The 144179-nt window shown below is 41.3% G+C and overlaps 1 long non-coding RNA gene across 1 annotated transcript; it reads right to left on the bottom strand.

Moving 5' to 3' along the window:
- Nucleotides 1–42738: 42738 nt before the first annotated feature.
- LOC136162798 (uncharacterized) lies at nt 42739–101875 on the bottom strand. The gene is made up of 5 exons (XR_010662171.1): nt 101805–101875; nt 78689–78800; nt 43253–43936; nt 42902–43134; nt 42739–42824 (listed from the first exon to the last, which is right to left on the bottom strand). It is a non-coding gene; the product is annotated as an uncharacterized lncRNA (long non-coding RNA).
- Nucleotides 101876–144179: the final 42304 nt, after the last annotated feature.

Here is a 144179-nt window from a genome sequence, read left to right as displayed (position 1 = left end):
TTATATTTTCAAAGACTGGGGTGTGAAAATCCCACCCTGACATGTTATTTAAATGCAAAGGGAAAAATGTCTTATAAGGGTTAAAGCTGTGATGTCAACCGACCTGGGAAATCCCATGGACAGAGGAGTCTGGCGGGCTACAGTCCATGGGGTCACATTGACTGCAGTCCATAGGGTCACGTGGGGTCAGACATGACTTAGCAACTCAATAACAAAGTTTATGGAGGAAGAAAGGGATGTTATTCCTAGTCTGCCTGTTGTTGAGACTGAACAGCCAATCAGGGAACCTTAGGAGAAATGAAATCACTTCATTTGGAAGTTGGGTCAGAGGTCCCCTGGATGTCTGCTTTGCTTCTCTAGAACATCAAGTAGACCTTCTCCCTTGTGCTACAAGCATATCCTTCCAGAGTTAGAGCCCTGTGTTAAGTAAGATGTGTGACCTTCGCTTTCTGGTCCTTGCCCACAGTGAGGTCACATCAGCAAGCTGGCGAGCATCACTGTGTACATTGATCACCTCCAGCAACACACATGTTATGATTTTAACTGACTTTCAGTCAGCTAAAAAAATTTTTTTAAGTTATTATGAAGGAGATATAGATCATGGTGCTTTAAAATTCTACAATTGTATGATTCTATGACCGAGTCTTCTTCCCCTGGCAAATTTAACAAGGTCATAAAAATTCCTTTTCCTCAAATCTAAACAAAATATTATTTTATACGAGAACACCCAAAGGTGGATTATCTCTTTTCTTTTGCCTTCTTCTCAAGTCAAGTCAAATGAAAGTCACTCAGTCATGTCTGACTTTTTGCAACCCAGTGGACTACACAGTCCATGGAGTTCTCTAAGCAAAAATACTGGAGTGGGTAGCCTTTCCCTTCTCCAGGGGATCTTCCCAACCCAGGGACTGAACCCATGTCTCCTGCATTGAACCCATGTCTCCTGCATTGCAGGCAGATTCTTTACCAGCTGAGCCACAAGGGAAGACCAGGAATACTGGAGTGGGTAGCCTATCCCTTCTTCATGGTTCTTCCCAACCCAGGAATCAAACCAGGGTCTCCTGCATTGCAAGCGGATTCTTTACCAACTGAGCTATCAGAGAAACCCTTTATCATGGAAAATCTTTGGGGTAGTCTTTAGTTTTTATACTCATTTTTGAGGACACTAGAGGGCTTCTCAGGTGGCACTTGTGGTAAAGAACCCAACTGCCAATGCAGAAGACATAAGAATAAGGGTTCAATCCCTAGAATGGCAAGATCCCCTGGAGGAGGGCATGGCAACTGACTCCATGGGGTCACAAAGAGTTGGACATGATTGAAGTGACTTAGCACAGCACAGCACACATGAGGACATTAGATAAATTAATACTCCAAAGTGTGAAGAAAGCCAAAGTATGTTGTTGTCTAGAGTAAGAGGGAAAGAATTATGAAGCTTATAAAATTATAAATTTTACCTGAACAAGGAACAAAATGTGAGTCTTTTACTCCATCATTCAAAGGTACTGTCTTTGAAATGCAAAAGTCATCTTGACTTCTCTAACCGTCTAATTCCCTGAATCTAATCATGCTAAGTCCTATAAAATTCTTCCTTCCTAAATCTCTCTCTGAGATGCACTCAGAGAGTCCTCTGACTCTCCCATAGCATCTCTTGCAATCTGTTTCATATTAAAGTTATTTACGTCCATCTTCCATACTAGATCTTTTGGACTGGGGTGCCCTGGAGCCTGATTTGTCTTTGTATCTCAAGCAGCATGTAACACACAAGGTCTGTACTTCAAGTACCCTGTACTTCTCCCTACACACACACACACACACAGAGTGAGCACACACACAGAGTTGTTTTGCTCTTCTAAGCCTTTCTTTTTTATTCCTGTTCCTTTCAACTCAGTGTCCTCACCTCCTACCTTCTCTCCATTATGAAACCCTTCTTATCCTTTCAGCTCAGCTTTTGTTCCCTATTCCCACCCACACTTTTCCTGCAGGGTTCCATTCTCTGGACGCGAGGACAGTGAGTATCTCACACTGCCAGACTTTTTCCAGATCCTTCTTACCTTTCTACCTGATTGTAAAGTTCTTGAGGGATAAAACCATATCATCTTCATCCTTCTAGTCTGCACAACTGCAGTGATATGGACACTCAAAACGACTTGTGAAATGGAACTAACTTGAATCATAAGGACCAAACTCAAGAATAATGTTCCTGAGGTAAGAGATAGATGGGCCCCTGGGCTGGACAGCTGAAGTTTGTCAGATGGAGTAAAATTCAAGCTTTGTTATCACCCAGATACCCCAAGGGCAAAGATAGTGGCAGAAGCTGAGCTTTGCTAAAATAAAGAGATAAGGTGCCCACCCCTGAGGTCAAGGAACACTTCCCTGTCTGCACATGCACAGGAAGGCTTCTTGGGGGTCAGAAAAGAAGGGGGCCCCACCCCATAATAAGCTTGGACATCCACACACAAGACTCTGCGGTAGGATCCACATTAGAAAAGTTGTGAACACATCTTAGGAAGGGTCCAAGGCCCAGTCAGTTGTGAAGAAGGAAACAAAATAGTTGGCCAAATATAAATAAAGGCCTGGAAGAACTGTCCTATATTAGTGATTTAAATCACCTTCCTACTGTACCCCTCCTCCCTCAGGAAGCCCACATTCTCCTCAGGTGTTTATTTTTGCCTTGCTTCTGACTTACCATATTCCTCCTCCATCAGGACACCCCACAATCCTCACTGGGTGTGCATTTCTGCCTTGCTTCTGTCTTAAATAAACTGTTTCTCTGTGTACTCTCCCATACAGAGCATTGGAGCTTCAGCTTCAGCATCAGTTCTTCCAGTGAACATTCAGGGTTGATTTCCTTTAGGATTGACTAGTTTCATCTCCTTGCTGTCCAAGGGACACTCAAGAATCTTCTTCAGTACCACGGTTTGAAAGCATCAATTCTTCCATGCTCAACCTTCTTTATGGTCCAACTCTTAAACATCCATACATGACTACTGGAAACACCATAGCTTTGACTATATGGACTTTTGTCAACAAAATGATATCTCTGCTTTTTAATACATTATCTAAGTTTGTCGTTATCTAAGAACTGACTCATTGGAAAAGACCCTGATGCTGGGAAAGATTGAAGGCAGGAGGAGAAGGGGACGACAGAGGATGAGACAGTTGGATGGCATTGCCGACTCGATGGACATGAGTTTGAGCAAGCTCCGGGAGTTGGTGATGGACAGGGAAGCCTGCCATGATTCAGTTCATGGGGCTGCAAAGAGTCGGACACAACTGAACAACTGAACTGAACTGAAGTCTATCATAGCTTATCTTCCAAGGAGCAAGTGTCCTTTAATTTCATGGCTGCAGTCACCATTTGCAGTGATTTTGGAGCTCAATACAGGAAAATCTGTTCACTGTTTCCATGTTTTCCTCCTCTGTTTGCCATGAAGTGATGGGATCAGATGCCATGATCTTAGCTTTTTGAATGTTGAGTTTTAAGACAGCTTTTTCACTCTCCTCTCTCATCTTCATCAAGAGGCTCTTTAGTTCCTTTTCATTGTCTGCCATTAGAATGGTATCATCTGCATGTCTGAGGCTGTTGATATTTCTCCAGGCAATCTTGATTCCAGCTTGTGCTTCATCCAGTCAGGTATTTCCCATGATGTACTCTGCATAGAAGTTAAATAATCAAGTGACAACATACAGCCTTGTCATGCTCTTTTCCCAATTTTGAACCAGTCCATTGTTCCATGTCTGTTCTAACTCTTGCTTCTTGACCTTCATACAGGTTTCTCAGGAGACAGATAAGGTGGTCTGGTATTTCCATTTTCCACAATTTGCTGTTATCCACACAGTTGAAGGCTTTAGCATAGTCAATGAAGCAGAAGTAGATGTTTTACTAGAATTCCCTTGCTTTCTCTATGACCCAGTGAATGTTGGCAATTTGATCTCTGGTTCCTCTGCCTTTTCTAAATCCAGCTTGTACATCTGGAAGCTCTTGGTTCACATACAACTGAAATTTAACTTGAAGAATTTTGAGCATAAACTTGTTAGCATATGAAATGTGCACAATGGTACAGTATTTTGAACATTCTTTGGCATTGCCTTTTTTTGGGATTGGAATGAAAACTATCCTTTTCCAGTCCTGGAGCTACTGCTGAGCTTTCCAAATTTGCTGACAATACTGAGTGCAGCACTTTAATAGCATCATCTTTAAGGATTTGAAATAGCTCAGCTGGAATTCCAACACCTCCACTGGTTTTGTTTGTAGTAATATTTTCTAAGGCCCACTTGACTTCACACTCTAGGATGTCCAGCTCCAGGTAAGTGACCACACCATTGTGGTTATCTGGGTCATTAAGACCTTCTTTGTACAGTTCTTCTGTGTACTCTTGCCACCTCTTCTTAACCTCTTCTGCTTCTGTTAGGTCCTTGCCATTTGTGTCCTTTATTGTGCCCACCTTTGCATGAAATTTTCCCTTCAGTTCAGTTCAGTCGCTGAGTCGTGTCCGACTCTTTGCAACTCCATGGACTGCAGCACGCCAGGCCTCCCTGTCCATCACCAACTCCCGGAGTTTACTCAAACTCATGTCCATTGAGTCAGTGATGCCATCTAGCAATCTCATCCTCTGTCGTCCCCTTCTCCTCCTGCCCTCAATCTTTCCCAGCATCAGGGTCTTTTCAAGTGAGTCAGCTCTTCGCATCAGGTGGCCAAAGTATTGGAGTTTCAGCTTCAACATCAGTCCTTCCGATGAACACTCAGGGCTGATCTCATTTAGTATCTCCCTTGGTGTCTTCAATTTTCTTGAAGAGATCTCTAGTCTTTCCCAATTTATTGTTTTCCTCTGCTCCTTTGCATTGTTCATTTAAGAAGGCTTTCTTATCTCTCCTTGCTATTCTCTGGAACTCTGCATTCAGCTGGGTACATCTTTCCCTTTCTCCTATGTCTTTAGCTTCTCTTCTATTCTCAGCTATTTGTAAGGTCTCCTCAGACAACCACTTTGCCTTCTTGCATTTCATTTTCTTTGGGCTGGTTTTGGTCACTGCCTCTTGTACAGTTTTACGAACCTCTATCCATATTTCTTCAGGCACTCTGTCTAGCATATCTAATCCCTTGAATCTATTCATCACCTCCACTGTATAATCATAAGGGATTTGATTTAAGTCAAACCTGAATGGCCTAGTGGTTTTTCCTACTTTCTGCAATGTAAACCTAAATTTTGCAATAAGGAGCTCATGATCAATTCCTGGGCAGGAAATTAAGATGTCTCTTCAGTATCACTCAATGCTCTCCCTCCAAGATCACTCCCTTTAAGCAATCATCCTGAATTTCTCAGATCAGTTGCCAGAAGAGCAGTTAGGACCATTTACCTATTGTTATATGTCACCCAATGCCTTGGATACATGATCGCTGAGTTGAGGACAAACATGAACAAGGCTTCTCTGATAGTTCAGTTGGTAAAGAATCTACCTGCAATGCAGGAGACCCTGGTTCGATTCCTGGGTCAGGAAGATCCCCTGAAGAAAGGAAGGGCTACCCACTCCAGTATTCTGGCCTGGACAATTCCATGGACTGTATAGTCCATGGGGTCACAAAGAGTTGGACATGACTGAACGACTTTCACATGAGCATGAATCAACAGGAAACCCATTTCAAGAAATCTGACTGCACTTTGGGTTACACAGCCAAGTGGCAACATGAGAGAAGAAGGGAAAAGACCAAGCCTAATGCTCATAGAAATTCATAAGCAGAAACTTAAGAAATACCACAAAATGAGCCACATGTTGTTTTCCAGTAAATCATCGGCAACTCTATTGGGAGGAGCCCAAGATGCTGCTCCATGGCAGGATATCAAAGGAACTCAGTTGCCCTTAAGAATATGTCTTATGTTCTCTTTAATGACATGGAAACTCCTGGAACACTGGCCTCTCTGCCCCTCAGGTAGCTTCAACCCTTATTTCTGAAAAGTCTTCTGGAAGAAGGGCATAACTCATCTGCCAGCACCAAAGCTATTTCCCTGGTCTCCAAAGCATGATTTTAATCTTCCGTTTTTCTATGTACTACAATTTTAAAAATCTGTCCCAGAGATATTTGATAGCTGGACAGATGATTCTGTAATTCTTTACTCAGATGAAAAGAAAAGGTTGTGTGAAATCTTTGGGTGGAATTTCCACCCCTTCCCTTTTTATTTGATCAGATTAAAATAGTTTCAGTGTTTTTAGAGAGGGTTCCTCTTAAGAAGATGCAAATTTATACCATCTTTCTGCATTCTTAGGATCACATGCTCTGCTGAAAATCCACACTCTGCTTCAGTTACACACGCATAATTCTTCTTGACCTAGATGGAGAGGAATACTCAGAGCAAATTGAGAATTCAGACCAGTTTGAAAACCGAGGAAAGAAAGTTAATGGCTTGCATGTCATTCCCATGTACAGGATTCTTGGGGACTTTTTTTTTTTTTAATTGTGCCTTGTCTTCCAACAAAAATAAGCTCCTTTTCATTTCTTATTACAGTTTAGGAAAGATCCACACTTAAAGGGAGAGATTGCAATTTTGAGAGACACATGTGGAAATCACTTCCATGATGTCAATTTCCTGAACTGTTTTCAAAAGCCCTTTTTTGGCTTAAAGAGTCTGTGGAGCCCTTTTAAGATTTTATGCAAAGAAACTGATCAGTTCCATCATGTTGTGATAAAATTAGAACCCATATTGCTTAGCTGGACAGACTTTACACACAGAAGCTCTCTTCTCTTAGAGATGGGGTGTAATTGTCTTGGGGGGAAATCACTTCAGGAGGATTTAAAATGAGGCAGGAAGGGCATGGAGGGAAGGCAGAGACTTGAACCTTCCTTGCAGAAACTCAAAGATTCAAAGAGAATATTCTGACTCCCTTATTGTGAGCCCTGTTTTGATTCTCACATTCAGGGAACTCATTTCAGTGAGGAAACGACTGGTTTTCTCTCCTCTTCTTTGTGTGAGTGCTCAGTTGCCTAGCTGTGTCAGACTCTTTGCAACTCCATAGACTGTAGCCCAGCAGTCTCCTCTGTCCATGGAATTTTCCAGGCAAGAATACTAGAAAGGGTTGACATTTCCTTCTCCAGGGGATCTTCCCAACCCAGGGATCAAACCTGTGTCTCTTGTACTGGCAGGCGGATTCTTTACCACTGAGCCGCCAGGGATTCCCTGAGGCTGAAGGGCTGAGGACTCAGTGCGTGGTGAGTCCTGGATTACCAGTGTAATTCTCCATTTGACAAACCCCTCAGGCTTTACCCAACGCCATGACTTTTTTAACCTGATGGCAAATAAACCCCAGGTCAAGTCTCAGGTCACAGGATATCTGGGGTAAATGGAAGTAGCTAAGAGACTTTTCTGCATTCAGAGGCTGGATCTTCTTACCCATACCTGCCTCCCTGATCTGAAGATATCTTATTTTCGTGACTGTCGCCTGTTCCTCTTGCTCAGAAAGTCACCAACTTTAAGTGGTTCTGCTTTTCTTTGGGGAATTTCTTCCTGGTTCATGAAAGAAGAGAGGAACTTTTGTTTAAAATAGTGATATGTGCATCGGCTTCTGAAATTTTCAAGGCCATGGTCATGAGGTCATGGCCAAATATAACTTTCATGGGTCATACAGGCAATTTTGCCTTCATGACTCCTTCTTCCATGAATAAAAAATATAAAAATTAGTGGACTTCACTGGTGGCCCAGTGGATAAGACTCCAGGCTCCCAATGTAGGGGGCCTAGGTTCAATCCCTGGTTGAGGAACTAGATCCCCCATGTCATAGCTAAGAGCTCTCATGCCATAACAAAGACCCAATGCAGCCAAATAAATAAATAATTTTTTAAAAAATAAAAATCATATTTTGCTATAAAATGCATATATTGCTATTAAACATTAAAATATTTTCTTATATCTTAAAGTTTACTTTTTTCTTCTAATTTAATAAAAGAAACATATTTTCATGTGCCCTTAAAACCATCATGAATCCCAGGACCTGTAACTACTGGGTAAATCAGCTCTGATAGCAAATACTTTTCACCACTTGGATGGTTGCATGCATGCATGCTAACTGACTTTAGTTGTGTCCAACACTTTGCAACCCCATGGACACCCACCAGGGTCTTCTGTCCATAAGATTTTCCAGGCAAGAATACTAGAGTGAGTAGCCATTTCCTCCTCCAGGGGATCTTCCCAACCCAGAGGCTGAACTCGAATCTTTTTTGTCTCCTGCATTGCAGGCAGATTCTTTACCACTGAACCACTGGGGAAGCTGTAACTTGAATGGTTATGATTCTCAAATCCAATCCCTGGAGTTGGCTGAGTGGGGCCTCAACTTCTTCCAGTGGAAGATGACAGGATTTGAACTTTCTAACAGAAGCAAAAGATATTAAGAAGAGGTGGCAAGAATACACAGAAGAACTATACAAAAAAGATCTTCACAACCCAGATAATCATGATGGTATGATCACTCACCTAGAGCCAGACATCCTGGAATGTGAAGTCAAGTGGGCCTTAGGAAGCATCACTATGAACAAAGCTAGTGGAGATGATGGAATTCCAGTTGAGTTATTTCAAATCCTAAAAGATGATGCTGTGAAAGTGCTGCACTCAGTATTGTCAGCAAATTTGGAAAACTCAGCAGTAGCCACAGGACTGGAAAAGGTCAGTTTCCATTCCAATCACAAAGAAAGGCAATGCCAAAGAATGCTCATACTACCACACAATTGCACTCATCTCACACGCTAGCTAAGTGATTCTCAAAATTCTCCAAGCCAGGCTTCAACAGTACAGGAACCATGAACTTCCAGATGTTCAAGCTGGTTTTAGAAAAGGCAGAGGAACCAGAGATCAAATTGCCAACATCCAAGAAAAAGCAAAAGAGTTCCAGAAAAACATCTATTTCTGTTTTATTGACTACACCAAAGCCTTTGACTGTGTGGATCACAACAAACTATGGAAAGTTCTTAAAGAGATGGGAATACCAGACCACTTGACCTGCCTCCTGAGAATCTGTATGCAGGTCAAGAAGCAATAGTCAGAACTGGACATGAAACAATAGACTGGTTCCAAATCGGGTAAGGAGTACGTCAAGGCTATATACTGTCACCCTGTTTATTTAACTTACATGCATAGTACATCATGAGAATTGCCAGACTGGATGAAGCACAAGCTGGAATCAAGATTGTTGGGAGAAATATCAATAACCTCAGATATGCAGATGATACCATTCTAATGGTAGACAATGAAAAGGAACTAAAGAGCCTCTTGATGAAGGTGAAAGAGGAGAGCGAAAAAGCTCTTAAAACTCAACATTCAGAAAACTAAGTTCATGGCATCTGGTTCCATCACTTCATTGAAAATAGATGGGGAAACAATGGAAACAGTGAGAGACTTTATTTGGGGGGGCTCCAAAATCACTGCAGATGGTGACTGCAGCCATGAAATTAACAGATGCTTGCTCCTTAGAAGAAAAGTATAACCAACCTAGAGAGCATATTAAAAAGCAGAGACATTACTTTGCCAACAAAGGTCCATCTAGTCAAAGCTATGGTTTTTCCAGTGGTCATGTATGGATGTGAAAGTTGGACTATAAAGAAAGCTGAGCACTGGAGAATTGTTGCATTTGAACTGTGGTGTTGGAGAAGACTCTTGAGAGTCACTTGGACAGCAAGGAGATCCAACTAGTCCATCCTAAAGGAAATCAGTACTGAATATTCATTGGAAGGACTGATGCTAAAGCTGAAACTCCAATACTTTGGCTACTTCATGCAAAGAACTGACTCATTGGAAAAGATCCTGATGCTGGGAAAGATTGAAGGCAGGAGGAGAAGAGGACGACAGAGGATGAGATGGTTGGATGGCACCACTGACTTGATGGACATGAGTCTGAGTAAGCTCCAGGAGTTGGTGATAGACAGGGAGGCCTGGTGTGCTGCAGTTCATGGGGTTGCAAATAGTCAGACATGACTGAGTGACTGAACTGAACTGAGCCTACATTTTCTCCTTGACTGTCCCCCTAACCCGTAGAGTTAGCATTATTATTCCTATTTTCATAGACTCAGAAATTTTTAAGTTATTTTCCTAAATTGTGCCATCTGGTCATTGACAGTATTTCTTAGGAAAGCGAAAAGAATGAGCACCAACAACTACCTTGTATTAAGTGTTTCACACACAGCTGGGAGGTGATACCTGAAATGTCCATCCAAGCTAGTCAGGCTATGGGGAACCTGGCCGGGGGTGAGGGCAAAAGTATCACTAGGAAAAGTTAGGAAAACCTAACACTAAGTCCAAAAGATAGAAGCAGGGCTCCAAGCAAGAGTCAAGGGCCAATGGTACTGATGAATTTATTTGTAAGGCAGCAATGGAGAAACAGACAAGGAGAACAGACGTGGGGAGAGGGGAGGAGAGGGTGAGGTGTATGGAGAGAGTAACATGAAAACTTACATTATTGTATGTAAAATAGATAGCCAATAGGAATTTGCCGTATGTCTCAGGGAATTCAAACAGGAGTTTTGTATCAACCTAGAGGAGTGGGATGGGGAGGAAGACGAGAGGGAGCTTCAAGAGGGGGGGACATACGTACACCTATGGCTGATTCATGTTGATGTTTGACAGGAAACAACAAAATTCTGTAAAGCAATTATCCTTCAATTAAAGACTAAATAAATTTTTTTTTTAAAAGTCAAGGGTCTCAAGACACATAGGAGCCTGGGGAAAATGGGAAGACTAGTGACCTGTAGTTGGAGCTAGGCCAGCATTCCCATGGACCCTCATGTTAGCAAAAAGACAAAAGAGAAAGTAGATCATGGCCTTCCCATTTTGCAACTGTAGAAACTGACAAACAAGGGCCTTCAGTGGTTTCTGGTCACACACCTAAGTGGCAAAACTGCATTTGGCCTGTAATGCCACATCTGTTCACAGAGAAGGCATCTATAGTAACACTAAATCTCCATTCTGAGTGTGGCTTGTGGCCTCCAAAGAAGATATCCCTCCCAGCAATCCCACTACTGGGCATATACCCAGATAAGACAAAAACTCTAATTTGAAGAGATACATGTACCCCAGTGTTCACTGCAGCACTATTCACAGTAGCCAAGACATGGAAGCAACCTAAATGTCCATTAGCAGAGGAATGAATTAGGAAGATGTGGTATACATACACAGTGGCATGCTATTCACTCATAAGAATGAAATAATGCCATTTGGAACAGCATGGATGGACCTGGAGGTTATCATACGAAGTGAAGTAAGTCAGAGAGAGAAAAACAAATATGATATCACTTACACATGGAATTTTTAGAAGTTATACAAATGAACTTATTTAAAAGACAGACTCATAGACATAGAAAACAATTTAGGATTATCAAAGGGGAAGGGAGGAGGGAGGAATAAATTAGGAGGTTGGGACTAACAGATATACACTACTATATAGAAAATAAACAACAGAGATGTATTGTATAGCACAGGGAAATATTTTCAGCATCTTGTAATAACCTATAATGGAAAAGAATCTGAAATATATATGTACGAATCACTTCGGTGTAAACCTGAAACTAACACATTACAAATCAACTATACTCCAATTTAGAAAAAAAAGATATCCCATTCTTTTGAGCAAGCTATTGCATGAAAACATGCCAAATTGGTCTCTGCTAAGTTGAATAATTGTGCATGTATCCCCAATACAATACTTATGGCTTAAACTCAGGAGGAAACTCATAGCCTTAGCAGCATTCTATGCTCAATGGATACACAGAAGCAATGGAGAAAGGTACAATTTCCCCTTTATATCTTGTCAAAGAAAAACTTGGGAGAAAATGGAGAGAAAGAGGCAGAGAAACCTGACCATTCAGTCTGCAGTAAAAAGACAAAAAGGGGCCTCAGGCATTTTAAGTCATCTATGTATTATGTGTTTGACATTTCCCAATCAATGGAAGCCCTCAGGATCCCCGTTTCTGTGGAAGGACCTGTCTCTAATACTGGCTGGAGGGAAATTGTCTGCATGAGAGTCCATTTCAGCTGCCTGCCTCCAGCCACTTTTCTGAATCCGAGTGACCAACCGCCTGCTTATAGTGCAGAAGACAAAGCGTTACAAGGGTGGTGATTAGAATGGGCTGGCCAGACATGATGGCCACGGAGAGCCACAGCTCAAAAATTAACCATATAAGGTCTCTTCCACTCCTGCCAGTGACCGATTTTAGAAATGAAATCCAGTTCACTAGGTTTGTTTCCTAAAAAATCTCAATTTCTGTTATAGAATTTAAAATATGCATTTCCACAAATGCTCTGTGTATCTATTCCTTTTATGCAGTTTTTCTAACAATCACTCATAGACCTAGGGTAACTTTCATCTTAGTTTCATAACCATCTAGATTAATGGTCACCTGATTAATTCAGTCATTTAATTGCAAACCCAACCAGGGAGAGTCCTTTTTTTCCCTCTCTTTTAAAAAAATATTTATTGGGGTACAGTTGATTTACATTATTGTGTTAGTTTCAGGTGTACAACAAAGTTAATCAGTTATACATATACATATATCCAGTCTTTTTTAGATTCTTTCCCCATATAGGTGATTACAGAGTACAAAGTAGAGTTCCCTGTGCTATATAGCAGGGCCCTATTTTATATATAGTAGTATCTATATGTCAATACCAATCTCCCAATTTGTCCCTCTCCCATGCTTACCCCCTGTAATCAAAAGTTTGCTTTATACATCTGTGACTCTATTTTACCAGACCACCTGACCTGCCTCTTGAGAAATCTGTATGCAGATCAAGAAGCAACAGTTAGAACTGAACATGAAATAACAGACTGACTCTAAATTGGAAAAGGAGTACGTCAAGGCTGTATATTGTCACCCTGCTTATTTAACTTATATCCAGAGTACATCATGTGAAATGCCAGGCTGGATAAAGCACAAGCTGGAATCAAGATTGCTCAGAGAAATTTCAATAATCTCAGATATGCAGATGACACCACACTTAACGGCAGAAAAGAACTTAAGAGCCTCTTGATGAAAGTGAAAGAGAGTGAAAAAGTTGGCTTAAAACTCAACATTCAGAAAACTAAGATCATGCCATCCAATCCCATCACTTCACAGCAAATAGATGGGGAAACAATGGAAACAGTGAGAGATTTTATTTTCCTGGGCTCCAAAATCACTGCAGATGATAACTGCAGTCATGAAATTAAAAGACACTTGCTACTTGGAAGAAAAGTTATGACCAACCTTGACAGCATACTAAAAAGCAGAGATATTACTTTGCCAACAAAGGTCCATTTAGTCAAAGCTATGGTTTTTCCAGTAGTCATGTATGGATGTGAGAATTGGACTATAAAGAAAGTTGAGCGCTGAACAAATCAATACTTTTGAACTGTGGTATTGGAAAAGACTCTTCAGAGTCCCTTGGACAGCAAGGAGATCCAACCAATCCACCCTAAAGGAAGTCAGTCCTGAATATTCATCAGAAGGACTCTTGCTAAGCTGAAACTCCAATACTCTGACTACCTGATGCAAAGAACTGACTCACTGGAAAAGACCCTGATGCTGGGAAAGATTAAAGGCGGGAAGAGAAGGGAATGACAGAGGATGAGATGGTTGGCTGGCATCACTGACTCGATGGACATGAGTTTGAGTAAGCTCCAGGAGTTGGTGATGGACAGGGAAGCCTAGCGTGCTGCAATCCATGGGGTCGCAAAGAGTCAGACACGAATGATCGACTGAACTGAACTGACTCTATTTCTGTTTTGTAGATAAAGTTCATTCGTACTCTTTTTGTAGATCCCACATATAAGAGAGAGGCCTTTTATCGAATGTCTACCCACTCTAATACAGCTAACACACTAAGTGATGTAGCTTAATCACTCAAGAGCTATGTCACATCTGGAAATGCACAAATGAATTTTTCACAAGTCAGACAAATCCCTGGAGCCTGGTAAGAAGTTTTTAAGAGCCAAGAGGAGACACAAAGCCTCATTCTCAACAGCTTTCAGGAGGAGAGGTGGATCCCAGCCTGTGTGTCAGGGTGCTTTTCCTTGTGCGATCACCGGTTGAATACAGTTCCAGGAGGAAGCCAGGAGGAGGACAGAGCAAAGCCATCATTGCAACTGTAACTATGGGAGTTTGAGAGCTCCCTCCTGGGAGACCCCATGAGCTTCGCAAAGTTGATCCTGGCCCAGTCCCTGTCTCCATACAAAACAGAACCTGAGTGGTCCCACAAACCAGACTTTTCAGCTCCCCTGAAACCTGATGTTCATTTACTGAAGCATTTATTTTACATCTGCTAGCATATGTAAATCTCAGCTTTGGCACTGGATCACGACTACAGGCTGGGAACACTTAATGCACTAACATCCACATAAAATAGGAAAGCATCCACCACCAAGACGATCTACAGAGTCTTCTCAAGGCAGTTGGCCCACAGATGCTCAGCCTGCCCTGACACTGTTTACTTGATGTTCAAGTTGGGATCCAAATTCTAACAGGCCATCCAATGACACATTAACATTTCATAACGACTCTGTGTGTGTGTGTGTGTGTGTGTGTATCTGCACTCATGAATTTTTGGAGAAGAGGAGGAATTGAAGTCATAGCTGACAAAATCTGAAACCTCAGGCTGTGTCCCAGCTGCTCCAACTGGCACTCAGCCCCTCAGCAAGGAATTCGAGAACATCGCATTTTCAAGGAGTCCATTTTCAGCGTGCACTCCGGCATCTTAGCATGCTCTCTTGGAAAGCAAAGTCAATCCTAGGTCACCATTTCAATGTAGCTTCCTTTGTACTAAATCCTACTTTCAAGAAAATTCTTGCCATGGTTCACTGGTGTTTAACCTATCATATAATATCCAGGTTTACTGTGTTAGAAGAAGCAGAACAGTATTAAGCTTTTTCCCACAAGCCTGTGATTGCATTTGACCTAGTAACCTGTATTAGATTAACATTTATTCTACAACTGCACAGCAAGCCCTGCACCTTGGTGAGCTACAGTTTATAGAGGACACTAACCATTTTTACAAGTGGAGCAGGAAAAGGGAATTGAATCTGAGGGAGTAATTCCAGGCAAGTATGTTGCTGCAGCAGTTAAATTGTTTATACGAGGAGTAGGGGAATTACTTCTGACTGACCTCTCTTTTTATCTGCTTAAAAGACAAAGTGCAGGTCTCCATCACTGGGGCAAACTCTGGGGAATGCGGCTTTAAAATGTATAGGAGTCATAGGGCCCCACCAATCCACCAATGAGGAGCAGCTTCAAAGGCAAAGCTGAGCAGGAATGTAAACAAAATAGAGTCTCCGGGATTAGGACATTTTAACAGTAGCCAGGGTTCAAATGTTCTCCCATCCCCCTGCTCGCAGGCCCTCCAGGTCAGGTGGGACCCAAGTGAAACACAAGTTCAGGATGGTAACAGGCTTTCCCATCACGGATATTTTGATGGAATGGCCTCTTGGTTTGCCTTGGCCCCAGCTCAGTGTGTGGCAGATTCATTAAGGAACAAGTCAGGCTTTGAGGGAAGCTGAAAATGGCAACAAGGGATTGGTGCAGGCATCTGTTTGGGACCAAAAAAAAAACTAAATCCATGAGGAAACAATTATCGGGAAATCAGAATCAGAACTGTCTAAGCATCCACCCAAAATAACAATGAGAGGAGGTCACCCCACAGTATACAATATCATGAAATGCAATCCAATTTACTATTTCAGTGAACGCTGGATTCACCCACACATCTGGGGTGTTGGGGGATGTTCCGCCTAACGGAGGCTGAGGAAAGCTGTTTCAATGTGTTGGACTCCTCCAAGAAGGTCCAACGGTGCCTTGAACCGAAGCAAGCGACACAGCAATAAAGAAAAAGCAACATACTTACACTTGAAAATAACACGAAGAAAGTGCTAACACATCCCTCAGCCCGTGTCCCTCCCATGGAAACAGATGCGCCAGGAAATATTTCACAAATCCAGCATTTCTTTATCTACTTGGTAACTTCATCTCAATTTGCAATGGAACGATCCAGAAGTTTCTGAGTATTCATGCATGCTTATTAAAAGTGCCTAAAAAGAGTGTACTAAACATTACCCAGCCTCCTCCCCAGATATTGAGTCAGAGTCAGCCAGAATGAGGCACCATCTTCTGTATCTTGAACCACTCTCACAAAGGACTCATGCATGCTCTCAACTGAGGACCAATGCTCTAGAACCCAGGGAATGTGGAAAATCTACCAAATGGGGGTCTGCTGAAGAGGTGTCAATCAGAGCTCAGTCACAGCTATTTAGCCCCAGCAGTACAGTCAAAGCTGACTCTGTTCTATTTAGGAATCAGTTCAATTAAAAGTTGATGAAACACTGGTGTAGAAATACCACAGTCAATAGGTGCAATTCTGCAGCTGTCAGTGTCGTGTGGGAACTCGGCGCCGGAGCTGCCCGCCCTCTAAGATTTCCCTTCCCATCACCTGGGAAGGCAGGTGGGTCTTCACATATCAAACTGTCACTGCTGGGCCCCACCACCAGCACCGCGATTTGGGACTTGGCAGGCCTTTTTAAGCTGCTTCATTCAGAACAACAGGAAGGTGTTTCTTAAATTTTCCACAAGAAGCCTGGATGGCTTCTCTAATCAGATGCCCCAGAAGGGGTTGCTTTTTTGTTTTGTTTTCTTTGTGAGGGGCTAGAAAAGAATACGGACAGGAAAAAGAGGGGCCGCTCGAGGCAGGTGAGCAGGGAGAAATAAGCAAGATACACCTGGGAATTTTAAAAAGCAGCAAAGAATAAGCTCTGAGTCTGGGGTAAGAATGGCATCTGCCCTTGAGACACCACCTACAAACAGGCCTGAACACAGAGCAAGGAACAGCTCAGCTGGAGCAATGCCTGCCAATACGATGAGCACTGGGGTGAGAAATCCGCGTGTGCAAATGCCCTACTTTTAAGCCCGCCTACTCCAGTGGGTGAACAGGGAAGATTCCAGACAGCCAAAGGAGGTGACTAAATGTACAGGATGGATGTGACTCCCACTATGTCCCTCACCAGCTAGTACCAGAGCCTTGGCCTGATTCTCCCACCTGGAGTGTTCAGAGCAAGAGAATGACACCAAAGAAAGTGTTTCAGGGACAGATAATCCTGCCATCAGTGGGCTAAGGGGGCTTTCACCTAAATTCACCTTAATCCCAGGCATTTTAATTCTATAGGTTACCTCACTCCTACTAGTTTACCCTTTGGGGGAAAAATAGGAGAAGGATTGAAAAACCTGAACATTGCTCGTAGAAACATAAACAGCTCTGGGCAGACGTCTGCAAGATTGTGTCATTTCAAAGTCACCATGCAGAGTGCCTCCTAACTACACATATGTGCCACAAATAGGCAAAGGTGTGTAAATGTTCACCCTCTTCTGTATTTACACATGCAAACGCCTACCCAGATATACCCATATTTACACAATTACAAAGTAGGTAAGTGATCATGGTAGCGGGGCAATGAAGTGCAGAGAGTCTCAGAATTCAAACCAGAAAAGACTTATCCAATTCAGAAAAAAAAATGATCCAATTCAATCCCCTCATTTTACAGACAGGGAAACTAAGCCTAGGAGAAGTAGAAAGTAACTTGCCCAAGGTCACACATCACCTCCTAGGAACTGAGTCCAAACTGGAACCCCCTCTCCTCTCTCCCTGTCTGGTATTCTTCCTGCAATACCACACTGACTCCACAAGAAAAAAGAGTGGAAAACCTGACTTCAGACGTCACCCTGTCAGTATCAGGACGGGTCATAAAGCATCCAGAGCAGCCTCTTTAGATGGTGTGCAGAATGTCAAGTTGTCGGCTGTGTGTAACGCATCCATTTTGCTGGAGTCTCTAGTGTTAATTACCTCTTCGAGATACAATATGGCTTCATGCAGCTTTGGAATCTGTATCCTTCATTAACTGTTTCCCCATTAACCTTGACTAGAATCACATTCCTCCTCTAACCGGTAAGATGTGTTTTATTTGTAAGCATCCCCATTTTCTCTTAGAAATCATTCTCATATCCTTATTTCATTGTAAATGGTCCTGCTTGCAATAAAGTGGCACTGAACGTATTTACTATTTGCTGCTTAATTTTGTCCCCTTGGAAGGAGACCGATGTCCGCTCCAACAATAGTTAATATACCTTTGAGCACACACTGTGACCTTTCTCTTGCTCATGCCTGACTTCATTCTCAGATCTCATTAAACAGAAGAAATTATCTTTGGAAAGAGCAAAACCAGAAATTGTGCAGGTTTTGTGCTCAGCTATAGAGAAGAATTTGATTTAAATAGCCCCATGATGGCACGCATGTAGAAAATAGAAGAGGATGAAATTTCCAGCTAAAATGGCCTGTTTTGTCTACCTACTGGGCAGTAAGTATTACATGCACTGTAGTGTGGAGAGGATTTGAGTGATTTTGTGAACCTGACTGTCCTACTTTGTATATTACAGTATGCGAAGCCTTTCATTGATACACAAGCTTGTTATGAAGCTTGCCTGACCACATCCCAAACCAGGTTTGCATCAGTCAGGGTCTTACCAAGAAACTGATGAAACAAAGGAATGAGCCTTTAGGATTTATCAGCCCTCTAAAAGAGCCCTGAGAAAGACAGGCAGAGGAAAGGAGAATTTTTTTGAGGAGTAAAAGAAAGCTAAAGTTTGGAGAAAATCAAGGATGGAGTCGAGTCAGTACTTAAGAAAACAGATCTGGGTAAGAGCAGAGGCTCTGAGTTACTTTATTCCCCAATTCCAGCAATGGGGAAGTGAAGTGAAGTGAAAGTTGCTCAGTCATGTCCGACTCTTTGTGTACTGTACGTGTACTGTAGCCTGCCAGGCTCCTCTGTCCATGGGATTCTCCAGGCCAGAATTCTGGAGCAGGTAGCTGTTCCCTTCTCCAGGGGATCTTCCCAACCCAGGGATCAGAACCCAAGTCTCCCGCATTGCAGGCAGACTCCTTACCTTCTAAGCCATCAGGGAAGCGCCACCAGCAGTGGGGAAAGGGAACCAAAAAACAAATAGTGAAAACCAAAGATGGTGATGGGTTGGGAGAGGAGAGTAAACCAAAGAGAAGTTAACAGAGACAATCTTGCCGCTGGACTGTGACCCTGTGCTAAGGGGAGAGGACAGGACCAGAGATTTGGTCCAGAGTAAGTCAAATACCCAAGCTCTTCCAAGCTCTATCTACTTTCCAGTTTTAGGCTCTGACTCACTCAGCTCTCCCACCACAGATTTTGCTACCACTCTTAGTGGCTTTGATTTAGGTGATTCTTCTAAGACTGGCCTCTCAGTTCCTTGACTTTTGGTTGCTAATGACAATTTTCCTCTTTCCACCCCAGCCAACCACTCCTGTGCTTATACCTTGGACTAATGATCCTCAACGCTGGCCACACATCTGAATTATTTGAGACAATTTTTCAAAGTTATAATTCCCATGTCCCACAATTGTATTCAGATTCTCTGGAGGGGAAGCCAGTCATCAGTATTTTTCACAAGCTCCCCTGGAAATTTTGGTATACAGACAGGGCTGAGAACCAATGACACAGATGCCGTTATTATCAATAACTGCATCAATCACAACTTTTCTATTTTAAGCACCTCTCTGTCAGGCTAGTCCCCAATTTCAGTTTGCTTATTCTTAAACTTCAATTCCAAAATCCTTCGGCCCCATTGGGACTTCTCAACAACAGACTCCACCACTTTTGCAGTTTATCCACCCGCTCATGCCCACATCTCTCTCTACTTAGCTTAGAGACCTGTTGCCATCATCATGTCTATCTTGCTTAGCAAATGCCCTTTCTCCTCTGTGAAGCTTGCCTGACCACACCACAAACCAGGTTTGCATTAATCAGGGATTTACCAAAACAGTGATGAAACCAAGAGGGATCACATGGAGAAGAGTTTTGTAACGAGACTATTTCTAAACACGCAGGCCGATAAAGGGAAAACAATGAGGTGGAAGGAAAGAAGCCAAAGTTGATATCAGTGGAAAGCAGATATGAGCCTTACATTTGAAAGAATAAGAAAAGTGAGTGAATTCTGGGGTCTAAAAAAGCCAGAGCTATGAGAAGGCTGCCCTGTAGAAGTTGAGGGAAACTTTCATAGAGGGACGTAATCATGCCTGCCAGGGGCAACTGGGGAGAAAGCGGAGTGATACAAGCACCTCTCTGCCCTCGTGCCTCTGAGATGATGGGAGAGTAAAGACATAATTAGTATGTTCAGCACAGTCATGGGATTCAAGGTGATCAGTAACGCTGGGGGTATAATCTCCCCCTGTACATGCCATTGGCCTAACCCCATCCAGAGGCCAAGGAATCCATAAGTGGCACTCTCCCAGAGCACTGAGCTGGGAAGATGAAGAACAGGTCCAAACAGCCAAATGGAGAGTGCCCAGCATGTATTAAATTCCCTTTCTGCTTGCATCTCCCTGCCATCCAAACATAGCTGGAAAATTAAGCAGCTATGTTGGTTGATCAGTCTCATGTAAGACTAAGATGGCAGATGTCAAGTGAGCCCACAACACTGCCCAGAAACCCTTCCATGTTATCTGTAAATTTGGGTTCTCACCACCCTGGAGGACTAGGAGTCTCCTCCCCTTATTAGTCCCATCTCACTATCTTCACCTGACATTTACTAATAAGATAGAACCAACCAGGAAAAAAAAAAACACAACATGATTCATCTTCCCACTAAATCTATCTTCCACATCTGTTTAGATCTTCTCTATCTTCCCTTCTGTTCCCAAGATGACCTGTCCCCCTTCCTGGCCAAGGCCAACCTCCCTACTTACAGAATCCATCCTCTCAACTACTCAAAAATTTTGCTTCTGAAAATTAGCTACCTTCTCTCTCTCCTATATCATAAAACAAAACAAAGTAATCCTTGAATAAAAGCTTTGCTTATACCCCCACTGACCACCTTGTAATCCATGACTGTGCTGAGCATACTAATTATGTTTTTACTCTCCTATCATCTCTGGGAGGAGAAGGCAATGGCAACCCACTCCAGAACTCTTGCCTGGAAAATCCCATGGACGGAGGAGCCTAGTAGGCTGCAGTCCATGAGGTGGGGAAGAGTCAGACATGACTGAGCGACTTCACTTTCACTTTTCACTTTCATGCATTGGAGAAGGAAATGGCAACCCACTCCAGTGTTCTTGCCTGGAGAATCCCAGGGACGGGCGAGCCTGGTGGGCTGCTGTCTATGGGATCTCACAGAGACAGACATGACTGAAGTGACTTAGCAGCAGCAGAATCTCCAGGAGCTCTTTCTCAAGATATTTGCAAGCTTCACTCCTTCCCTTCATTCAGGTCTCTACTCATAGGTAACTCATCCTCTCCAATCACCCAACAAATATAGAGTCTCTGCTTCCTCCTCTGCCCTTCTAATACTGTTAGCTGGATTAACTTTTCATCATAGCCATTATCACTATGTGAATAGTAGGTATATTTAGTTTTCATTTTTCATAGCTCTTAACTAGAATCTATTTTTAGTGTCTTTTTTTACATTGAAGTATTTTGTTAATTTACAATGTTGTGTTGGTTTCAGGTAAATAGCAAGGTGGTTCAGATACAGATATAAATAGTATTTTTCAGATTATTTTCCATTTTAGGTTATTATAAGATATTTAATACAGTTCCCTGTACTATACAGTAAGTCCTTGTTGTTTATCTATTATATATATAAATATATATATATATAAATGCATATCTGTTAATCCCAAACTTCCAGTTTATCTCTACCTATTCCCCTTTGAGAACCATGTTTGTTTTCTATGTCTGTGAGTCTATTTCTGCTTTCTAAATAAGTTTATCTATATCATTTTTATAGATCCACACGTAAGTGACATCATATGATATTTGACTTTGACTTACTTCACTTAGTATGATAATCTCTGAGTTCATCCATGTTGCTGCAAATGGCACCATTTCATTCTTTTTTATGGCTAAGTACTATTCCATTGTGTGTATATATATATATACCACATCTTCTTTAACCATTCATATGTCTTGACATTTAGGTTGCTTCCATGTCTTAGTTCTTATAAATAGTACTGCTATGAACACTAGGGAGCATGCATCTTTTCAAATTAGAGTTTTCATCTTTTCCAGATAGATGCACAGGAGTAGGTTTGCCCTGGTGGCTCAGAGGTTGAATCGTCTGCCTGCAATGCAGAGGACGTGGGTTCAATCCCTGGGTCAGGAAGATCCCCTGGAGAAGGAAATGGCAACCCACTCCAGTATTTTTGCCTGGAGAATCCCACAGACGGAGGAGACTGGTGGGCTACAGTCCACGGGGTCGCAAAGAGTCAGACACAACTGAGCAACTTCACTTTCACTTTCACTTTCAGGGTTGCTGGATCATATGATATCTCTATTTTTAGCTTTTTAAGAAACCTCTATACTGTTCTCCGGAGTGGTTGCACCAATTTACATTCCCATCAACAGTGTATGAGGGTTCATTTTTCTTCACACCTTCTCCAGAATTTATTATTTTTAGACTTTTTGATGATGGCTAGTCTGATTGATATGAGGTGATACCTCATTGTAGCTCTTATTTGTTTTACTCTAGTAATTAGGATGTTGAGCATCTTTTCATGTGCCTGTCGACCATCTGTATGTCTTCTTTGGAGAAATATCTATTTAGGTCTTTGCCCATTTTCTGATTGGGCTCCTTTTTATTTCAATATTGAGTTGTAAGAGCTATTTGTATATTTTAGAAATTAATCCCTTGTCGATCTATAAATAAGTTCCACAAAGATCTTTTAGGTCCTGGTTACTACTATATATCTAGTACCTGAGATAGTATCTGATATATGATAGACTTTGGATGGGAGCGTAGGGGGAAGAAAGAAAGGACGGAGGACTCAAGCATAGAGGTGAGTTGGTGAGACTGTTTGCTTGCCAATCCTGCAGGACCCAGGCTTCCAAGGTGAAATGGCTCAGGTCTCAATAGCTTAAAGGTGGGTCTTTATATGCTAACGATTGTGTGTGTGTGCGTACTCAGTCATGTCCAGCTCTTTGCGAAGTCACAGACTATAGTCTGCCAGGCTCCTCTGTCCATGCATCTTCCAAGCAAGTATACTGGAGTGGGTTGCCATTTCCTACTCCAGGGGATCTTCCTGACCCAGACAACGAAACCATGTCTCTTGCATCTCCTGCATTGGCAGTACTGCTGCGCCACCAGGGAAGATCCATCCTAGTGATGGGTGTAAACAAATATAGGGAAATGGGTGTGCATAGTGAAGACTGTGTGTGTGGTTAGTCACTCAGTCATGTCCAACTCTTTGCGATCCCATGAACTGTAACCTGCCAGGCTCCTCTGTCCGTGGAATGCTCCAGGCAAGGATACTGGAGTGGGTTGCCATTTCCTTCTCCAAGTGAAGATTACAAAGTCCTATGTTTGATCCTGCTTATAGAACTTCTTTTCTTCTATTTTTTATTTTATATGTATTTTTCATTGAAATATAGTTGTTTTACAATATCATGTTAGTTTCAAGTGTATAGCACAGTGACTCAGGTATATATGTGTGTGTGTGTGTGTGTGTGTGTGTGTGTGTGTGTGTAATATATATACCTATATACATATACAGTTATATATTCCTTTCAGATTCTTTTCCCTTACAGGTTATTAGAAATTATTGAGTGTATTTCCCTGTGTTGTACAGTAGGTCCTCATTGGTTATCTATTTTATATATGGTAGCTGTTTCTAACACTTCTTAACTGTGCCACTTTAGCAAGTTCACGCTACCTTTCTGTGCTTCTATTTCTTTGTCTATAAATGAAGAAGGATCCAGAAAGGAGATAGATGCTGCAATGTTTCGGTGAATTCTAAAGCATTATGTCATTGCTTCTTCTAAACCAAAGGATCCCACTGATAGTTTAAAATTTTCAACTCTGGCATTTTCCTCTTATTTTCAAACTAAATTGTTTCCTTGCAAAACTATGACCAGGGCCATCTCTTATCATACAGGGAAATCACCCACTATAGTCTTAGTATTCAACATGTTATTTAATCTCTTCTTTCTGAATTTGAGCATTTTTATTCTGATGGTCTAGCAGAACTGTAAAAATGATAATTTTTTAGCCCCAAATTTTATATAGATAAACAAATAAATATGAATACACAGAGTAAGGCATTATGGTAGGACTGCCAAGTGGGGCATGGAGTTTATGTTAAAGAATCTTTGTTTCCTTTTTTCTCACCAGCTTCCAGAACTCTAAGGAATCCTGGGGATCTCAGGGTATAGTTTGAAGTCCTCTGGTCTACGCATTATCCATTGAGGTACTTTGAACTCTAGATCAGCCTTTCTCAACCTGGTAATTTCAAGTTGCAGAGATCAGTGGAAATTGGAATTCCCCATCTCTCAGAAAAGCATACTAATATAGACAGTATCAAAGTGCCAACCAATAGACCAGGGGCTGCCAGGCCTTCCCCTCTGGACACTATGCTGCCCACACTCAACCATTTACTACCATTATGGAAATACGTTTGCAAGAGCCCTAACTAGTAGCATAGTGATTCATACATCATTAAACACCCTGTCAGAATCAGTTTCCCAAAATAATAGAACCCATTATTTTTACCTAGGTAAATGACATAGAAGAGAGACTGTATATCCAGCCTCTCTTGCAGCTATGCATGGCCAAATAACCAAATTCTGGACAAGAGAATGTGAGAGGAAGTGACATATTCAACCAGGCTGTGTTCTTAAATAATGAGCACCCTCTTTCCTACGGGTGCTTACCTGGATCATGGACTTAGGGAGCCATTTAGGATCATTTATAAACAGACATCCTAAAGATAGAAAAGAACAAAATAGAAGGAGTTAGGTCTTTAGACAACCTTGTAGAACAGAGTTCCTTGACAGCCCTGGGCCTCCTACTTCCAGATCTTTACATAAAAGAAAAATACCACTTCTAGGCATACACACTGAGGAATCCAGATCTGAAAGAGACACGTGCACCCCAATGTTCATTGCAGCACTGTTTATAATAGCCAGGACATGGAAGCAACCCAGATGCCCATCAGCAGATGAATGGATAAGGAAGCTGTGGTATATATACACCATGGAATATTACTCAGCTGTTAAAAAGAATTCATTTGAATCAGTTCTAATGAGATGGATGAAACTGGAGCCCATTATACAGAGTAAAGTAAGCCAGAAAGATAAAGAACATTACAGTATACTAACACATATATACGGAATTTAGATAGATGGTGGCGATAACCCTATATGCAAAACAGAAAAAGAGACACAGAAGTACAGAACAGACTTTTGAACTCTGGGGGAGAACGTGAGGGTGGGATGTTTTGAAAGAACAGCATGTATATTATCTATGGTGAAACGGACCACCAGCCCAGGTGGGATACATGAGTCAAGTGCTCGGGCCTGGTGCACTGGGAGGACCCTGAGGAGTCGGGTGGGGAGGGAGGTGGGAGGGGGGGATCGGGATGGGGAATACGTGTAACTATATGGCTGATTCATGTCAATGTATGACAAAACCCACTGAAATGTTGTAAAGTGATTGGCCTCCAACTAATAAAATAATATTAAAAAAAAAAAAAGAAAAATAAACTTCTTATGTAAGGCCCTTTTGTTCAGGATCTCTACATTATGTAGGTTGAATGTTTATCTTAACTAATACAATAACCAAGGTCAGACTCAGGAGAGCATCACCTCAACCCAAATAGTCCTCCAGCCAAAAAGAAATTCAGTCCTGAAATCAGTCATCCAGGTGGATAAATGTAGTCCCAAGGTCACCTTTGGGAGCTACCACCCTCTAGCATTCAAAATCTAACTCCTACTTCTCACCTTGAGGGTAGGAGTCATTGGGAAAGGCAGGTGCAGATAAATGTGAAACCACAGTTCCTCTCTGTTCTATCTCTGCATGTTCTGCAGGGCCTGTCTGTCTACTTCCAGAACCAGCAGTCACAGCCAGGCCACAAGGCTCCACACTTGGGGAGTACCGCTGAATATGCTCAGCTAGGTAAGGGAGACTCCTAACAGTAGCAGCTGAAACAAACCAGGGCCCCTGTTTCTAACTGTACATAACCACCATGCAGGCTGCAGGAGAGCTGTAGCACTCCCCCTTGCTGAGCATACCCACTCACCCCTAGCCAAAGCCCCAGGCCTCACTTCACTACCACATCCTATTAGAGGCTGCCTCCTGTTTCCGACAGGAGGTAACTACTGAAATGCAATACATTTTCATGAAATTTTAGTAAGTTTCAACATAATTATGCCCGGTAAAAAGGATATTTTTTAAAATCTTTGTAGCATTCTTTGATAACATCTTATATTCCATGTGGTTTTCCCAGGATTATCCATTTTTACATTTTGAAATCCCAACCAGATGCAATGCCCAAGAAGGTGTATAATGTGGAATGAAGCTCTCAAGCTTAGCAGGGTGAACAACCACCTTTCCCTACCCTGATTCACCCCTTCCTGAACCCTATTCACCCCATGCCTGTACCCTATCCATCTTGGAAGATTACAGGGTGTTAGAACTGCAGGGAAACTTAGAGGTCATCTGATCTGGTGGTTTTCCTTGCAGCAAAATTGCCATTGATAAAAATTAAATCTTATATAGAACCCTAAAGGTTTAAGACAAATAAAAACAGAAATTTACTAGAATATATTTACTTCATGAGTTCAAATATGCCATACATATTGTATACACATTATACATATACATATAAAGTATATCTCTGACAACCCTGAGACTAATTTGGTGAATGTAAAAATTGGAAATAGCCACAGTCATATTATTCTTAGCATTTGATCTATTATCTTATTTTGGTTTAGTTGCACTTTATCTAGAGAATACTGATTCATCTAAGTATTTGCAAATTGTAACAGATTTTGTATTGTTTTGTTTTGTTTTAAATCAACTTGCCTTACAGTTTGGGCTTCTGCTCAATCAAATTCATCCAGAAGCTTATAAGAAAAGTAGTAGGAAGTATCTGTTTCAAAGTTGAATTGATAGTAACACCTAATAAAATCTTGCATTTCTACCTATAAAGTCAGAAAGGAAGAATTCATTCTAGCTCTAATGTGATGTTTTCATGATGTGAGAGAGTTAGTGGTGGATACACAGACAAAGCTTAAGCCAACAGGAGGCCCAATGCAAATAAGCTTGAGCTGGCACTAAACCGAGCAGGTGTAAATGCACTGTGGTCAAGAATGCACTTGTGCAATTTTTTGCAGCAGTCATGTCAGAATTTAAGACAACAGTCAGATCAGTGCAGAATATCAATATCCCTCACAAAATATGTACACCCATAGGCAAGCTTTTATTCTGATGTTCATTCCAAATAAGTTAACTGAGCAGCATATTTTAATATGCTAATGTTCTTGGATAAATTAAAATGTGAGATAAAACACATCTGAATATATGCTATTTTATTACAGTGTTTTAAAATTGTTAAAATGTATTCTATAAGGGAATTTCAAATGAAAAGTTGTAGAACTACTAAAACCCTTCCATGGAGACCCGATCTGAAAACCACTCCTGAGATTCACGAAAGTATCCTAAGTCCAAACAGGTAAATTTAGTTCTCTGAGTCATTGTACTCAGTCTCCAACTCCCATTCTAGTGCTCTTTCAACCAGACCAACCTATGCCTCTCACATCTCCCATTCAAGGCCATGTTCCAGACACGAGCTCTAAATCCTGGTGGCTCAATGTTAGAAACCCATTTAGATGGGTGTGTGCCCAGAAATGTTAAGGCTTTTTTACATGCCCTAAAAATAATGAAATTATAAACCTAAAATTTAAGGCTTGGAGTTAGGCACTCTCCTCATTGATAAATTGCTGGATATGAGATGAGTAGGGTGTGATGTCAAAACTCCGGACAGATTTTTTTAATCCATGGTTTCCTATGATAAGGCCTTCCCTCATAGCTCAGTTGGTAAAGAATCTGCCTGCAATGCAGGAAACCCTGGTTTGATTCCTGAATCAGGAAGATCCGCTGGAGAAGGGAAAGGCTACCCACTCCAGTATTCTTGGGTTTCCCTGGTGGCTCAGCTGGTAAAGAATCCGCCTGCAATGTGGGAGACCTAGGTTTGATCCCTGGGTTGGGAAGATCCCCTGGAGAAGGGAAAGGCTACCCACTCCAGTATTCTGGCCTGGAGAATTCCATGCACTGTACAGTCCATAGGGTTGCAAAGAGTTGGACACGACTGAGCAACCTTCACTTTCACTTCCTGTGATAAAATCTGATTTCCAAACTAGTTGGTAAAGGTTATGATAATTTCCATAAGGCATTGTATTGGTTTCCTAGGGCTACCATAACAAAATACCACAGACTGGGTGACTTAAACCACAAGAAATTTATTTTTTCACAGTTCTGGAGGCTGGAAGTCCCAGATCAAGTTGTGGGCAGGGCTGGTTTCTGCTGAGGCCTCTCTCCTTGGCTTGCAGACAGCTGCCTTCTCCTTCTGTCCTCACCTGACCTTTCCTCTTCGCATTTCTGTGCCTTCATCTCTTCCTGTGTGTATATATATGCTAAGTTGCTTTAGCTGTGACCGACTCCATGCGACCCCATGGACTGTAGCCCACCAGGTTCCTCTGTCCATGGGATTCTCCAGGCAAGAATACTGGAGTGGTTGCCATGCCCTCCTCCAGGGCCTTTCTTTAGGAGGTTTCAAAGCCTTAGGCAGGCAGTATTGACTGTGTAATTTGCTGATTCCAAGAGTCGGACTGGACTAAGTGACTTTCACTTTTCCTTTTTGCCCTTCCATGAAGCAGGCCCCGAAAAGGCTGATCCAACCTGCCATAGCCTTGGGTCTAGGACTTATAAGGAGCAGAAGGGGACAAGATTACTAAAGTGTCACTGAGTTCAATCTATTTTGGCCACCCAGATGGGTAGAAATGTAATTTACATGTCCACATACATCTTCTCTCTAGTGCTAAGAAAATTCTAACCCTGCCTTCCTTCCCCAAAGCTAGGCATTTAATACCCCAAATATGACAGTTTATAAAGTAATCACCGTGTTTTCTTTTTTCATTCTGTTTTGTCCTTAAATTTAGGTTCTATGACTTAAAAAATATCAGTTCTGTCTTCCTCTCTTTTTAGCTGATCTTGATCTTTTTTTCCTGCCTTAACTGTTAAAAATCATATTTTCAAGGTCACTGAAAGGCTCAGTAATATACTTCAACCACATAATTCACAGAAATATCTGCCAGGCAGCTAAATTTTCAACAACTCACACTAACCCAAATTTACATTTCAGGAGCACATTAAACTACTAGACAAAATGTTCTTTCTACACTTAGTTTTTCAGATTTTTTTCTAAAGCCATGCATCAAGGTGAAACAAAAATCTAGAATAGTCCCTTCTTTCATTGGAGATCTTCTCCTCAATAGCAAACACTATTAATAATGCTTCTCACTGGGATAAATAAGAACATCTTTCCCACTATGACACAAATCATTGAAACTGGAAATATTCAAACCTCAATAACAACAAAAGATTTCCCAAATTCATACTTCCTTTTTGTATTCTTATTCCTGGTGGCAAAACAAAACCAACCAACAAAAAACACCGGGATCATTTGACTACATCTGTTTTCTTCCTGAAAGCATTCTTCCAGGGACTTGTGTGTTCCCACTGTCTTTCTTCCTAACTGCAGCCTGGTGTCAGAATGTGTTTAGTCGCTCAGTCATGTCCAACTCTTTGCAACCCTGTGGACTGTAGCCCACCAGGCTTCTCTGTCCACGGGATGCTCCAAGCGAGAATACTGGAGTGGGTTGCCATTTCCTTCCTGGGATCTTCCTGACCCAGAGGTTGAACCCGAGTCTCCCACATTCAGGCAGATTCTTTCACATCTGAGCCACCACAGCAGCCCAATGTCCGGATAAAAAATGACAAAAAAGATCCAGAGAAAGTGCAGAGTATCCACTCAACATGGTCAAAGCTCTCAGCAGCTGTTGTTTGATTGATCTTGGATGAGGTAGGGGATTCAACACCTACCTCCTTTCAGTTTTTAGTAAAACCTTTGGATAAAAATAAAAAATCAAGTCAAACAGCAGGTTGGAGACTGGTTAGAGCAGGAACGGAGCATTCCCATACTAGAGCATATTTACGCTCTAGGGAGAAAATGGAGTCAAGAGAACATAAATTCAGAAATCCATGGGCCCTGGGAATAAATCTCACCGTCACCTGCCTCTTCGCTGTCTTTGAATAAATAGTAGCTGCAACCTGCAAGGCTTCCTTTAAAGCTGCACCTAACCCAGCTTTCCTGAGATTTGGGGCTCATAGTTTACTCTGGGAGGAATCAAAGACCTTTAGCAGCTAAGGTGAAATAGATGATCACTGCCCTCCAGCTCTGTGGGATAGCTGAACACCCTGCTCTGAACTTTATTAGAGCATTCATCACATCGTTGTAATTAATGTTTACATCTCTCTCTCCCACTGGACTGTGAGCTCCCCAAGGGCGGGAGTCATTTCTCATTCATCTCTCTATTCACAGTGCTTAGTTCTATTCCGGGTGTATAGAAGACTTCCTATAAGTGTTTGCTGGGAAATGGATGGGTGGATGGAAGGATAGATGGATAGTTGAAGGAAGTGGTCCTAGAGTTTCAAAAAAAAAAAAAAAAAAAAAAAAAACCTGACACAAACACACAAGAACAAAAAACAAACAAAAACTCCATCTCCCTATATTTGCCTGTAAAAAGACATCCACGCACTATAATAAAATCTGTATTGAAGGACATTTTCTTGTGTATTTTTTTTAATACTATTCAAATAATCTCATTCTAAATCTTTCTGCTTTCTCTAAGAAGCAAAATTACTTTAATTGAGACAGCATGTCTTAAACATTAGGTTGGAACAATATTCTATAAGATGTTACAGAAAAACCCAAACGAACTTTCCAGCCAATATTTCCAAAATAAGATTTTGGGTGATCATGTGTTATTGGAAAGGCAGAAACTTTTCCTCTCCAGTGTCAGGATTACCAACAGTACCCAGAAAATGTAATCCCAGAACAGGAAGAAGGAGGCAGCAAAGGGGATGGGGGACAGGACAACCTTGGGGGTTTAATTGATTAGTCTCTGTAACAGTTAGCATGGTACCACCCCTGACCCCTTGACTCAAGGGAGTTCTCACATGGAAGGAGAGTTCCCCAGACTCTATCAACTGTGACACCTCCCACCCCATCCCAGTAGTTTATGTAACCAACTCTTTACCCCATGAGAATAAAGCTGTAGGGAAGTCCAGAACTTTTTTAAATCATATGGAAAATTATGGGAATCTTGCTTTAAACCAAGGATAATGATTTAACCTAAGTTATTTAACCTAAGAGAAGTTATTGCTCTTAGTTTACTACTAGTTTAATCCCTCAGGGACACTTATTCCCATATGCTCTTTTCTTTCTTAAGCATCTACCTCTTCCCTTTCCCTCAACTCATCTACTCATGACCTATACTTTATCCTTGTCATTGGAACCTACAGTCCCCATAGACCTTATTTAACCCCACTAATGGCCCTGAGAACTAAAAAGAGTTCTGACCTTTGGTCTAGGCACATAAATATTCATTGCTATTTATTTCCACTGCACTTTTCTAAAGGGTTTCTCACATTTCACTGTGGCCAGATATATTCCATGAATCCCAAGAAACCCAAGAGACCTGAACCCAGATGGGCCAAAATATCAATACAACTCCCCAAACCCTTCCAAAGCTTACGTTCATCACCTCCCAAACCTTGCACAGGGACCCTCAGGTACCATAATTTAGAGGGGAAATGTGGTTCCTATTAAAGAGAACTGTTGTCTCATATTTTGGAAAGTTGCTTTTCCTTCTTCTTTTTCCCAACTTCAAATTAAATCTGCACTTTTGTGGAAAAAAATAAATAAATAAAGCCCTTACCATGTGAGGAGAGGAGAAGTATAAGATGGCTTTATTAACCTGAGTGTGAGCTCACACATCATCCAAACAGCCTCGTGGCTAACAGGAAGGGGACAGAGGAGATGGGAGGCCTCATTGTGCTTTATTGGAAACACATCTGTGCAGATGGCAAGCTGGGAGCACATCTTCTGTCTCTTCCACTAGGAACATGGAAAAGGAACTCCCCATGCTCTCATTTAAATTTCACGTGTACCTTAGAAGATTGTTGGTATTTTGGTAACTAAAGTATAGGAAACAGAATTCTAAGAGACAGCCTAGACATATAAGGGACTTAATTTTATAATTGCTGTGTTATCTACTCAAATTTCCAATAAATAAAGTTTCCATTGCAGGATCAAGAATGACAGTCTCTCACCAGCTTCTATCTCGGTTCATTTTGTGTTTTCTCTCTGGAGGTCTGATTTGTAATCAAACAACCAATGATACAGGTAGATAGAAGGGGGAAATTTTGAGGTGGGGGAAGGGAATATCCTAACCTTTTCAGCAACATTTTGTTGCTGAAATAAAATTCCAAGTTTTCCAGGAAACCTTGTCAACCACCCCATGAAATTAAACTTCTGCACTAAAGCCAGTCCAAAACCATTTAGCATTCAATTGTTCTCTAAATCCTTGTCATCCAGTTGCCTTATCTCCCCAATCACAAGGAAGGCTCACTCAAGTGGAGACCATATTTACTTTTCCAGCAGAGAGTTTGTGCAACCCAGTACAAGGTCAAGGCATGTCTGTTGATTGATGGCAAAGTATGCCTCTTTTGACTTCACTTAGTAAAACAAGATTGGCCAGAAATGATCAAAGCAATGTATCTTATATTCAAGATAAAATTCTAATGCCCATATTAAATAAATAGTTTAATGAGAAAGTATATACTAGAAAACCACAAGGGAATATGACCACCAGGAAACTAGGTTTTTGAATAGATCATATATAGTCCCTTTGAGCTCTTATATTTTTGTATGTAGATCCCATATACAAGAATTTAATATCACTCAGAGTTGTGTTATTTCGATCATATTTCTCCAGATTTTATCTGGATCCCCAACTTTGAAGGAATGCATTGGAATAAATGCATTTGGGGTAATTTTGGAACAGGACCAAGAGTGCTGGAATTATATGCAAATAAATCTGAAAAATAAGCAGAGGAGCTTTAAGTCACTGGCCTTTCCTTCTGATTCAGCTTTGAATATTAGTGAGAACGTTGTAGGGGATTTAGAGCACGAGAGCCCATAGGAGGCAACATAGAGGATAAAAAGGATAGCCCAGGAGCTGGTAAATCTGCCCATTTATAGCACCTTTACCACCCCACACCACACATAGCAGAGAGGAGAACTATGAGCCAGGTGGGAAGCAGAGTCTAAGTTTTATAACACAAAGACACATTTCTTTAAGGAGATTGAGAAGAAATCAAGTTGAAATTTGCAAATCAGTGAATGCTAGTGGATATAGCAAGCCAAGGGTCTGAAACCAAGAGAGCAGAAAGATACTGTATTAGTTTGCTAGGGCTGCTGTCACAAAGCACCACAAACTGGCTTCTACGACAGAAACGCATTGTCTCACAGTTCTGAAGGCTGAAGAGCAAGCTGAGGTCTGGGACTAAGGTTGGTTCCTTCTGAGAGCTGTGAGAAAGAAACTGGTGCATGCTTCTTTCCTGGCTTCTGGTAGCTTGTTGGCTATCTTTGGAGTTCCTCAGTTTGTAAAAGCATCATTCCAATCTCTGCCTTCATCTTCACATGGCGTCTTCCTAGGCATGTGTTATTCTTGTGTCCAGATTTTCCTCCTTTTATATCAGTCAGATTGGATTATGGCTCACCCTTTAGATGACTTCATTTTAAATTTGATTACATCAGTAAAGATTCCATCCCCCAAAAATGTCACATTCAGGGATTAGGGCTGCAATGTATCTTTTTTGGGAGGGGGTGGAGAAGGTCACAATCCAACTCATGATCAATAGGAATTAAAAGCAAGAATCAGTGGTCAATAAGACATTGTTCTGGAGCCCAGTGGCTCTGGTGGAAAAAAGCAGAACCAATAATAATTGAGATTACAGTTCAGAATTTTGCAAGAGTTCCTTAAATATTCTTCCTGTCTGCAGTCTCTCCTCACTTTCATCTACCATCAATAATGCTGCCAGGTTTCTTACTGCACATAGAGATGCAGTCACCTGTATACTCAGACCCATCCATAGCTACCCACCGTTGCTGTTAAAGTATAAAACATAGCTCAATTTGATGGACCAACTCCTCATTTGGCACCTTAGAAAGTTCAGGCCAGGAGAGAACCAGAGACTTGACCAGTCTTTCATTTGCCAAACCAGGGGTCACTCAAGCCTCAACTCCTCCCCTTTGTCTGCTCTGCTCCTTGAGTCCCAATTAAAAGGAAACTCTCATTCAGATTGGTCAGACTCATCCAGTGAAATTAGGTAATCACAGAGCAGACTAAACCTTCCCTTTAGTCCAAAAGTATTTTCAAGATGGAACTAGTCAATGTGGAACAAAAGAAGCTGCAATACCCAGAAACTATCTCCGTGGCCTCAGGAAGAACTATATACCTCAAGCAGGGGGATGTTGATCAAATGCTACCTGGTTTTCTTCTTTGGCCCCCTCACTCCTCGCCCACCTTTTTCCTCTACCTTTGCCTCCAGCCACCCTATTCCTTGAACCTAAAATCAGGACATGTGGTCTAGTTAGCATGATTTCTGATGAGTTGGTTCATGCCCACCAATCTCATTTAAGTAGAGATTTTCATCACACTTAATTAGCATAATTAGTGGTTGACCTCAATGACCAGAAAACAGAAAAACAATCAAAACCTAAGTAAAAGTCTGGCTTTAAGGATGGATGCCATTTGCTTGGATGTAGAAGGAAGTCTCCTGAACCCAAACTACAGCCTTAAAATGTAGACAACACAGTCTCCTGAACCCAAAATACAGCCTTAAAGTGTAGTAATCTCTAGGACAGCTGCCAGAGCCTACCCTGCTTTAGGGTGAAATCCAGCCAAGGGTCAATAAATGTATCTGTTTTCAATTCACCTGCACCGTGAAGGCGAAGGCATCACAGAAGGCAAAGGCAACTCCGCCCGCTGGCTGCACTCCGACATGGTCCCCATTCAGAGGCCGATAATTAGACTAGCTAAATCTTTTAATCTCACAATTGGAAAGCATGACTTCACGTGGCTCTGTGAATGTTAATGACCAATAAAAACCAGCTGTAGCACCACATTTGGTGCAGTTTATTAATGTGCTATTTCAGATGAGCTGAAGTAAAAAGAGACTCCATTATCCAACTTGAGACTCCTCTCTTGTGTACCACCCCTTAGACAAGGCTTTTACTCTACAAGAAACCCAGATTCTCAATCTATCCTTTTCCCTGAAGGCTTAGTTTTTTGTTGTTGTTATTTGGTTTGGTTGGTTGGTTGTGGGGTATGTGTGTATGTTTGTGTGTGGCAGCATTTTGGCTAAAAAGCAATTAAGTAAAGATGAACAGTCCTTAGGGGCCAAGATAACTGCAACTCTTCTCATCCTCCACAATCATTGCTTCCCAGAACTCAGACATCCGCCTCTACTTTTTGCTCAAAGGCCTACATCTTTCAATCATGAAGTTCAGTGGGCTTGACCACTGTACTAGTGGGCTTGGCCCACAGCAAAAAAGAATAAGTGTCCTACATCCAAGGACTGTACACGTAAAGATCCAATAAGCAGTTGCCTCAGCAAACATTCATGAAGCACTTACCCGGTCAGACATGGGGTACATGGCAATTCAATGAAGTAGAACAATTTATTTATTCTTTCAGTCAGCAGCTATCTCGAGACCGAGCACATGCCAAGCTTAACTCCAGATGCTAGAGACATGGAGCAGGACAAGTCAGACCGCCCTTTGCCCCCATGGAGCTCACTGTGAGTTAGTGAGACAGATCACAGACAAGCACATAAATACTTGTTGTTGTGTTGTTGTTGTTTAGTTGCCTAGTCGTGTCTGACTCTCTGTAACCCCATGGACTGCAGCACTCCAGGCCTCCCTGTCCTTCACTGTCTCCTGAAGGTTGCTCAAGTTCATGTCCATTGCATCAGTATTGCCATCCAGCCATCTCATCCTCTGATGCCCTCTTTTCCTTCTTCCCTCAATATTTCTCAACATTACAGTCTTTTCCAATGAGTTGGCTCTTAATATCAAGTGACCAAAGTACTGGAGCTTCAGTTTCAGCATCAGTCCTTCCAATGAGTATTCAGGGTTGATTTCCCTTAAGATCAACTGATTTGATCTTGCTGTCCAAGGGACTTTCAGGAGTCTTCTCCAGCACCACAGTTCGAAGGCATCAATTATTTGGCTCTCTGCCTTCTTTACCGTCACACTTTCACAACCGTAAGTGACCACTGGGAAGACCATAGCCTTGACTATACAGACCTTTGTCGACAGAGTAAAGTCTCTGCTTTTCAGCACACTGTCTAGGTTTGTCATAGCTTTCCTGCCAAGAAGCAACCTCCTTTGATTTGATGGCTGCAGTTATCATCCACAGTGATTTTAGAGCCCAAGAAGAGGAAATCTGTCACTACTTTCACCTTTTCCCTTTCTATTTGCCTTGAAGTAATGGGGCCAGATGCCATGATCTCAGTTTTTTAGTATTTAGTTTTAAGCCAGCTCTTTCACTCTACTCCTTCACCCTCATCAAGAGGCTCTTTAGTGCCTCTTGCTTTCTGCCAGTAGAGTGGTAATATCCACATATCTGAAGTTGTTGATGTTTCTCCCACCTATCTTAATTCCAACTTGTAACTCATCCAGCCTGGCATTTCTCAAGATGTGCTCAGCATATAGGTTAAACAAACAGGGTGACAGCAGATAGCCCTGTCATACTCCTTTTTCAATCTTAAACCAATCAGTTGTTCCATACAGGGCTCTAATTGTTTCTTCTTGACCTGCATACAGGTTTCTCAGGAGACAAGTATGATGGTCTGGTATTCCCTTCTCTTTAAGAGTTTTCCACAGTTTGCTATGATCCACACAGTCATAGGATTTAGCATAATTGGTGAAACAGAGATAGATGTTTTTCTGGAATCCCCTTGCTTTCCCTATGATCCAGCAAATGTTGGCAATTTGATCTCTGGTTCCCCTGCATTTTCTAAACCCAGTTTGGACATCTGGAAGATCTTGGTTCTCATAATGCTAAAGTCTAGCATGCAAGATTTTAAGCATGATCTTAAATACTACATAAATATTTTATAGAATGCTATTAAATAGCTGTTGTTCAGTCATTAAGTCATGTCCAAGTCTTTTCGGCTCCATGAACTGCAGCGTTCCAGGCTTCCTGGTCCTTCACTATCTCCCGGAGTTTGCTCAGACTCATGCCCATTGAGTCAATTATATCATCCAATCATCTCATCTTCTGTTGTCCCCTTTCTCCTCCTGCCCTCAATCTTTTCCAGTATCAAGGTCTTTTCTAGTGAGTCAGCTCTTTGTATCAAGTGGCCAAAGTATTGGAACTTCAGCTTCAACATCAGTTCTTCCAATGAATATTCAGGGTTGATTTCCTTTAGGATTGACTGATTTGATCTCTTTGCAGTCCAAGGGGCTCTCAAGAGTCTTCTCCAGCACCACAGTTTGAAAACATCAGTTCTTTGGCATTCGGTCTTCTTTATGGTCCAACTCTTACATCGGTACATGACTACTAGAAAAACCATAGCTTTGATTATATGGACCTTTGCCAGCAAAGTAATGTCTCTGCTGCCATGAAAATCAGTAAAGCCAGATAAAAAGGTAGGCAGCAATTGGATTGCTTTAGTAGATGAGAAAGTTGAGAAATAGATTGGATAAAATTATAGAGTCAGCTATGTTCTTGCACACAGAAAAAGTACAAGAGGCAAGGTGGTGAGGGTTGTCAATAAAGACAGTAGGGCCATATTGATTAGACCCTTGTAGGCCACTGAAGAGTTTGGAAGAGGAAAGTTTTATGATCTGATTTTTATTATAGAAGAACCTTCTGGCTGCTGGGTAGGAAAAGAACCACTGGAATTCAAGTTGGAGTGGGGGAAGAAACAGGAACAGAAGCAGGCAGACCAATTAAGAAGCTATCAGGGTCATCTCTAGAAAGAGATAGGATGTTAGCTTAGCTGAGGTTGGAAGTGAAGGAGGGATCATAAGGGATTGGATTCAGGATACCTTCCTATCAACAGGATCTACTGATGGATGTGAAATAGGAATTTAAAAGAGACAGGATGATTTAAGGTTTAGCAATGATAGGGGCCTTTTAGTTCATAAGACTTTCACATATATTACCTGGTTTAAGATTCACGAGGCCTTTGCTTCTCAAAATGTGACGAGAAGATAGGTATCGTCAGTATCACCTGGGAGCCTATTAGAAATCTCAGGCTCACTTCAGATCCAAAGTAATCCACATACACATTAAAGTTTGAAAAGCACTGATCTGAGTGGCAGAAATGATGATGATGATGGAGGTGTTGATGCGGAGCAGGTTGATAAAACAGGCTCCTGGAAGTTAAACGATTTGCTAACGATGGTCAGGATTCTAGGATTCTGACTGCAAATCCTGTGTTCTTCCCATTACGCTATGTTTTTGAGACATAATAGGTTTACAGCCTATTGGGGAATATAAACCCCACTAGGTAACAGTTATTGTGTGAAACAGGTTCATTGGGGGTCACGATTTAGGGATCACAGGACAGGCTTCAGGGAGGAGACCAAATCATCCTGGATGTAAGGGTGAGTAGAATTTAGATAAGGACAAGAGCAGAGGTTGTGTGTGAGTGTGTGTGTGTGAGTAGGGAGGCGGAAGTCATGGTGAAGAGGAGAGCCACATGAACAAAGCCCAGAGCTCCCCTTGACACTGATAAATCACCCTCCCCATCACATTCTGCCTACCAGACATATTGATCCTGAACTAATCAAGTAGAAAGAGTCATTGGGGAAAAAATAACAGGCTTAAAAAAATAAATCCCCCTCACACAATTACTGCTCCAGAAAGAGTGACCTCTGCCCAGTTGATGGCAAATTTGCCAAAGGGCATGGTGGCGGGAGGGAGGGGCGAGAATATGGGAAAGCAAGCTACCACCAGATAGCAGCGGGTGCCTGCTGCTGTTTGGTTTTAACCTGTATCCTCTGAGCATCTCCAGTGTAACATCTGGGCTCAGCGCAGACCTGATTTAATAATGTGTTGGGAGTTGGCATTTGCTGCAGTCCCGCAGCAGCAGTAAATAGTGGCAGAGAAGATGCATACCAGACCTACGCTGCCCCCTTTTTCTACTAGAAAGGCACATTAATATTTAATAGAAGAAAAATAATTCATGCAGATTTGAAAGCAAAATCCATGAAAAGGCACATTGAAAAAGCTGGGGGGAAATGGGTCTGTTTCAGGAAAGCTGGATTCTTCCCCTAAATGAACAAAAGCTGGTGATTTACACCCACAGAGGCAACCTAGGCAAATTTCTCCCACCTGCTTCCTCCTATATTTTGGTTCTATGGCTATAAACATCCCTTAACTTCCCACCCAGGCCTTGTGTTTCTGCCTTCTTAGTCTAGTCCTGAAAATTCACCAGCAAAGGCAGGACCTGATGATCAGAATATCAGATGGGGAGTTGGGGAGGAGCTGAGCCTTCCAGTATCATAATCATTTCTTAGGACAATTCTGGGGCCTCGACTTATGGTCCCTATTTCTGTTAACTACAGAACAGGTATAAGAAAGCAGTTTGCTTGGGGTCCCTTAAGAAAGGACTATATGCAATGGTATTGATCTAGGTGGGAAACAACATTCTCCATCCAAGGCAGTTGGGAGAGAAAGAGAGAAGACAGTCTCAGACCATTCTCATCCTCCTTTGGGCAGATTTCTTCATGAGGATTCCAGGTAACTTTTTGCTGGGCCTTCAACCTGGCCTTGACATTGTGCAGTCCACAGAAAGAAGATCTATACTTAGGCCTTTCCCATCTTCCTGCTGTCATCAAAACTTACCAGTCCTATGTCCTCTCACTGCAGAAGGCTGCTCTTGGCATCCCAGACTGACAGCTGCCAACTGATCCATCCTGAATGTCCATCAGCTCGATGGTGTCACATCCAAGGAAGTACATTGGTACTTTACCAAGAGTTCTTTAGAGGTCAGGCCTTACTTCTAAAGATTGACCCTATGTATATCTGGACAAACTATAATTCAAAAAGATCCATGCACCCCTATGTTTATAACAACACTATTTAAAATAGCTAGGCATGGGAGCAACTTAAATGTCCATTGATAGATGAATGGATAAAGATGTGGTACATATATACAATGGAATATTAGCCATAAAAAGGAATGAAATAAGACCATTCGTAGCAACATGGATGAAACTAACAATGGACTTTATTTCATATTAAGTGAAGTAAGCCAGAAAGAAAAAAAAATAAAATAAAACGGACTCCCAGACATAGAGAACAGACATGTGTTTGCCAAGGGGAAGGGAGTTTGGGAGAAGGAAGGATTGGGAGTCTGAAACTAGTAGATGTAAACTATTGTATATAGAGAATGGATAAACAACAAGGTCCCACTTTATAGCACAGGGAACTATATTCAATATCTGTGCTAAACCATAGTGGAAAAGCATATCAAAAAGAATGACCTATAAATATATATGAGCTTACCCAATGGCTCAGAACTGCCTACAATGCAGGAGACACAGGAGACACATATTTGATCCCTGGGTCAGGAAGATCCTCTGGAGGATGGCATGGCAACCCAGTCTAGTATTCTTGCCTGGAGAATCCCATGGACTGAGGAACCTGCTGGGCTACAGTTCAAAGGGTCGCAAAGACACAACTGAAGTGACTTAGCATGCTCATATATAATATATTTGAATCACTTTGCTACACAGAAGAAATTAACACAATTGCAAACTAACTATACTTCAATTTAATATTTTTTAAAAAAAAGACTGGCCCTAAAAGGGTGACTTGCAGGCGTAGGAGCGTGTTGGCAGGGGCACATGTCAGAGCTTTTGTGTCCCTCAAATTACACGATATAGAGGGGCTTGGCCCTGCTTCCTTGAAGCATATGCTAGAATACAATTCAGTGAATTTCAATCAAAGATAGCCACCCACACCCCCAACTCAATCACCTCTTATGTCACATTAGCCGGCAGGGTGGGCTCTTGTTCCTCTGCCACACCGGGGTCATTTCTGTCTCTCTGCATCCTACAAATTGCCTTCCAAAGGAACCTCCACTTCTATATCTCAGTCCTTAACTCCCCTCAGCTCATGGCGTGAGCCAACTTGCTTTGATGATGAGAGGACAAAGGAGTTGTGGAAGCCGACAGGTGGGCCCAGCCTGCCTCCTTGAGACAGAGAGCAAACCCCGCAGCAGAGGGCAAAACGGTCCCACGAGCACAGGAGGTGGTTGTGGTTATCCCTTCCCCAAGCCCGTAGGGGTAACTTCAGCAGGTTTCCATTTGGCCCAATTTTGCCTCATTTCCTCTGAAATCACTACTGCCATGATTTAATGTTCAGTCTGAGAACAACACATCCTATCCTCTCTCCTTTTCGTACCACGAGCTGACCTCCCCTGAGGATACCACAGAGACCGGCATGGCGGGCCAGCACCGTTTAATAAACGCAAAGCAACATGATTTCACAGGGCAAACGTGTGACGACATTTTTTCCACGTTAAAATAAGTTTTGTGACAAAGGGACCTTGGACTTTTTTTTTTTTTTTCTCCTATGAATAGGTCCATTATAAGCTGCACCTGACCAAGAATCATTTTAGAATTGTTCTTTCTCAAGCTTTCTACTTAGCAAATATTTCCTGATGCTAAATCACCCTAAGCTACATTTTATGTCACTGTGAATTTGCTCAAAATAACTTCTATCCACTTCCTTGGAGTCTACTTGGCAATATCTCTCAGTGAAGATTTGACTGTTGAAGAGATTGTTGCTGTTGTTTTAAACCTAGGAAGTTGTTAAGCAGAATGATTTGGGTAGGTGGGGGTAGGATTTAGAGGGGGGGAAAAGTCAGAATCCCTAGGAGTTTTTCCACTAAAGCAAAGCTTATTTAGAATTTGCTTATTTTCTTAAAACCAACAGGAAAGAAAGAATAGTGCTCACAGAGTGGGCTGTTCTCCAGCTAGAGGCCCAGTGGAACAATTTGCAGAGAGACTAGGTCAGCTCAGCCTGCCTCTGCCTCCAAGAAAAATACTCAGGAGAAAGCTCCAGCTTCTCTGGGGGGCCATATCAGCAGGTAACCACGGATGGAAACGGAGTATTAATTATCCCTTCCTGTGTTTTATATTTTCCGATTTAACAGCCATCGGAAAGCCAGACATTGATAAAAATGACAGGAAATATTCTTAGTCAATTAAATCGCCACAATGTCAGGCCTAACATCTGTTCTCTGAACCCTGCAGAAATGTGTGGCATTAATATTTAATAAAAAAAAATAGCCCTGATTTGGACTCAACAGCCATTTCACACTGTTCTCCCAGGACATTCACTTCAGGTCTTATAACCCCACAGAATTTAAATACATATGGCTCTCCCCGGTGGCCCTTCTCCTTGGTGCTCAGAGGGGTGCTCAGAGGAAGCTTGGCTTTTCCTCTTACTGGACCACACACCTTCCAATCCTGCTGCGTTCCCCAGTGGTTTCTGCTCAGTGAAGGCAGCTGTCACAGGATTGACCTTGGACCACACTCACCTATAAACGGAGAGACATCACGTGAGACGACAGCAAAGCTCTGTACTCCAGAGTTCAGCCCCACCAGCTGCCCCTCGTCCCTGCGGGCCCCAGGGCTTGGTTGTCTTCCTCTGCGAAAGGCTGAGTTCACCAGGGTATCGCCCCAGCTGCCGTTTTCTTCTCTATCTCAGCCAACAAGGAGTGGCCCCAAATGGCCCCAACATCCCTGGACACCTGTCACCGCGTGCCTTCACTGCTGTTGGGAATCTCCACCACCATTTCCCTTCAGTATCCACAGTACCTTACGTGGGACCCTAAGAAAAACCCATTGGTTAGAATTTTACCCCTCTCTTTCAACAGAACCATCACCTTGTCCCTGTTTCTTTCTCACCTGGAATTTATGTACAATGGGTGACCAGAGTGCAGCCCCAGGATTTTCAGATGAAAAACCCCACTTGCCAGAATGAGGGCAACTACCCTCCCTTTTTTCCAGCAGGCTTATGGGAAAGTCACTTCAAGAACTTTCTTTCGTTTTCTCCATTTCCAGCCAATCCTATTCCCCAGGAGCTCCACCATACACTCAAATCAAGTTTAGGAGAGTGGGATGGAAATTGCCAAGGCCATCTGTTTGGAACAAAAGCAAAGCTCCTTTTACACAAAGCTTGCCTGGGCAGAGAGAAGGAAGGGAAAGTCCACACCTGGCTGGAGGCTGGCGCAGCTGAGGCGATGGAAACGATGTTACCTTAGCTTTGAGAGGAGGTGGCATCATGGCTTCAGTGTCACTCCTCTTCCCTCCCGAGTTCTGAGCAAGTGAGTCAGCCTACTCAAGGGTCATGAGGGAAAGGGATGCCAAGGCATTTGTTTTGTTAATGTCCAAACAAATGCTCAATCAACCACGAAGACTGGGTTCTAGGTTCAAGCCGGTGGGGAGGGCGCAGGCTGGACTTCGGGGCGAAGTGGAGGCTTCCTTCTCCAAGTTCGTTTCTAGTCCTTGGGACCTGTAGAGAACCTATCCTAACACATGGCCCAGTAGTCGGGAGAGAGGCCAGGGCACGAACCGAGAGAGAGAGGGACCCGTTCGGTCTGATGACCACGTGCAGACAGGAAGTACATGTGCGCGTCTGTTCTGGACAGGCAGAGGCTCCAGGCCGCACTGAGCAACGTCCTTTCACACAGCTCGTGGGTGGCAGCCTCTCGGACACCCGATTACCTACCTCAGCCCTCGGGAGTGGGGGAAACCCAGAGTGTTCACTCCTAAGCTCCCTACTTTAGGGAACAGGAAAGAAATCTCTTTATGAGAAATGTGAGGAGGCGAGGGCTTGGTTAGAAGAGAGAAGCTATCTAGGTATTGGTAAGAACAGTCTCAAGGAGAAGGAACCAATCTCAGTACTCTCTAAGAAAGTTCTGGAGCCATAATCCACCGTATCTGAAAAAGAAAGGAAAAGGGGCCCTGAGAGAAGCCACACCCTAGAATGGATACCACCACCACCCCCACCCTTCACCCCCACCACTTCCTTCCGCAATCCCACTGCTAGTGAAGAAGCATCTAGCAAAGGAGAGGATGGCAGGAATTCTTTGTCTTCATTCCCAGAGTGGTAATCCCACTTTGGAAGTACAATGAAAGCCTGATTCCAGCCACAATTCAGGAAGATTCTAATGATGGAGTCAGCACCCCAGAAAATATAGTTTTTCCTTTCACACAAAAATCAAATAATAAGCTCTGGGATTAAAAGATGTATTCTGCGCTTCTGTGGTGCATGTGATTACAAGTGACTTTATTATACTGTACAGATAAAGGAAAATGAGCCAAACAAATGTCAAGTGCAGAAAAGTGTTTGCTTCAAGTTACTTGAATTTCAACAAATAACTTTCTCAGAGTCATCATTTATAAGTGGCATCTTTCTGCAGAGATAGCATGGGATCATGTTAAAAATAAAGTTATCAGTGGAAAATAAGATCATTTGAAAGTTCTAAATCCTTGACAGCCCACTCCCTGGGATACTCCATCTGATGTTGACATCTCATCCATTCTTTTGTCTTAACCCATAAAACGGGGAGTATTTAGATTTAATAGGATTTTCCTCTCTCCCTGCTATTTCAACACAGCAATAGAAAATCCATCCCAAAATCTCCCAGAGAGTCAAGCACATACATAGCTGCCAACACAAGGGCTTGGCATCTTATGTGGGTCTGGCCTCATCCTGGAGCAGATGAGTGTCTAAAGTTAGCATCAAAATCAGCTTTGTCAAGTTCTGTTTTCTCGTTGTCATCAAGTATTTAATGCTTTATCTCAGTTTCAGGTTGCTTTCTCTTTTGCATAAGGACCTAAAGCTTTAGCCTGGAGTTCCCCAGCCTCAGCCTCTCCAAACAGAAAGTTAAGGATCCCTAGACACTCATAATAGCTAACATTATTGAGTGCTCACTGTGTCTGAGTCATTTTACCTCATTCATTTAATACTCTGCCAGATGAAGGCACTGGTATTTTCCCCATTTTGCAGATGAGGAAAGACAAGTAGGGGAAAAGATGCCTGCCTCATATCACACAGCAAGCAATAATAGAGGCAGGAACAGGACTCATAAGTCCTCCTCCATCACAAGACCTGATATCTAGCCTAAAGCAGTGCATGGTTCTGTGTTCATTGCCACCTGCAGAGGGGTCGCACTGCTGTGCCCCAGGTAATCCTCAGCTTGGTCTACAGAGGTTTTCAACAATCAGGTTTGATTTTCTCAGACACTACACCCAGGTGCTCAGCAGGACCTGGAAGAAACTAGAAAAGGACTCAAAATGTGTCCCTTTTCCAAAAGGGGAAAAAAATCAAAGGGAAAAATGTTAGCAAAGACCCAGTTCTTTTTTTTTTCACTCCTTGAAGAGAAACCACACACACACACACAAATGGCTGTCCATTAAAAGTTCCACCTCACAGGTGAGGATGGGATTGAACAGGAAGAAAGAAGTTTCTCCTGCAGTCATGTCAATGCAATATGCATTTCCCAGAAATCCTTGCTAGTGGCAAGAGAGAAAGAGCTGGTCTCCCTGGGCTCCAGAGCAAATGTGGTAAGTCCTCACATTTACATAGCATTTTGCCTCTCTAAAGCTGCTTCACGTGTCATCTCTACAGCCTTCCTGTTAAATGTATAGCAGGAACTTTCAACCCATTTTACAGATGAAAGAACGCAAAGTCAAGATTTTGATGTGCTCAAGGTTCCCTCTCAGGGAAGATTAAGACAGGATGTAAGAAGTCTCTGAAGAAAAGCTAAAAGAATTTTCTCTTTCCTAACTTTTCCCATGCCTCCTTTCCTGGTAGCAGGGACTTTAGGCAAACGTCACAAGAGACTTTACTGATGATAAAAAGTTTCTCTCTGACATCTTCCACTTCTTTATAACTTTATTAGTGTTCCTCTCCTCTAGGGCCTCTGCCCTCAAGGTGACCTCAGCCCCCCACACAGGAATCTGCCCAGGTCAGTTGAACTCCCATACTATTCCACAATCTGAAGTTCTGTCTTCCTTCCCATCAGTCAAAATTATCAGTTCTTCGTAGACAAGTAAGCCAAGCTAGGTGTTCAGAGGAAAGGAACCTAAAAGAATTAGTTCACCGTAAAGCATAGATGTTTGTTAGCCTCCAACATTTTCAAAAGTTGTGGCATTATTTTTAGAAGATAGAATTGGTTGGCCTTCATGAATCTCCACTGCTCAATTAACTGAGATCCTCTTCAATAAAATGAAGAGACTCAGGACACTCCTGGGTAAATGACTACATTATATGAGCTAACCTTCCTGAGAGTCTAAACTAGGAACTGATCATAGGATATGTTGAGCCTCTCACGATTTCTTCCTTTTCCTCCCCATTTCTGGACTTAGATATGTTAAAAGCTCGAAATTACAACTCCCATGAGGGTAGCACCATGACATTGGTGGAGGCTAGGAAAAGGAAGAGTTAAAAATGTCAGGTTCAGAGTTTATAAACTAGACACTATGCTTTAGACCTCCTTGGGACAGAGGAAAACTAATTTCAAAACAGGAAAATGTCAAGTGTAGATTACCACAGTGATAGCTAAATGCCACCCCCCAAAAAAGAGTCTAGCAAAGACTAATGCAGCTGGCCAGGAGATTAAACAAAACAAAAACTGGATCATTTTTTAGGTTAATAATCTGCAGATGGATATCTTTTTTTTTTTTTTTTCTCAGAAACCACCTTGGCATGTTAGAATAGGAAAACAAAATGATGGAAAACAGACAGGAAAACAGACCAACCCAGCCAGATAGACTCAGGACAAAAGTAACGCAACTAGCAGAGTAGCAATTATGGTTTCCATTTAGTGAATGACACCATGTGCCATATGCTGAACATGTACAGCTCACTGAGTCATCCCAATATTCCACAATAGGCATTATGTCCAATTTACAACAAATACACAGGGCCTCAGGCAGGGTAAATCATTTGTCCAAGGTTCTATGACAACCTCAAGATTCGAATCCTGATGACCTCAAGATTAGAATCCAGGTCTGTCTGATTCCAAAAGCCCGAATTCAACTATTATACTAATTATAAGTCCATAAACTCTTGGTTCTCTGGACATGTTCTCAAGCGTCCAAAATAATGATCCATGAAAATTTAGTAATTTGGTTCTCTTTTTGTAGAAAGATGATAGGCCTTTGGGCACACCTAACTCAGAAGAGCCTCGCTCTGGCACTCTGGACCAAAGCACTGCAAGCATATTCACTGGGTGGATCCCTAACTCCTGTGAAGCACTTAGAAATGCTGATTAGCAAGAAACATGGTAGCAAATCCACAACAAATACTTACTCTGTCTTCTTTCAAACAATGATTGGATTAGCTATCCACTTAATGCAGGTTTAACTAACAATGCAGTGCTAACCTTTCCTGCTAATGAAGGAGACAGCAAATAGAGTGAGTATGAGATGCCTCATTGAAATGGGCATTTGAGGATTGCCTCAAGGCAGAGTATGGGCTAAGAGAAAGGTCCAATTATCCTGAACTACCAAACAAGAGCCTGAAGTTTCTAAAGCAATTTTCTATAGCATTCTTATGCAACCAGGCTTTCTCTGCAATAAGAGAGTCCTTTCTTCAGTCAACACAGAGAAACAGATAATATATAAAATTGAACTTGACATTATATGTCTCAACTACTAAGGATAATGTACACTCTTTCATTTCAACAAAGTGTTACCAATTACAAAATAAATTGATTTAGCCTTTCCATATGATTTTTAATTGGGGAGGGGTGTTAGAGTTACATAAAAGCTATAAGCATGAGAATTTTTCCTTAATTTCATGCATGTACTTATCTAAAACAATTATTAAATAAAAAGTTCCGAGAAGTTTTTCTTTATTCCTGTGAGAAGTGTTCTGTACATTCTCAAGTTTGGGAAACGCAGGTGTTAGTCATACTCTCCTCAACTACGTTCATAAAGAGAAAAGGAGGTATTTTTTACTCAATGCTGGGAAGGAAGAATTTTCCTCTCCCCTTCTAGGTTCTTCTGGCTGGCATAAGAATTAAGTTGACACAAAACGGATTAACAGATTAATCAAACAGAAGTTTAGTAACATGTATCCATGGAAGAGACTAGGAAAACTGATTAACACACCAAAATGGCTGAAGTCATCACCTAAATTTTTAGTTAAAGACAAAAAAGGATGTTGGGGGTAGTGATTTGGGACTTCAAAGGGGGAAAAGGCAGTTGACAAGGAGATGGAAAAGCACATGTTTGGTAAATAAATGTTTGCTGGGCCATGCAGAGACACTGAGACACAGAGAAGAATTTTAACAAACAGAATTTGCTGGATTCCTCCCTGTCTACACACCTAGTTCAAACTATAGTTTTCTATTGTGATGGCTCCCTTCCTAGATGGCTCCCTTCCCTCCCTTCCTCTATCTACATTCTTTCAGGTAATTAGGGGGAAAGTCAAACTTCCTTCCTGAGTCTTTTGGGTCTTGATTATTTACAGCTCAAAATTCACATGCCAAAGAGATATTTGGGGATGGAAAATTTTGCTCCCCATATCAGGATACACTAGGTTCTACCATGCGTGCTAAGTCGCTTCAGTCATGTCTGACTCTCTGTGGTGAGCCCATGGGCTATATAGCCCACCAGGCTCCTCTGTCCATGGGATTCTCCAGGCAAGTATACTGGAGTGGGTTGCCATGCCCTCCTCCAGGGAACCTTCCCAACCCAGGGATCAAACTTGCATTTCCTGCAACTCCTATATAACAGGTAGATTTTTTGCTGTTGAGTCACTGGGGAAGCCCAGGTTCTATCATAATGCCAAATAAATCCTGAAACCTCCACGGTTAGTATATCAGTGATTTACTTCTCACTCTATTTGAGGCCAAGGAAGCAGTTCTTATTTCTCTTCCAATAGTGACTCAGGGAACCTCTCTGTTTCCTGGGCCCACTCAGCCCCCTCCTCTGCGGCCACCCCAACCCTCCCTCCACATGGGGAGAGAGAGCATGAGGAGTTCACACCAGCTCAGAATTGTCTCAGACAAGAAGTAGCACCAGTCACTTGTGCTCATATCCCACTAGACTCAATGGAACCATTCATATCGTTTCACATCAAAGAAGGAACACATGGAGAATATTGGGGAAGAATGACAAGGAATCAGAGATGATGAGAAAAGAAGGTTTAATCTGCAACATGGATTCTTTGTTAAATCATATTTTATTTACAAAGTTTGATTTATTCACCTTTCCAGAATGTATCTGATGTATAAAAAGTACTTCACTGAATGTTAATTGAGTGTCTATTATGTCCCTGGTATGGAAGATGTAGAGATTCATCAGACAGAAATAAACTGAAAGGACACCCATAGTATCTAGTAACTCAGATACTAAGAACTGATGAAGACAAAACAGTGTTATCTTTAATTTTCAAATGCTTTGCTCCCCTGCCTTGTGCCAAGCTTCTGTTCCTTGGAAAGGATTTCTCTAAGATAAAGAAGAATCAAGAAAAAAATAAACTTGAATGGATTAGGTTTATGTAAAGTCTACACCTTGATTGACCAAAAGCTATGTAAAATAGCCTAATTATTCAATGTTTAGTGGAAATGCAGAAGAAACAGGAGGTTGTTAACAAAGGATTCCTTAGGTAAGGAGTCTTGGGGTCTGGACCTCTATAACCACCATCACACGCCAAGCCAGGTGGGTGATCCCAATCCCACTGGGCATCAGTCATCTTTGTGAAATGAAGATAATACCACTTTGCCTTCCCTGCCTGCAGGTGACCAGTGGGCTTCAGTGTTGCAGGAAGATTCCACAAGAGCTGATGGTACGTTTTGAGCTGAGACAAATTACACTTTACCTGGCTGCTAGCATGCTTCCTCCCTTCCTGATATCTCACGTGGTCAGATTGAGGGCAAAATTAGAAAAGAAACAGCACCACCTCATTCTTCCCAGCATCCCTTCTCTGAGTCCTTTCTTCTAGTGGACCCTCCAGCCTCTCTCCTGAAGACACACAACACTGCCACTACTCTCCAAATTTCCTTTTAGCAAATCCTGCTTCCAATAGGGAGTTGATAAATACACGCTCTTACTAACCAGTGTGTGACAGATGTGAATATTTACTAATGATCTACTAGAGCTTCCCTGGTGGCAGGAGCAGTAAAGAGCCTGCCTGCCAAGGCAGGAGACTTCAGAGATGCAGGTTCAATCCCTGGGTTGGGAGGATCCCCTGGAGAAGGGCACAGAAACCCACTTCAGTACTCTTGCCTGGAGAATCCCATGGACAGAGGAGCCTGGAGGACTACAGTTCATAGGGTCACACAGAGCCGGACACAGCCGAAACAGCTTAGCACAGCACAGTCATCTATTATGTGCCAGTTAATATGCTGGGTGCTGACTTACAGTAATGAGTAAGATGTGTCCGTGCACGTAATGAGTTCACAGTGTCATGAGACAGTCAACAAACAGTGCTGCTCTTTATGAAATCATGCCATGTTAGCCAAACCTGCTCTTCAGAGAGACCAGAGGTGACTATACCCACCCATTCACTGAAATAATTAATGTTTGTCTTGAGTTTTGTTTGTTTTGTTTTTTTAGATCTGGACTCCTGAGTTCCATTCTAGTCGATTTTACTCATCTAGTATTGGGCCTTTGTACTCTTCAAAACTCCCCATCAAGTGATTTTGATGTGAGACATCTATGTTCTCAATTCATTAAGAAAGTCTTTGCTTTCAGAATCAACTCTCATTTCTGTAGTAATTTTATCATTTGCATGAACCAATTAATAGTGGGACAGCATCTATCTTCAACACGCAACTGTGTGAATCCGAGTCTGAGACAATAAAAATCAGCTAAAATCCACTCAAAGAAAAAACAGTTAGTAAATTCACAGGTTGTGGATTTTTTATTAGCTTGATTTTTACAGGTTTATTAATTTCAGCAGAAAGTATAGCTGATATTTACTTTTTAAAGGATGTCTGCCAAAACATAACCCATAAACATATGCATTTGTTTCCGTACCTTCCCTAAAGCCAAGCTAAAATTATAATAAAGGAATAATTCACAAGAAGAAAGGAAGAAGACAGTAGTGGGTAAGAGAGGCAAAAAAAAATTTTTTTTAATGTTAACAGAATGGGAAATTAACTGAGAAATTAATGTACCAAATGCCCATGGATGGGTGAAAAAAATAAAGCATCATGTCATAACTCAGAGACATTTGTTTATGTGATCCACCTTACAATACAAAAGAAAGATTATGTCAAATAATAAAGTCAAAAACAGAATTTATAAGAGAGAGAAGAGAGAAAAATATACTACAGACTGTCTAAGAAGAGTGAATCTTGTTTGCCCATTTTGAGGGTAAACTGATAGCCAGCAACTAGCAAAGAGGTAAACCTTGATCAGCCTTCCTGAATTACTAAATGTAGTCATTTAAATTTTGTGTCTTATGGCGTTAAAGAAAACAACTATAGTTGGTAGGGGCTCTTAAGAAATTCTTGAGCTTTAGCTGTATGACTGACTGTCTCTGACAGATACCTCGAACACAGCTCTATGACCTTAGTTAGACTAGATCTGCCCCATTTTCCTCCTTATAATTTCTCTGAAGTCAGTTGAATCTGCAGAACTAAAGAAAGAAAGAGTCTCAACTCTGAATAAAACAGATACCAAGCTCACAGGTGCAATTACCCAGATCCTCCTCACCATCCTCTGTATCCAGGCAACTATCTCTTCTCATCCTCTGAAAACATTTCCCCAAGAGAGTCTAGACTCCAAGACATAAGTTCCTTCCACCACTTTATGGTAAGAATGCTGGCAATCAGTCCCACATCACCACCTCCTCTGGAAGAAGACTGATGGATTATTTCTAGAGACTCTTACCCATATGTAAAATCAATATATAGTGGCAATTAGTATTCGTCTCACAAAATGGCCAGATGTACCTAATCATTCTACAGTGAAAACCACTAGCTGACAAAAAAGAAAAGAAACACACCAAATATCCAGTCAACTTGGTACTAACTCACTTAAACATAACCAGACACTGAAAAACCAAGTTGACCTGAAACAAAGAGCTGCCAGATATTTCTCCAGCAAAGATAGGTTTATTTGGGATTGGTAGAGAATTGTAATTCAGGGTCTGCAATCTGGCAAGTCACACTCAAGTTCACCACAGCAAGGGAAAGAGGCTGCTTTTATAGAGAGGAAAAGGAAGTGGGGAGGGCTATAGAAAACAAAGAGCCTATGGCTTTTCATTGGCTGAGTTTTTGCCACTGACGAAAAGTCTTTCTTCTTCCTGTTGGGGCTCTGCTATTATTGCAGAGTGTGACAGCTCCCCCTCCTGGTCTCCCAACTCTATTTAACTGAGGCTTTTGTTTATTAATTTATTACATTAACATGATTAAGAAAAGCCTCTAAAATGAAAAACAGTAAAAATGAACAAAGAATAACAGGAACAAAATCAGGAGCAGGAGAAAACTGAAAACAAAAACTATCATTGATATCCTCAGAGAAATGAGATATGTGGCATACCTTATATAAAACAAAAAGCCATAAAAAAGAACAATCAGAGAATTAACACCAGCACTGGAAAGTAAAAAAAAAAAAAAAAGCAGAAAACTGTAAAATCCTATAGAAGTGGTAAAAGATACACTTGGAGAATCTCAGAAAGTACAGAAAAGGTGAAAAATAAAAAGGAAAGCCAAGAAAATTAAAGAATTGGGTCAAGATTCCTAACAGTAGAATAAGAGAAGCAACAGAAAGAGAGAACAGAGAAAATGAAAGGAAAAAATTAAGTAAATAACAAAAGGGAAAATGACCACACCAAAAGACTGTGAATTTCTATTTTGAAAGAACCCACTGAATGTTTAAAACAATAGGTGAAAATTGACCCACATTAAATCATATCATCGTAAATTGTCAAACATTGACAAGAAAAGATATTAAAATATTTCATGGGCAATGGCAACAGAGGGTGAATTAAAACTTAGCATGACAGTAGACTTTCCAGCCACGATACCAGAAATAGAGACAATAAAGCATTTCTGAGGGACAATGATTGCAAATAGTTGCAAGCAAATAAAATGTACCAGTTATCAATTTATTGCCTCTCAGCTCCAAACTCACTCTTCTTTGCCTTACTTTGTGATAATAGAGATTATTCCTGAAACATATTTCCTTCAACACCCAGGTGAGCAGGCTTCATCAATAAAGGGTTCTAGAGAGACACTGGGCTTCCTATTGGCTCAGACAGTAAAGAATCTACCTGCAACGCAGGAGACCCAGGTTCAATCCCCGAGTTGGGAAGATCCCTTAGAGAAGGATATGGCAACCCACTCCAGTATTCTTGCCTGAGCAATCCCATGGACAGAGGAACCAGACAGACTACAGTCCATGGGGTCACAAAGAGCCAGATATGACTCAGAGAGGCATGGCAAGGTAACAAATAAAGGGGTTTCTCTTGTTCCCAGTTTGCATTGTCTTCAGTTGATGACAAAGCTTCCAGGAGCATGCAGACAGCCCACTACCACTTGCTCTTCAGCAAGCTTCTCAGCATCCCAATGGACACCAACTGCAGCCCAGGACATCCAGTAGACTTCTCTGCCACCAGCAGCCAAACCACAGTCTCTCCAATATGTTCTAAATCTCAGCCTTGGGGAAGGGAGTACCCCTGATCTGGTTTCAGTCTCCTGACTAGACCCAGGCTGACACATAGTATCAACTATTTCCTTTCATGCATCCTTTCTCCGGAAGCTTTTAGAAATTACAGTTCACAAACACCAGAAAAAAAATTATAAAAGAGAAAGGTAGCATATTAAGGAAGCAGATGATCCAACAAAGGAGAAAAGTCGAGAGAATTTTCAGAACAAGGCCTAAGGAGCCGACAGCTCCCTAGTGTGTACCATGTCCCAGAGTGTAGCAGAGAGACAGAGCACCTGAGGATGTATGTCTCCAGGGAGGGAAAAATGAAGTTGACACATCACCTGATGTGTTTGAAATAAGCATTAATTCCAGGAAACTACACTTTTTGGTTTAGTAGTCAAAATAATGCAAATACTACTGTGACATATAATGCTGATTTATAAGAAATCTGTATTTATTTTAAATATAAATTACATTAATTAAAAATACATAAGTAAAATTAAATAAATAAAATTGATTTAAATTCTGTATAAATTTGTGTTTGTGATATTGTGATTTTTACTAAGAAATACTTATTTGGTCTTCATTCTCATTTCTGGCACAGAGCTCCTAAAACTCGAAGAATCAAGATTGCCGGAGAAATATCAGTAAACTCAGACATGCAGATGCTGCTGCTGCTTCTAAGTCGCTTCAGTCGTGTCTAACTCTTTGCGACCCCGTGGACTGCAGCCCACCAGGTCCCTCCGTCCATGGGACTTTCCAGGCAAGAGTACTGGAGTGGGTTGCCATTGCCTTCTCCAAAGATATGCAGATAACACAATCCTAATGGCAGAAAATGAAGATGAATTAAAGAGCCCTTGATGAAGGTGAAAGAAGAAAGTGAAAAAGCTGACTTAAAACTTAACATTCAAAAAACTAAGATCATGGCAGCCAGTCACATTACTTTGGCAAATAGATTTGGAAAAAGTGGAAACAGTGACAGATTTTATTTTCTTGGGCTCCAAAATCTCTCCAGATGGTGACTGCAGCCATGAAATTAGAAAATGCTTGCTTCTTGGAAGGAAGGCTATGACAAACCTAGACAGTGTATTTAAAAGGAAAGACATCCCTTTGCCAAGGAAGGTCCATAAAGTCAAAGCTATGGTCTTTCCTGTAGTCATGTACAGATGTGAGAGTTGGACCATAAAGAAGGCTGAGCACTGAAAGATTGATGCTTTCAAGTTGTGCTGGAGAAGATTCTTAAGAGTTCCTCAGACAGCAAGGAAATCAAACCAGTCAATCCTAAAGAAAATCAGGCCTGAATATTCATTGGAAGGACTGACGCTGAAGTTGAAGCTCCAATACTTTGGCCACCTGATGCAAAGATCTGACTCAGTGGAAAAGACCCTGATGCTGGGAAAGACTGAGGGCAGGAGGGGAAGGAGGGAACAGAGGATGAGATGGTTGGATGGTATCACTGAGTCAATGGACACAAGTTTGAGCAAACTCTGAGAGATAGTGAAGGACAGGGAAACCTAGCAAGCTGCAGTCCACGGGGTCACAAAGAGTAAGAACAAACAAAAAATAAGCTTATGATAACCTCTGTGTGTGTGTGTGTATGTGTGTGTGTGTGTGTGTGTGTGTGTGTGTGTGTGTGTGTGTGTTAGTCAGTCAGTCCTGTCAGACTCTTTGCAACTTCATCAACTGTAGCCCACCAGGGACATCTGTCCATAGAAGTGGACAAGAATCCTGAAGTGGGTTGCCATTCCCATTCTCCAGAGGATCTTCTGAACTGAGGGATCAAACCAGGGTCTCTTGCATTGCAGGCAGATTCCTTACCATTTGAGCCACCATCAGCAAGCTAAATGATATACCCATAGGCTCCTTGACAGTTCCAAGACTGACCATAAAGATTAAGATGTGGCAGTGGTCCAATTTCTGGAAATTTCTACTCCTTTCACAGGATAGCTGTAATACTCTTCCCACTCATTAGCCTATGAAATTACTCAGCCTGTAAAAATTAACCATGCCATATTTTGAGGCTCCCTCACCTTCTGAAATGGCCCACACTCTGTCTGTGGAGTGCGTTTCTCTCTTTAAAAAAATCCTTTCTTACCTATCATTTTGTCTTTCACTGGATTCTTTCTTTGATGAGACATCAAGAACCTGAGCTTCATTAAGTCCTGAGATCAGGTGTGTGATCTCAGTTACAACACTGTGGGTTCAAGTCCCAATCTGGGTTACATGATTTTAGGGGGAACCTCTGATTTAGCTCAACATTCAGAAAACTAAGATCATGCATCTGGTCCCATCACTTCACGGGAAATAGATGGGGAAAGAGTGGAAGCAGTGTCAGAGTTTATTTTTTTGGGCTCCAGAATCACTGCAGATGGTGACTGAAGTCGTGAAATTAAAAGACACTTACTCCTTGGAAGGAAAGTTATGGCCAACCTAGATAGCATATTAAAAAGCAGAGACATTACTATGCCAATAAGGGTTCGTCTAGTCAAGGCTATGGTTTTTCCAGTGGTCATGTATGGATGTGAGAGCTGGACTGTGAAGAAAGCTGAGCACCGAAAAATTGATGCTTTTGAAGTGTGGTGTTGGAGAAGACTCTTGAGAGTCCCTTGGGCTGCAAGGAGATCCAACCAGTCCATCCTAAAGGAGATCAGTCCTGGGTGTTCATTGGAACAACTGATGCTAAAGCTGAAACTCCAATACTTTGGCCACCTCATGTGAAGAGTTGACTCATTGAAAAAGACCCTGATGCTGGGAGGGATTGGGGGCAGGAGGAGAAGGGGACAACAGAGATTGAGATGGCTGGATGGCATCACCGACTGGATGGACATAAGTTTGAGTAAAATCCTGGAGTTGGTGATGGACAGGGAGGCCTGGCGTGCTGCTATTCATGGGGTTGCAAAGAGTCAGACACGACTGAGTGACTGAAATGAATTGAACTGAACTGATTTATAGGCAGTTGGTCAGAAGTACAGGTAACAACCTGGACTTGCTATTAGCTTCTGAAGTGTAGGGGATGGGAGAAGGCGAGGGGAGAAGGGAAGCAATCTTCTAGGACTAAGCCCTTACTTAACCCGTGGAATCTGATGGCATCTCCAGACCAACAGTCAGAACTGAGCTGAATTGTAGGACATCCAGCTGGTGGTGAAGAATTGTTTGGTAGTATGGGAAACCCTCACACACACATTGGAATTGAAGTCAGAATTTTTGTATCTATGTATGAATTTGGATTTGATTTATAATCAAATTTTGGTTTATAATCAAAGATACTGGTGGGAGAGGAAGTGGGAGTATGTGTGAGTGTGTGTGAAAGGGCAGAGGGGCTATGAGAGACCTAAATCTTCACCTTAGTAAGAAGTCAACAGGTAACATCTACATTTGGTAAATCAAAAATAGCACATAAAATATCATTTATGAATATGGTAATAAATACCAGCAGTGACAGCTAAAACAGTTGAAAGTAGTTTCCTCTCGGAATCTGAACTTGATGATAGGCCTAGAGTGGGGTTCTCCTGCTTTTTATCATAAGTCTCATATGACTATTTGATTTTTAAAATTATATACATGCTTTGCTTAAATTAAAAAACAAGAGGTTAAAGCATATCTCAAGATCTTGACAGTGGCTACTTGGAGGTGAAGTGTTTTCCCATAGGCATTTTTTCCTAAGAGCATTCTGTATTTTCCAAGTATGTACTATTTTCATGATTGGTGGGGCATAGATTGTAAAGAGTCTGCCTGTGATGTAGAAGACCCAGGTTCAATACCTAGGTAAGGAAGACCACCCTGGAGAAGGAAACGGCAACCCACTCCAGTATTCTTGCCTGGGAAATCTCATGGACAGAGGAGCCTGGCAGGGTACAGTCCATGAAGTCACAAAGAGTCAGACACAACTGAGAGACTAACACACACACATGAGAAAATAATCAATATACGTCCATAATTTTAATATTTTAAGCAAATGAAGGTAAAATATGATGATACATGCCAGGTACATGGATGTACATGTGTGTGCATACATGTGCACACATGCAAAAGTATATGTACTAGCCCTTCTCCAGCGGATCTTCCCAACCCAGGAATCGAACCAGGGTCTCCTGCATCACAGGCAGATTCTTTACCTGCTGAGCTACCAGGGAAGCCCCAAGTATATGTACACATATGTTTACTTGTCATATACAAATACTTTGGCCTGACAGAAGCAGGAAATATTAAGACGAGGTGGCAAGAATACATAGAAGACAATACAAAAAAAAAAAAAAACCCTTCATGACCCAGATAATCACAATGGTGTAATCACTCACCTAGAGCCAGACATCCTGGAGTGTGAAGTCAAGTGGGCCTTAAGAAGCATCACTACAAACAAAGCTAGTGGAGATGATGGAATTCCAGCTGAGCTATTTCAAATCCTGAAAGATGATGCTGTGAAAGTGCTGCACTCAATATGCCAGCAAATTTGGAAAACTCAGCAGTGGCCACAGGACTGGAAAAGGTTAATTTTCATTCCAATTAAAAAAAAAGGCAATGCCAAAGGACGTTCAAAGTACTGCACAACTGCACTCATCTCACATGCTAGGTAAGTAATGCTCAAAATGCTCCAAGCTAGGCTTTAACAGTATGGGAACGGAGAACTTCCAGATGTTCAAGCTGGATTAGAAGAGGCAGAGGAAACAGAGATCAAACTGCCAACATCCATTGGATCACAGAAAAAGCAAGAGAGCTCCAGAAAAACATCTACTTTTGCTTTATTGACTATGCTAAAGCTTTTGACTGTGTGGATCACAACAAGATATGGAAAATTCTTAAAGAGATGAGAATAGCAGACCACCTTACCTCCCTCCTGAGAAACCTGTATGTAGGTCAAAAAGCAACAGTTAGAACTGGACGTGGAATAATGGACTGGGTTCCAAATTGGGAAAGGAAGACGTTGAGGCTGTGTATTGTCACCCTGCTTATTTAACTTACATGCAGAGTACATCATGCAAAATGCCGGGCTGGATGAAGCATAAGCTGGAATCAAGATTGCTGGGGGTAATATCAATAACTTCAGATATGCAGATGATACCACCCTTATGTCAGAAAACAAAGAACTAAAGAGCCTCTTGATGAAAGTGAAAGAGGGGAGTGAAAAGGCTGGCTTACCTTTTCAAACATTCAAAAAACTAAGATCATGGCATCTGGTCCCATCAGATGCTTTGATAGCTTACAGAGAACAGTGTCAGATTCATGATCTCCAAAGATTACTTAACTCTGGGACCAGGGACCAGGCTTGATCACTGAAGAGCTTTTGTGTAGCAGAGTTTTATTAAAGTAAGAAAAGGGACAGAGAACGCTTCTGACATAGACATCACAAGGGGGATGGACAGCGCCCCCCTAGCTAGTCTAAGCAAGGGAGTTATATACTTTTTTAATTAGTTGTTACAATAAATCAAAAGAATGTCTCAATGTTGTAAAGATCTTACTAGACCCACTCCCATAATCTACATTTTAAAATAACAGGGTTACCCAAGAGGCTTTCAGGAAGGAGACCCTGTCCTCAACCAGGATACACTGTTGTTATACAATCCTTAGTACAGAGTTTCAACTGAGTTGTTTGTTGTGTAATCATCAGTTTTTCTAGGCCTAAAGAAAAAAATGTTCTAGGTGACTAAGACTAAGGAATGTAGAGGAAAAAAGGGCATTTGTCCTTTCCTCCCCCTTGAGAATTCCAGACACCTATCTCCTCCTTGAGAGCCCCAGACCCTCTCTCCTCCTCCTGGACCCGGGACTTCTTATCAACCTGCCTAGGAATTCACTCTCTCAACTTCATGGAAAAGAGATGGGGAAATAAAGGAAACAGGGAGAGACTTTATTTTCTTGGGCTTCAAATCACTGCAGATGATGACTGCGCCATGAAATTAAAAGACACTTGCTTCTTGGAAGAAAAGCTATGACAAACCTAGACAGCATAAGCAGAGACATTACTTTGCTGACAAAGGTCCGTCTAGTCAAAGCTATGGTTTCTCCAACAGTCATTATGGATGTGAGAGCTGGGCCATAAGGGAAGCTGACTGCCGAAGAATTGATATGCTTTAGAACTGTGGTGCTGGAGAAGACTTGAGAGTCCCTTGGACTGCAAGGAGATCAAACCAGTCCATCCTAAAGGAAATCAACCCTGAATATTCATTGGAAGGACTGATGCTAAAGCTGAAACTCCAATACTTTGACCACCTGATGTGAAGAACTGACTCCTTGGAAAAGACCCTGATGATGGGAAAGATTGAAGGCAGGAGGAGAAGGGGACGATAGAGGATGAGATGGTTGGATGGCATCACCAACTCAATAGACATGAGCTTGAGCAAGCTCTGGGAGTTGGTGATGGACAGGGAAGCCTGGCATGCTGCAGTTCACAGGGTCACAAAGAGTCAGACACGACTGAGCGACTGAACTGAACTGAACTGAAGTGTCCTATTCAAAGTTGCTTAAAACAAAGTTGATGGAGAGGTACATATGTATACACGTACAAACATATATGCACATATATATACACACATGTATATATGTACATTAGGTACAAATACATACATGTACATATATATACATAATAGAGATATATGTAAATAATTACAGATAAATAAGCAAGAGATAAGACAGATGGATGGCTAGATAGATAGATATAGAGATTCCGCCCCCCCCCCGCCCCCCCCCGCTCCTTGAGAATTGATCCCATATGTATTTTCCACAGATCCTAGAGAACAAAAAAGTCGTGATTTGGCCTCTCTTTCTCAAGTGTGTCTGACTTTATGGGAGAGGTACTGAATATTTTACTAAAGTCATGAGTGGCCTTCCTGGAGGTGGGTGGGGGTGTGTGAGAGCAGTTTGGAACTGGTTTCAGCAATCATCATTTCCCAAATCAGTCACCCTGACCCCACTCCTTGATGAGCAGGAGAAAAGTGCTACACTCGTCACCCCTATGAAACAGGTTGTTTGGACTGACCTTGACCATATGAAGATTTCTTCCAGCATTGATCAGAAGAGTGTACAGAGGTGTCAGGGAGATGGTTGCCAGTTTTGCGGGGCCACTGAAAGCTCAACATAAGTCACTGTAGTGTGCAGTTCAGGTCCATGCTCAGGGCTGCCTTCAGAGAGTCCTAGCAAATGTCTTTATCAGCTGAACAATCTCGGTAGCTCTAAGTCCAGTTTTCCCATTTGTCAAACTTGCCAATGGAACTGTTTCAGGATTGACAAGTCAAAAATACCCCCACAAGTGTTTGCTATTGTTTGTGACTATCTTCTCTGTAATTCTATTTAGTTGTCAGGGCTGTCACAGAGTCTGCAGTGTTTGAGGCTCAAGGGGTTGGCAACTGAGGCATCATCACCACCTCCATTTTAGAGAGCAAGAGACCAAGACTCTTGCATGTGAGTGAGCTGCTTGGTTTTGCACGTGGTGAAGCCAGAACTTATCCCGAGATCTTCTAAATCCATTGCTACACCTTTTCCTGAGCCTAAAGAAGCACCTGCACTCCAACTCAATAGATCATGATACTGCTGTCAAAATCTTGTACTGCTCTGTAGTGAAATTAAAATCACCAAGGATCTTTCCATTAACCAGGATCTGAACTGCTGACAGCCTGAGAGCTGGGATTATGGCCCAGAGGCAGACAAACTATAGTTGGGTCCAGCTCTGACAGTATATGCAGTCTTGGAAAAGTGAATTTCCCTCACTGGGATTTGGGCTCCTAGTCTGTAAATCAAGAGAGTTTGACTATAAATCTGGAGAGATCACTAGGAGTTTTATCAGCTCTGAAATGTATGATTCTTTACACTATTTTTCCTCCTTTAAACAGCTTAGTCTTTGAAAGACAGAGATGCCCAAAAAAAGATACCTCATCAAACCCAGACATCTCTTGTACCCTTTAACAGGCAGCTTGCTGGGAGTAATGAGATAGTAACTAGATAGGATCAGTGCTTATCCCAGGAGAGCATGGTGGATGTGAATTCAGAAAGCTAAACCTGAAGAGTAAGAGAGCATCTCTCTAAACCTGAAGAGTTCTCCCATTCACTCTTAGGGAATCTGAAAGTGACTAGGGAGCCATCCAATGCTCTCATTTAACAGATCAGAGAACTGAAACAATGGGGATTTCAATGCCTCACCCAAGATGACACAGTTAATTAGCAACAGAGAAGCAACTCTGTTGCCCAGGGCTCCAGGCTCCTCGCCCACGTTCATTGCACTGTGCTGCACTTTATACTCCAGGTTTAGAAAATCCACATTAATGGTTCAGATGTCTCCCCGCCAGGAGACAAGCCGTGTAGGGATCAAAGCACATCTGTGAAACTAATGACAGTCTAATTCACTATTGGCAGAAACGTGAGAGATTTGGGGAGAAAATTGCAACAGACTGTTACAGACCGTTCTGCAGCACATTGTTGAAATGGGAAAAACACCTCTTAGATCACAAAGTATCATTGAAGGGGGAGCCAACATTCCCTGCTCACTTCACATTCAGTTCCTTTGGATGGTTGGTGGATCCCCCAGATCAGCATGTTCCGAATGCACATCTGCTTCCAGGCTGGAGAAATGATAGCCCAGGCTCCACTGCTCTCATCATAAATTTATTTTTTCAAAAGCTGAGTTAAGAGCTTAACTGGATAAACTACAAAATTCAAGTGAGCATGATGCAATCAATCCCTTCATGTTCCAAAACACAGCCATGGTCCCTGACATCTAGATAGCTATCTTTCCAGACTTTTCCCAGCCTTGCCAGCTGTCATCTGAGTTTAAACTCACTTCCTGCAAAGGAAGAACACAGAAGGATTCTTGTTTCGTTGACTGAACAAGTTTTTACTGACCACTTTCCAGATACCAGAGATGATGCTCAATCATCTCAGGGGCTATTTCTATTGCAATTCTAGTTTCTGGACTAATTTACCAAGGCCATCCTAAAGACCTACTGTCCAACTTGAAGCAGAATTCAGGTTAAACAGCCCCAAGCCCCAACCCAAAGCCCTTTCCCCTTCCTGGTAACAAAACTTTATTCTCAAGGGTCCTTAAAGACCACATGATACATATTTTTTATTTAAAAAATGCCATCTATAAAGGTTATATTAACAATCATCCACATATATATATATTATATGCATATATGACAATTAAAGTCTCAATTTCAGGTACTTTCCTTATTTAACTTTTATTATAAAAATTTCAAACACACACAAAAATAGACAAAATAGTGTAATGAAATATCAAATACCTGTCACCCAGATTCAACAATTATCCACATTTTCCCCTTGCTATTGCTTCTATTTCCACTTACTATATAAACATATATAAAGAAATGCAATGTATATATACATATATATATAGTATTTATATATATAGACAGTCATAGATTATATTTCTTTGTATCAACTAATATTAATAAATTCTAGAGCCCCTTTCTTTTTCAAACGTGACCTAATTTGGATAAATTCTGGGGTCCCCTTACCTATAGACAACATTACTGGTTTGAAACACTTAAGAAAAATGGCTGTACCTCATACTATTCATTATTCCTCAGTGTTGTCTGATTCTTCCATGGTCTTCCCTGCACTTCAAGGGTAGAAAGCTTGGGAACTAGAGTTCAAAGATTTCCTTGCTAAATCTACCACTGAGAGAACTTGGCATGAGATTTGAAAGGCAAAAGAGAAAGAAAAGTCTTACTCTCCAGCTGCAGCAGGCAAATAGGAATTGGAGGAGATGGCAGAAGTGGATTTTGCCTCTGGGGTCAAGGCCACAGACAGCCCAGATAATAGATGGCAACTCTCCAAAATCCCTAAACTTCTGATTTCTTGACAGTGACCTGACTTTTGTTCCCAGGGTCCAAACATTATAGTGGCCACCTCTTCCCCACATGAAACCTCTTCCATCTTGAAATGCCTCGAGTGAATTCTGGTTTCCTGATTAATTGCTGGCTGAAACTGTGAACAAGGGAATCCTTGTTTGGATTCTGAGTATTGCTTCCAAGAAGCTCGGCACCATATAAGGTACTGATGACCATCCACCCCTCCACCCCAATTTCAGCCCCTCCAACCACATCGACAGCTGATACCTGGCCAGGAACCCATGCTGTTTTATGGGTTGGCCAAAAGTTCTTTGGGGTTTTTCTATACCATCTTACAGAAACACCCAAACGAGCTTTTTGGCCAACCCAATATTTCCATATCTTTTCTCAGGTTCATCTGTTAATTTCTTCTTTACCTTAGCCCAGTGCCCTTGGCTAATTTCCATTACTCGTGCAAGAAACCAAGTACTTCCTTCTCAAGAAAGTTCTTGCTTCTGTGCTCCCACAGCAATCCAAAATCTCCATCCGCAGATTCAGTATTATAAATTTACATTTGAGATGTCTGCTTACATATGCGCACAAATGTATGATTGAAAGTGTATGTCCTTCTTGAGTATCAAAACCTGGTTCTGTAATCCCATTGCCTAACAGAATTTGATCTACAGTAGACTTCCCTGGTGATGCAGGTAGAAACTAATCTGCCTGCAATGCAGGAGACCCATGTTCAATTCTTATGTCAGGAAGACTCCCTGGCGAAGGAAATGGCAAACCCACTCCAGTATTTTGCCTAAAGGATTCCACGGACAGAGGAGCTTGGTGGGCTACAGTCCATGGGATCCCAAACAGTTGGACTAAATAAATGAATGAGTACTTTCTTACCACCTTCAGCAGCTTGAGGATAAAGAATTCTGTGTCTAGAGAGGACAAAGTCCTCTCAGCACTGAATCCATGCCCAGGTCTCTTACACTGCCCAATAAGTGTCTGGTGGCCACTACTCCCTCAGGCTAATTAATTTTAATTAATTGCTTTAAATAAAATTTAAAATTCAGTTTCTCAATCACATGGGCCATGTTTCAAGAGCTCAATAGTCATCCATGGCTAATGGCTACCAATAGGATGGCATGGATAGAGGATACTTCCATCATGACAGAAAGTTCAGTTGTACTGGGCTGGTCTCTAGTACTAGTAGAACAAAAGAACCATCCTAAGAGGCAAAGCTAGTAAAAGTTTTCTCATCTGGATACACTTGGAGATGACACAATTTTACAGGCTGACTCAGGGACAAAATGACCAGCCAGAATGCTTGGAAACAAACTAACAGTAAGGATATGGGCTCTGTGAGAGAATGTGAATCCCAAAGCTGGCAGTTGTTGGGCAGTTAGTATTATATTGGGCAGTTGATATTATAGAAGCCACTTTGATAAGTACTTGACACAAAACTTACTTAAGAAAAATAATTTTATGCGTAAATGTAAATTCATTATCTTGTATCTACAATTTCAAAAGCCCTGAAAACTATCTCGTTTTGTCACAAGTTTTCCACAAACTCTCTTGGTAATAAAATCTGACCTGCGTTTTAACTGCTGCAAGTCTATTCCTTATCCTTATTTAATGTCAATAATCACTCATAGTATCCCAGAAATGTCAATAGGTTACAGGATACCACCCAAACTTCGCCCTTGTTGGGGATTTAATGTAAACTAGGGGATATGGACTAATTTACTTTCCTAAGATATGAAAGAATCTGAATTTTAAAATATATCTAGCTAGCCCCAAAGGTTTCAGATAAGCAACTGTGGACCTGTATTTTTATTTCCTATTTTACACATGAGAACACAAAACCCAGAGAGGTTAAAATCATAGAGACAGGGACTTTCCTGGTGGCCCAGCGGTTAAGAATCTGCCTTGCAATACAGGGGACATCAGTTTGATCCCTGGTCTAGGAAGATCTCACATGCCTCACAGCAAATATGCCCATGCAAAACAGCTCCTGAGTCTGCACTCTGGAGCCCTTGAGCTACAACTATGGAAGCCCATGGACCCTAGAGCCTGTGCCGCAACAAGAGAAGCCACCTCAATGACCAGCCCATGTACCGCAACTAGAGAGTAGCCACCGCTCGCCATAGCTAGAGAAAGCCCACACACAGCAACAAAGACCCAATACAGCCATAAATAAATAAATAAATAAAATGTAAAATCATAGAGACAGTGAGCAGGAAGCAGAGATTTATTTAACCCAATCTATGCCCAAAGGCCAATCTCTAAACACTAGTTAATACTGCCTCCCTCAGCTGTTGTTGAAATAGAAGCAAAACAGTTAGCCTCTGCTACAAACACATAGCTGAAGCCAAGCCACAGAACCTGCAATTAGAGTCTAAAAAAATGACATGTTGTGGAGGACCCTAACCGACCCCATAGCCACAAACATAAGAGATGGTATTAGGATCACCAGTGCCTAAAACATGTGCATTTCAAAGGAAACTAACTCTTGCAGTGGAGTTCTCCAGCAAATTACAGTAATTAATATCTTCAGGACCCAGCTATTTAATTCAAAATATCTCAGTGCAGGGGGTCCTCAACAAGAGAGAAATAATGAAAAAATGCACTATCTCAAGAAGCATGGCTTCCCTAATCACAGCAGAGAGCAAAAACTCTCTCAGGCTAAGAGAAACCAATGCACTTTCCTTTTTCACAATCCTGCTGAGAAAAAGAATGCCTGGAAAACCTTCAAAGTCCCAGAGGCTTGGCAGTCAGCTTCTAGCGGGCAGCCTCTGCAGGCACATCAGGTCCCCAGGAGGGACTCAGCGGCGGCATCAGTGACAGGGATCCCAGGCAGAGCAGCAGCAGAAGCATCTAGACATCTTCTGGTTTGGTTAAGAATTCGCTCCAGAGTGGAGAAGAGCACCAGTTACCGCAGCAATATTTTGCAGTGTGGATAACTCCATCTGGAATTGTTTAATTAGCTAATGAGGTTGGGGAGCAGTTCTGAGGGATCAGTCGTTAAGGTTTAAACACGTGACACTGCAGTAAATTCTCATTTGTAAGAGTCAGCAGATTTTCCTTCTCTTTGATACCCAGTCAGAGGCTGTCACCGTGAGTTGATGACACACTATCTGAAACCCTTAAAGCCACGGTAAGGGGGTTTAAGGCATGGAATTACAGGGGGGCCCGTCAGGTCTAATCCAGCGGGGGCTTAAACTCCTTTCTCGGTCTTTCTATTTTGGGTGTCTGATGATGAGTATAGAGAAGCCTGGTGCCCCCGACAGCTATCACAGTAAAAACAGCAACGTTTGTTCATCCACACCTGTTTAAGCTCTTGTGGCTCCAACAAGGAGAAAACTGCCTGATCCCCACCCCACCAGGAACTGGCAGCCTAAGTCCAGGTAAAGCACTCCTGCTTCACTCCATCTGGAAAGTTCTTTACCCCCCAAACCACAGTGGAAACACATCACTCATGCACATGCCCTTGGGGCCTTTGTGGAGGGAAATGACTTCAAAAGATTATATCAGTTGATACTTCAGGAAGCCATTAGTTCCAGATAAACACAAATTCTCTCTTCCACGCAGCAAGTTCAGACACAGGCATGTAGATAATTAACTCCAGGGAAAGATGCTATATCCCTCACCTGTAAGAACTGTCCTCAACGTGTCCACAGAACTTAGTTCTGCATCCTTCTGTGGGAAAGGTCGTTCAGAGAGCTGCCACTGTTGGCAGTTCTACCTGGGATCAGCTAGAGTGAGGGCCTGAGGACAGAAATCCGAAGTGCCAATGATAAACTCATGCCTGACCAGGATGTCTTGTTCCAGTCAAGGCAGAAATAGCAAAAACAATCCAAACCAAAGGAGACACACTTCCACGCAATAACCAGCCTTTCTTTTGTATAGAGCTGTTGCATTTCCTGTCCATACAGCTGTCAGAAAGGAAAACGGAAAATACATAGAAGACGCATCTGATCTAGAGAGCTTGGATGGCTCCCTTTCCTACTTAGCATTCTTCCTGGCCACACCACAAGCCAAGACTACTAGTCCCCTTGACTATTAAAGAAGGCTGAGCACCGAAGAATTGATGCTTTTGAACTGTGGTGTTGGAGAAGACTCTTGAGAATCCCTTGGACTGCAAGGAGATCCAACAAGTCCATCCTAAAGGAGATCAGTCCTGGGTGTTCATTGGAAGGGCTGATGTTGAAGCTGAAACTCCAATACTTTGGCCACCTGATGTGAAGAGCTGACTCATTTGAAAAGACCCTGATGCTGGGAAAGATTGAAGGCAGGAGGAGAAAGGGATGACAGAGGATAAGATGGTTGGATGGCATCACCGACTCAATGGACATGGGTTTGGGTGGGCTCCGAGAGTTGGTGATGGACAGGGAGGCCTGGCATGCTGCTGTCCATGGGGTCACAAAGAGTCGGACATGACTGAGTGACTGGACTGAACTGAACTGAAGCTAAAACCAAAGATTTAGAAACATAAATCTCACAGTGTTCACTGATGATTTTCAAATGATGGTGTGTAAAATGTGCTAGTGTAGGAATAGGAATCCACTGAGTGATCTTGGCAAATCTTTAAAGGTCTCTATGTCTCATCATATGTAGGTTATGTTTGATTCAGGGCATCAGCTCTGAATCACATATCTCAGCTGCATTTCTCAGGTTCAAATCTTGATATATTACTACTTACTTTGTGACCTTGGACTTAGGACAGCACCTGGTTTATAGTTCTTACTACATACATGTTGATATTATTGTTACGGGTAACATGGCAATGAAACCATTGGTCTTTCCTATACCATAGAGAAGTAATAAGGGACAAAAGAGATGAGACTTTTGGAAAACATTCAAAAAGAGTAGGAAACTACTACGCTAAGCAAACTCCCTAATACTATGTGTTTTTTATAACACATTCTACTAATGTGGTATTCCATTGATTCTAAGACACATTTTTTTAACATTTTAACATCTCTGAAGTTAGATGCATCTTACAATTGGCATAATTAATTTGACAATCTTTTATTTCTAATGATACACAAAATAATAATGTCTTATCATTAAAGATATCTCTTAGTCAATGAAATATGATAGTACATTTTAAATAAACACCGCTCAATTGGTTAATTTCTGAATTCAGCCCTCCAATCCTGCTGATGTTAAGGATTTTATTTACTCAGATGCCTTCTTTTTTTTTTTTTTTAAATTTCAAGCTAATTTGGTCTAGGAGTACTGAACTCTGAAATAGAAGAACTGGGGTTCAATGTCAACCAGCAAAAAAACACAGGGGTGGGAGTACAGGGATTTGATAAATGCTTATCTAAAGAAAAACATATGAAAGAAGGAAATTTACAAAAATTAGTTCTAAAATAAATTTGCATATGCATGATGGGATTAGAAAAATAGCATTTCAAATCCATGGGGAAAGAATAAACTTACTGATCAATAAATCAGCTGAAGACAAAAAGGCAGTTGCTGAAAGGGGGAGAGAGGAAGTACAACTGACACCTACCTTACTCCCTACAGCAAAACAAACTCCAGCTGTATTTAAATGTGAAAATAAACCATACATTTTTTTTCAGCATCAAATACTTCCTACATACCTCCTATAAACAAAGTACTGTAGAGGACAAGAAGTTCTTCCCCTTATCACACTTACATTTCAATGCATGGAGAATAATAAGTGCTGTGAAAACAAAGAAAGGCAAAGGAGACAATTTAACTAATTCTAATTATTCACAAGCCCTTCCTATGGCACACAAATGTGCTAGAGAAAATATTTTTCAAAATAAACTTGGAGTACCACAAACATTTCTAAATATGAATGTGACAGAAATGCATAGACACAATAAAGAAATGCACTAATAAATTAAATTTTATTTATATTTTTAAATTTCTGAACTGGGAAAAAAATTATAGACAAATGGCAAACAGGGAGGAGTGGGGGAGGAACTGCTACGTTAAGGGAAAGGGGTACATTTTCTTATAAGTACATATTAGTTTTATAACTTTCAAAATCCAGCTTAAGAAAGCAGAAACAGGATTCCAGTTCTGCCTCCAGCTAATTTTGTGACTCTGGTTAAATAGCAGTTCCCCACTCCCCCACCTCAGTCTAAATTCCCAGCCCAAAACCAAGTTGCTCTTCTGAACTACCTGGTATTAATACATGGGTTCTTCCAATTTTAACAGACTCTTGGCAACCCCATGGACTGTAGTCTGCCAGGCTCCTCTGGACATGGACTTCTCTAGGCAAGAATACTGGAGTGTTAGCCACTCCTTTCCCCAGGGGAACCTTCCAAACCCAGGGGTCCACCCCGTCTCCTGCATTGCAGGCAGATTCTTTACCATCTGAACCACCAGAAAAGCCCCCTAACACTGTGCAACTGTCTGCAAATATCCAGGTTCGAAAAAACAGAAAAGGAAAAATGTGCACACAAAGAAAACGAATTTCACAGACAATACAACATCGATTACAACACTGGTTTTATTGTTTGAATTCCTAAACAATTATTTTGCAGAGGTACAAAATGAGACTACTTATTTGTAACTTAAAATTCTTAGAGAAGCATTGGGGTGAAAAGTAACACAGTCACATTATGAGCCAGTTCACAGCCCGCAAAATGTAAACTGTATCCCTCCCTTTAGAGGGGGTAGAAATAAAGGGTCATTCAGGGGCTGCCTTCCCAAGAGTGAAAATTAAATTCCAGTAAATCTGGAAGGAGAGCCCGGCATGTCCACTGAGTGAACCCAACACCTACAAAAACCACAGAGGAAGTGAACGCGGAGGGTGGTTTCCGTCTAGAGCGGTGGGGAGGTGAGGTCCCCGTAGGGTCGCGGTCCACAGCCCGCCCCGCATCTTCCCATGGAGCCTGACTCGCGGCTAAGCCACTCTGGGTCCCCAGTGAGGAAGGAGCTGGCCCCAGCTGGCTCCTCGTATTTCTAATCTCGGATGCTCTGCTTAACCCCGACTAGGTTACTTCCCACTCCCAGTCTTATCGGCAGACCCCAGACTATTGCAGCATCTCTCCTCCAACTGCCCTCGCCTGTCTAGCCCTTGACGTCACGCCCACAGCCCTCTGAGGCTCCCTGAAGCTGCTCCCTTACCCCAGCGGCCCGCGGTTCCAGAACAGTGGCGCATCGATAAAATACAGCCGTCCTATGATTCGGCTTTCACTAAGCTTTTGAGGAAATCTTTTGCCCTAGACAGTTAGGAAAGGAAACAGAACAAGGAAATAAAAAAGCAGCTCGTTAAACCTGCAGCAGAATCCGGGGCTGAGCGTTACTCACTGGGAAAGGCCTATTGAGGGGCCTGGGGAAGTCTGCAGGCTCTGTAGAAAGGAAAGCTCTCTTGTGAGCATGAAATATCATCAGCAGCCTTTATATGAAGGGCAGGGGTTGCATCCCAGCACTGGGATATGAAATTAGGACAGAACCAAATTGTTCTAACATCATAAGTCCCTTCCCTGACAACCTCAGAATCCCAGGGCCCACTTGACTCACCTGAGGCTGCTGGACCGTCCCAAGACTCTTACTCATGTGGTCTTTCCCTTTCTCCAAGAGATTCTTCCTTGAAAGGTGACGGGCCTTGGGGAAGTAGCTTTTCACACAGATACGTATTAAGGGTCTACTCCTCACCAGGTGTCATGTTCCATGGTCTGGTATACATTGCCCTGTTCCATGGACATGCAGTTGCAGTCAGATGCAGGGAGTCTGCTGAGACCTTCTAAGACCCTGTAGAGAAGCCTCTGAGATGAGGTTCCAGTTTTACAAGTCAGGGCTTGGAGCAAACGGAGGCACCCAGCTCAGGTGCCTTCAAAGGGGGAGCTTATTAAAATGCAGACCCTGGTTCTGCAGGTCTGTGCTGGGGTTTGAGATGCTTTGTTTCTGACTAACTCTAACCTCTCTTCCAGGAGCCAGGCCCCAAACCCTGGAAAAGAAGATGCCAACTTCATAGACACCACAGTCCTGGCTTTTGTGGGAAAGGGATCTAGCTGCCAAAGATGATCAGAACTGTCAAAGGATCCCCAGACTGATAACACTCAGCTCCCAGTTTTTCCCAGCTCAACTCCCTAAAGAGAGGTTTGTTTGGGGGTTTTTTTGTTTGTTTTGTTTTTTTAATAAGCCCAGTGGTTAATAACTGGCTTGTTAGTTAAAAGCTTGAGGGACACAGAGGGAGGCTTATGCTCTCCTACTCACTTCATTAACTGGAGTAACAACCAATTTCAAGGTGATTATTGCTATTATAAGCTCTGATCAATTTTTTAAACATGTTCCCAGGTTTTAAACCAAAAGCGGGAATATTAGAGCAAGGAGAGCAGCTGTGTTGAGAATTAGTCATATCCCCAGATTAATATCTGATCTTTCCATCAAAGGAACACAGGACACATTTAGTTAGGGTTCTAATTGTACCTCCAATAAACCTCCACCACAGTGAAATATGAGCAGCCATAATTTTTAGTTCCAACTTCCTATACATAATCCATCTGACTGGATGGTCTCGAGCAAAGGCAGTTAAAGCAATTTGTTTCACTTATATAAAGGAATAAATCAGTGCTTAATTATGTGAGGTTTATTATTAACAGTGCTGGCAATCTGACCATATGCCATGACTTCATCTTTTTACATCAAGAAAAAATATGAGAATATCCTGATTGCCTTTATGATGCCTTTCCCCTCTCCACAGTGGCACACAGGGAGGAGGGTGGCATGTGATCGGACCAGATGAGGAAAAGAAGGGGCCAGGAACTCCCTGCTCTGAGTGCCCAGTGGGGCCTCTGGGACGGTTGTGGGATGATGAGAGAACAGTTGCCGTGGAGCAGGAGCAGGGAAACGTTGAACCATCCTAGGTGTCACTTCCCATCATGAGAACAAGACCCTCAAATCTTTTTCTATAGAACTTCAACATCTTTCCTAAGCCAGCATCCAATTGCTGGCATGCAACAGAGGATAGGAACACAGATCAGTTGTCAAGAGATGTGAGTCCAAGTCTCTACTCTAGCTCTTACTGAGTGACTTGAGTAAGTGATCTAACCCCCTCTGACTTCCTGTTTCCCCAGCTGAAAAATTGGGATATCAGTGCCTCCCGTCCAAGGTCATAGGAGGATTAGACAATAATAGATGGGTAACACCTGGCTCATATTAAGTGCACAAAATAAGGTGACTATTACTATGGGAATTCCTCTGCTGGGGATAAACTGGAGCCTGAGACTTAATCATGTCCACATCCTGTTGTCCTTGGTGAACTGGTGACACCAGTGACAATATTTCAAATTGTGCTTTTACACTCCTGCCTTTGATGTCAACTTCTAGCATCCAGAGCCAATTTCCCCACCTCTTTAGATTGCTGTGTATCCCATAGCAAATTGATGAACCTCTCTGAGGCCCATCTGTAATTCAGATAAACCAGTTCATTTCCTTGTCTACAAACTCTGGATGCTGGGAGACTCTGCATGTATGAAGAAAGGGTATTAATGCCTTTGGGATCAGCTGGGAGTATGCAGACTTGCACAGAAAACGCCTCGCACAGGCTTGCTCGGGAGCTCCTCCTGTGGCCCACAGACAGTTGCCCAGTTAGTGTAGTTAATGTACTTTTCTTCCTTCCTTCTCAGGAAATGAATCCAGTTGCAGATCTTAGACTAAAATATGCCCTTGTAAGTGGGAGTGGCCAATGATATGCAATGGACACTGTTTTCCAGAAAGAGGGAAAGGCACACAACTGGCATCTTCTCCTTTTGCCGTTCACTCCCTACCTAGGCCGTGGAAGTAATGATGATCGAAATCCAGCAGCCATATTGGACCATGAGGCAGCCCTGCAGATGAAAGCCATATGCTAAGGTTGGAGGAACAGGAAGATGGAAAGAACCTGGGACCCTGAGGACACCATGCAGTCTCCGTATTAGCCTAGACTGCTTGTCTCTTCATCTATCACACAAGAGAGAAAAATCCCATAACTTACATAAGCTACTGTTATTTCTGATCTATGTTCCTAATAGCCAAACAATTCATTTTTCTATCTTTGTGCATATCCGAAATAGACATAACCACACTCATGAAGAACTCTGGAAGAACAGTGTTCCAGATCTGCACTGGAAATGCAAAGAGCTGAGCATTTTCCATTACAAAGTTCTTAATAAACCAGTATGTTTCTCATGTTATTGTTTAGTCGCTAGATTGTGTCCGACTCTTTTGTGACCTTATGGGCTGTAGCCCACCAGACTCCTCTGTCCATGGGATTTCCCAGGCAAGAATACTGAAATGGGTTGCCATTTCCTCCTCTAAGGGATCTTCCTGACTCAGGGATCGAACCTGCATCTCCTGCATAGGCAGGTGGATTCTTTACCACTGAGCCACCAGGGAAGCCCTATGTTTCTCATAGATGGCTGCAAATGTGCATGTGCCTTCCAAACAGAAGGATTTATTTAATTTAGCAATTCTCTAGACTTGTCATAAATACGCCAAAGGCACACCTTCCTCAAGATCTCTAGCTTAATTGGCTCCATGTTCTGAAGCTTATGAAGTCACCAGTCACCAGGTCTGCTTTTCATCCTTCACCAAGGCTGCATGAAACTCTCTACTAGACACTGCAACAAGATAAAACATTCTTGAAAACATTAAGGGCTGATGAACTGGTTTGGATTTTCTCCAATCCTCTAGGCTTTCTCTCCTCCTGATAGATCTAAAGCAAAGGCCAGTCACTTTGAAATGAAGGCATTTGATTTGAGGCCACCACACACTGCCTTATCTAGCAGAAGGGGCTTGCATTTTTCAAGCCAGAGAAAAGAGCTTCCATACCACTCTACGTCTCTTTGGTGTGGGGCACTGGGTCTTGGCAGCCAAAGGGAATATACCGCCCCATTTCTCACTCCCATGGAGAGGCAACAGAGATGGCCTGACTTGAAAAAATAACTGTTCAGCTCTGGACAAATATATAACTCCAAAGAAATTCAAATCCTATTTAGTTTTCTTCACTATATCACACTTTAGGTAACTAAAGTAGAGAGAGGGGGAAAAAAGACAGAATCCATCTGAACTTTAATGAGACATTCAATATAAGTCCATGAACATTTCCATGTTGTCTTAAATTTGCTTATCTTATATTCCTAGTATATGATATCAGCAATATAATCCACAGATACAACATGGATTGACTTACACTCAACAGGCGGAAATTGATTGTGCAACAAGCTTCAAGAAGGCAAACAAGCTTCCCCTATATCTCTCCTGGTGTTATTTAAAATCTTTATAAAATGGTAAAAGAATAACTTTTTAATGTGGGCAAATGCAATAGCTGAGTTCATATCTAGAAAAGTAGACATAAAATTTAAGACACCTTTATTTGGTTAGAGAACATGGTTCATCTGAACACAGACTGGTCAGTAACAGAAAAAAGTGCAAAGGCAAACAAACACCAAAATAAAGACACCATCAGAAAAACACTTGGTTGGGGAACAAGGCAAAGGAGACCGTGAACTGTTCTGAATTCTCCAACAATAATACAAGACTACCAAATGAACTCCCTCAGCTGGCTACTAATTCTTTCCCCAGCCAAGGTCACAGGTAAACATTCCGTTTAACATCTAGAGCACACCCTGAAAGCTCTGGGTTCGGAATCTAGGGGTCAGTGATCCAGAATTCTACTTCCTAGCTCTAGAAGACCAAAAGACAATTAGTGGTTAACAGTCTACCACTAGCAAGAATATCCCAGTCCTGTCTTCTATGGTCTCCAGCCAGGATTCAATGCGGTGTGAATTTGCACAGCAAAGTAGGTTTCTTCATTAAGTAGTTAATTAAACTCCTTTGAAAACGTGATCAGAGTTGATATATTCAATCCAAATTAGAGCCTTAACTGATAAAAACAATAGCCTTCAGCTCAAAAGTTCCAAACAAAAAGCTTGCAATGCCCACTTCACGTACATTTACACACACACACACACACACACACACACACAAGTATTAATTACCTAACTCTAGTCCTAAATTTCCTCAATGAGTTTAAATGTGTTGGAGGGTTACTTAGAACCTGAAAATGTGAATGTGAGAGAAGCCAGATCTCAGTTTAATACATACTGGAAGGCATGGAGAGAGTCTGGGCCACCTCTGCTTCCAGGACTGGATTCACTTCCAGGTCAAGTTAACATCTTGTCCAGTTTTTTATATTCCTGTGCTCAGAAAATTGGTAGCTCCCTGCCTTTTTCTGGAAATCTCAAAATAGAATTTCCACTGTATGCATCTTTGTGCTCCTCAGAACATATTAGATTTCCCAAAACTATAATAATATGCTCAGAAATGGCAGCAATATTTCAGAAGATGAATTTTGTAGCCCTTGATTTTCAGCCCTCCCCACACACAAACATACCATGTCTTAGTACATTGTGTTGAAAATAGGCTTTTTAATACCATTTTGTTCTAGATTACAAAAAAAAAAAAATACACAATACTTGAGAATTATTTAAAAAATACCAAAGACTACATATAAATGCATACATATATATCCACACACACACACACATATATATCCATATAGATATGTACTTAGTGTCTCTTTTTCCAGTCATTTTAGAAAAGGTATAAATGTGCAGTCTTTTTTAATGTATGCCACTCTGTAGCCTATCTTTCCCTAAGGACTATATACTGAACATTTTTCTGTGGCATTAAGTATTCTTCTACAAAGTTATTTTGAGAAACTGAATAATAATCTATCATATTTCTTATCATACAGATGAAAATTTTAAAATTTGCTTTAATCCATCTTCTCTTATTGAATACTCAGATTATTTATATATATATATATATATATATATATATGTATCTTTTACCATTAGAAACATTGCTTCAATGCCTGTCCTTAGAAGTAAGTTATTGCTCACATTCAGTATGATTTTTTTCTAGGACAAATTGCTAGATGTAGAATGTTTGGGACAAAGGACATAACAAATTTAAAACATTGATACATGCTGTCAAAATGCCCTATAGATAAATTGTACCAATTACACTCTACCATTAATATAGGAAAATGTCCCAAAATAGGTCCAGTCTCCCTATGTGCTCTCCAGATTTATTATTTTTTTCTCTGTGTGACAATGTTTTTAAAGGCATATTGATTAAAATTTAATTTTTTATTTCTAGCGAGGCTGAACTCTCACAATTTATTTATTCTTTGTCCATTTGTATTACTTCTTTCTGAATTATTTATTCATGGTATTTACCGATTTTTCTATTAGAGTATTTGTTTCTTTATTGGATTGGTAAGACTATATTACACATCAGTTTGGTAATAATATGCACCTTTTAACTAAGTTAAAGTCTTTTTGACATAAAGTCTTTTTGACATAAAGATTATGCATATGTTTTTCCAACTTATTTGTCTTTTAATTTTTCTCACAGTTTTTGTCTATAGAAGTGTTGCAAGGCTTTTGTACCCAAATCTATCCTTTTATCTTTTTAAAAAATTATTTTTATAAAGTTTTTCTCTGCCTCATATCATCATTTATTACATTCGCTATCTTTTTCTCACATTACATTTATTGGTATACTTTGAGCCTACACATTTAATCTATCTGAAATTTATTTTGCCATAATGAGAGGAAAGGCCCTTCTGATTCATTCTAAATGGTTATCCATGAGCCCATCTGACCCCACTGATAGACATGCATTCACTATTCATATGGGATTATATTGGGGGCTTTAATTTTAGCATAATGATTAAGGGCTTGGGTTTTGGAGTCAGACACACCTGATTTGAATTCACCCTAAGACCTCAGGCCAATTCTCCAAACTCTTTAAGCTTCAGTTTTCTCAATTGCAAAGCACTTAGCACAGAGACCTTGCACATATTAAGTGTTCAATAAATATTAGGCAGTAACAACATTTTCAACAAGATCTCAGAATGACCACCCAAATTCTACATCTGCATCTGATTTGTTGTCATCACAACACTGAAGAATAGTTTAGACAATTTCCCTAATAGCCTAAAGTAGCCTTCCCCACTTCAACCACACCATGGAGGGCCCAGTGACAGTTCAAGGGAAGCCAGAGTCACTGCTTTTGTCCACAGAGCTCCTGGTCCTGCCTATCAGAATAAGCCCCCGTAGGCCAACAGCAGGGCAAGAGGGATCTGCAACCATAGGACAACCCTACTGTCTCCCCACCTGCAAACACAGGCTCGGCTGCAGCTCCTCTTCTCCCTACCTTGGAGCAGACCACTCACTTCACTCCATGGCTTAAAGGATTTATTTTTCCTTAAGGAACAACTCCTGTCATTACACTTGGAAAGCTAGATAGTTTAGAACCCAGGAGAAAAGGAAAGGGGGAGAGAGAACACCAGTGTAGGACAAAGAGTTTTCAACGGTCATGCAATTAATTCAGTCAACTGTCCTAATCTTGGATGATTTCTAAAGACTAAAAAACCCCTACCTGGCTATACAGATCCAAGCAGTTAAATATGAAGCATAAATCAGCTCTTGATTAGGACGTTCCCCACCTCTCTCTTAAATCATTACATTCATTCTGATATTTCCTTAGCATGGAAGTGGGAGATAGCTTGATGTACGGTAGAAAGAACTCAGTATTTGGAGTTAGACATAACTGAGTTTGAAGAATCCCAATTTCAACACTCACCTGCCATGTGATTTGGGGCAACAGAATGAGTTTGCCCATCTATAAGAGATGTAGATAAAGCTCTAACCTCACAGAGTTTGGGGGAGAATAAAATCCTCTGACATAAAGATGCTCATTAAAAAAAAAAAAAAAAGATGCTCATGAATGGTGGGAATTATTACAGATAACCATTGGCATTTCTGTACATATTTTCTGAGTTAAGGTCCTAGGGAGCTAGAAAGGAGATTGGTCCAATCAACTGCTCTTCATTCCACAAATGAGGAATTGAGACCTACCAAAGAGGTCAAAATATATTTCTACGCCATACAATAGCTATCAAACTCCATCACCTATCTTCTAGTCTAGTTCAATTCAGCATGATTTTAGTACCTACTACATGCCAAGTGTGGAGGATAAAATGAAGAATAAGACAGCTTCTGTCCTAGGGCAACTCAACTTCCAATCTCCCCTGGGTACACACTGTCCCCCATCACATCGTAAATTCCTCAGCTAGGAAGAATATGTCTGCCACCACCTTCTAGAACCCCCCAGGAGCCAAAGTCTCATATGGTGCCTACAAGAGAGTCCCAACACATTTTGGAAAGAACTGAGATACATCTTTATCGTGACATGTCTGGTCTGCTCCAGATAGAGAACATTGTGTTCCCAAGTAACCCAGGGTTCACAGCATGTGACTTACCTGTCTCTAGAGTCCCCTCGCCTCCTTAGTCCCAGTCCAGCTCCACAGGAGTAACAGTAAAAGAATCAGACTCTGTGGCTTCCAGGCCTCTCATCACACCATCTCTTCTAACCTTAGAAAAATACAGCAGAGAGTGTAAAACAGCAGTCTACTCTCTAAGGAACAGGCAAGAGCCTCCTGAATGCATCCCTGCTCTGGGTACCAGTGGCATGAAGGCATCATAATGAAGTGCTTGACTTCATTATCCTTTCTTTCTGAGCCTTCCCTGCTTCATCACGTTTATTCATCAGCCTGAGATTGCATGCATAACCCTTGGCTTTCAACGTTTCTTATGTCTACCAAACTCTCAATTAACGCTGCAAAGAATTCTCTAGAAGCCAGGTCTTCCTGGCCAAGTACCCTGGGGTCCAAGTGGCTCCTTCATTTTGGCAGATGGTGCCCATACTTCCTGAGTCCTCCAGTCAGCATCAAGGAGACTACAAACCACTTCCAAATTGCTTACTCCCTGTGTGCATATTCCCATCTTCTTCCTCTGGCTCAAGTTGAGAGAACCGGGGATTGAGATCTCTCTGCCTCTGAAGAGGGTCTACCTCTGCCCATAGCCATAATTTGATGCCTCTCTCTGGGATACAGAGAGGGAGTTATTGAGCCAAGAGTTTATTATCAAGCTTAGCATGAATATACAGTGAGGAGGGCTGAGTGCAAAACCAAATGTTCCAAGTGTTCCTAATTCCATGTGTTTTGAAGTGCCTGGAGCAGGAATTTTGCGGAAAAGGGAAAAAGACTCTTCCCTGGTGGTAAATTAAGGATATATCTCTTTAGCTTTGGATCACAATCAGGCCCTTACAGTCAACTAATCCCATTCTCTCTTTATTTTCTCATTGTATTCTTACAAACAAGGCTGAGCCTCATTTTCATTGCCTAGGAAGACTTGCTACAAAGCTTCTCTGTTCCGAGACTCCCTCTCAAACATGTCTTCGCTTCCAAGGGTAATGAACTCCTTGATAATAAACGCCTCGCTTTAATGCACGCTCTCTTTGGTTTCCAGGAACTGCCTTATAATTACACAGCTCTGGATTGCATGTCAGAGGTTTGCTTCTCCTTTAATATTTTATGAAGAAATTCAGATTTTGACAGTAAAAATATTTAACCCAGAGGACCTGAAACCCAGACGATTATTTTGTAAAGTAGCCATCTAGCTGCACACTTGTGCACGACGGGCTCTCCCCAATGCGTACTCACTCTCTTTGATACTCTCTGAACAGACCCAACCACATGCTGTCCAGATGGAAACCTGGCTGTATCATTACATTATATTGAAATAACCCAATACCACCTGTTTCTGTTGGGGCTCCTGCCAACATTTTCCCATAAAACATTTATTTTGCTAATATTTTAGTTGGTCACCACAGAAGGACACTTGAAGTTAAAGATTTACCATGTGTTGCAGCCACTCGGAGCCAGAAGAGGCAAAAAAATAAAAAGCCCTTTGAAACCAGGCAGCAGGGTTCAAGAAGAACAAATGTCTATGTATTGTTTCCAAAGGTGGATGCCTCACCTGGCATGATGTCATCACGGGCATGGGGATTTCTGAACAAGGTTTTCTTGGCAATCTTCACAGAATGAATTATTCTAGTGTCTCTGGTGCTCATCCTTGGGTCGTAAAAATATTTTCAGCTCTGTTAGGAGGCTTTCCTGCTTCTTGGCAAATTTTCCTTCTCCAAAAACGTTGCATTTGTAATAAGTTCACAGAGATAGGAAATTGATTCACTTGACTTACAGGAACAAAAGGGCTTTCCTGATAGCTCAGCTGTTAAAGAATCTGCCTGCAACGCAGGAGACCCTGGTTTGATTCCTGGGCCCGAAAGATCCCCTGGAGAAAGGATAGGCTACCCACTCCAATATTCTTGGGCTTCCCTGGTGGCTCAGCTGGTAAAGAATCCACCTGCAATGCAGGAGACCTGGGTTCGATCCCCGGGTTGGGAAGATCCCATGGAGAAGGGAAAGGCTACCCACTCCAGTATTATGGCCGGGAGAAGTCACAAAGAGTCAGACATGACTGAGCAACTTTCACTTTTACTTTTTCCTAGGAACAAAGGTATTTATTATTTTTATTATGGCCGGGAGAAGTCACAAAGAGTCAGACATGACTGAGCAACTTTCACTTTTACTTTTTCCTAGGAACAAAGGTATTTATTATTTTTATTCCGTCAACAAGAACAGGGTGCAAAGTGGTGTTACCTATTAAGATCTGGCAGTGAACCTGAGGTTACAGTCATTAGATGCCCTTGGGAGCAGATGCAATGAACTTTGGAACTGAGCACCTGGTTGGAATCCTTGGGTTAAGAGACATAAAATAACCTCAACAAAGTTTTCAATGTTTTGCCTCTCTTTTTCTGTCCCTCACAGCTGCATATTTACTTGTCAAAAAATAAAGAATTAAAGCTTACCCAGCTCAAAGACTGGGAGGCCATTGGAATAATTTGCCAACATTGTCATTTGGAAATGTTTGCACCCAGTTGCACCTTCAGAGGAAGTTAACTATCTACCTCCTGTGTGGCTGCAGCTGAACCCAGCTTCCCTGGTGGGTTTAGCTTCTGCCAGCATTACTGTCTTCATTTTCTCCTATATGCTGAATCCCTTCTCCAAAATGAACCTGAGAGGACTAAGGAAAACACATACAGAGATGCATGGAGTTTGGCTGCCTATGCTTGACTTCAATGTTTTGACTCTCGTGGTGCCTGGAATCTCCATGAGACTTCCCAGAATTCTAACTCACTGTTAAGTGGTTCTCCTTTCTGTTGTTGTAATTGGCGATCTAATTACAAAGGTTAACTGCATGGACTTTCCACCCCTTTCCCTTGGTTAATTAACAGGCAGGGTCGCCTCCTGCCCTGCTTCTAGACTGACTGATCACTTAAAATCAGAGGAAGGAAAAAGGAATGATGTTAGCCTGGAGTCCCACTCATACAACGTGTCCATTTTTCAACACAAGGAAATTTTTTACACCTAAATGCCCATTTTGCAGTGCAAAAGTAATTTATATGTTAGATATTTGTTTTAAAAGTCAACTTGTAACCTGTAATGACTATAGATATAGATTAAGAATCACAAGTAAAGCAATGTACGTCTCTTGACAGCTCCCGTTCATGTTCACATAGCCTCCCTGAAGACAGATAATCATATAATTAAGCAATCCATTTTTCAGCATATATGTGCTGTACAGAAGAGTGTTACAATGAATCCTGGTGTGTGCTTTGGTTCAAAGTAGGAAATACTGAATAATCACCTTTTTTATGAAAGCACTTGACCTTTAAATTGATATTTCCTCCCAACAGATTAAAATTATTGTTCAACGAGGTGTTGAAAGCAGCACAGATAACCCAAAGGTGGCCCATCTGTTATTCACTGTTACAGTTTATGTCCAACTAACAGTTGCAGCTGACTGCCTTAGAAAAGGTAGAAAGAGCCACTTTTGGCTTTCTGTCAATATCAGATTTGATTTGATTTTTTTCCCCTTTTCTAAGACTGAATTTAAATTCTTAAGACTGATACGAATTCACAAATAAAACTTGTGAATTTGCATCTTTCTGGTTAAAGAGAGCTTCAACATTCTGGATGGCATGAAGCAGGATAAGTAGTAACTCGATAACATTGAGCCCACTCCCCAAACATAAAAGTTTGCCTTGAGTAGAGTTGCCAGATTTACAACAAAAATACAAGATGCTCATGTAAATTTAATTTCAGAAGTAGGTATGTCCCATACTGCAAATTATTCTTTGTCAACCTGAAATGCAAATGTACCTGAGCATCCTGTATTTAATTTGGCAGTTCTACACCTGAACACGCGGTCTCAGATTCTGATCTGCCCTAGTTTTCTCTTTTTTACCTTTTCTACAGAGAAAAACATCAAATATGGGCAGCTACAGCAACCAACACCCACAGGTTGCTGATGGCTGAAAACTAGGAGTGCTATGAAGTCAATATCCATCATCCATCCCATTGTTTTTTAGTTACCGATTAGACTGCTTCCCTTCGTATGATTAAATAGCTCTCTTAATCATTGCTTCAATTCCTGGAATCCTTTATCAAGAACAAGGACAACTCTGTTCTGTGTGAACAAGGAAAAATGTGAAACTGATGCTAATATTTAAAAGCTTTTTGTTTACCCTTCTAGCATCTATCATGACATGCACATTGAGTGGATTTATCATAAGAAAAGCTCAAGGAGATGCGGTGGTTTCAGACACAATCAAATCTGCTCCTTTTGAGCCCTGGAAATGTGCCCTTCCCTTCCCAGAAGTGTCCCTGCTCCTGGCACACTAAGCTCAGATCTAAACCAGGGTAAAGGAGCAGCCGGAGAGCAGAGAGCCTTGAGGCCGGAGGCTGCACAGGGAAGATATCCCACAGTGGGGCCACCAGGGCAGAACAGAACCCTGACTCTGAATCAGCAAAAACTGCTCCTTCATCACTGGTCACCCTGCCTTTTCAAGACTAGGGAAGAAAGTCTTTCTGGGTCTCCCCTTCCTTTGCTCCATAGAGGGCCACCATTGACTAAATCTGAAATGACAGCTTATCAGAGGAAACCAAGGAATCCCCATTAAGCCAGGAAACCAATAGGGAGGGCTGAAGACATGACTCTTTTCTTTATTGAACTATTACATTGATAAGAATCTATCATAATCTGAAACACTTCCATGACACATTTCCAATGTTTTGTGTTCTTCTGTATGTTCAGATTTAGAAAAGTACTTTCACTGACCTCATGTCCTATCTCAGTGATCTATGGCTCCAAAATAAACTTTTAGATCACTCTGCATGTACGCTAAGTCACTTTAGTCGTGTCTGCCTCTTTGCGATTCTACAGACTGTAGCCCACCAGGGTCCTCTGTCCATGGGATTCTCCAGGCAAAAATACTACAGTGATTGCCTTTTTCTCCTCCAGGGGATCTTGCAGACCCAAAGATCAAACCCACATCTCTTATGTCTAACCTGCATTGGCAGATGGGTTCTTTACCACTAGAACCTTCAGTTACTTTTGTAAAAATTCATGTTTTGATTTCAGAAACTCCAGACCAGCAATGGTGGCCTGAAGCCAGAAAGACTAGGCACTAACATATTTTGAATATGATGTCACAGATAGCGTCCAGGAAACGATTATCACTGGACAGATAAAAGGAAAACATCTTAAAAGAGAATATAAACTTCTTAACATACTCTAGAGGCATCATGGTGAAAAGTTCTGTGCATCAGAGAAAGAAAACTCAGTAATGCGTGTAAGGAGTGGCTTGCACGTGTGTGAGGTTAGAGAAAAAGCCACACCTGGACTGCAAATGTATTGGTTCCATCTATGAGTGCTAGTCTACCAATCCTGAAATAGAACAAGTATCATTTTTGTTTCTTCAGTGTGATACTATCAATTAACACATATTTAGACATTGCTAGATGTCAAGTACTTCACATATGTTAACCATATTTAATCCCCTCTGTCACCCTGTGAAGCCAAGGAGACACAGAGAGCTTAAGCAAAGAATGGTTAAATCACTATTCTGGAACCCAAAGGGGGTGCAGGGGACCAGACCGAGATGAAATCGGACAGCCTGACCCCAAAGGTCCCATTCTGAACACTATCCTGGATCTGGCAATGGTTGTCTCTCCCAAAAACTGACGGGGTTCAAAATCTGAATTCCCCCGTCAGATTGTTTTCCAACCAGACCCACGAACTGTAATTGGATTACGCAGTTGGAATCTGAGAAACAGGAAAGTGCAAATGGTCGAAATAATGAGCACTCATTAAACTCCTCAGAAAGAACAACATAGTCGTTCAAGGCAATTCCTATAAGCAAGTTTTGTTTGAAGACAAGAACTCAAAGGTAAGGCAGAGCATCGAGAACATGATCTTTGCCTTTAGAGCTTAGTTGCTTTCCCCCAGCCCCTACTCCTTCACTTGTTCTCCCACAGAAAATATGGAGGTACTCACTTATTAAAAATCAGCTTGCACCCCAGTCCACCCCAGAGTAAAAGCAAATGGCTCCCACGGGAGTGAGAGGAAAATGGAGTCATTTCCGTGAAAAATTCCCAAGAGTGCTTTTTTGCTTTTAAGAGCAGTGAAATCTCTTTATGCTGGTAATTTATTATTTCCACCAGTTATTCAAATATTTGTCTACATGTTGAAAAATTAGTCCTTATTCAAACAAGTTTCTGCTTTTAGAGCAAAAGCATGTTAAATATTCAATGAAACTGGAACTCTAACAAAAGGATCCACAGAGAGCAAAATTAAAGACACATGCTTTCTTTCACCTTAGATATGCAAACTAAAAAAAATTGTAATAATGAAAAATAAAAATGTATGCCTCTCTCCAACAGACATTGGGCTTTACAGCCTGGACTAGATGCCTAACTTCAAGGAAAAAGGTTGATTTCATCCAAACATCACTTGCAGTACCATCGCCCTGAGCTTCTGTGTTAAGTGGGTCCAATCATTTCTAAAAGTGGTGGTCCAGGCTGGTCTTTGTTTTGTCCCTAGTATCCTCAGCCTCAGATGATAACAGTATGAAGACAGAAACTGTATTATGTGTAGATTGTGACTAGTGTTATCCAAAAGGAGAAAAGTTACTGTTCATCAGTTATCATGTTACAGATATTTTCTATCACTACAGTTATAGCTGTCATGTTTATGTGGATAATTTCCTCCTTTCCATCCAAGTCAGAGGTGTGCCATTGGATGGGATGAGAAGGTATACAGGGGGGACAGTAGGGTCCATAGGAGAAAGAAAGGACTATTTACTGGATGCTTCCTGACTTCCTACAGGGAACAAAGTGAAGGCAGGAGACTCAGGTATTACACCCAGTAGTGCAACATTTTCCCTTTTATTAATAGAACTTCTGTGCTCTTGGTAAAAGCAGATGGAGCCATGACTGAGTAGCTTTTCTTCCTGGAAAACAAGGTTAGTTATATTAAAAAAAAAATACCTCTTGCTAAATTAATATTTCTATACTGTACCCAGCAAGCAGTCCTTCTGTATGGAAAATTGTATAGAAGGAAGAAGAGCTATATGACTTCTTCAAAAATTAGGGAAGATCAGAGAAAATGGGAAAATACTCAAAGAACTGAACTGTGTAAATAAATACAACAATTCATCCTAACAGCCTCTGAACCCTCACTTATACCATAGCTGATGCCTAGAAGCCAAAGTTCCCACTCAGTCAGCATTAGCCTCAAACACATCATCATCTAGGGGATTATTTTTCCTTGTTGTCTGTTTATCCTCAATTGCCCTCAGTATTCAGCACACAGGAAGTGCCCAATAATTACTTTTTGAATAAACAGAAAATGACCTCATAGAGCACATAGCATAGACATGGGATTCTTCTTAGTAATTATCAGATTTTTGGATTTGCTGAAATTATAAAAAAAAAAAAAAATCTGATTTGGGTCAGCAAGTTCAATAAATCGGCCCCATAAAAGAAATTTGAGGAGAGCCTTTTCCATTGACCTTTTCTTCACATTAAAAATGTCTCTGAATCTGACGGTAGGTATCAAGAGATTTGGAAAAGGTCATGCCTCCTGCCCGAGTAGCTCAACTTCCAGTTATCTACCCCAAGGAAGTAATAAGAGGTATGAATAAAGATTTATGTGTGGAGATGTTCACCAGCACTATTTAGAGTATCCTTGGACATACCCGTCCAGCCACAGGCTCAAGTTTCAGTTAATCTGGGATCAGGGTACAGTCATGAAGTGGCATGTCCGTGACCATTAAATGTGATGTTTTGTAGATTTGCAAATGGCATGGAAGATGTATAGTGATAGATGAAAAAAAGCAGGACACAATGCAATTGATACAATATGATTCCAAATCTACTGGAAAGAGAGAACTCCAGGAAGAGAGAGACACATAAAGGGAAAATCAGAAGTCAGCATTTCATTATATGAAAAGGGGTTACTCCTCACTTATGAGGTTATTTTTTTTCTTTCACCTTTTTTTAATTTCCTAGTTATTATATATACCCAAATTGTTTTTAGAGTTAGAAAAAATAGGAATTTTTTAAATCTTAGAGTTGCCATCCATTTAAACCATGTTAGAAAATCTAATTATAGGGAAAACAATATATTCTAAATTCCAGTAGTTTCACTTATAATCATTAAAACTAAGGTTCCAGCACATGAGCTATCACAGGATCTCTACAGTTTTGTTATGTTTCTCAAAACATTTACACATTCACCCAAATATCCAAACACTTATGATCTATGTGTAAACAGAACTTAGTAATTACACGGACTTGCTCAGGAAGGGAAGGTGGCAAGGGGAGGTCAGGAGAGTCCAATCCCAGTCATAGCTTCCCATTGACTTACTGGGCAAGTCCCTTCACCCTTTCAGGCTTTCTGTACGTCATTTGAGAGTATTAAGCTAGGTGACTTCCAAGTTCCACTCTCTCTGAAGTCCATGAAATAATTACCTCTTTCACTGCCCTGTCTATGCTGTTCTAGGTGGTCACCACTGAATGAATTGCATTTGAAACACGGCAGACTCAACCAACCCTGTGTGTAAGAACGACGGTCCAATAACCCAAAAAGACAAGCGTGGCCAACCACACACACTTTGGCTGTTCAACAGTCTTCCTCCTATCTCATCTCCTGCCTCTGAACCTAAATAACACAATCCACTTAAGAGTTCTGTTCTCCCCAAAGGTGTGATTTGTAATGGACTGTATTCACTTTTGTCATAAGGGAAACCCAATATGTCCTCAATGACAAAGACTCTCAGCCTTTTCTGGGACATGGTTGCCTTTGAGAACCTATGAAAAACACTGACCTTTCCTCAGAAAAGTATTCTTTCATGTCAAATTTTTGCTGATCACTTTATGGAGTTAGATAACCTAAAGTTCTTAGTGGTCCTTGGAAACAAGATTAAAAATCTCTGGTGAAGAAAATATTGACCTATTCAATAGAGGCCCAGACAATTTTAAAATACAATTGTTTTTCATCAAGGTCATAGAAAATAGACTGATGGTTGCCAAGAGGAAGGGGAGTGGGAGAGGGTTGGATTGGGAGTTTGGGAGTAGTGAAGTGGCATATATAGAATAGATAAAAAACAAGGCCCTACTGTATAGCACAAGGGAATTAACTATATTCATATCATGTAATAAACCATAATGGAAAAGAATATGAAAAGGTATGTGTATGTATAACGGAGTCATTTGCTGTATAACAGTAATAGCACAATGTAATTCAACTATACTTCAATAAAAGTAAATTAAATATGCTTCTTTTCTAAGAATAGGATAATCTTGATGACTAGAAATGCCCCCATGTAACTGAGGAGACTCTCCCAGACCTTGTGACTTGGGAGGAAAGTAAGGCACAGGGATGGCCTAGTAAGAAACTCTAGGAGTGAACAGGACTCAAGACTGCAATGGGGAGGGCAGGATCTCAGAAACTTCCCCTGGTGCCAGAGCCCATCTACAAGGCACAATGCCACATCACCACCATGGCGACCTTATCCTTAAGAAGAATTGCAACTACCATGCATTGAGTATTCACCTTGTCTCTTGCCATTACCTCGTTTGATCCTCGCCACAATACTTGGCGTAGTGTACTTTCATGGTACTCCATATATCTCCATTTACGAATGAGGAAATTGAGTATCAGGGAGGTTAAGAAGCATCTCCAAGTCCACAGACCCAGGAAATATCAGGAACAAATTTCACACAAGCTCTGCCTGGCTCTATTCCACCTGCCTAAGGCTATCCATTGCCAAGCAAGTCTCCTGGCTCAGTTCAGTGACTGGATTGAATTAGTTTCTTAGGAAACATTGCTATAAGTTGAACCCAAGTGACACAGAGCAGACTTGTAGAAAGTGAGCAACAAGTTACTGCTGAAGGATAGTAAAGCCTGGATGCCCACTGCTTCCCAAAGATCTGTTTGAAGGAGGAAATGAAGGGAGAGATTGGCTGGGAGTTTCTGAAAATAATGGCATCTTTTGTTTTTTCCATTTGCAGAGTCATTGTTTCGTTGTCTGTCCAAGGTTGTGAGTGAACAGGTACAGCCAAGCTCTAGAGCCCCAGACCATCACCAAGGCTTCCCTGAAATTCCCAGGGCCAGGGAGCCACATGCCAGTGCCAGCAAGGGCGGCTCTGAGCTCCAGTTCTCTTAACAAAATGCGCCCTTTGTCCCCTAGTGACCCTCTCAAATCATAGGACTCCAGCAATGCAAAGATCTCAATCGTGAGCTTGGTTTTACTCCTTTCCCTTTTTCATCAAACCTACCCTTCCTCTACCTTGAACTTGACTTTACCAAGGAAGCAATTCCAGAGAGGAGAAAACCAGAGAAAAGAAACAACTTTCTTGAGATTATACAGTTAATTATCACAGAGTAGAAGCTAAATTCAAGTCTCCTATGGGCCAAGAAATATACTGATTTTTTAATAAATAAAATTCCATTTAAATTTACTCACTGAAGCAAGCAAAATTACATCCGTTTTATAGATTGAAAAACACTGTCCAAGGATATAAATAACTCACCAAAGTCAAAAAACAAACAAAATGTTATTTTAACATGATCAGCCTGAGCCGTAAAGTCAAGGCCTTTTTCAAAAAATTCTATTGGACATTAGTGTTGAGCAAGAAGTTACCCTGGTCATAATACTGTGTGATATAAATCAATATATTTTTAGTTTCCTCACACTCTACTTACCTCTGGTGCTCTGCCTCTCAGTTCAGAGAATGCACACAGACATGATGATAAAAACAAAAGTGAGACCTCCTCTATGGGTGCAGTGGGACACAGAGCCAACACTAAAATTCAAGACAGAACCATCTTGGGTTGGATATATGCCAGAGTAGATGGAAGACATGCTCAAGGGTCACAGGAGACAAGTGACATCTCAAAGATGCCACAATAGCAACAGACAGATGGAGATAAAAAGCAAACACACTTTCTTTACCAACACTAAAGTGTCAGGCACTCCCATCAAATGTAACACCAATATTTGGGGAAAGGAGGGGATAAAGGAGAGAGAATTCTAAATTTGACAAGGCTCTAAAATGGGAAGAGTAAGCTTTCTGCATTAGCCAAAAGAGAAGCTCAGTAAAGTGAGTTATAGAAAAATAGAGATGGCATTTTTTATACTCCTAGGTGACTGTGGACATTCACATGTGCTACTTCTCTGGATACTTTTGTGGCTTTAACACAAAACAATCATACAGTGATATCGTACCCATAGTTGGGTCAAACTGATTATTTTATCATGCCGCTGATTTAGAAATATTCTATAGAAATTTTGGAAACTCTTTAAGACAAGCTTGAAGTAGATCTTAGTTGAAGGAAAAGGGGAACCACCTAAAATGGTGTGCCCAACTCCCATTAGAAGCCTTTCCCTACCACCTTCCTCCCACTATTTATTATTTCAGATTTGAAGGGAAAGTGGGAGAGAAAAAGGAAGAGGGGTTTCAGAGTAATTTGTTTTTGCCTAAATGGAAGGAAGAAGCAATGGAAATAAAGCTATCAGAAGAAAAACCAGATTCCACCTCCCCACATCCCTCATGAACTGATTTCATCCAGAAATGAAGGTTTTCAGAAACCTTGACCAGGTATTTGTTTAGTTTATTTCTTTAGGAAGACCTGTGACATGAGCCTAATGAAATTTGAAGTTCCCCAAAGAGGAAATTCTAGAGCTACCCTCACACCCTCACAATAGCCTACAGAACCCTCTATTAGGTCTTTATAAAACTAAGCATTTTAAATCTGTGTGATTTCATTCAGCAGTCTCCCCACTGAATAATAAGTCCCATGAAGGCTTCCCTGGTGGCTCAGACAGTGAAGTGTCTGCCTGCAATGTGGGAGACACGGGTTCGATCCCTGGGTCGGGAAGATCCCCTGGAGAAGAAAATGGCAACCCACTCCAGTACTTTTGCCTGGAAAATCCCATGGACAGAGGAGCCTGGTAGGTTATGGTCCATGGGGTCGCAAAGAGTTGGACACGACTGAGCAACTTCACTCACTATGAAGGCAGTCTGTGGCAGTATTATTCACCAAAGTGTCCTCAGAAACTAGCCCATTATGTCACATAGAATTTGCTACACATTTTGCTGAATTAATTAATTAATGCTACAGTCCAGAAATTGGAAATACTGTTATTAAATTCTTGCTCTACACATGAGGTGGGATAGTGTTATTTGAAAGTGAACTTAGCTTAGCTTAAAATTGATATTGAAAACTCTAGAGCAGTCTTTTAAAGATGTACACTTGCTAAGCAAAGAGAGGAAATCATATAAAATACTCAATTGAAAACAGAAAGAAAAAAACAGGACAAAAAAAGAAAAAAGGAAACAATGTAATGAAGAGGAAAAGTTATGAATATTGTAGATATTAATCCAAATATGAATATATCAATAATCACTGTAAATGTGAATGGCCTAAATGTATCAATTAAAATACAGAGATTATCAGAGACGATTAAAAAAAAAAACCAAGATTCAACTATATGTTGTCTACAATAAGCCCACTTTAAATATAAAAATAGATTAAATACCACATCCCAGTCTTCCTTCTCTGCTACACACACATGCACATACATGTATACACACACATAAACATAAACACACGCCACTAATAGAACTAAGAATGAGTTACTTCCTATTCTTAGTGCACTAGGTCCTGTGCAATTACTAATCAAGACATTCTCAAAAAGGGATTGAGACTTCGAATGATTTCATACCTTCTGTAAGCAGTTCTCCAAATCTAGAGTAAAAATGAAAGAAGTACTTAATAAACTTGTTGAAGTCTTGCTCTTATATACACAGTCAGGATTTAAAAAGCAGTTGAAATTTAGTTACAGTTTCTTAGGAAAATAATGAAAGAAAACATGCAAATATAACCCATATGTTAACTGTGATATTTGTCCCCCAAGGCTCTGTCATGTTACCATTTCACACCTAGCAAATGACCACCTCTCCTACTATGTTGATTAAAGAAAATTAAAGTTTCGCTTACCTAAAGGAAAATTAGTTTATCCCTACCTATTGATGCCCAAATTGGGCATATTACCCCCCCTCAAACCTATTACTCTTAATAATTTGCAAGGAATTTTTTCTGGAAAAGAAACTAAGATTCAACTTCCTGAAACAAATCAGCTACTAACTGAAATAAATTTAAACAATTTATATAGAAAAAGTCAAGAAGACTATATAAGCATTTTTAATTCAAATAACAAATACCATATGATTAATAATTTGTCAGCCAATTTCCTATTAAATTAGCTAATCCTTGATCTTTGGAGTTGTATTCTAACCATATGAAGCAATTACAAAAGCTCTCCATAAGAATAATAACTCTGTTTACAACAAAATTTGCAAACACACAATTGACAAGCCACATTTGTCCACCTAGATTTTCTTGCCTCTATAGTTCTATTTTAAAAAATTAATTTGCTGTCAGCATATTCTAAATGAGATATTTCACATGTATACTCTAATTTCAGACTTCTCTTGAAAAATAGATCTGTTACAGCAGGGCTTATAATTCAACATGGCAGCAATCAGCTGAGCTAATAGCAACTGCTTCCTTTAGTCAAGAAAGCTTGAACAATTCAGTTTACCACAGTCACCACCATACTGCTTCCCTGACAGTGAGACCCAGTACAGTTGCCACTCATCATCAAGCTTGTGCTGTTGTTCTTCTTGTAGTTAAAAAAAAAAAAAAAAAAAAAAACAACTATTTCTCTGTATTCAAATGGCAACCCGCTCCAGTATTCTTGCCTGGAAAATTCATGGGGTCACAAAGAATAGGACATGATCAAGCACTCACTCGCACACATGCACATGCTTCTATCAAAACTGGGATGATAGAGAATTCCCTGATAGCCCAGTGGGTAAGAATCTGCCTTGCAATGCAGGGGACGTAGGTCCAATCGCTGGTCAGGGAACTAAGATCCCATGTGCTGTGGAGCAACTAAGTCCATGCCACAAATACTGAGCCCACAGACTCTGGATCAAATGCTGCAACACAGGACTGACACAAATAAATGATATATTTTTTTAAAAACTGGGAAAATATACCAAGAGGATATCAAGTGTTTTATCTATCTGCATGCTTCAATCATGCATAGTCACTGACCATGCCATGTAAACATTTGAACTTGCAACCTATGTCCTAAAACAGCAATGGAATAGTTCTAGCTCTGTAAAGCAAGAGGTATAGGCTAGCAATAAATCAAGGTCATAGGCCTTCTCGCACATAACAAGAGTAATCAAGAAGATGGCACTCCACAGAGGGAGAATGAATAGAGATTTGAGGTCAATCAACATTTTCTGAAAAATAAAGGTCTTCCAGAACACTCTCTGTATTAGCTTCCTAAGGGTGACATAACAAAGTACCACAGATTTGGTGGTTTAAACAACAGAAATTTATGTTCTCACAGAAGGTAGGAGTCTAAAATCAAGTTGCTAGCCAGGTTGTTTTCTCCTGGAGCCTGTCTCTTTTGGCCTCTCCCCGCCTTTTCAGATAGCAGTCCCTCTTTGCACGCAGGCATGTCTTTGTATGCCCTAATCTCCTCTTCCGAAAAGGACAACAGTCAGATTGATTTAGGTCTACTCTAACAGTCTCATTTTAACTTAATTACCTCTGTAAAGGTCTTATCTCAAATACAATCACATTCTAAAGTACTGGAAGTTGAGGTTTCAATATGTGAACTGGGGAGGGATGGGGACATAGTTTAGTCCATAACAGTCCCTAACTCAGTCTTGGAAATGAGCATAATCTTTTTCTCTTCAAATATTTCCCCTTCTCTTCCTCCTCCCCTCCCCTTCTCTTTCCTCTTCTTCTCCTACCTCCCCTTCCCCTCCTCCTCCTTCTTCTCTCTCTCCCCCACTCTCTCTTCCCTCTCCCCTAGGATTCAAATTATACATGTGTTATAATGTTTGATATAGTCCCAGAATTCTTGGATAGTCTGTTCTGTTTTACTTTCCCTTTTTCTCTGTGTTTCGGTCTGGGTACTTTCTATAGACCTAGCTTTAAGTTCACTAATTCTTTCCTCAGCTGTGTCAAATCTACTGATGAGCCTGACAAATGCATTTTTCACCTCTGTTATTGGGTGTTACATTTCTAGTGTTTCCATTTGACTTTTTTATAGTTTCCATCTCCCTGATGAAATTGTCCATTTGATCTTGCATGCTGTCTGCCTTTTAAACCTCTGTAGGGTAATTCCAACATCTGTGTCAAATTTGAGTCTGGATCTGATGATTGCTTTGTCTTTTAGAGGTGTGTTGTTTTTTGTTGCCTTTTCATATGCTTTATAATTTTTTCTATATCCATGAACAGAAACCAGAAGTCTAACATAACTTTGATATCAAAATCTGAAGAGACCATAAGGAAAGGGCATTATGGACATCATTAAACATAATATTGGAAAACAAAATTTTTAATGCACTAAAAAGATAATAAATCATGACTTCATTGGGCTTACTCTCCCCAAAATAAGTGATTTAGCATCAGAAAAATGAATCAATATAACTCACAACATTAAGATTAAAGGAGAAAAATAACTTAATTACCTCAGTAATTGCAAAAGTAGCATTTGATTTATTCCAAGCCCTTTAATGATATAAAATTAAAACTCTTAATAAAGTACAAAGAGAGGCAATAATGGAAAAGAATATAAAAATATTATACATATATGTTAAACAACTGAATCACTTTGCTGCCCAGCAGAAACTAACATAATATCATAAATCACCTGTATGAAAATAAAATAAATTTTAAAAAAATAAAATGAGAGAAATTGATAAAATAATAATTTGAAAAAAACACACATATAAAATACCATACTTAAAAGTGAAATGTTGAATTTATTCCCTTTGTGATTAAAAATAAGACAAAAATATTCACCATTACCAATTTTATTCAGTAATGTACTGGAGGTCCTAGACAGTACAGTATAAAGACTAGAAGAAAAGAAATAAAACTGTCATTCAGGTACATAATTAGAAGTCAATTTATCAAATGATGGTTTGAAGAAGAATTAATATAACTTTGCATTTTCACATACCAGCAACAATTACTCAGAAAATAAAAAATTTTAAATACCATTTATATAACATCTAGGAATAACACTAACAAAAGATCTCTCTGGAGAAAACAATAAAATTACTCTAAAAGAGATTTTAATATGAATATAGGAAGATAGAGTAGATGCAAAGACTAGGAGACACAGTGTCATAAAGAAGCTTGTTCTTCCCATATTGATCTATAGATTCAGGAGAATAAGTCCCAAAGGTTTTGGATTTATTCTACTTAATAAATAAGGGATCAAAATGCAACAATTTATGTAAAAATATGAGACGGGGGTGGGAGGGAGGAAGGGGAAAGTAGGGTGGGGGAGTTGAGACTATGCTTATGTGTACTTGAATGTGTTTTGAAACTTGAAAGTTGATTTTGACATTCACATGGAAGTATCAAGACATTCATGAAAAAGAAAACTGGGGGATCTTGTCCTACTATAATATGAAATGATATGATAAAGCTCATCATAAAGATACAATGATTAAAAAGCATTCTATAGGCCCAGAGATGAAAAGACAGATTAATCAAACAAAATAGAGAACTCAGAAATTGAATAATACCCATGTGGACAACTGATATATAATTGAGCTTGCATTGCAGATCAATGGTAACAGGATGAAATTTCAAAAACTTGTACTGAAACAACTGGGTATTCATTTGGAAAATAAAATAATATTCATGGAAAAAAATAATAATATTTAGCTTTACCTATAATTATATAGGAGAAGGGCATGCCAACCCACTCCAGTATTCTTGCCTGGAGAATCCCCATGGACAGAGGAACCCAGTGGGCTATAGCCCATGGAGTCACAAAGAGTCAGACACAACTGAGCAATTAAGCATAACATATAATTATATAAAAATCAATTCCAGATGTTTAATCCTAAACATTTATTTGTGAAAGCAAAGGAATAAGATTTTAGAAGGTAATATTTTTTTGGTGTAAAGGAAGATTTTTTTTGAATAAGACACAAAAACCAAACTCCATAATGAAAAAGATGGAAAAAGTTGATGATACTAAAATTAAAAATTTCTATCATCAAAAACCTGGAGAAGGAAATGGCAACCCACTCTGATATTTCTGCCTGGAAAACCCCATGGACAGAGGATCCTGGTGGGCTACAGTCCATGTGCATATGTGCTAAGTCATTTCAGTCGTGTCCAACTCTGATCCTATGGACAGTACCTGACAGGCTGCTCTGTCCATGGGATTCTCCAGGCAAGAATACTGGAGTGAGTTGCCATGCTCTTGTCCAGGGGATCTCCCCAACTCAGGGATTGAACCCACATCTCTTATGTCTCCTGCATTGGCAGGTGGGTTCTTTACCACTAACACAACCTGGGAAGCCCTTCATGAGGTTGCAAAAGAGATAGAACTTAATAACTAAATAATCAACAACAACCATCAAAAAACATCATAAAGATAGCAAGAAGGTAAGTCACAACTAGGAGAAAATAATGCAATTCATGTAACCAAAAGAGGACTGCAATCCAGACTAGAATAAGTTCTGCAAATTGAGAAAGGAAGGAAGGGAGGGAGAGAGAAAAGGAAGGAGGAAGAGAGAGGGAAAGGGAAGGAGGAAGGGAGAAAGGAAGAGGGGAAAAAAGAGAAAGGGGGAGGGCAGGAGAAAAAAAATGAAAAATTCTTGAACTTTAATAGAAGAAATGTGAATAGTTAATAAGATGTAAAAATGTACTCAACTTCATTAATATCAAAGAAATGCAGATTAAAAGCACAATGTGCTAGTACACTTGTACCATATTTGAAGAAATTGTAAATTTTACAATACCAACTGTTGCTGAGGACATGGATAAAATGTCAAATTTCATACACTGCTGATGGAGGTATATATATCCATACAACTATTTTGGAAAAAACATTGGCAGTACTTGGAAAGTTGAAAACATGAATTTGTTATGACCAAGTAATTCTAGATTATATACTGGAGTTGTATATATAACTCTTGCCTTAGAGGATCTGAATCAATTGTCTATAGAAGCACTGCCTAAAACTGGACACAACCCAAATGTACATCAACAGTAGAATAGAAAAAATAAACTGTAGTATATTAATACAGTGGAACAATACACCACAAGAAAACTGTACCCAGCTTTCTGGGTACATAACATCAAAATCTTATGTCAGTGAATTCCACAAACATTACTGAGGGTAAGAAGCAAGTGACCAAAAAAAATTATATTTTTTTAAGTTCAAGAAGAAAAGGAAACTCAGTGCAATTTTATGATGCATACATATGAAGTATATAAAGGAAATGATTATGGCAATAAAATAGTAGTTATACTTGAGGGATAGAGAGGGGATTATGTTAGGAGCACAAAGGAAATTTCTAGAAAACTAGCTATGTTCTATTTCATAACCTAGGGTGAAGAGTTCAAGGGGTTTTACTAGTGTTATTTAAGTTTACATAAATAATCAATCTTTGGATTGTACAACACTTTTCTTTTTAAATTAAGGTAAGGTCTTCAGCGGTCTTCCCATGTGATACTAGTGGTAAAGAACTTGCTTGCAAACACAGGAGACCCAGGTTCGATCCCTGGGTTGGGAAGATCCCCTGGAGGAGGGCATGGCAACCCATTCCAGTGTTCTTGCCTAGAGAATCCCATGGAGAGAGGAGCCTAGCAGGCTACAGTCCATAATATCTCAAAGGGTCAGAAATGACTGTAGCCGCTTCGCACTCAGGCAGGCAAGATCTTCAGTAGTACATAACTATCCATAGAAGCCAGAGAGATTAAAAGTCTAAAGGGAAGAAACTTAAATAAATTGTAATATGTCCAAATGGATATACTATGTAGCAGTTTAAAAGAATAAGATATGAATTCACATATCCAAGATGTACACTAAGTAAAACTAACAAGTTGTAAAAATTCCATTTATGGAAATATTCCATTTATGCAAAAATTTTGAATCCCATAAAAACATATATCCCCTTATACAAACACAGAAATTTATAAATTTATAAAATGAGTTCAGAAAACACAAACACACACCCCTGGTAATAGTAGTTATCTTTACCAAAAGGACTGACATAGTATAGAGGTGGTGTGGGGTGAAGAGAAGTTGAAGAACTCCAGAGGGAATTTTATCTAACCAGTATTACTTGTCTCTTTTTTAAGGGATGTACTCCTGCACCAATTGGTTTTCTTGTCAAAAGTCTAGGACTTCATCTTTCTCCAGTGAAGGATAAAATGCCATGGGAATGCCTCTCCTCTATAAATAATTGAAAATCAGAGAAAATACATAAAACAATGGTATTTAGACATTGGATATCAGAGAGGATAGGACTGTGGTCTGTGAGAGAAAGGGAACAAAGGAAGTGAGCCCTGAAACTGTCAGAGATAACAGCATAAAAGAAAAAAAAATTGGACTTCATCAAATCAAAAACTTTGATCTTTAAAATAGACTTCTAAGAAAAACAGAGGAAAACCACAAAGTGGGGGAAAATATTTGTAGACTATGTATCTGATGAAGAACTCATATCCAGAACTTATCTTTTTAAACTCAATAATAAGAAGACAAACAACTTGATTTTTCAAATGAGTAAAAGATACAAACAAATATTTCACCAAAGAAAATACACGGATGTCAAACAAGCACATAAAAAAATTCTCAGTGTCTTTAGTCATTAAAGGAATGCAACTTAAAACCACATTGAGATGCCACTTTACTTACCTTGGAATGGCCAAAACTTAAAAGACTGACAGTATCTAGTGTTGGTGAGAATGTGGAACAACTGGAGTTCTCATACATTGTGGGTGAGAATGCAAAATGGCACAGCCATTTTGGAAAATGTTTGGCATACATACCATCTAGCAATTCTACTCATAACCATTTGCCCAGAGAAATGAAAACACACTTCCACACAATTTTTGTATGCAAATGTTCATAGCCACTCTATTATGACCAATGACTGGGGAAAAAGATCCAAATGTCCATGGACCTATGAATGGATTAAGTATATTATAGGACATCCACACAATGGAATACTATTCAGCAAACAAATGAAAAAGATAATACTACCTGCAACAACATGCATGAATCTCAAAAGCAGTTCAAAAACAAACTACATAACTACTGCCAGGCAGAAAAAGTGAAATCACTCAGTCATGTCCGACTCTTTGCAACCCTGTGGACTGTAGGCCACCAGGCTCCTCCATCCATGGGATTTCCCAGGCAAGAATACTGGAGTGGGTTGCCATTTCCTTCTCCAGGGGCTCTTCCTGACCCAGAGATAGAACCTGGGTCTCTGGCATTGCAGGCAGACACTTTAACCTCTGAGCCACCAGAGGAATGAATTTTGTCTTCCTCCATCTTTTGTTCTATTGGGACCCTCAACAGATTTGATGATCCTGGGCATCAGGCGTAGTTCAGCTGGTAAAGAGTCTGCCTGCAATGCAGGAGACCCTGGTTCAATTGCTGGGTCAGGAATATCCACTGGAGAACGGATAGGCTACCCACTCCAATATTCTTGGACTTCCCTGGTAGCTCAGCTGGTAAAGAATCTGCCTGCAATGCAGGAGACCTGGGTCTGATCCCTGGGTTGGGAAGATGCCCTGGAGAGGGGGAAGGCTACTCATTCCAGTATTCTGGCCTGGAGAATTCCATGGACTGTATAGTCCATGGGGTCGCAAAGAGTCGGACATGACTGAGCAACTTCACTTGCTCACTTACTTATCCTCATTGAGGAAGGCCATCTGCTTGACTGAGTCTGCCAATTCAAACAACTAACCTCATTTACACATGCTGTTACTGACACAGAAATAATGGTTAGCCAAATATCTAGGCACCCCATGGCCCAGTCAAGTTAGCACGTAAACTATCACACTTTCCTTAAAACTTTTAACCCTAATCTGGGTTAGAAACCTTCTTTGGGCCTCCCACTACACCATGAGAATACCACTATCATTACAAAATTGAGTCAAGCCAGGATGAAATACCCAAATTTAATGACATTCTTCCTCCCAGTTTCTGAGCTCCGGAAGTTCCTTATGCTTTCACATCCGAGTTCCAGTTCTCTTCCTACAGCATCAGCAAATCTCAGGTCTCCCCTGCCCTTGTAAGCTTCAGGGTGTGCCCTGAGTCATGGTCTCAACTATTCCCTCCCTCCCTATACTGCTGGAAGAAACTGTGGGGACCTTTGGGTCTCAGGAGTTGAGAGAGCAAGGAAGGCAGTCCACCACTCAGGCTCAGCTCTTGATTTCTTTTGTTCTTCTCAAGAACCTAAAAACAACTTCAGATGCATCTTCTACTCTCATGGAGGCCAGTCTCCTGCCAATACCTGTTCAGTAAGTCTGAGCAAGACATTCATATTCAGCCTCATCCTTGGCTTGTGTCAGACATAATTGTACTCTAAAATCCTAAAATAATTTTGCACCGACCTAACTGGAAGCTACAAAATGCTCTCTCTTAATTTGACATTGCAGCAAGCCCAGCTATCCTCTCCCAGTTCCTGGAATCCCCATCTAAGCAGTGGTTCACCTTTGGCTGTGGGCCTCAGATGAGCACAGAGATGCTCCCAGGAGCCACCAGCCAGCGTGGCCACAGAGCCCTTCCTAGCAACCACCTTCAGAACACAATCAGACCCAAAACCAGGCAAACCCATCCCTGGAATGCCTTCCCCTCCAGTCTACTTCCTTCTCAAAATCTCCAGCTCTCAATGCAGTGGCTTCCCACAGATATTCCCTCGGTGGAGAAAAGAAAATTCTGCCTTATACCTAACACTTACCAGCATGACTTTCTGCTTATTTTAACGTAACTCCCACAAGCATCTTGAGGGTAAGCACCAAGCCTTGCTCATTGTCATCCTCCCAGTGCCCAGAACAGTATTTGCCACATACCAAATTGAAAAAAAAAAAGAATACCCCACAGTTCTCTTGAATTCGAAGAATAATACAAGATTATGATTTATTCCCCACTCCAGTAGTCTGGTCTGGAGAATTCCATGGACAGAGGAACCTGGTGAGCTACAGTCCATGGGGTCCAACAGTTATGTCGGACCCAACTGAGCATCTAATACACACACACACACACATACACACACACAATTTATTCCAAGCACAAATCTTTAAGCCAGTCCATGAAAAGGTGGCTGTAGAAAGGCTTTAGGCATTCACCATCTCATTCTTATTTGAGGTATAAGAATGCCCAGAAGCTTTGGTGCAACGCTAAATCTGTACTGAGGGAAAGGCTTCTATTCTCATGGTAGGACTTAGCTTGTGGGTCAAAAACAAGAAGGTAAACTGGGCAGGAATGAGAAATGTTAGCTGAAAGATGAAAGAGAAGACACCAGGGTAGAGAGACACTGGATTGTGAAAAAAACTGATAATTTGCACTCTACACACGCACCCTGACTGTCACCTCTATCTAGACTTTGAGTTCATTTAAGAAGCAGGCTGGTTCCCACCCTTCCCACTCAAAGCCTTAGTCTCCATGGCCCTTCTTTTCCAAGGGCTTCAGTCCTCTGGCAGACAGATCAACAGAGTTCTACTGCAGTTCCATTTCTGTTCTCCCCTGCAATGAATACCCTCCAGCCTTCTTTCACACCATGTGAATTAAAAGCACTTCAGTGAGAAAATTACTGGAAAGAATACAGTTTCAAGGCCATGTGGCGGCATGGCCATGTGGAAGCCACGTGGTGTCCGTGGTACCAGCAGCAGTTCGCCTTTGGCTGTGGGCCTCAGATGAGCACAGAGATGCTCCCAGGGGCCACCAGCCAGCGTGGCCACAGAGCCCTTCCTAGCAACCACCTTCAGAACACAGTCAGACCCGAAACCAGGGGAACCCATCCCTGGAATGCCTTCCCCTCCAGTCTACTTCCTTCTCAAAATCTCCAGCTCTCCGTGCAGTGGCTTCCCACAGACCTTCTCTCGGGGAAGATGAGAGGATAGCACCACCCCTCCCCCTTCTCCATTTTTGAAACGGCTCCAGGAGTACCAGATGTACAGACTCTTCCAGAAGGGTGTTGGAGGAGAGTGTGGCGCCCCGAGAGCACCGAGGCGCCCTGATTATGCAAGGAATATGAGAGCCCCTCCATTCATCACCTCGAGGTAGACGATTAAACCTCTGGAAGCCTTCCACACGGTTTAGGAACGGAGATCCATTATGCCCGCCCTCAGGTTCCACTGAACACCAGCGAGGAAACATATGGTGAGTCAGTTCTAATGGAATTCCACACCACATGCGGGCTCTGCGCACAGCGCCGGGCGGGGTGGGGGAAGCTGGCCCCCAGCAGCCTTTGATGGCAGCTTTGCTGAGCGCTTTCTGCGACAGGATTTTCTTGCTTTCACCATGTAGCGATGGGAGGCTGGGGGAATTTGTCATCTTCTAACAAAGAATTTGTTGAGGAGTGTAGACATCGCTCTCTGTCCTCATCTCTTAGATGAGTTCATTAGCTGACCTTGGGCCAGTCACTTCGCCCCCCACCCCCACCCACTGCCAAACCTCAGTCTTCTTCTCCTTAAAGTAGCCACAGACAATACAGCACTCCGATTTCACAGGTTTTGCAATAAGGAAACACCTCAGCGGAGAGAACAGTCTTTGGAAAGCATTTCAGATTTGTGTCATTTACCATCACCATCTTCCGCCCAGATTTCCTATCTCCAACCCATCTCTCTAAGATACAGGAATCAACCACTTTCTCCTAAGGATGGTTAAAACTAAAATAATAAAACTAGAGTATTAATAATACTGATACCAAGAAAAAAAATGCTCCAAGACTACTCAAGATGGGCTCTAAAGTCAATTCCTCTTCAGCAGGTATTAATAGAATTTTAAAAGCAAAAACTTACCTTCCCCTTTGTCCTCCCTCTCCCCGACTCAAAAATAAATAAATAAATAAAAGTGATTATGGAGTGAGAGCCATACTGATGATTTTGACTGATCAACTGGAGAAATTTAGATAAATTTGGCTCTTCATTAACTGCAGCTGTTGGTTCTTTCAGTGCCTTAATGCAATTTATCATTTGAACGTGCTGGCTGAGGAGCGTTCCTTGAGTTTTCTTTTGCCTTCAATCGTTAATCCTAACAGTATGAATCCAATTTCTGTAGTTAGCCTTGAAAAAAGGCCCTTTCCTCTCCTTTAAGGTTGTTCTTATTGAAAAGTTATGCTTTTAGAACAGTTTCTCTCTCTCTCTGTCTCAAACATGCAGACATGCACGCATGCACGCATATATGAACGTGCACAGCACTGGCAACAAATTCCTGTTCAAACCCAAATCCAGCTCCTGTGCCCTAAAAGGGCAAATGCAAGAAACTCTCTGGAGGCAGCTCTCTGATTCCCACGCCTCCTCCCCACCACCGCTCCCCAGCTTTCACAGTCCCCACATACTTCCTTATTTAGACCATGTTGAATTTGGTCTCCACATTCAAGCAAACAGAAGTAAGTTCTCCCTGGACTTCCCTGGTGGTGAAGTGGTAAAGAATCTGCCTGCCAATGCAGGAGACGTGGGTTCGATCCCTGGTCCAGGAAGATCCCATACGCTCATGTGCCATAACTATCGAGCCTGTGTGCTGGAGCCCAGAAGCCCCGATTACTGAGTCCATGTGCTACAACTACTGAAGCTGGAGCGCCTTGGAGTCCACGCTCCGCAACAGGAGAAGCTACCAAATGAGAAGCCTGCGCATGGAAACTAGAGAGCAGCCCCTACTCCTCACCACTGGAGGAAACCCACACACAGCAACGAGGACCCTGTACAGTCAATGAATAAAAATTTGTTAAAACCATAGGGGGAAGAAAAAGGCGTCCGGCCTCCAAACCTCAATGAGGTTTCCAGCTCCAGTGCACAGAAAGAAAGTTTTGTGGTTCCACATGACTTGTCTGTGAATGAGGGCTGTGAGGTGATAAATGACCTCCAAACAGTATTGACTTATTTAAACTAAACTATTATTCATTTATACAGGAGGATGAATCATGATGATCTGGATTTTAAAAAAATGAAGGGGAGACAGCCTCAGAACTTGTTTCTTGCTGATATTCCAGGAGTAGCATGATGCTGGGCTTTATGTGGTTTCTCTTTTTTCTTAGAACTTTACTTACTGTCTTAATTATTACATTGTTTCTCTTGGAAGGGGGAGGAGAAACAGACAGACTGTATTTTCTCTTTTCATGCCATAATGGATTCAATGTCAAGAATAATTAAATGCCACAGGGTGGTAGCCACCAATGGATGCTGACATCTTTCAGGAAAACCCACCCAGGAAAGAAGAAAATAGAAACATTTCAGCATCTCTGTGTCTTTCCTGACTTCATTATGTAGGCGGAGATCCCAACATCTTAAACTAAAATGGAAAAAAAAGAACAGAGCCTCCTCTGTAAGCTATTAATTATCCTGTTTGGAATGAGAGTGTTCAGAAGAACAAACGTGGATGTTGTAACATTTTCCAAAGTAGAAGAAGCAGGGAGTTTACTCCTATGCATGCTGACAAAACGAAGCCCCCCAAAAGAGAGGTCACTCCAGAGAACTGAGAACCAAGACGGGGCATCTTCAAAGGTCCCCATTCTGAGTTTTTGAGGGAGCAAATGTGGGCAAGGAAGTAAGGGAGATGTTACTGGCTAGTTTATCAACAACTGATTAAAAGGTTCTACTTCTAGTTCTAAGAACCAACTGCAAACAAAATCACTGATGCGTATCTGAGGTTGATGGGACTGAGTTAAGCACTGGAAAAGCATTAAAATCTTTTAGGAAAATCAGGAAACCAAGGTCAGCCATGGTATGGACTCTGAAGTTCAAGTTCACCTTGAAATGCTAAAACCAGGACAGTGCTAAAGCTAATGCACTTTCAGGGCATTTTACTCACTCTGGTAAAAAAAAAAGTCATCACAGCACACATCAGTGATTTTAGTTCAGCAGAAAAGTTGGCCCCTCTGGGAGTAGCAAAATCTGTTAGACAAATGATACCCTAGAAAATGTACTATCCTCTATAAGTTCCCAACACTCAGTGAAGAGCCTATTAATTTCCATGTGTTGAACACAAGCCTCAGTTCTCCATACAATTTGAATGATAATTAATATCTCCACAACATTACAATCACACATGTCCCATCTCTTCTTTTTTTCATTTTGTGGGGGGACTCTCCTCTCTCCCTGCCCATCCCCTCGGTCTTCTTTACTATTAATATTAAGAACTTGTTCTTGATTCTGCATTTCCTTGTTTCAATATCACATGCTTTGAGGAGCCAGTTACTCACTCCTGGTTCACAGATGAAGTACACAGAAAAAGCAAAAGCCCTACCAAGCCAACAAGCAGGGCCAGGCCAGATGCTGTCAGCTCTTCTGCGGGAAGCCAGGATGCAATGCCCTGAGCTACGAGGGAACCTGATGGGAACAGAGAGTGCAGCCCTGTCATCCCAGCTGCAAAATAAACGTCAGATTTTTAAACACCAGCCCCAAGTCCTCCTTCTCTTTTCCTCTGAAGAGCCACCAATTAAACACTTGCCTATAAGACATGCCATGAAAACTCGGAGCTCTGCAGGAACCCCAAGACCCAGTACTTCTCAGAATGCATCTCAGGTCAGAGACCTTTCCAAATGGCTTCACGCCATTTGGCTTCCAAATGGCTTCTTTCAGAATGGAAGGCCAAGGGCCTTCTTGGTTCCCCTTGGTTCTCCTTGAGGTGTTAGAATTCCTCCTCATCACTCCCAAATGAGTACACACCACACCAGAAACTCCAGCCCACAAAACCAAATGCGATAGTGTTACACCCCAGGGTTCTTGACCTTCCCACATCAAGAGCAATAGCCTAGGGGCCAGACAAGAAATTCAGGCAAGGCTTTATTGGGGCCCCTGCTACAGCAGTGAGGAGCAAGAACAAACAGCACATTCCCCTGCTTGCTTACTTCTTGTTGGGGTCAAGTTTGTTCTTTCTGTGGGGTGAGGGGCTTCCCTGATGGCTCAGTTGGTAAAGAATCTGCCTGCAATGCAGGAGACCTGGGTTTGATTCCAGGGTTGGGAAGATTTGCTGGAGAAGGGATAGGCTACCCATTCCAGTATTCTGGCCTAGAGAATTCCGAGTCCAAGGTGTCGCAGAGAGTTGGACACGACTGAGCAACTTTCACTTTCACATGGGGTGAGGAAGGGGTATGTCCAAGGGTCAGGCCAGAGGGTAAGCCGAGGTGGTTTGCCCACCCCTTAGATGGAGTTGTGTGCAGAGGGCATACACAGTACCCTGCTTTTGTTCCTGACACTTGGTTTTTATTCCAGGCCCTTCAAAACTATGGCAGTCGGGTTTCTTGATCTCTTTGTATCTCTTGGAACCAGAATTTGCCCCAACTGTGCATGCACCAGTCATGTTTAGTCCCATATAGTTTCTTTGCATTTTGTTGCTCGAGGAGAGGTGTGTCCAGGTGTAAGTATTACAGCTCTTCAGTGGAGGGTCCCAGGTCCCAGGCTTCTGTCAGCAGCACAGCAGCAGGGTTCCAAGAAAGACTTATTCCACATCCCTCCAGCCCAATCACCCCCTTTCAACCCTTTGCTCTGTGCTCTTCCCATCTCTGAATAGGGTGAGGAGTCAGAACAGAGCATACAGGGCCCCAACATCAGCTCTCACTATCTTATACTAGAAGCCTGTTGAAAGAACATTGCTAGGACTCCACACCCACATAAAAAACAAAGCACAATAAATGTCATTAATTTGTGTATCTCTTGCCACCCAAGAAGACACTATCATCATGGCTACCACCCCAGTTCCTGGTTGGAAAACCCCTACTCAATATTATTGCACGTAAGTCTGCAGCAAATGAATCAATAGTTATTTGAACATCTGCTGTCATAGATATAAAATGTTTTATAGCCCAACTTCAGTTTCAGTGCCACAGTTCAAATCCCTGACCTTGAAACAAAATTTGCAAACGGACTGACTCCTCCAACCCCCAGAGAACTTTCCTTGGACACTCTGGCCACCTTGGAGAAACAAGCCTGTCCCCTACCAACTGGGCAGCCAAGAACTTTCCACACTCCTGTCTACCTCCTCAAAGAGAAGTACGACTTTAAGAACTAGAAGGGAGAGAAAGAGATGGTGTACTCAGTGAATATTTGTCGAGCCCCCAGTATGTTCCAGGCAGTGTTCAAGGACCAAAGGCATAATGATAAACTGGGTGACCAGGCAGCTTACCCTCAATTGTTTCATCCAGTCCTCACAATCTTATGAGGTCTACAACCACTTGACTTAACCAACAAAGAAAGGTAAAGAAACTCATGCAAGCCCCTCCAAATAGAATGGATAGGATTGGGATTGAAATCCAGGTCTGCAAATTCCAAACCAATGTTCTTTCCAGGAGATCTCACTGCCCCCTGAGTTTGCGAGGGGTGAATGCAAGACCAAGACCTGTCCTATTGTTCTCTTGCCTGTTACTAGAAAACTGGTAAGGAGATAATCTTGGGTGCCAATCAGACCTACTCCGTGTTCAGTCCAGGGCTGGAGCATTGTCAGTGGGAAAGGGGACCTCCTGCTGGTCCCCTCCACTGACAGCACATGGTCACGTGCTAATGCCAAATGATCCAACAGGACTGTTTGTCCTCTAGGCATAAGCTTAAACCACCAGCAATGCCAAGGACTCCAAAATAAAGTGTGAGGAAAAAAATTTTTAAGAAGAATTGATACTTAAAAAGATGAAAACACACCAACATAATAAGATAAGAATTCTGTTATATTTCTTTACCTTTATTGTAGAGCTTTGTGTTATTTTCACTCTGAATGACATAAAGAAAGAGGGATTCTAAAATGTTGTGATGCTTAAGGCCTCTAAAACTCTTAATCTGACCTATGAAGTGCTCTTAGACGATTCTACTCTTATGCCTGTCTTATGCCCAGAAGAGAAGGTACACATTTGACCTGTGGTCTTTAGAAAGAGAAGGTATTATTATTCCTATTTTACATAAGTAACTGCAATACACAATAGAGTAAAATGACTTAGCTAAGGTCATACAGGAAAGGCTAATACTAGACCAGAAGCTGAGTTTTTCTGCCCCCTCCAGCACTGTTCTCTACCACCCTCCCTAAGAGTCAGGAGAATAAGTGCTATCAAAAGTACAAAAACTGGGGGTGCCAAGACACCAAGACGGTGAAGTGAGAGACTCAAGCCCCTGATCCCCAATAAAAATCAACAATTAGACAGCTATCCACAAACCAAAGAAAAAGCTCTAAGAGAGCTTAAGAGTCCATTTGAGAAAATTCAGCAACACAGCAGAACAAAACACCTAAGAATAACCACACCAACAAGGCTGGAGGAACAGCTCCATTATGCCTGCAAAATCCCATCCCCCAGGCTAGCAGTGCTCAGCTCCAGGAGAGAATTTCCAGATACAAAATTTCCTCTCACCAGGAAGGGAGAGAAGGGTGAGTGACCAGTGTCCCAGCCTTTTGGGGCACTCCACAAAGACCCACTTCAGTTTCATCCCACTCAGAGACCAGTAAAGCTGAAAGGTATAGAAACAGCAAGGAACAAGGAAGAAGAGCTAGGGCCACCACAGTTAGCCACATCATGGGGGTGACCAGGACTCCCAGTGACCTGTTCTGCACAGGACTGCAGCAGGTTTTGCCTTGAGAAACCACCAGCACAGCAGTTGTTGCTGCCCTGCAGATTTCACCAGCTTTTACCTCTCAGGAATTCCCATTTGTAGACGCCAGCCACCTGATCATGCTCTCTTCCACCACTGCCCCCAGCAGAGCCTGGACGCACACCTGCTCAGGCTTTTGTGGTTGCACAAAAGGAAACACGAGCCTAGATGCCTGCAGCTGCCTCCTACCACCTTGTGCATACTTGGGGCTGCATTTCCAGCCCTGTACTTGCACACCACCAGCCTCATTCTCATTACCAGCTTCTACTGCCGTGAGCACAAATGTGGCAAGATCCCGTAGCCACAAAAGTGCACATAGGGCTCCCAGAACTGCCTGTGGGCCTGGATCCAGCCCTGTTTCTTGTTACTGGCCCATACCACTAGGCTTACCTGCAGCTAGTTACTCCAGCAGTGCACCTGCATACCCCGAACCTGATTTCCTTCATCTGCCTCCACTGCCAGGTGTTCGTGCATGGGAAGACCCTGCGATCACAAGGGTGCATATGAACAGCCAACACCCCTGCAGCTGAAAGTATGCCTGCAGATGCCCCAGGTCCTTGATTCTAGTCCTAGCCCCCACTATTTTGTAAGTATCTACAACCAGCCCCTACTGCTACATAGGCATCTGCAGCCAAATCTCACAGCTAAGTGTGTGTGCTCAGCTGCTTTTGGCCACCACTGCTGCCTGCCATGGACTCTAGCTACAGAACCTGGAGGTGCTGCTGAGGACCCATGGACGACCCCCTCCCTGCTCTGCAGCACTAGCCAAGCACCACACCGTTGTTGCTGTGGACCCTGGTGGCCTGAGTCAGAGACATTATGTCCTTCTGGAAACAGAGTTGCCACATTCTCCTGCACTTGGCACTCCACATCAATATACCCAGGGTCACAGAATGATCTAGAGTGCTCCCACCTGCATGTGCAAGTCTTTCTGGAAATACCAAAGCCAGCAAATAGAAAACCACCCACACAAGCCTACAGGAATTAAAAAATATTGGGAATAGATGCCCATCAGCAGACGAATGGATAAGGAAGCTGTGGTACATATACACTATGGAATATTACTCAGACATTAAAACGAATTCATTTGAATCAGTTCTAATGAGATGGATGAAACTGGAGCCCATTATACAGAGTGAAGTAAGCCAGAAAGATAAAGACCAATACAGTATACTAACGCATATATATGGAATTTAGAAAGAGGGTAACGATAACCCTATATGCAAAACAGAAAAAGAGACACAGATATACAGAACAGACTTTTAGACTCTGTGGGAGAAGGTGAGGGTGGGATGTTCTGAGAGAATAGCATTGAAACAAGTATACTATCAAGGGTGAAAGAGATCACCAGCCCAGGTTGGATGCATGAGACAAGTGCTCAGGGCTGGTGCACTGGGAAGACCCAGAGGGATGGGATGAAGAGGGAGGCGGGAGGGGGGATCGGGATGGGGAACACATGTAAATCCGTGGCTGATTTATGTCAATGTATGACAAAAACCCACTACAATATTGTAAAGTAATTAGCCTCCAACTAATAAAAATAAATGGAAAAAAGAAAAGCAAAAATATATATATATATTGGGAAAACATTACACCACCAAAGTAGCACAGTGAACTTCCAGTACATGATAACAGAGCGATGGAGACACATGAATTGCCCAACAAAGAACTCAAAACAATTGGTCTCAGAGAGCTACAAGAGAACAGAGATAAGTAATATAACTAAATCAAGACAGCAGTGTAAGAACAAAATGAGAAATTCAACAGAGAGATGAGAGACATAGAAAAGAACCAAGCAGAATTTTTCTTAGCTGAAGAATACAGTGGCTGAACTGAAGAAGTCAATAGAGAGCTTCAGCTTAGTTACCTCAAAAGCAGATCATTCAAAATTACCCAGTCAGGAGATCAAAAATAGAAAAATGAAAATGATAAAGAACATCTACTTGAATGAGGAGAAGAAAGAAATAAAAAAGAGGCAAGAACCCTACTTACATACATAATGATTGAGAAATTCCCAAACCTGGTGAGAGATTTGGATATCCAAGCTCATGAAGCTAATAGATTCCCTCATAATTTCAATCCAAAACTTCTTCTCCAAGACACATTATAACAAAACTGTCTAAAATCAAATATAAAAAGAGAATTTTCAAAGAAGCAAGAGAAAAAACAATTCTTTCATACAAGGGAACCTCTATAAGTCAATCAGCAGATTTCTCAGAGACCTTGTAGGCCAGGGAAGATTGGGACAATACATTCAAAGTGCCACAGAAAAAAAACTTTCAACAAACAATATTTTACCCAGCAACATTGTCCTTCATACATGAAGGAAAGATAAAGAGTTTCCCAAACAAACAAAAGCTGAGAATTCATCACCACTAGACCTGACTTGCAAGACATGCTGAATGAGCTTTGAAGATGAAATGAAGAGATGCTAACTATTAACATGAAAATATAATACACTGGTAATGATAAGTATATAGTCAGATTTAGAATATTTTAATGCTGTAATAAGTTAGCATGTCAACCATTTCTCTCTGGTTTAAAGGTTAAAACCAAAAGTATTTAACTGGATATAAATACAAAAATTTGTTAATAGATACACAATATAAAAAGATGTAAATTGTGAATCACAAACATAAAATGTGGAGGAGGAATAAAACTGTAGAATTTTTGTATGCAGTTGAAGTTGTTATTGGCTTGAAATAGACTATTTATATCAATAAGATGTTTCAAGTAAGCCTAAGAGGTAGACATAAACCAAAAACCTATAGCAGATACACACAAAATAAAGAGAAGGAAATTAAAGTATATCACTAAGAAAATCATCAATTCACAAAGGAAGACAGCAAGAGGGGAACAAAGAAACTACAAAACAGCCAGAAAACAATAAGAGGCAAGAGTAGGTCTTTACCTATCAATAACTATTAAATGTAAATGGATTAAAGGCACCAAACAAAAAGTATAGAGTGGCTGAATGGATAAAAAGAAGACTCAACACTGTGCTATTACAAGAGACTTACTTTAGCTTCAAGGACACACATAGGCTAAAAGTGAAAGATGGAAAAAGATGTTCTTTGCATGTGGAAAACAAAAGAGAACAAGAGCAACTATACTTTTATCAGAAAAAAGTAAACTATAAGTCAAAATTTACACAGTTCATGGGGTTTTCACGGCAAGTATACCGGGGTGGTTTGCCATTGCCTACTCCAGTGGATCACATTTTGTCAGAACTCTCCACTGTGACCCGTCTGTCTTGGGTGGCCCTGTCTGGCATGGCTCATAGCTTCACTGAGTTATGCAAACCCCTTTGCCATAAGAGTCGGACTCAGCAACTGAACAAACACAGTCAAAAATTGCAAGAGATTAAAAAAAAAAACCTGTTATGTAATGATAAGGAGGTCAATTCAAGATGATATAATAATTGCAAATATATACATATGCACCCAACATTGGAGTACCTAAATATATTAAACAAATACTTACAGATCTGGAGGGATTAATAGACAATACAATAATAGTAAGTACTTCAATATCCTACTTTCAGCAATGTTTAGATCATCCACACAGAAAATCAATAAGGAAACACTGGACTTAAACTATACTTTAAATCAAATGGACCTAACAGACATGTGCAAGACATTCAATTAAACAATAGCAGGATACATATTATTCTTGAGAGTACATGAACTATTTTTCAGGATAGAAATACAACATACCAAAACTTATGGGATGTAACAAAAGCAGTTCTAAGAGGGAATTTTATAGAATAAATGCCTACATTTTTTATAAAAGGAAAGATCTCAAATAAACAATCTAACTTACACCTAAGGGAACTTGAAAAACAAAGTCCATAGTGAGCAGAAAGAAGATAACAAAGGTCAGAGCAGAAATAAATGCAAAAGAGAATAGAGAAATAATATGAAAAAGTCAACAGAATTAGGAGTTGGGTTTTCGAAAAAAATAAACAGAATTCACAAACCTTAGCTAGACTTACCAGGAAAAAAAAAAACTCAAAAAAAAATAAACTATAAATGAAAAAGGATACATTTCAACAGATACCACAGAAATAAAAGGATCATGAAACTACTGTGAGAAATACACCAACAATTACATGCCAGCAGTCCATTGCTGGACCAATCAACTACAGCAGAGATTGGAGTCATATTAGGGAATGTACCTCAGTGGCCATGAGGATGGATGGAAGAAAAATATTCTAGGAAAGTATAAGCCAGCAAACAATCCAAATTCCTATAAATAGATTGACAGCACTGACAAAATTTGCTAGCAGCCCTGGACAAACTGTGACATCTAACCCTTCTTTATGGTCCACTATCTCTGCCCTGCCTCTCACCCCACAAATCTTTGTCTTTGGACATTGAAGGCTTTCAAGTGATCTAAACAGCAATCCGAGGTGCCTACCCTACCCAGGTGTACATCCCCACCCAAACTTCATCTCAGGGTTTTCAGTATTCAATAGCAATTTTAATCACCTGGTATGCTCCTCAGTAACCTTGGAAAAATATCTCAGCAGACAGGCCTAATGGGATGAAGGGGAAGTAGAGTCCAGTGTGCCTTATAGAGACAGAAACCAGAAATGTCTGTCAGTGGTTCAAGATCCAGACTGACAGCTTATGCCCTTGGAAGACTGTCTTCAGACAATCCTTCTCTCATATTGTCATTAAAATGAGTCAGGCCTTCTCCCTGTGTCCCTGTGTTCCTTTAGATTTTTTACTTCTATTCCTGAAGCCTCTGTCCATCCCTCCTGTTTAAATTTGTGATTGGTTCATCATGCCCTTTTGAGCAGAGGTCAGCTAACAGACTGGCTGGCTTGAAGTCCAGCGCTTAGCTCCTCCAGTCCATTATCTCTGTGCGGAAGACTAGGTCATGGGCTCTACACTCTTGTCACTCCAAGTGTGTGCTCTGGGGACCAGCAGGTTCTATGTCACCAGAGAGCTTATTAGAAATGCAGATTCTTTCAGGTCCCACAGGGACCTACTGAATCGAAATATGCGTTTAACAAGATCCTCCTGGGTAATTCACAGGCTCATTCAAGTTTGAGAAGAGATGGTATAGAATATAGTCCTTCAAGTTGGGAACTGCTCTGAGCTTTGTCACAAGCAAGCCACTGTGGACAGCTCTGGTTACTCGGTCCCCTGTCAAGCCACAAATTGCAATGATAACAGCATTATCTATTCCTCCTTTTAGAAACACTTACATCTTTTTATAATAGATCCTAGAATCACAAAATCTGCAAGAAAGGAAAAGGATCTCTTGGTGACATTTCAGGTACCATAATGGGCAATTGGAGAAGAGATAATTGTTTATTTATTGTGGGAGAGATTTTTATTGAAGAAGTGTATTATGTTTGCTTTGTCTTGTGTCAGAGACCTTCATCATCTATTAAGCTTGCCTCCAGAGAGACTGCTTATTCTGTTGACTCTTCTGTCTCCATATAAAAACAACCCCGCCAAAGAAAATGTCTCTACCTTCTGCTGTAATGAAGTGTTCATCTTGAACCATCACTGCTAACTCCCTACAGAAAGGGGATCCTCCTGACTTTATGGCTTCCCTGGATAGCTCAGTTGATAAAGAATCTGCCTGCAATGTGGGAGACCTGGGTTTGATCCCTGGGTTGGGAAGATCCCCTGGAGAAGGGAAAGGCTACCCACTCCAGTATTCTGGCCTGGAGAATTCCAGGGACTATAGTCCATGGGGTCACAAAGAGTCAGACACAACTGAGCGACTTTCACTTTCCTTACTTTATAGTTGTGGGAACTAAGGCCAAAGAGAGAAGAGATTGAGACAAGTTCACAGAGCTGAGTAAAGCTTTACCTGAGGCCAGAACCTGGGATTCTGACTTCTCTGTGAGGGTTCCCTTCACTAAACAGAGCTGCCACCAGACAAATTCTCTCGCGTGTAGATTGTTGGGATGGGAGGTTGGGAGGACACAGCAAGGGTGCTCTGGGAGAGCACATTTCTGGAGAAATTTTGGATAAGGGCCTGGAACCTAAGGGTCTGGGCCAGACTCAGTCCTTCAGAGTATAGATGCCACAGGACCTTCCAGAACCTTCTGAAAGAGCTTTTATGAAAACAGCAAGTACAAAATATGAAAACAACTGCCCCAGCTGCTCCTGGGGTCGCTGTATTCTGACTGCAGCTGTGGGGAATTGTTGTTGAATTCCATTCTTGATGTTACTCTAAAAGCATTTCAAAGAGGTTCAGAGAAAGCCGGGTGCACTTTGGTAAATTGGAAACTATTTGTGACTAACCATCCATCACCATCTCTCAACATTCACCATCAGAAAGAGGTGGGGGCCCAGGGGGCAGAAGGTCAGACCCAAGTCGGGGGGGCTACTCACAGGCCCAGTTGCCCCTGTCTTTCCGGGAGACCCTAGAATAATGTATGTCCCTTCTTGTCCTTGCCAAGGAGATTTTTAGAAGGAAAAGGAAAGATGAAGAAGCAGCAGACATTTCTGTTTGCCATATACCTGCTTCTCAAGAATTGTAAGCACCTGTGAAGTTAAAATAGAAAGTCCTTTCCCATGAACATTCTTCCATAAATACTAATTATGGTGACACTGCATTTTCTTTAATACCTGCTCACTGTAATTGTCTCCAAGCTGGAGACATTTGTTAAGAATCATTATTATTCAACTACTTTTTCTTACTATTCAGTCTTAAAATGTAGAAATGTTACTGCAATCCTTCCTGAAATTTACAGAATATGTTTCTTTTGTGTTCGTGAGGGGGAGGCAAAAAAGATGATGAAGACCTTTAGCAAAAGAAGAAAAGGATTTATTATTCCATTAATGTAAATTTCAAAACCAGACAAAACCAACTGAACTATAGTTGTTAGGGATTTCTGCTAAGGTGAAAAGCCAGGAGGTAATTACCATAAAGCTGGGATAGTGGTTAATTTGGGAGTAGTAATGGGTAGAAGCATAGGGGATGGGAGGGAACTCAGAAGTACAGGTCATGTTCTACCTCTTGACTTCAGTGGTGGTTACGTGAGGACTCACTTTCTGATCCACTTTGAACAATGCAATTTTATTTTTTGTTGCATCTTTTTATTTGTGTCTATTTCACAATTTTTTTAAAAAATTAAGGAAAACAAGGTCAAGATTAAGAAATGTATGTCAGCCACCAAGCCCTTCACTTGTATGAAACCGTGTTTGATTGTGTTTCCCCTGAGTAACAGGGGAAAAGACATCTCCAAGAAGGGCAAGCTGTGGACAAGATGAGAAGTAGGCAAGCCTTCCCTGATCCATTCCTATCTTCTAGGTTATCAGAGGATAACCAACTAGGCTCATCCTGATGCTCATTTGCACAAGTTTTTAGTCTCAGGAAGTGCTCCCCAAATACTTTTTTCAAGCAAGACCCTTTAAAGGGACACTTACAAGGAGGTTATCATATATAAAATACACAAGTTTTGCTACATGGGTATAACTGAATTATCCCCATCCTGATTCCTCATTGAGTTCTACAAGTGACCCCAAAGGCACTTTCTGGAGGGCCGCCTAGGCCCTTGAGAACACAGTTTAAAAATCCTAATAAATAGCCATCAGTTAGCCACTGATAACCTTGAGGCCAGGACACTGGTCAGGGGAACTGGGGTGTAGGATAGATAAGTCTTAATGTGAGAATGAAGGTGAAGCAAAGTTAAAGTGTCAGCTGGTTAGGGACTCATGGAGGGACTCAGGGCAGGTGGAGAGCAGTGGACGCCGGCCGCTGGGCAACACGCTGAACAGGGACCCAATCATGGGACTACGTTGTGCAAATGAGCGTGAGAACACATCCACTTAGTTAACATGAACAGACCTCCCAAAGATCCCCAAGGAGCCTTGCTAATGGTGGGAGTGGCAGGGACTCCAGAAGTCCCAGAGAGAAACACTTCGGGTCACGCAGACCTTTTCTCACATAAGAAGTAAGCAATGCCTGCCCTGTGTTCCAGTGAAATTAAAGAAATAAAATAGCTGTGATTTTTTTTTTAGTAGGGCTTATCACTGGGAAGATGATCTGCTGCCACAGAACAAGGCTTTCCTTCTCCCCACCTTGCCACCCTTGCATTGAAATGAAACAGAGAGACAAGGAAATTTACTGGGCAATCCTTTACTTTTCTCCAAGTGGAAGAGAGGAGGAGAGTTTCATGTGGCCTTTGAACTACAAGGGTTTTCCAACCAGATATTCTCCTGCTAAAAATCATTGCTTCAAGCTGGGCTTAATTTTGCTTTGTTTTTTAATCAAGTTAAGTCTTAGAAAGACCAAGCAGAAAAAAGTAAGCACCTCTACACAGCTCCGGGTCTCTGCCAAGTACTTTCCCATTCTGTCCGTCCACACCCCACCCAGCTAGATCCTAATCAGCTGTGAGGGCAGCTGACTCTTCCCCAGCCCCCTGGTGACCTCTGGTGTCTCATGTGGAGTGAGCCCGTGTATAGGATTTGGCAAACGCAATGTTCTCAACAAATGTGAAGTCAGAGTAGTAATAGTACTACTAGTAGTAATAGTACTACTAGTAGTAATAGCAGTAGTATTTGTGTTAGCTGCTCAGTTGTGTTTGACTTTGGCGACACCACGACCACTGAACTTCCCAGTTTGCCCCTCTTTAACACTGAACATGTGGGTAGGGATGGCTGAGGTCCCCACAAAACACAGTGTGGAGAGTCAAAGTTTTACTAAATCTGTGACTAAATCACTGGGTATTTGAGGATCTATAAACATCACAGCTGAGACTACAGTGTGAAAGCTGATACTACATACTACAGTGACTCGACAGGGGCCTGTGTTTGATGCAAAGCCAGTTGAAAGGCAGAGCTCCCCCACTGAAGACAGGATGTGCTGGTTACCCCCAGAATCACCACCAGGACCATTACCAAAAGTCCCCTGCCAAGCTCCTGATGGTGCATCCTAAGCAAACAGACCCACCACAGTGAGCGCTGAATATGGGAACTCCTAGGTTACCCTGCACTGGACCAGGTACTGGGCATCTCTGGAAAAAGTCCCTTAGATTCCCTGGAGCCCAGTTTCTCCTTCTAAGAACTCAGTTGAGGTTTGTCTTCAGAGCCCCGTCACCTCCTTTATAATACAGCTCCAAGTCCCTCCCCCAATCCCCCACTGGCACCCCCACCCCTGCACATCCAGCAAAGGTGTTTATATCCTTCCCCCACCTCCTCCCATGACCAACTAATGGCCCCTGTGCAAATAGTAAAATTAGGGTAATCTAGAGGCTCCCCTTAGTCCCAGTACCATTTTACACTCCTAGCAACAACTGACATATCCAAATAGCTTCTGTTTCCATGGGTTATATACATCTCATTTATCATGTTAGAAGCCCAGGTGGCTCAATGGTCAAGAGCCCATCTGCCAATGCAGGAGACATGCGCAGGTTCAATCCTTGGGTCAGGAAGATCCGCTGGAGAAGCAAATGACAATCCACTCCAGCACTGTTGCCTGGGAAATCTCATAGAGAAGCCTGACAGGCTACCGTCCATGTGGTTGTGAAAGAGTCAGACACAACTCAGCAACTAAACAACAACAAATAGTTGCTTTACAATGTTGCGTTAGTTTCTGCTACATAGCAAAGTGAATCAGACACACATATACATACATATATTCCCTCTTCCTTGGATTTCCTTACCACTTAGGCCACCACAGAGCACTGAGTCCAGTTCCCTGCGCCGTAGAGTTAGTGCTCATTAGTTATCCGTTGTAAGCATAGCAGAGCATATATGTCGATCACAGCCTCTCAGTCCATTCCACTCCCCTTCCCCCTTCGGCATGCATATGTTTGTTTTCTATGTCTGTGTCTCTATTTCTGCTGTGTACATTAGTTCATCTATATCATTTCTCTAGATTCCACATTTGTGTTAATATATGATATCGGTTTTTCTCTTTCTGACTTCACGCTATATGATAGTCTCTAGGTCCATCCATATCTCTGCAAATGGCACAATTTCATACCTTTTTGTGGCTGAGCAATGTTCCATGATATATGTACCACATCTTTATCCATGCCTCTGTTGATGGACATTTAGGTTGCCTCCATGTCCTGGCTATTGTAAATTGTGCTGGAATGAACACTGGAGTGCACATATCTTTTGGAGCTATGCTTTTCTCCAGGTATATGTTCATTAGTGGGATTGCTGGATCATGTAGTAGTTCTATTTTTAGTTTTCTAGGGAACTTCCATACTGCTCTCTATAAAGACTATATCAATTCGTATTCCCATTGCATTTATTGTTTGTAGATTTTTTTGATGATGGCCCTTCTGATTGGTGTGAGGTGATACCTCACTGTTGTTTTTGATTTGCCTTTCTCTAGTAATTAGTGATGTTTGAGCATCTTTTCATGTGTTCATTGGCCATCTGTAAGTCTTTGGAGAAATATCTGTTTAGGTCTTCTGCTCATTTTTTGATTGGGTTGTTTGTTTGTTTTATATTGAGCTGCATGGGTTGTTTGTATATTTTGGAGATTAATTCTTTGTCAGTTACTTCATTTGCAGTTATTTTCATTCATTCTGAGGTTTTGTCTTTTCATCTTGTTTATGGTTTCTTTTGCTGTGCAAAAGCTTTTAAATTTAACTAGGTCACATTTGTTTATTTTTGTTTTTATTTTCATTACTCCAGGAGGTGGACCAAAAAAGATCTTACTGTGATTTGTGTCAAGGAATGTTCTGCCTATGTTTTCCTCCAAGAATTATACTGTGTCTGACTTTATCAAAATCATTGAATAGTAGTTTTCTGGTGGCATCTTTAGAATTTTCTATGTATAGTATCATATCAGCTATGAAAAAGTGACAGTTTTACCTTTTCTTTTACAATTTGAATTCCTTTCATTTCTTTTTCTTCTCTGCTTACCATGGCTAGGACTTCCAAAACTATCTTAAATAATAGTAGTGAGAGTGGACATCCTTGTTTGGATTTTAGAAGAAATGCTTTCAATTTTTCATCATTGAAAATGATGTTTGCTGTGGATTTGTCAGATATAGCCTTTATTATGTTGAAGTAGTTTCCCTCTATGCCCACTTTCTGAAGAGTTTTTATGATAAATTGGTGTTAAATCTTGTCAAAAGCTTTGTCTGCATCTATTGAGACAATCATATGGTTTTTATTCTTCAATTTGTTAATATGGTATTTCTCATGGATTGATTTGCATATATTGAAGAATCCATACATCCTTGGTGTAAATCCCATTTGATCATGGTGTATGATCTTTTTAATATGTTGTTGGATTCTCTTTGCTAGAATTTTTTGAGGATTTTTCTATGATAAATATCAGTGATATTGGCCTGTAATGTTCTTTCTCTTTTTATATTTTGGTGATATCTTTGTCTGATTTTGGTATCAGGGTTGTGATGTCCTCATAGAATGAGCTTGGGAGTATTTCTCCTGTGAATTTTTGACAGAGTTTGAAAAAGATAGGTGTCAGTTCTTCTCTTGATGTTTGATAGAATTAGCCTGTGACGAGTTCTGGTCCTGGACTTTTAATCACAGTTTCAATTTCATTCCTTGTGACTGATCTGTTCATATTTTCTTTCTTCGTGGTTTAGTCATGGAAGGTTGTACTTTTCTAAGAATTTGTTCATTTCTTCCAGATTGTCCTAGAATTTATTATTGGCATCTAGTTGCTTGCAATAGTCTCTTATGATCCTTTGTATTTCTGTGTCATTTTAACTTCTCCTTCTTTATATCTAATTTTATTGATTTGAGGCCTCTCCCTTTTTTTTTTTTCCTCAATAAGTCTGGCTAAAGGTTTACCTATTTTGTTTCTCTTCTCAAAGAACCAGCTTTTAGTTTCATTGATGTTTGCTATTGCTTTTTTTGTTTCTGTTTCATTTATTTCTGTTCTGAACCTTATGATTTCTTTCCTATTAACTTTGGGTTTTGTCTGTTCCTCCTTCTCTAGTTGCTTTAGGTGTAAGTTTCAATCGTTCATTTGAGATTTTTCTTGTTACTTGAGGTAGGACTGTATTACTATAAATTTCTCTCTTAGAATTTCTTTTGCTGCATGCCATAGGTTTTGGGTCATCATGTTTCACTGTTATTTGTTTCTAGGTATTTTTTTTTAATTTCCTCTTTGATTTCTTCAGTGATCTCTTGATTATGTAGTAGCATATTGTTTAGCCTCCATGTGTTTGTCATTTTATAGTTTTTTTTTTTCCTTACGATTGACCTCTAATCTCAGTATTGTAGTCAGAAAACATGTTTGATACAATTTCAATTGTCTTAAATTTACTGAGACTTGATTTATGACCTAAGATGTGATCTATCCTGGAGAATGTTCCATGTGCACTTGAGAAGAAAGTGTATTCTGCTGCTTTCAGATAGAATATTCTTTAAATATCAATTAAGTCTATCTGGTCTGATATAGCATTTAAGCCTTGTGTTTCCTTATTAATTTTCTGTCTGGATGATCTATCCATTGGTGTAAGTGGGATGTTAAAGTCCTTCACCATTATTGTGTTACTATCCCCTTTTATGGCTATTAGCATTTGCCTTATGCATTGAGGTGCTCCTATGTTGGGTGCATAAATGTTTACAACTGTTAAATCTTCTTCTTCTTAGATTGATTCCTTGATCGTTATGTAGCGTCCTTCCTTGTCTCTTGCAACAGTGTTTATTTTAAAGTCTATTTTGTCTGATATGAGTACTACTTTCAACTTTCCAGCTACTCCAAAGCTACTCCAACTTTCTTCTGATTTCCATTTTCATGGAATATCTTTTTCCATCCCCTCACTTTCAGTCTGTATGTGTTCCTAGGTCTGAAGTAGGTCTCTTGTCGACAACATTTATAGGGGTCTCATTTTTTTGTCCATTCAACTAGTCTGTGCCTTTTGGTTGGAGCATTTAATTCATTTACACATAAGATAATTGTCATTATGTATGTTCCTATTATTAACTATTTTCTTAACTGTCTTGGGTTTTTAATAGTTCTTTTTATTCTCTTGTGTTTCCCACCTTAAGAAGTTCCTTTACCACTTTTTATTAATTTTTACTGGAATATAGTCGCTTTACAAGAATTTGTTATAAACCTGGCTTAGTTGTGCTTAATTCTCTTGACTTTTGTTAGTCTCTGAAGCTTTTGATTTCTCCATCAAATCTGAGTAAGATCATTGCTGGCTAGAGTAATCTTGGTTATAGGTTTTTCCCTTTCGTCACTTTAAATATATCATATCACTGCTTTCTGGCCTGAAGAGTTTCTGCTGAAAAATCAACTGAAAACCTTATGGAGAGTCCCTTGTATGTTTTTGCTGCTTTTTCCTTCCTGCCTTTAATGTATTTTTCTTTGTATTTAATTTCTGTTAGTTTGATTAATATGTGTCTTGATGTATTTCTTCTAGGGGCTTCCACCCTGGAGGCTCAAATCCAATCATCCAACCACTTGAAGGTGAAACAACATCCTGCAAGCTGTGTGGCACAGCAAAAAAAAATAAAATAAAAAAGAAGAAACAAAAAGAAAGGAGAGGAATAAAACAGAAAAACCAAACTCAAGACAAATAGCAAAGAAAAAAACAAATAGCAACAACAGCAATTTTTTTAAAAGGAGAATCAAACAGACAAAACCCAAGACAAATGGTAAAAGCAAAAACAAGCAAAAACACACACAAAGAAAAGAAACAACAACAACAACAAAAAAAGGAGACAAGAGAACAACCACACAAAAGAACCCAAAAATGAAAATAAATGAAAACAAAACTAACCAAAAAAGCAAAATCAAAGCAGAAAGCAAACTAAAAAAAAAAGAGAGAGAGAGCAAAAGAAACATAATAAAACAAACATATAAAAATGATCAAAAAGAAAAAAGTTAAAAACAAATAAAAAAATAATAAAAATCCAAATAATGGAAAAGGAAAGCAAAAACAGACAAAAAATATATTACAAATCTAAAAAAGAAAAGTAAAATAAATGAAAAAGAAAGAATAATAATAAAACAGCAGAAAAAATTAAACAGAAAAATGAGACTAATAATAATATTTTCCTGTGGCCTCAGGTTTCTGTGTGCTTGCCCCCACTGTGAACCCCTGCCTCCCCAGGCGGCCCTCCCACACCTCTAGGGAGTTCTCTGTGGGCACTGTAGGGGAAGCTTAGACTCTGACCTGGCCTAACTCATTTGTGTGCTTCCCCGCAAAGTCCACAGCTGCCCAAGTTAAACTGGGCTCAGTTGTGGGAGCAGTCATTTTCGATTCAGATATTCCACAGATGCAGGGTTTACCAGGCTGGTTGTGGGGATTTAATCTGCAGCTTCTGCAGCTGTACAGAGATTTCTGTTCCTCTTCCTTAGTGGCACCAGACCTGGGGCTCAGCTTTGGTTTCAACCCCATCTCTGTGTGTGGGCCCTTCTCGGGCATCTGTTCCCCACCCAGGCAAGAGACAGCAAAAGCAGCAGCTGATTGAGACACAGTGAACTTGGCTCAGGCCAGGGAAGGGTGAGGCAGCCACAGGTGGGATGTGCATGAGGTGCCTACAGCGGCAGAGCTACAAAATGCCTGTGGCAACAGAGGCCAGTAGGAGGTTGCAAGAGACACGTGCATCAAGCACTCCCCCAGGGAAGTTGGCCTCAGCCATGGAATCCTTGGCAGCGGCAGGCTGTGCAGGCTCCCTGTGAGGCGTGGGCCATGCCTGGCAGTTGCTTATAGGATCGTGGCGGCAGCAGCAGCAGTAGTATTCCATGCCAGCCTCTGGGATCTGAGTTAATAGCTGTCACCCACCCCTGGAGCTCGTGCAGGTGGTGTCCTGCTACCTATGAGTGCACAGAGAAAGAAACTCATATGGTAGGCCCACCCCTGTCCCATGCACCCCCCCGACAATGGTTTCTTGCCTCCCTGGCAGACCCAGGCTTCTTCCCAGACTCCCTCAGCTGTGGTGCACTACAATCTAGCTCCTTCAGGCTGCCTTCACACAGCCAACACCACTCCCCTCCCTGGGGTCTGACCTCCAAAGCCTGAGCCACAGCAGCCAACCCCCACCCATCCCAGCAGGCAAGTGGACAACTGTCTCAGGCTGCAGAGGGCTGGTTGGCACCAACCCTCTTTGCAGGTACCTCTCAGCTTTGCCTTCTGCACATCTGCCACTGGTGTGGCCTTCCTTCCAAGACTCCAAAGTTCACCCCCACCACATCCCTGCCAATGTGTGGAAACCTTTCCTTCTTCACAGCTCCCTCTCAGAGGCACAGGTCCCATCCCAATTCCTTTCTCTCTCTATTTTTTCTTTTGCCCTAACCAGTTACATGGAGATTTTCTTGCCCTTTTGGAAGTCTGAGATCTTCTACCAGCATTAGCAGATGTTCTGTGAGAGTTGTTTCACATGTAGATGTAATTTTGATATATCCACCAGAAGAAGGTGAGTTCCACATCCTATTCCTCTGCCATCTTGATCCCCCTCTAGACTTTTAAAATAAATATTTTAAGTACTTACTTATTAACTGGTTTGAAAATAATAATTAACATACCATATATAAACATAAATAGTATTTTCATAAAATAACTCTATTTACCAAAACAAAACAAATTAATGAGAAGTATAGAGTTGGTCTTTTTAGTCTTTTTGCATAGCTGTACAGAAGATAGCTTAATTCCCCCATCTCCTTCAATATTCAGTCTGATGAGATTTATTGTTTTGCTTGAAGTGTATGAAGAAAATCAGGTTTCACATAGAAAAGCCCGGGGAGAGAGAAAGGAGTATGTATTATAACATCTTTTCAGAATTACAGATAATCTTCCTTGACAATACATCAAAATTCAAGTGCTGATTTAATATTACACTAAAACTCAACAAGTATTAATGAGGACTCGGAATCCACATTAACAAACTTTTCAGATTCTGTTGTATTAAAGTCCATTAGTGTATCTTGTATTTTGAATGGAACTTTTCCCCACACATAATTTTATAATGGGCTTCCCCGGTGGCTCAGCAGTAAAGAATCTCCCTGCAATGCAAGAGCCACAGGAAATGTGTGTTTAATCTCTGGATCAGAAAGATCCCCTAGAGGAGGGCACGGCAATCCACTCCAGTAATCTTGCCTGAAGAATTCTATGGACAGAGGAGCCTAGTGGGCTACAGTCCACAGGCTCATAAAGAGTTGGACACAATTGAAACAACCTAGCGCACACACATACAGTTTTATAACATCACGCCTTGGTCATTGGAAATCGTTGGTTTATTGAGTTGTGCAGATCCTCCAAATGTACAATGGAAGAGTCCACCACATACTCATGAGAAACTAAGACTGAAGGAGGGAAAATAATATCTCAGTATTACTACAAAAGGAATAGTGTTGATCTTGGGGACCCCCAAAGATCCCTGTCCCACACTCTGAGAACTGAGGAGTTAACCCATCACCAAAAGTAGTAGGTGAAGATGTGTAATTTCGAGAATTGTCACCTATCCCGGATGAATGAGTTAACCCATTTAGGCAATGCCTACTACTTTTCCTTCCAAACCTGTCAAAACAAGAATGGATACTGAGTGTAGGTCAGAAGAGAGGCCTGGAGGCAATCAAGCTCTATATGAACCACTTTTCCCTGGCCCTACCCATATCTTGGAAATTTTCAATACCAGTAATGATGTGTTGGTGAATGTTTTAGAGCCAGTTCTCCAGGAAAAAAAAAAAGAAAATGCCCTGATTTTAGCATTTGCCAATACATGTGGTAGACTAGCCCGCTGAGCTCCTCTATCCATGGCATTCTCCTGGCAAGAACACTGGAGTGGGTAGCTGTCCCCTTCTCCAGGGGACCTTCCCAACCCAGGTTAAACCTGGGTCTCCCATATTGCAGGCAGATTCGTTACCATCTGAGCCACCAAGGAAGTCCTTCCACTTTGGCTGATTTCAAGTGATGAATAGGACATGCCTGAACAAGCTTTTGGGACAACAGGCACAAAATTGGTTCTTACAAGCTGGTGTGAGCCAGCTCCAACATACCCCTGGAAAGGAGATAGAGACCCCTCCCCCAATGAGAACAGGGCCAAACAATTTCCAGTCATTTGGTTTTAGCCTCCACATTTCACCCTCTGGCCACAGATGATTTATATTCCTGTGATATGCAAGGGCCAGTCTTCTCCCATTACAGACTTGGGGTGAGACCCAGTCGACTAAACCAGGCTGAAGTGTAGATGAGGCTTCTCAAGTATCACTGTTAGGTCCAGTTCTTGTTGCTTGGAATACCTATAAACTAAGGACACAATTTTCTGCCTCTAACATGCCCAACATACTATACACCCTGCATACAATAGTGAAACCTGACTAGGATGACTAAATAGATACTCCTGTTCAAAAATCATGGGAATGCAAGGCACATAGCCATCACTGGTCCACAGCAGTTCTGAAATCAAGCATAGCACAAGTTACCAGTTCCTTAATTAGGACTGATAATTTAGTCTGAAAAGATATATATTAGTATCTTGCTTGATCATTTTTCTAATCTCTTTTTTAACCTAAGAAATAATAAATATTCATAAATTTTAAACTGTCCAAAAATAAGTCTGCTTCTCATTACAGTTTCTCAGACCAACCCCCAAGGCAGTACTACTAGCACTCTTTTAGTGCATACTACCTAAAATAGTCTGTGCACAAACACACAGATAAATGATAGATCCATAGGTAGTTTTTTTTTTAACATAAATAAGGGTATGCTGTACATTCTGGTCTGCATTGCTTTTTATCATTAATTATCTATCTCAGAGATTATTCCATAAGAGTACATGTAAATCTACCTATCATTGCTTTTCCCCCTAATTTATTTTGTATTCAATTCCCCTCCCCTTTTTTTGGAACGTCATTTGCTTCTTTCTGTAACACATTTCCGTATCATCTGATCGTCTGCTTTTAGAGCTCATCATATTCAACCAGTGGTTCTAGATTGCTGACACTTAATACATGCCAGAGAACATTGGAATACTTTTTAAGTATTAAACTCCTTGAATTCTTGCAAGGCCCTATGAGGCCAGTACTAGTAGGGTATGAGACTTTCCAATGGCCATACAGTGAGAAGTAAGAGAGCTGGATTCAAACCCAGACACTTTGGCACAAAACTGTGCATTTATCACTTCGCTCCTTTTCTTCCCCCAATACCTCAAGTACTTACCTTGATATAATAAGGCTCAATGTCTGTCTTTCTCGTTAGATTCGAGGATAAGGATCGTGTCGATGTTGCTCACTGTCAAATCCCCTGGTAGTTGCTCAAGAAATATTTGTGAATTGAATGTCAGTAATGATATCATGTTCTGGAAATTCTTTACTATGGTCACCACGCTAAGCATTTCACATTCATTATCTCACAATACAGCAACTCTAGAAAAATTATGCCATGACAATCCCAACTTTACAGTAGAAGAAATTAGGAAGGTGTGACTCAAGTCTGTCTGACTCTAAAGCATATACTTAACCTCCAGGTCAGCCACTCTCTCCAACCCACCAACCTCCTTGCCTCCCAGGAGCCCACCCCAGAAAGCCCTGAGAACCTAGAATTAGCTATAGAACAAAAGGCTCCTGCGGCAGACACACTATAGTTTCTACTGCTCCAGAAAAGATTTAGAAGGTGCCTGGGTTATTATGATTATTAAAGAAGTGTCCCTCCACACTCAGGGCTGTTTTAGCACCCAGTGTAGTCCAATCTCAATGGATCGTAAGGCACTAAACATCCTCTCGATCATTATCACGGGGATTTACACGAGACACTCACACCCCTGAACAGAAGACAATACAGGTTTGCCACTCAGCCAGGCATAATGCTTGATATCTTGAATTGGGGAAGAGGAAAATCTTAGAAAGATTTTCTTTGGGGTGAAGCTAACCAGCACACATTTACTGTAAATCCAATAGACCAGTTTCCCCATCTAACATAATTTATCTTGAAACACTACAGGTGGCCTCTATTAGGAGCTATGCTGGCTGGACTACTTGGCTTCCAGCTCTGTGGTCTCACACTGCCCTCTGCAGCTGACTCCAGTCTTCACATGGCTCCCCACAACCAGCCCCAGGCATCACAACATGGAACCTTCTGAACACCCCTAGTCCTTCAGGTAGAATCACCATAGACCTTTGGTCTAGAGAGAAAAAGTAAAATATTACAAAACTTGCTGCCTGAGCTGTGGAATGTACAACCACGATGCATCTCTCCAGATCTTCTGGAACTGGTGGGTTTGGAAAATACACCTTGTTGGGGAGGGGAGGTCCATGCATAACATTCTTTTCCCATAACAGGGATAAATCAGGAACATGACATTTGACCCAGATTGGTGTGATTTGTTCACTCCAACCTCTCCCCAACCCAGCAGATCTCCACTTCACAACACAGCATGCAACTGAAGAGAAGGCAGATGCTATCTAGATCAAAAATATACTGGGTGAAGAGGAAAACAATCCAAGGGAGAGAAAGAGAGTTCTGCAGACTTGACCTATTACTCAAGAAGAAAAATCCTTAACAGACATATATACCCTGAAGGAAGATGAAGAATCTATCCTAAAATCCCAAATAAATATATTTGCAAAACTCAGAAAAGATCTTTTTTTTTCTTGGATATATTCTGAATGTGTATATGTATATGTTCTTCTAGAAAAGTCTTCCTAAATTGGTTGGGAAAGGGCTGTCATTATGTTTCAATATCCTGGGCTCCAAGAGAGACAACATAAATTTCCTTGGCAAACTTACCACCAGCCTGCCAGATATTCTTAGAAATCTGCTTCTACCACCACCTCCCCCACCATCACACACACACATACAAACAACCTGTACATGCATGCATTCCACAAAACTCTCTCTGTGAGGGAGTTTTTCTGGGAAACCAGCTTGAGACCACAGGCAAACACCACTTCCACACCATGCTATGCCAAGCTCAGGGCCCTTCCTTAACTAGGCTTTGAATCCAAAGCGCCAAGCTTTCTGTATTTGGACCACACATTTAGGGGTCTGATGGGGATGGAGGGAGATGGTTATCTGAAGAAAGAAGAGAGAAGATAATGTGCAAGTTTAACAAACCTCTAGAGGGACTTCCCTGGGGGTCCAGTGGTTAAGACTCTGCGCTTCCAAATGCAGGAGTGAAGGTTCAATTCCTGGCCGGAGAACTAAAATCCCACATGCCGCATGGTGTGGCCAAAAATAAATTAATAAATAAAACCTCCAGGGATAGGATCCAAAAGGGCCTAAGGAATTCTGTGAATTAGTCAAAAGTTGGCATCAATGCCTTTAGGTTCGTGTTCAAGTTCCTCAGTGTATTTGAGGCTCTTCAATCTCTGTCCAAAGTCAACCCCTCCTGTCTTCAACCTCCCACAATCTAGTCCAGGTCTCTTTGGTGCAGTTACACTGTATCTCCTCACCCCCTTCCCTCCCCTCTGGCACCCGCTTGCCTATTCCTCCAGCCCTGCTTGTCTTTCTAAACATAGTCAATTCCTTCAGTGATGGTCTGGATATGCCCACCCCCGCCAGGACACTGCCTGTGGCCGGTCCTCATTCACCTTCTGCCACCGCCAAGGCGGTCGTTCTGCTTCGGGAGCAAAGGCACAGCTCTCGTCTCACTGAGTAGACTGCATGTTACTTGAGGCTGGGCAGTATGTACGTGTCTGTTGAGTCACCGGTTCCCTGGCTCCTGCTGCCTGGGCGAGCTGCCTTACGACCACATCGGAGCAAAGGGTCCCTGGAGCAGCAGCAGATCTGCTCTAAGTAGCCATCATCATGGCCAGCACAGTTCCAGGCATTTTCTGGGCACTCAGCACACTTTAATTAAATGAATGAACTGGCAGGACAAAAAAATGGAGAGTGACTGCCCGAGGTCACATATGCTAGGAAATATGTCAACCCGCTGATAAACTCTATCCAGTCAGCAAACAGGAAAATACTGAGAGGCCCATTTAAAATGATTTGATAGCTCTGCCCATTGCTCCTTATTGTACAATCACAGTCATAAAAGGCTAGTCAATTGTTTATAATTTAAACACACACACACACAAAATCACTCCATTGGCAGGGAAAGATCTGTCTGGAGTTTCTGAAATGTCAGTGCCTCTCCAGGTTACCAGAATTTTCAAAGCTCTAAAGGGAGAGGCATTTCAGATCAGGAGAAAGGATGTTTTTCAGGGTCAATTAGATTCTTTAGTACAATAGCACCAGCCAACAGGTTGAGAGAGGCACGATTTACAATGTATCCCAATTAGTGTGGCTTGTGTCCTTTGTTTCCCAGTATGAAAGGCTTCCTCAGATTGTAAGGAGGATATCTCCCCCGAATCCCCCAGTGTGTCCCTTTTCATTCCATGACTTATAGATAGATAGAAGGGAAGGTAGGTAGGTAGGTAGATGGGTATATGACAGATAGATAAAAGCAAGAAAGGAAAAATGTAAGATCATAATAGCCCAAGATACCCAGACATGTTTTCTAAACATCTTTTGGAGAGTGTTAGTTTTAGACACAAGGTTCTAATTTGATTCTTCAGCATTCATCCTCTGTGTTTAGAGGGGAAAATCTCAAGAAATGGGTAGGAAAAAAGAGGTTTTTGAGGTTTTCTTGGTTCTTTGTTTTAGTTATATCAAAGCAAACAAAATAGCCCTTTTTCCCCTAAATATTTTGCTCTCTGACTCCAGAATTTACCATATTGTTTCTGCTAGGGTTGCAGAAGGAACTCTTATATCCATTCTGCCCTTTGTATCAATCTGTGTATATGGTCACCCAAAGCCTTGAATCAAGTGCATTGTGTAAGATCATCCAAACTGTACAGCATTTTCAGCAACTGTGATAAGTTAGTTTTTACAGTGTCAATAATTTAAAGGGGAAAACATGTTTCTCTCGAAGATTCCATAGGTTCAGAATCACAGAGGAAATTATGTCATGTTTCAACCCCACAGTCGCATGTAGGTAGGGAAGTAAGCTAAAACTTTTGTCAGTGTCCAGACTTGTTTTTTTTATTATGAAGATACGTGGATCTGCATATCATCAAGGGATGTCAATTTCCAATTCTATTTGTTGTAGAGTGTATTAGTAACCAAGTTAGCATATACAAAAATAAAAATTTAAAAAGAGGAGGAGAGAGAGGACAAGGAGAAACTGAAAGGTGGAGGGAGATTTATTATCAGAATTCTTATTTTGGGTATCTTTCCAAATGCACAGCCAAGAATATGTAGCCAGAAAAGGCTGGAACTAAGAACTGTAAAAACATCAGGAACCCAAGAAATAAATTTTGTCTTTCTCCCAACTCTTTATTTCTGTGGGTCTGCTTCCCTCTCTATTTCCTCTCCATCCCCCACCCATTCTCACTTCTCTGTTCCATGGTAGCACATGGCTTAATCTGTCCCAAGCATCCACACGATGGATCCATACCATTCATCTGGTTCCATCAGACAAAAAGTCAGCAGGATGGGGGCAGCTGTCACGTGATCCAGCGTGGCAATAACTCATAAGCTGAGGGGATCTGACTGTTGGGCTTGGCAGACTTCCGAAAAGATGCCTACTGCATTAACACCTTCAAGTTATTGGAGGGTGAAGAAATGTATATAAATTATAAATTAGTCTAAAACTAGGTATATCTTACACATATCTAGACCACAGCAATCAGGAGTTTATGTGTCACAGGTTGAAACATTCTTCTCTGCAATGATAAAAATAAGTTCATTTGATGTAGTCGTCTAAAGAGGCTCTAAGGGGCAACACCCCAGAATCAGCCTTATAAGAAGATGAAATATTTATGTGGGGGGATTTAGGGGAGCCTCTGATGGTGGAGGGATTGTCCAGGGAAAACAACAGGGACAAGAGGGGTGCAAAAGTAAAGAGAATACACTATAAAAAAAGAGGTAGCTGGAAATTCCCTGGCAGTCCAGTGGTTAGAACACCATGCTCTCCCTGCTGAGGACAAGGGTTCAATCCCTGGTCAGGGAAATAAGACCCCACAAGCCACAGAGCACACCCCTCCAAAACAAGAACCAAAATGACCTAAAATTGCAAAAGAAGGTAGCCATTACAGCCTGAAAAATAAGTTGGCTTTTTTTGAAAATCCTTCTGGAAAACAATATATTATATATTAAAAAGCCTTAACTATTAATAGTCTGGGGACTTATCTCCATTAAATATTGCCCCTAAAAGAAAGAATTTATGGCATGAAGATACTCATTGTAGTATTATTTATAATAGTGAAAAATCATGAGCATTCTAAATCTCCAAGAATGAGGAAAGAAATATGTAAATTGTGATACATCTACTTGGAAGACTGTAGATGTGCAGAAAGTGGTGAATATAAAGATTAGGTGGTAACTTGGAAAAATGTATGTGAAAGGATGCTAAACCCCCAAAAGCAAATAATCAACTTATATGAATATTAGGATTAACCCATATTAAAATATGTTTCCATGGAACACAGCAAATAAGGAATCCTTATAATTGAAAATACTTATATGGGAAAGTCTCTACTTTAGAGAATTTGTATGATGGCATTTAGTACTTACAAAATACAATATATTATAGTATTTAGAAAATATATTTTTTTAAATTTCTTTTATTAAAGTTGGTGCTAATGGTAAAGAATCCACCTGCCAATGCAGAAGACACAGGAGATGCAGGTTCCATCCCTGGGTCAAGAAGATCCCCTGAGAAGAGCATGGTAACCCACCCCAGTATTCTTGATGGGAGAATCCCATGGACCAAGGAGCCTAGCAGGCTACAGTCCATAGGGCTGCAAAGAGTTGGACACGACTGAAGTGACTTAACACACATAGTTGATTTACAATATCGTGTTAAGTTCTACTGTACAGCAAAGTGATTACATATATATATAGTACAGTTATACATATATAATTTTTATATCCTTTTTCATTATGATTTATCACAGAATATTGAATATAGTTCCCTGTGCTATACAGTAGGAGCTTGTTGTTTATCCAGTCTAGGTATAACAGTTTGCATCTGCTAACCCCAAACTTCCAATCCATCCCTCCCCCAGCTCCCCTTCCCTCTGGCAACCACAAGTCTATTCCCTATGCCTGTGGGCCTGTTTCTGTTTCATAGGTAACTTGTGTCATATATAAAATATATTTTTTAAATTTACATTCAGTGAGCTCTATTTATTTCCCATCTTCAGCCTCTAGTCCTCACCTAGAATGCTGTCTTTTGCTCAGAAATGTAATTTCTTTAGTAATGGGCTGAAATTTCTGCTCCCCTAGGAAATCCACTAACACCCCAACGCTCAGTGAGCATGACCTCCTCTACGGTAGGCGCCTGCCTTTTCCTCTGTTGTGCCTGAAGACGACTTGACGAGTCAGAAACCAAAATGGATTTCTGGAAGCTCCAAACCAACCAAGAAAAAAGCCAGACACCCCCAGCGGCAGATGGTTTAGTTTTACAGTTTTTATTTATTTTCTCTGCACACCAGGAGAGGTTAGCAGATCTACTGAATGTCTCTGCTTTAGAAAATGTCTGGCAGTGTGGCATTCACACGGGGCGAAATGTCACATCTTTTGTCCCAGCGTTCCAGGGGATGCTCTATCAGGAGAATTTTATCAGTGCAATTAACACAAAGGCCCCCTTCTATCTTAAAAACACAGGCCTCAGAAAACTGTAAGATGAACTAGCCATTGTTTCTGCACTGCACAAAAACTCCCCCTCCCCCCAGTCCTCAACCCATTTATGGGGTTTTATTAAGGCTCATGGGTGCCCCTGACTTATTTATTTAGGAAACACTGTTATTGTCTTAATGTAAACAGAACTCAAGATCAGTTGACAGTTGGAATGGAGCCGCAGAAAGGTTTTTCAAAGGCGCCTCCTTGGAAAGGGGTCCCTGCATTCAGGCCCGGTTCCTGTATCATTCTGCCAGCACTGTTCACAAAATAAACAAATGTTTGTTTTACAACATGGCAAAGGGGGCTCCCATTCAACGCTGGCCAGATATGAAAACAAACTTTCACATATAAGGGCTTTTGATACACATGACTTACTTGGATGACAAGGGGCTCGGCTGGGGAGTGCTTAAAGCTTATTAATATTGCACAAAAGACTTTTGTTTATCATTTCGCCGGACTGCCTGGGAATCACAAGACTCAAGCCGCCACCCGGCTGGTGTCCTAGCATTTCAGCAGCCGTAACGTGTGGAGATTGCGAAAGCACGACTGGTTTGGAGCCAGAAACAAACTCTCCGCAGACCCAGGTGAAAGAACTCCGAGCTGCTGGTGTCTGAGACCCAGATTTGGAATTTCAGCGAGTGAAGTGACAAGAGCTCCCCCTACAGGTGAAAAAAATGAACGCCTTGCACCTTCCTGTTTGGAGGGGGTAAAAACTTCCTTCCAGGAAAAGTGAAATCTAGGGCCTGCCTAATTTAGGAATCTTTCCCCTTCTGTTTAAAAGGTCTGGTTCTCCAGCAGCCCTGAACAGCCTTTTCTGTTCAGAAGATCTGGTTCTCCAGCAGCCCTCTTCTTCTTTTAAGCTGACCAGTTGCATTCCTGGAATGTCTTAAGAGATGTTAGCTCTCTGAGCAGAAATATGAGTGTATGAGGGTGAAAACTCAGGATCAAAAAACCAATTCTTTTTTTTTTCTTTTTTAATTGGAGGATAATTGGTTTATAATATTGTGTTGATTTCTGCCATACATCAACATGAGTCAGCCTTAGGTATACATATGTCCCCTCCCTTTTGATCCTCCCTCCCACCTCCCACTCCATCCCGCCCCGCTGGGTTGTCACAGAGCTGACAGGTTCGAGATCACTGTGTCAAAGAGCAAATTTCCACTAACTATCTATTTTACATATGGTAAAAAAAAAAAATAAAAAAGTAAAAAATCAGTTCTTTAGGCACTGGTTTGTTTAGCTGGGAAGGGAACTGTGTAAATCTGACACAACCACCCTGCTCTAGGCCCGTTCTGCTAAAACAGAGGCTACCAGTCACATGTGGCTACTGTTCACTTAAATATGGCTAGCTTAAACTGAGATAGGCTGGAAAACAATGTCACATATCTTGGCAATTTCTTACACTCATCACATGCTGAAATGATAATATGTGGATTATGCTGGGTTAAACAAGATCTATTTATTTCACTTATTTCTTTTCATATTTTATAATGTGGCTACTAAAAAATTTTAAATTAAATGCACATCTTATGCATTACACTGTATTTCTATTGTGGCATATCATAGAATTACTTCAGGCTTATAAAATAATAATAAATTTTGACTCTATGACATTAGCAATCTGTGCTGGGTGAGCTGATTTTTTTTTTCTTGAGTACATTTATTCAACCCAGAGACCCTGAATCTCCTACTACTTGCTGCCCTGCAATTTTAAGTTTGTTATATTTAAAGTCTCAACAAAATGAAAGTAAAGTCTTCAGTTTGGGTTAAATTCATAGATGGTGAGAAAAGTTTTCAAAAGTAAGGATATATCGTCTCTCTACAAACTCCTTCCTTCTCCTGGTCATAATTTATGTGTGTTTAACTATAAATTATCCCAAGAGGAAGAAATTTCTTCTACCATAACAATCTTGCAAAACTGTTTTCAAATCATTAGACAGCAAATATTTGTTTAATACCCTTCCATAACTGGCAACCTCACCCACCTAGTCAATCCTTCATGTAAGCAATATTTGGGACAGGTGAGGTATATGCGATTATGTGAGTAATATGTGATCCTAAATAAGGTTGGACCAAACTCACCATCATGTTTATATAAAACTACTCAAAATTCACTTACAGTGGGCAACGCTGTTGCCCTAATTTCTGAGCTCGATTTCAATGATACCAGCTGCTGCCTTTGATAAATGCACTCAGATTTGGCCCATAGTTACCAAAGCACGCATAAAAGGAAAACCAGAAGAGAATATTTAGCCTTACCAGGTCTACTGCCTTAGATTTGTTCTAGGTTATTTTAGTCTCAGGAATGTGCCAAGATCTCACTGGAAGTTTAACTACCTCAGTGATGAGACAGCAATTTAGGAATTATAGAAATCTTTCTGAAATCTTTCCCTGAAATTTTTCCTTGTAACAAAGTCAAAAGTGGGAACAGCACTACAGAGTCCACAGTAAACAGTCAAGAGGACACTGCTGTAGAGAGTGAACCAAGGCAGTATCCCCAAGTCTTCTGAACCCTTCAGCCAAAGGTGGGCGAGATTGGTTAAGTGAATTGCAGCTACCATCTTTGAGATTACAGATGAAGTTGCCAAGGAAAAGAAATTCAGACAAACAAGGATTTCAGTTACAAGTCAGAACAAATATAGGCTTCTGTGAAATAGCTAGCTACACAGAGAAAAATTTGGAGTGGTACCCAAGACCCTCATCATTCTCCCACAGACAGAAATGATGACTCTGGGGAAGAGAGGCTGCAGTCCTACCACCTGAACTGGGGGTCTGGGCTATGGTATTTGGAGGGCACTAGAAGGGGACAGGATATTCATTGAAGATATTTACTGGCATAATTTTCCATCTGACCTTACTATTCTGGCACGGCTGCCAGCACTTTATAATCCCAGCATTGTGTTCACAAGCAATTCCTCTGCTCATTAGCAGAAGCTGGGTCCAACTTCGATCTTGTAGGGGCTTGTAAATCAGCATGGACTGACAGACAGTGTTTCCAGGAGCTAGCAGCAAAGAAACAAGGACACTACTCATTGAGGGGAAAGCGCATATATCTGTTAGGAATGACATTGGCCTCTAGTAACAGAGTCTGGAAGTAGTAGTGATTAAATAAATTCACTTCCTACTCATGTAAAACAAGTCCAGAACAAAACAGTCTAGGATTGCATGGCAGGGCTGTGGTGTAAGGCTCCCTTTGGGTTTAGGTTCCATCATCTTGAGATGCGGGTCCCATCTTCAAGGTTGCCCCATAATCTAAGATGGCTATTGGAGAGGCTCCAGTAGTCACATTCATATCCAGACATGGAGTGGGAAAAATTGGAGGGGGGGGGGGAGAAAAAAACGAAGGTGAGATATGTGTCAGCTGTTTTTCCCTTCTCAATGAGCTTTCCTGAAAGTCTCAAATAACAACATTTTTTAGGATTTTTTTTTATGTGGACCATTTTTAAAGTCTTTATTGAATTTGTTACAATACTGCTTCTGTTTTCTGTTTTGGCTTTTTGGCTGTGAGGCATGTGGGATCTTAACTCCCTGACCTGGTGTCAAACCTGCACTCCCTGCATTGGAAGGCAAAGTCCCAACCGCTGGACCTCCCGGGAAGTCTCCAACAACTTGTTAATCTAATTGCTAACTTCTAGCTACAAGGGAGGCTGAGTGCTCAAATAAAATCCATTTTCTTTATCCAAAGTACAGGAGAGAATAAACTGAATGTTAGATAGAATGTCAATCTCCAAGTTGCTTCAGAAGCAAGCAAAGATAACTCTAAAGGAGAATTAGATGCTGCCTGAAATGTTTATTTCAGCCTTGGTGACCAAACCAACACTAGGCATCATAACCTCTGGGCCACAGTGTACTTTCATGACTTATGCCTTTTGTTGGATCCTGGAATTAATTTCCTTAAAATTATTTGCAACTCGTGCCAGTTCTCCATAAAATTCTTTGATATGAAGGACATTATTTCTGGGCCCACATCACTGCCAACACCTACAACAGTCAACATTACATCTGTGGACTTGATAGAGAAAAAATTAAGCCCCATCATTAGGTTAAGATTCTTCTGACTTACTATATGGAAAATAACATGGATAAAGAGGGGGAAAAAAATACTGCACAAATTGCCGTGTATCAATACAAATTCCCAAAGTAACATGAAAAATGGTTCATCTAACCAGGTGATGTAAACTCTGATTAGTCACCAGTACCTGAACATATTGAATGAAAGTGGTTGCTTGTTTGTAGGGTCCTGGAGAGCAGGAAAATGCTAAATGCAAAGAGGTGTCTAATGAAAACTCCTGGATGATAATAATGAAGATATTAATGATGATGATGATAAGTAGAATGACTAATTACTTTAACTCTTCATTTGTGGCCACAGTTTCTACTGATGTGTTCTACTTCTACTACACTTAAGAGTTTATAAGCAAATCTATGATCTCATTTGTGCCTCAAAATTCAGAAGTAGGAGGGACAGGTATTGTCATCAACATTTTCAAATTGATAGGAGAGAAGCTCAAAAACACAAAGTGACAACTTAAGTTGTCACAGTGAAGAAGCAGAAGTTCAGTTCAGTCATTTAGTCGTGTCCAACTCTTTGTGATCCCATGGACTGCAATACACCAGGCTTCCCTGTCCATCACCAATACCCGGAGTTTACTCAAACTCATGTCCATTGCATCGGTGCTGCCATCCAGCCATCTCATCCTCTGTCATCCCCTTCTCCTCCTGCCTTCAATCTTTTGCAGCATCAGGGTCTTTTCAAATGAGTCAGTTCTTTGCATCAGGTGGCCAAAGTACTGGGGTTTCAGTTTCAGCATCAGTCCTTCCAATGAATATTCAGTACTGATTTCCTTTAGGATGGACTGGTTGGATCTCCTTGCAGTCCGAGGGACTCTCAAGTGTCTTCTCCAACACCACAGTTCAAAAGCATCAATTCTTCAGTGCTCAGCTTTCTTTATAGTCCAACTCTCACCTCCATACATGACCACTGGAAAAACCATAGCTTTGACTAGATGGACCTTTGTTGGTAAAGTAATGTCTAAAGCAGAAGAGGAAGAAAATCAGCATCAAAACCCCACCCGGGCCCCTGAGTTGGAACTCTCAGTTATACTTCTCTAGCAGAATTTTTATAAGCTTTAGACTGCTTTACTGAAGCCTGAGGTTATTGCTTGAAGATTTTAAGGTCTTTAAAGGCAAGATCTGTGTCTTATTTATCGTGAATTTTGTACACACTAGGCTAGACACTCAATTAATATTTATTAAAGATAATGATGTACTAGCCAGCATGCAATGAGTTCAGCAACATGTACTGCTAGCATAAGAGAGGACTGAAAAATGGGGCAATCTTGACCTTTTCTACCAAGAATACAAGGACAATGGCTTTATCTTTGGCTTGATGGAGGAAAAGGGGAGGATAATGTGTGATCAAAATTTGACCTCACTTTTTTGGAGTTGCTTTGTCTGTAACAGAAGGTGATGCGAACCCTGTGATATCTCTTGTACCACAACTTCATAATCCTAACCACTACTTGAACATTTCTGAGAAAAGATCCAGGTGAATGCTAGAGAGGTAAGGTTTACAGGTCAATCTCTTTTGGATCTTTTTTAAATAACTGCTAGTCTCATTTAGATCATCTACTCTTCCTCTTCTCAATAAGTTATACCCCAGTTAGTCCCCATTCTCTCAACCTCAACACATCATTAAAAATAAGGACAGCTATACCCCAGTAAGAAGTACTACAAATACACATATGCTTCGGAGGCTGCCCTCTCAGGTCCCTGCTTCCACCGACCCCCTTTATTCCTGAGCCTCTGCCGTCATTAAAACTACCACAAAAATTTCCAAAGTGAGAATCTTTTAAATCCAGCCCCCTGTAAATCCTTCTCCCAAATCTGAGCAAACTAGTTCTACAAAACCACAGATTCCTAATCCCAATGCTCAGTCCAGCCCATTGAATCATGCAACATTTACAATATGATAAAATCTTGACTTCAGTTTTCCCTGCTTAAATAATAGTCAACCCAACCCAATGAAAGTTTCACAAAGCATTCCATTATCTGAGTCATGTTTTGGCTGGTGGCCTATGGGAATCTCCTTTTGGAGAAAAAAAAGAGTGAGAGCTGTCAACCTAATGAGTTCCACCATTCTTCATACTAATGCCAAAATAAATCACCAGTATCCAGAAGTCCCTTTTATTCCCCAATTAAGATAGCTCTGTATTATAGTTGGAGATTATGGTGGCGATGGTGATATTGATGATAATGGTGATGACAGCATATTTTTGAACATGGTCTGCACTGTCCTAAATGCTATAAGTGCGTTTTCTCATTTAATCTTAGCAATCATCTACAGTAGTCTTATTAACCACAACAGTTTCCTCATTTGACCAGTGAGGAAACTGATATTTAAGTTGTCCATTGCTCCACAGCTGAAAATTAGTTCAAACCCAGGTCTCAAAGATTCTAGATCCTCTGCACATTGATTACCCTGATTTTTGGAGATTAGAAACAACAGTGAATCCAAGAGTCATGTCCAGAATCAGGGAGGATGTAGAAGACTCTCAGCCATGAAACTGGCAAAGAAAGGATCAGATCAGAATTTCCCTCCCCCACTCCCCCAAAAAAGACATAAACAGGGTGATGCCATTGAGACCAGATTTTATTCTTAGGCCAGATTAAACCCTGGAAAATCTGTTTAAATTGAAGACATTGCTCTCTAAATTTTTTATAACCAAATTTAAAAATGCCATCATTTAGAGAATTTCCACAGTTTGGGAATACTAAAATAGTAACAATCAATTTCCTTTCTTTTACCACCTGTGGACCTCATGGGGTAAGGGGCAGATGGTAAATTTGGGGGGAAGCTGATCTATTTTGAATGCTTATTTACAAGGCTACATTCATGCCATCCACCAAACACCATCTGCTGGGCTATTTCTTCCATGAAAACTAGAGCATTTTGTTCCATAGCAAATAAAAGTGAGACCAGAATTCTATCAGCATGCTGTGTTTGGGAGAGCACCAACACTTTTCAAAACTAGCTTTAATCCTTCTCCAAGTCCAATGCAAAGAAGGCTCCCCCAAGAACAGTAACCCAGTCAACACATTCATTCATTCTTTCGCAAGCTCATTTTGAAAGAAAGCTGGCCCCGTGTGGGCCAGCCAAATGTGGAAAGTTAATTTTACAACATGAACTGTTTTCACCCTGGGCCAAGAGACAAGTATAGGCACCATATGACCTGGGTGTGATTTAGAAGTATCTCGGGACTCTGAAACATGAGGGTATTTCAGCAAGGAGCCCCTACCTTTTCTCCTGGCCCCTCCTCCCCATCCACTAAAGCTCCCAAAGAATGTCTTTCAGGTTTGCTGCATTCACTTCAGGATGACATGCTCCTGTGGGCCGGTCCTTGAATTCTCGGCTCATTGCACCAGAATCAAGGGAAGTCAGGTTGAATCTTTCAAACTGGGACTCAGCAGTGAAGAAGAGCATCAGCAACGAGGCAGGAAAATCCACTCCATCTAGGTGTTTGAAACTCCAAGTCCCGTTTGTTGTTCTTTTTTTTTTTTTTTTTCCGTTTGTTGTTCTTAAGAGATGAAAGGTCCTATAGTTTCCAGTGAAGTGCCTTGGGTCAGCAATCAGATCTCAATTTTATTTCCAGCGCCATCACTGACAGGCTGTGTGGATCTGGACAAGTCATGTAATCTCTTCGGACCCCTGATTTGCTCCTCTGTTAAATAAGGAGATGGTGCCATAAGAAATACTTCACAGTAGTACTAGAGCCTGTATAGTTAGCTGTAAGTGAAGAAGCAAAACCTCCATAGAGTGAGTGAGGATGAAGAGGGGTAGCCCAGGAACCAGGATACTTCCAAAGAAATTCTACAGCAAATATCATGTGGAACCTACAGGGAAGCCCCAGGAAACCTCAATGGGATGTAGATCAGCATGAGTCAAGTTGCCTCCCTCCTAGTTTTGTGGCTACTCTGACACTGTGGGAAGCAAGTCTATGAAAATCATGCAGCGCAATCAATGATCAAGAACACGGACCTGTGGACACAGAGGGGAAGGGGAGGGTTGAAGGAATTAAGGAGACAAAGATTGACATATATATATACTACCATGCGTAAAATAGCTAACAAGTGGGAACTTGCTCTAAAGCACAGGAAGCTCAGCAAGGTGATGAGCTCATCCGTGATGATTAGAGGGGTGGGGACTGGGAGGTCCGAGAGGGAGGGGATATATGTATACATATAGCTGATTCACTTCATCGTATAGCAGAAATTAATACAACATTGTAAAGCAATTAAACTCCAATTAAAAAAAAAAAAAAGAACACAGTGTTTGGAAAGCTTATGGACCGGGACTGTGTTCTTTGCTGTCTCGAGCTTCATCCTCTGCATCTGTAAATTGGGATGATAACTATGTCTGCTGGTACACTTGCAGCAACTCACAAAAGTTTTTAATTTTCTGGAATTTCACCAGCTGGCTAAGGTCACACTGGGAGTTTGAAGTAGGCTGTGGGAATATTTACAACAGAAATTAGTAAATGCTACAAATCTGGGCAGCCCCCCAAAGCTGGGGAACACTCATCCACATACCACTATCCACCTATTGGTGTAACTGAATGGACTAAGGGCAGATGATGCCTACAAAGTATTTACACCATCTTTTGGTGCGTGGCCAGAAACAAGACTCAGCATAGTCCTTAGCAATTTGGGACACTGTCTCTTCTGCCTTCTCTCACTCTCGTCTTGCCCCCAGATCTCATGCTTGTCTCTGGAAACCCAGAGAGGGAGGCCCTTCAATAAAAGCTTTTCTCCCTCATTCTTTGTAATTGTTTGTGGTCTCTTGTTCAACAGACATGAATTGAGTCCCTACACTGGGCCCAGTTTGGTACCTGGCACTGCGGATGCCAACATGATTGAGTACAATCTGGCCTTGGCCTTGAGATGTTCACAGGCCCTTTGGTGGACAGGATGCATCTGAGTCTAGGAGAGGCACATTTTATGAACAAGATGGAAATCAGAGGAAGGCAAAGTCATTCCCAACACTGTCAACTCTCCTGGCACCTGGGATCCCAAGACCTTTGAAACCTTTGGGGTAACTTCAGCTACAAAAGGCAACCACCTTCTCTAAGATGACACAATTATTAGGACTACAGGGCACTCAGCTTGCTTTCCTGCTCTCCCTGCCCTAACGGCAATCACCCTCCGATTGGCAACATCCCTCCCCACTGGCTAGGATGGTTGCTTGTATGCGGCCTGGAAACCAGAAATGTGGAACATCAAGCCTGGCCCCTTGCCAAATTTCTACAGGGCATTAGTAACAAACTGGTGAAGCTCATTAAAAAAAGAGAGAGAAACCTATAACCATTAAAAGTCCATTAAGCAGCCTGTCATTTTGTAGAGCTAAATAGCCCACAGTAATCAAAAGCATATGAACCCCAGCTGGGATACCTAGTGAATTGTTTCGATTTAGGGGAGAATTCATCAAGAAAGATTGTTCTTGGGATTGGGTTGATTTTTCTCCTTCAGTTCCTGGCCCCACGTTCCATTATAATTAAAGTGATTGATGCACCTCCCAGACAGAGGTGAGCAGTGACCACCAGAGCCAAAACATCTGCTCCTTCCAAGCAAACAGCTAATATGGAACTTCAGTCAAAAGGCACGTAACCTGAGGTTACCCATCCTCTGTCAATTACGTATGGCACAGTCAACTCTTTGCTGTCCGGCTGGGTTACCTCTCAGTTATCTGTGAAATTTTTCTTTCCAATCATAGAAGGACTTCTACCCACACCCAGATTATGGTCAAGAAAGAAATGACTGTGAAGCCAATAAGGGACAATCCCCAAAGTAGAAGATGTATAATCCAACCATTAGTTAGTGAATTATCTTCCTGTCAATGGATGGACACTTTTTAATTTGGGGAATGTGGGTTTGTTCCTCCACATTTACCACAATACTTCCCTTTTCTGTTGCCATTTCCTCTCCCCTGTGTGGTATGGCCCTGCCACGCCATTGACATTAGTGCCTCCATAGGTCCACACGCCACAGACAGAGCAAAAACTCAGAATACAGTTTATGGTGACAGGAGATGTGTTCTTGTGTCCATCCCCCATCATTGACTCTATAGAAAGTCTTCTAAGAGCAATTATATGTTTCTGGCTCTGACATCATGATGGTGAGAAAGGAGAGAAAATTAATGATTCAACATGGGTTGAGGAGGTCATTGTAGGAGTTACTTCTTCATGTTTATCTCCTCCATCATGACACTAGGTGAAAGCAAAGTGTTCATAGAAAATGAAAGAATGAAGATGTTCAGATTCAATACAAAGTCTCCTAGAAGCCACAACTATTGAGCTCATGTGCTGCAACTGCTGAGTTCATGTGCCCTAGAGCCTGTGCACCGCAACAAGAGAAGCCACCACGATGAGAAATTCGCCTACCTCAACTAGAGAATAGCCCCTGCTCACTGCAGCTAGAGAAAGCCTCCACGCAGCAACAAAGATCCAGGGCAGCTAAAAAGATTTTAAAAAAATAAATATGATAATTTTAAAAAGAACAAAAAAACTTTCCCCCCAAGTCAAGAGTTTGATTTTTAAATATATATATATATATATATATATATATATATATATAATGTACATGTATATATGGGATTAATAGGTACACATTACTGTACAGAAAATAGATAAGTAACAAGGACCTATTGTATAGCACAGGGAACTATATGCAATATCTTCTAATAGCCTATAATGAAAAGGAATTTGAAAAAGAACATTATTTATATACATATATATATATATATATATATATATATATATAGCTGAATCACTTTGCCATACACCTGAAATTAACACAACACTGCAAATCAACTATACTTCAATAAAAATAAATAAATAAATATATTTTTTAAAGTCATAGTATATTCAACACTCTTCCCTCAACCCTTCACTGTCAAATACTTGAAGTCCTCTAGTAACTTTGGAGCGCTACGTATTTATATTGACTTTTTGGGACCCTTGTACTGTTAAATGTGTTCTTGTGTCCATCCCCCGGAATTGACTCTACAGGTCTCAAGGTCAGGAACATCTTTTCCTCTGTACCTCCCATTGCATCTTCTTACAAGAATCCTTGCAAGTCACAGTCCCTCACTAAATATTGATGGAGTGATCTTTCAGGGTTGCCAGGCTCAGCATTCCAATCTCTCAGAAACTGCCTTCCAATTCACCAAGCACTTAATGAGCCCCCGTGCTACCCACACAAGTTCATTTGCCTTGGGAATAAAAACAGATCAATGCCCCCGTTATGCACTGAATCTGCTTAAATACACATCACAGATTTAC

The sequence above is a fragment of the Muntiacus reevesi genome, chromosome 3, assembly GCF_963930625.1.
Source record: "Muntiacus reevesi chromosome 3, mMunRee1.1, whole genome shotgun sequence".
In the NCBI taxonomy this organism is placed as follows: Eukaryota; Metazoa; Chordata; class Mammalia; order Artiodactyla; family Cervidae; genus Muntiacus; species Muntiacus reevesi.
Note: the sequence above shows the minus strand (reverse complement) of the source record. Positions and strands in the feature narration are given on the sequence as shown.